The 137,429-nt window shown below is 37.9% G+C and overlaps 9 protein-coding genes and 2 long non-coding RNA genes across 14 annotated transcripts in view; 5 read left to right on the top strand and 6 right to left on the bottom strand.

The window, feature by feature from the left end:
- The window catches only part of hsd17b12b (hydroxysteroid (17-beta) dehydrogenase 12b), a 22,540-nt gene extending 13,091 nt beyond the window's left edge, over positions 1-9,449 (bottom strand). The window contains exon 1 of the mRNA XM_084109271.1: positions 9,129-9,449. Coding sequence (XP_083965397.1) covers positions 9,129-9,282 — 154 coding nt within the window. The 5' untranslated portion in view covers positions 9,283-9,449. The remainder of the gene's footprint in view (positions 1-9,128) is intronic.
- Positions 9,450-23,084: 13,635 nt separating this feature from the next.
- ttc17 (tetratricopeptide repeat domain 17) lies at positions 23,085-48,405 on the bottom strand. Its single transcript, XM_084109264.1, has 25 exons — positions 48,166-48,405; positions 47,722-47,811; positions 47,417-47,586; positions 47,179-47,290; positions 46,953-47,084; positions 44,833-44,942; positions 44,528-44,675; positions 44,185-44,324; positions 41,721-41,881; positions 41,389-41,501; positions 40,955-41,101; positions 39,287-39,402; positions 38,877-39,027; positions 38,640-38,711; positions 37,237-37,461; positions 33,950-34,136; positions 33,163-33,291; positions 28,811-29,073; positions 28,575-28,725; positions 28,041-28,161; positions 27,778-27,937; positions 27,575-27,658; positions 26,508-26,627; positions 24,562-24,705; positions 23,085-24,456 (listed from the first exon to the last, which is right to left on the bottom strand). The coding sequence occupies exons 1-25, from the start codon at positions 48,373-48,375 to the stop codon at positions 24,325-24,327; spliced, it is 3,588 nt and encodes a 1,195-aa protein (XP_083965390.1). The 5' UTR covers positions 48,376-48,405; the 3' UTR covers positions 23,085-24,324.
- Positions 48,406-49,159: 754 nt separating this feature from the next.
- On the bottom strand, positions 49,160-56,382 carry prc1b (protein regulator of cytokinesis 1b). Of its 2 annotated transcripts, XM_084108223.1 has the most exons (15): positions 56,251-56,373; positions 55,509-55,641; positions 55,307-55,429; positions 54,234-54,467; positions 53,947-54,117; positions 53,720-53,869; positions 53,443-53,590; positions 53,208-53,344; positions 53,042-53,137; positions 52,392-52,538; positions 51,263-51,373; positions 50,906-51,013; positions 50,603-50,779; positions 50,419-50,450; positions 49,160-49,643 (listed from the first exon to the last, which is right to left on the bottom strand). In XM_084108223.1, the coding sequence occupies exons 1-14, from the start codon at positions 56,259-56,261 to the stop codon at positions 50,424-50,426; spliced, it is 1,773 nt and encodes a 590-aa protein (XP_083964349.1). In that variant the 5' UTR covers positions 56,262-56,373; the 3' UTR covers positions 49,160-49,643; positions 50,419-50,423. The 2 variants fall into 2 exon arrangements, with proteins under 2 accessions (XP_083964349.1, XP_083964348.1); XM_084108222.1 differs by lacking the exon at positions 50,419-50,450 and having other exon boundaries at positions 56,251-56,382.
- Positions 56,383-57,190: 808 nt separating this feature from the next.
- vps33b (VPS33B late endosome and lysosome associated) lies at positions 57,191-64,474 on the bottom strand. Its single transcript, XM_084107435.1, has 24 exons — positions 64,412-64,474; positions 64,055-64,189; positions 63,895-63,975; positions 63,697-63,758; positions 63,573-63,622; positions 63,409-63,476; positions 63,278-63,323; positions 63,111-63,205; positions 62,370-62,474; positions 62,187-62,277; positions 62,022-62,099; positions 61,821-61,894; positions 61,649-61,735; positions 61,439-61,529; positions 60,772-60,846; positions 60,594-60,658; positions 59,669-59,723; positions 59,530-59,576; positions 59,220-59,352; positions 59,024-59,097; positions 58,800-58,901; positions 58,625-58,700; positions 57,984-58,106; positions 57,191-57,818 (listed from the first exon to the last, which is right to left on the bottom strand). The coding sequence occupies exons 2-24, from the start codon at positions 64,148-64,150 to the stop codon at positions 57,739-57,741; spliced, it is 1,854 nt and encodes a 617-aa protein (XP_083963561.1). The 5' UTR covers positions 64,151-64,189; positions 64,412-64,474; the 3' UTR covers positions 57,191-57,738.
- A 16-nt stretch (positions 64,475-64,490) lies between these two features.
- hddc3 (HD domain containing 3) lies at positions 64,491-66,471 on the top strand. 3 transcript variants are annotated; one of them, XM_084107438.1, is made up of 5 exons: positions 64,491-64,582; positions 65,164-65,283; positions 65,368-65,423; positions 65,614-65,854; positions 65,957-66,471. In XM_084107438.1, the coding sequence occupies exons 2-5, from the start codon at positions 65,169-65,171 to the stop codon at positions 66,085-66,087; spliced, it is 543 nt and encodes a 180-aa protein (XP_083963564.1). In that variant the 5' UTR covers positions 64,491-64,582; positions 65,164-65,168; the 3' UTR covers positions 66,088-66,471. The 3 variants fall into 3 exon arrangements, with proteins under 3 accessions (XP_083963564.1, XP_083963563.1, XP_083963562.1); XM_084107437.1 differs by having other exon boundaries at positions 64,551-65,054; XM_084107436.1 differs by lacking the exon at positions 64,491-64,582 and having other exon boundaries at positions 64,964-65,283.
- A 601-nt stretch (positions 66,472-67,072) lies between these two features.
- On the top strand, positions 67,073-71,311 carry mfap1 (microfibril associated protein 1). The gene is made up of 8 exons (XM_084109022.1): positions 67,073-67,285; positions 67,594-67,810; positions 67,914-68,046; positions 68,140-68,327; positions 69,666-69,935; positions 70,035-70,194; positions 70,274-70,363; positions 70,890-71,311. The coding sequence occupies exons 1-8, from the start codon at positions 67,204-67,206 to the stop codon at positions 71,067-71,069; spliced, it is 1,320 nt and encodes a 439-aa protein (XP_083965148.1). The 5' UTR covers positions 67,073-67,203; the 3' UTR covers positions 71,070-71,311.
- A 1,285-nt stretch (positions 71,312-72,596) lies between these two features.
- hypk (huntingtin interacting protein K) lies at positions 72,597-73,705 on the bottom strand. Its single transcript, XM_084109023.1, has 4 exons — positions 73,467-73,705; positions 73,069-73,124; positions 72,906-72,957; positions 72,597-72,813 (listed from the first exon to the last, which is right to left on the bottom strand). The coding sequence occupies exons 1-4, from the start codon at positions 73,626-73,628 to the stop codon at positions 72,718-72,720; spliced, it is 366 nt and encodes a 121-aa protein (XP_083965149.1). The 5' UTR covers positions 73,629-73,705; the 3' UTR covers positions 72,597-72,717.
- Positions 73,706-78,780: 5,075 nt separating this feature from the next.
- Positions 78,781-81,975, top strand: LOC311079120. Its single transcript, XR_014605337.1, has 4 exons — positions 78,781-79,075; positions 79,808-79,868; positions 80,142-80,304; positions 81,166-81,975. It is a non-coding gene; the product is annotated as an uncharacterized lncRNA (long non-coding RNA).
- A 7,098-nt stretch (positions 81,976-89,073) lies between these two features.
- On the top strand, positions 89,074-102,509 carry serinc4 (serine incorporator 4). The gene is made up of 12 exons (XM_084107779.1): positions 89,074-89,478; positions 92,843-93,010; positions 93,213-93,391; positions 93,674-93,753; positions 94,794-94,887; positions 95,369-95,580; positions 95,745-95,840; positions 99,061-99,187; positions 99,287-99,359; positions 99,467-99,506; positions 100,027-100,174; positions 101,579-102,509. Exons 1-12 carry the CDS (start codon positions 89,410-89,412, stop codon positions 101,787-101,789), a joined length of 1,497 nt encoding a protein of 498 aa, XP_083963905.1. The 5' UTR covers positions 89,074-89,409; the 3' UTR covers positions 101,790-102,509.
- Positions 102,510-102,645: 136 nt separating this feature from the next.
- adamtsl5 (ADAMTS like 5) lies at positions 102,646-121,258 on the bottom strand. The gene is made up of 14 exons (XM_084107778.1): positions 121,010-121,258; positions 119,992-120,610; positions 118,519-118,591; positions 113,671-113,822; positions 113,352-113,412; positions 111,361-111,466; positions 111,122-111,249; positions 108,256-108,379; positions 106,261-106,344; positions 105,808-105,971; positions 105,542-105,737; positions 105,202-105,309; positions 103,691-103,762; positions 102,646-103,594 (listed from the first exon to the last, which is right to left on the bottom strand). Exons 2-14 carry the CDS (start codon positions 120,009-120,011, stop codon positions 103,266-103,268), a joined length of 1,617 nt encoding a protein of 538 aa, XP_083963904.1. The 5' UTR covers positions 120,012-120,610; positions 121,010-121,258; the 3' UTR covers positions 102,646-103,265.
- On the top strand, positions 106,791-110,714 carry LOC311078774. Its single transcript, XR_014605267.1, has 3 exons — positions 106,791-106,883; positions 107,309-107,766; positions 109,668-110,714. It is a non-coding gene; the product is annotated as an uncharacterized lncRNA (long non-coding RNA).
- Positions 121,259-137,429: the final 16,171 nt, after the last annotated feature.

The raw sequence follows: 137,429 nt of genomic DNA on the forward strand, positions 1-137,429 counted from the left end.
ACTGTGTAGGATTTTCTCCTGTCTAGCGGTGAAATTGTTTATGACTACCAACTGAATATTACTTTCTAGCCCCTCCCATTCTGAGGGCGTTTTAACTCCTACGGTGGCCGTATTATTTCAAATCTGCCGGCAGTCGCGACTAATCTCCCCCTCGCATTCGTCACTGCGCCACTGAGTGTAAAAAAGGCGAAGCTTGAATTTCCAGGTATGTCCCTCTTAGGCTAATGTATTTTCAAGATGGAGGCACAACATGGCTGCCGCCATTCAAGCGGCTCACTCGTATGTATTCTAAATGGCAGATTCTACGCTTACGAGAATACTTGATTAGTTGGTAGAAGTAATTACACATTAATGAGCACATATATTTTTGAAAGAACAAAGTGTTTTTGCTAAGAATCAACTTAAAAAAATTACACAGTGTAGCTTTAAGCAACCCAAAATGGTCCTTTTGTGGCATCACAGTGAAACCCCGCCACAAAACCTTTATTTTTAAGAGTGTAAATAACTTTTTTCCAGTCTAAAGAACCTTTCGGGAAATTAATTGTTAAAGGTTCTTCATGGAAACATTCACACTGGTGAAAAATAAAAGATAGTAGTAAAGGTAGTATTGGCATCAATGGTTCCATGAAGAACCTTGAACAGGTTCAAGAACCTAAAAGAACCCGAAAGGTTCTTTAGACTGGAAAATGGTTCTTTAGAATATTAAAATGTTCTTCAACAAAAGAAAAAAAAAATGGTTCTTTTAAGAACGGTTTACTGGAAGGTTATTTGGGGGAACCAAAAATGGTTCTTCTATGGCATCACTGTGAAAACCCCTTTTGGAAACTTTATTTTCAAGAGTATAAATGCCAATAAAGAACCTTTATTTTTAAGATATAGTTCCCCTAGCTTCACCTAGACAACAGGCCCTGTCACCCCACATATGCGGTTCACCTCTGTAAAAATAGCTTGAGGGCAAGCAAAGAGGGAAACGTCCTCACTTTGGTTGAACCTGCATGGTTCCCTCTTCACTGGGCATCAAGGACACGGGACAAACATCCCCAACCCTTTAGCCTGGCATCTTTGGTGTCAGAGATGCCAGTCCTGATTAAAGATTTACATGGGCAGCCCGCATACACCGGCTGGAGTAACACAAGAGAGTGTGGAAAGGGAGGGGTGGATGACGAACAATAAGACAGCGCAAGGGAGGAGCGAATGAGGACTGATCCTGGGGGCAGTTAAAAATAGAAAGGGAAGAGTGAAAGGCAAGCAGCTAACGGAGAGTACAGTTGGGAGGGGGCGGCACACAGTTAGAGGCAAGGGAACCATTTTCCCAGTTATTTTTAAGCACATTTACAATACATTTCTCCACATGAGCAGAGGAAAAAAAAACACTGGTTGGGACGAAACGCTCCGAGGGTGTACTGCTAGGTGAGGACATGCAGAGAGAGTGAAATTTTGTATGAATGCTGCTGTACATAACACACCCTGAGCAATGTCCTACAACACATTCTGGAAATGTGAATGAATGGGAGTCTTATTCAGAAAAACTGTGCTCTCACGTGTTTAGCGCTGCTGTATCACATCACATCTGTACTTTAGTTTAACTAGACATCCAATGTAAAGAAGACGCATCTGTTCACGTCAAGTCTGCAGACAAGTTGTAAAAATATCTTGATTTGAGTATAATTTGAGTACAAACTACATTCGTTGTCTGATTATCTTGCATTTCAAGGCTTTGACGTTTAGAATTTCATAAAATAACCTTGCCCTTCATCTAAATGGAGGCAATGCTTTAAAGAAAAATTAAGTTGATGCATTGCAGTTCGTAAACATTAACACAAATAGCTTAATATAAGATATGGAACGTACCAGTCAAAGTCTTTCTTACTACAGTTAAAGGGATAGTTCACCCATTTTTCGATTTAAATTATATACAATTTAAAAAAAAAATATATATATATATATTAAAAAAAAATCACAATATATTGATAAAAACATTAAAACACCACAATATGCAATGGATCATGACTATAGTATACAATTGCATGGCCAAAACGATTCTCATTCCATTTAATTATTTTTACTGAGAATGACAAACAAATGGTACATGATAAATAAACAAAACACACACTAAATGTTTTATTACTTGATCTTAACATTTTTAACAATTTTTAGATTAACAATACAGTAAAAACAGTAATACTGTAAAATAGTATTTTAATTTAAAATAACTGTTTTCTATTCTACTATATTTTATCATGTAAATTATCCCTGTGATGGTAAAGATGGATTTCCAGCATACATTACTCCAAGTAATATTTCTTATTATTATCAATGTTGAAATGTAGAACATTTTGGAAACCGTGATGTTTTCTTTCATGGTTCTTTGAAGAATAGAAAATTCAAAAGCATAGCATTTATTTGAAACAGAAATCTTTTGTAACATTATAAATGTTTACTGTCACTTTTGATCAATTGAATGCATCCTTGCTGAAAAAAAAGGTAGTGTATTTAATAGTTAGACTTTGTTTACTGAGAAATTAACATGTTCACTTCATTTACATTTTGTTGAAAAAAAAGTTCCTCCAATAAAAGGGTAGCAGCGCTATCCGGTTTACTTTCTAAAAATCTGGCACAATATTAAATACTATAAGCCTGCATCTGAGTGAAAACATTCACAGATTGATGGTGAATTTGAGCAGCATCTGTTGGAAAATGTCAAAAAAAAAAAAAAATCCTCAGAAAGTGATGCCAAACCTGACAAATGAGGAATTTGGGTCAGTGTAATTCAAGTTATTTTAAAAGTAGCCCATCTAAACAATGACGTTAAACAGCCCAGTGAATTAAATTATCACACAAACTGTAGGCTACATTAGTCAGATACGGCCCCTTCCCATCTGCCATTTGAGAAAACTGATGAATAAACCTTCACTAAAACTGCAAAGTTTAATAACCTGGAGAAGCATTTCAGTTTTGCGAACATGCAAAGGGGCGACAGGGAAACACCCCTTGTAAATGTCACATCCGTAACTGGCAGGTTATCAAAAGCATGAAGAAAAAAGAAAAAAAAGTGTCTGTCGTCGACCTTCTCTAGCTACATATCAAAAGATTAAATGCTGGAGTCTGGTCAACTGAGAAATGATGTTATAAGAGTGAAGACGACGCCCCCTCACAGCGCACACTGATGCTGCTGCCGCTAAATATTCTGAAGGCTAAAAAAAGAACAGGAGATTAAAAATACCAGGCAGGCACTGCAGCCTCGTCTGGAACAGCTGCAGCACTTGAATACAAACGAGCCTCAGCTTCCCCCAGCATCACATGCACCGCACTCGCCGACCAGGCCGTATACATGCCGTCAGAGACCCGTGCATTTACTGCAGCTGCATGTCACACAATGGAGAGCTGTTTAGTGAATTAACCGACAAGGATGAAGCTGGAAAAAAAGGGTACAAGAACCCTGACTGCTAGCTGCCGTCCGTCAATAATGGATTTGTTTTTGTTTCATTCCACATATATACTGCCGCAATCATCGCAGGTTTAGATTAAAACGTTTTATCATCAGATGAATGTGTTCGTATTTACTTACAAGTCAATTTTTTTGTAACAACTGGGCATTGTTCTTCAACAAGCCTGCAAGTTTCTCTCTCTCAAACCTGGAAAACTTTGAGAAAAACAAAAGTGCCATCCCTCACTGCCCTTGGATGTTCCCATGTTTGCTGTGTTATGTAATAGCACACCCATCTCTGTCCGCAGACCGGGATCCTACTTCCTCATTGGATGCCGCAGTAGAGGATTCAAAGTGTCTCCTGGGCCCCCACTCCCAGTAACATGCTTCTTTAAATAGCATGGGGTGCCACGTGCCTCTCTCGACGGCTTTATTTGCTTCACATCAGCAGCGCTGTTCAAAAGGACGGTTTTAAAATCGGCTGCTCTAAAAATAGACCGAGATGCATTTATTTTTCCCTGAGGCAAGATATTTTCAGAAAGGGGGAGAACTATGTCTTCTGCGATCCAGTGTGCAGTACAGTAGCATAACAGCAGCAATTCATAAATGTCTATTAATGAAGCAGCATTCAGAACAATGTGTAAAAGAGGGGAAGAGCCTTCAATTAGGGGAGGGCACATTTCTTGCTGAAATATCGCACAAATATTCATAATTATGTCACGTCGTTGTGGTGAAATGCGTACGTGTAGTCGCACGTTCAAGTATTTTTTATTCAAATTCTCAGTTAATGACATTTTGACATTTAGAATTCCCTGGAATAAAGAAATCACAGACATTTATAGCAGACATGGATGAGCTGAGTAAAGACACACTTCCTCAGTTCATGTTCAGGCATTAAAGAATATTCCAGGGTTCAAAGTCAGTCTATGTTAAGTATAATTTTCAATTGACTGGTTAATAAAAACATATATTGGTCTGTGTTTATCAATTAATAATAGAGTAGTGTAAAACACCAGAGGAGTTGAGAGAGAAAAAAGGAGGCAGGAAGCACTGTGCACATTGTTCCATGAGAAAGAGGAGGGAGTGACAATAAAAGAGAGCTAAACGGAGGGAGATAATATGCAAAACAAGGAGACGAGGCACGTGTTGCTGAGGGTGCTCTTCGCGAGAGATGTAAATACACACGAAAACTCAAATGTCCAACTGCAGCTCTCATTCAGTCATTTAAATGCATTCATTCACAAAAGTATACTACCCACAGACATGCATATAATAATTGCTGATAAAAAATACAATTATTAAAAGGACAATAACTGGCATGAAGAAAATGTATTTTCTATGCATATTTGTATATTTGTATATTTCTTATTTTCTGTTTGAAAAAAGATTGTCTAAATGCCTTCAAGGGATTCTTTTGACGAAATTAATCCATGCAACTAATTAATAACTAATAGGGACTGGAGCTTTCAAGCCTCAAAGAGGATATTACAGTTCACAAGATTCCTGCACTATATTTCAAGTCTTCTGAATTCATACTACAGCTTTATATTAGGAACAAGCCAAAAACAGTTGTTATTCACTGATAATCTTCATCTTCAGTGAAATATTAACTGCTGCAACTGGATCACTAAATCAGTGTGTTGAATGGATCAAGGTGTTCTTTGAAAAAAATCTGACTTGAAAAACAATGACACAAATGACAAAGCTATATCGTATGGCTTCAAAAGTGAGGTGAACAGGGCAAATTTAAGCTGTTATTCACTTAAAATGATCACATCTTCCCTAGCTCTCCTTGGTGAAAGAGAAGTACCAATGCAGGATTCATGAACGAATTAATTTGGTATTAGATCTTTTCAATTAACTATTTGGTTCACAAAACCAGTCACTGAGTCATTGGATGATAAATTTACAAACAGGAGTCGGGACTCGGGACCTAATAATTCTTACGTTCAAGTCAATGATCACAGGTCCCTGATGTTAAAGTGCCCCTATTATGCTATTTTAAAGTCTCCTAATTTTGTTTTGGAGCTCTCATACAACAGGTTTTTTCAATGATTCTCAAATGACTCCATGAATGAATCAATCTCTCTAAATCCCTCCTTTCCGAGAGCTACTCTGCTCTGATTGGCCAGACAGCTCAGTCTGTTGTGATTGGTCTACCGCGTACAGCGCGCGTGTCGGGAACAAAAACGCCCATTGCCATAACTGAACTTGAGCTCCATTCGGAGCCTTCCTACAGCTCAGCGATTGTACACCATACACTAAAGACAGTAACGAATGATGACGTCGATTTTACCATAGAACTAGTTAATCAACCCGAACCTCCATCTCAAGCACGACTTGAGCAAGATGTTTCTCAGTGATATACTCAGTTTGAGGTACATTATGAGATGTTGCAACTGTAATTCCTCACCATCAGCATTAACAAATATATGTCCATCAACAAACCGATGTGTATTTTTCTAATTTATTGCGGTGAACATGTGAGAACTGTATTAATAACGGTGCATACGTTAGCCAAGCTCTAATGTGACTGATGTAACATAAACGTTGGTAAAACAAATCTTGCTCCTTTAACTTTACTCAACGAATGACAGACAATCTGCATTACAGTTTTAAGTAATAAGTAATAAGCACACTGCGATGCGCCACGCATTACGTAAGCACGTTGAAAGGTTGCGTGCATTCCGGTTCAAAAAGGTATAGGGCGAAAAACTTCAAAATTGTCCAACATCGTTGTTTTACCTTTTATTTTATTTTTATTTTTTGTAAATGGCGTTTGACTTTGCACGTTCGCTGTGTAAACACTAGGTCGGTACTTCCGCCTATGTCACGCGTGACCTTTCGACGTGACTATGTAATGTGTGATGCATCGCAGTGCTAGTGCAAGACGAGCATTTGTGGTTAAAAACAAAGTAGGCCTACATAAATATTTTTTAGAGTTTTTTTAAAAAAATGACAGATCGTTTCACTAGATAAGACCCTTATTCCTCATCTGGGATCGTGTAGAGCCCTTTGAAGCTGCAATTTGGACCTTCAAACCGTTGGACCCCATTGAATTCCACTATATGGAGAAAAATCCTGCAACGTTTTCTTCAAAAACCTTAATTTCTTTTCAACTGAAGAAAGAAAGACATTAACATCTTGAATGACGTGGGGGTGAGTAAATTATCTGGAAATTTTAATTCTGAAGTGAATTAATCCTTTAAGTGCAACAAGTGCAGCGCAATCTGTCATATAGGCTATATAAAATTATAATGAAAACACTTCTGTATAAGAATGTTGTGAATTATTTGTACGCCCGTGTTTCAGCGTTGATAAGGGAAGAGCACATCCAGAACGGAATTACTATAAGTTCGCATGTGCATTCGCAGCCTTTTGTTTTGTGCAATTGTAAGTTGTAATAATGTTTATTTTGTGCATATAAATGTGATTTGTCTAATATAGGACGCATTTGGTTAAGAATTAACAAAATAGTAAAGTGCACCAGTGATCTTCTTTAGCTTCGGCGCATGCAGCTCAAACGGCAATGCACGACATCAATAACTATAATTAGGACTGTCATATTATGTAACATTAGAATGGGAATACAATTGTAATAAAACTGTGAATTCTTTGGGTCACCGTGTTTCAGTGCATTGTTATGGGAAGAGCGGATCCACAGCAGGAGTTACACATTCTGATAAACACGCAACTTAGTTCAAGTTCACTTGTGGATTTGTGTCATTTTATGCAGATATAAGTTGTAATATGTTTTTGTTGTATAATATATGATTAACCTCATATAGGATCATATAAGTTTCGTTGATTTAATTTACCTGCCAACAAAATGCTTCAGTTTACGGCGTAGCTCAAATTCCTATTTTTAAACTGTAATTTTAATTTCAGAGGTTTCTTTTTCAAAAATATGAATGCATTATTAATAATAACTAGCTATTTTGTCATTTTCATCAACAATATGGTTCAATTGAAATAATTGTATTATTGTCCTGTGGGAGGCTATTCCATTGCATTTATTCATGGCATTCATGCATTTTGATTCTTTATACGCAAGTAATGTTGTCCAATGACTTGTTTGCATTATTTATGCATTATTAGTTTATTTGTAAGGCTTTTTTTTTTTTAAAGAAAGTTGGCCAAAGGAGTGTAAAATTCATTTTAAAACTTAAACTGGTTCAAACTAGGCTACTGCTGTATATGTTTGATTTACGTTGAAGTGCTTGGGACATCACTTTTAATGGTGAATCTTTTGTTTTTGAAATAAAAAATTTGATTTAGATTTATTAGCCAATATATCGTTTATCAGCTAAAATGCTAATATCGGAGCATCGCTATCAATCATTAATAACCAAATATGAATAAGTATTGTTTTTTTATTGAAAAACAAACAGCTCTCGAAACTTCTGGAATCACTTAATGAATATTGGTTCATTAAATTAATATCAATACTATCGGTTTCTGTTAATAAAAAAAAAGTTTGAAAACAAGCAGCTGTCATAATTCCAAAATGTTGAGATCCACTTATTTATATTGGTCTAAAAGCAAAAAGTGCATATAAGTCTCATTTACAAATACACAAGAGGATTTTCACAGATGACTTTTAATCAATGACACGTACAGTGCTTGTCATTGGAGGATCAACATCTTCTGTTCAGAGCTTAGGGCAAAATCAGAGCAAAGCATGATAGTGGTGACTTGTCAAAGGATGATGGACTTTTGGAACTCCTCGTACGATAAGCTCATGGTCAAAAGTCAGATCTACCAATAAGGCAAAAAGACTACAGTCAATGTGAGGATCACTCCACCTCCTGTGCTAAAAGGCAAAGGCATTATCCATTGGTTAACTCCAGATCCCACTTGTCACTCGTCATCATCAACTTCATCCATTTGTCACAGAGTACATGTCAGTTAAGAGCCAAAAGCCATGAACTAATTTATTACCTTGTGCTTCTATGAGCTTCTGCATCTTTAAAGTCCATTTTTGTTTTTGATGGAATATTGCAGTATTTTGTTTTGATTTAACTGTGCACATCATTATTTTTGTAATTTCATATGTCCTCAATTTTTAATCAAAATAACTTCCCCTGCCTCTTGCAGTGACATCTCTTCTCTGCTCTCTGATGACGTGTTTAATGGCGTGAGGGCGGGACAACCTGTCACTCATGAGTTGAAATAATGCAAACTAACAAAATGCTTCAACAACAAAAAAATTTTTTATTAATCTATTAACAAACTCGTGTTTCTCTGTCTTTAACTGTGCATACGTTATTGTTTAAAAAAAAAAAAATATATATATATATATATATAAATAATAATAATAATAATAATAATAAATATATATATATATATATATATATATATATATATATATATATATATATATATATATATATATATATATATATATTATTTAACTGTGGCAACGAGAGCCTAAGCCAAAGACCCGGAAACGTCAACGGTGGATACGTATAGCGGATAAGATCAGTGAAGGAAAAGGAAAAGAAAAAAAGTTAGTAGAAAAAGTTAGTAAAAGAAAAAAAAAAATTAGCTCCAGCCCTCATCATGATAGACAAAAAAATGTTGCATAAATTGCTTCACAATCATCAAATGCCCATCATGTTACCATCAGGACACACAGTAACTGACGGCTGATTGTTGGAGCGGCTTGCCTGAATAATGTCAGTGCAGTCTGTGTACCAACCTGCCCATTTCCCGAGTTTGGATGCCTTCATCAAATTTCCATTCCCCACAATCCACACACGAATCCCGTTAAGCAGACAGCACAGAGTGCACACCGACACCCAGGCCACAGTGGCAACACCGGTCCAAAACAGTGCATCTGTCAGCAGCTCCATGATGACAGAATCAACGTGCCTCGGTGTCTCACACACGTAAGATCACAACTGTTTTCACAGATTCTGCACAAACACAAATAGCCGAGATGCTACACGTTGTCGGCTCGGTAGTGTGCAGGATTTATTCAAGCACATCCGCTTCCGTGTTGATTACGCGTTGTTACGTTAATCTGCAGAGTGCTTTCTGATTGGATAGAAGATCTGCGCGTCACCATGCCTCTCCGGCGAGATAGATTCAATGTGTGAATAAAACATTGTTTAAAAAATATGGACCGTCTCTGAGATGACTTAAAATCATTGAAATTGTTTTATCAGAATCATACGTTATCGCGGAAACAATTAAATACATTTAAATATGTAGGGAAACATTGGGGAAGATGGCCCCCTTAAGAACAATGTGCATTTACTTTTAATCTGTGAAATATTTTAAAGTTAGCATGTGCAGGATGATGATGATGTGTTATTATAGGAAATAAATATAAACATTAGCTAATTTAGTTGTTATAGAACAAAATGTTAAATTATTCCAAGAGAGAGGCCATTACCCCACTACTGGGGAAAGAAGCCCCACATGTCTCAACTTTTATAAAATGCATAAATTACTTTTGATATCATTCTTATTAATATCTATATTTTGTTTAAGTGCCAGTAATGTAAAATCCTAAATCATCTACTCTATTTAAAATTTAATTTTGAAATTTAGTTGAATCACAGACAAAGCAGAATCCCAGTAAAATAGACTTTTCTAAAGGTATAAGTTGACTTATATATGCATGTGAATATTTACATATTTAATTGCCCATTTATTAATTGAAGATTTGTGATAATAGGCTAGCACCACTATGAGTGCAAACTGAATGATTTCACTCAACTAACCTTTTAATGAACAGACACAAACATAACAACGCATGCCTAACAAAGGATTTTAAGTTGAAATACTGTTTCGTATTTAATTAACTATTTAATCAATACTTGTTATTATATTTTACTATGCAAAACATAACAGTCAAACAGTCAACAGTAATGTGGGGGATCAAAATCAAAATAGCTGATATGTTTTTCAGGTGAAATTTAACACAAATTACTTATGACATATTTCATGCAAATATTATAAACCTCTTCTAAGCAAGATATCCTGAGTGCTCTATTATTCTCTCTTATTTTTAATATGCTTATTTTGCTTATAAATGTAACATATATACTTTATTGATTATACATAACCTACCTGTACTCCTATACAATTGCTTGAGCTGTCTGTTTCTTCCTTGTTCTTGTCTTGGTTTTTATTTTCTCGGCTACAATGTCTAATTTATACAAAGTATGTACATTTTTCTTTTCAAAATGCATCTCGATTTTCACGTTACTGCCAGATTTGTTTTTGAGGTAGTTATTACTTGTCATTCAAATGTATCAAATAAAGTGCAAACAACAAAAGACAATGCTAATTTAGAAAACTGGGCAGGTTAAGTCACTGGACAACCAGAGTTATAACAGAAGACATGGATAAAAGTTTGACTCTTTATACATAAAAAAAAAACAGATAATAGAAAATTAATCTCAGATCCTTGAAAGTGGATACACACACATAAAACACACTTTTAAATCGGAACACACTATAGTCTATATTTAAGTAAAGACAACTATTACTACAGACTAAGCTTAACCCAAGCACAATTTCTTAAAATTAAAAGAAAACATTGATTGCTTTATTTCTGAGGGCATCCACAACATGCTTTGTCTGGTCCTTAGTGTTTGGGTACACAGACTGTGCAGATGGTTTCTACAATGCTTTTGGGAAACGCAGGCCAAATCAGTGTGAAGTCTGAATATTTTGATGATCCCTAATCAGCATTTACACTTCGGGACAAAATGTTTCTCATGTGTCTGATGTTTATTGCTTATACTGTGTATAGGACACCATGTTTAACATTTTATATAAATGCCTGCTTTGAATGTTCTGGTTGAGCCTTAATATTTAATATGCCACAGTTAAAACTGGGTCATATAAATGCTATTAATAAAAACTGTTTGGTTTGTATTGGCAAACCTGACTCCATATATTGCATGCCAGAAAGAAAGGACACGTTTATTACCACGTTTAGTCAGTTAAAATTAGTCCATGACTTTTAAAAACCTTAATTTAAACATACATACAATAAAATGATGAGTAAAACTATTAGATGCACAGCATTACGCACAAAATGAAGAGTAATGACAACCAAAATATTTTTAATATGTGAAGATGTGATCAGTTAGTCTCAGTGTGTGTGTGTGTGCGCATGCGTGCATGTGTGTGTGTGTGTGTGTGTGTGTGTGTGTGTGTGTGTGTGTGTGTGTGTGTGTGTGTGTGTGTGTTCAATCTGTCAAATTCCCTCCAAACTCATAGATTTTGTTTGCTTTACAGCAGTTTTTGAGGGGGAGTGATGACATTATATCAACAAATCTACATCACTTTAAATGATTTTAATAGTAAAAAAAAAAAAAAAAGGATAATGGGTAACATTTTATTTTACAGTGTCCTTGTTACAAATGTTACTTACCACAGGAATAACAGTAAATTATGCATAATTACATGCAACTATACCCTCAGCCAAATCCTAATCCTACACTAACCCTATAGTATTTAAGTTGTTAATTAAATATATGATTACACTGTAACAATGACACCTTAAAATGACGTGTATCCCGATAATGAAATAACAAAGCAAATGATCAAGACCTTTAAGATAACTTTACATTGAAAACAAACATAACAAATGTTTTCCGTAATCTGTAACTTTTTTTCTTTATATTATTTTTTTCTTGGAGTCCTCAAGTGTCTATATATGCAAGTTGCTTAATGCTGCAGTTGTTTAATGCAACTACTAAGGGTGGTATTTTGAATGTTATATCATGTGGAACCAGGGTTATTAGTAAACTAAAACTAAAACTGAAATAATAATAAATAAATAAAAACATTAAAAAAACAAAATAATTTAAACTGTAATATAAAATTAAATTAAATTAAAACTAAAATAACACTTTTTGGAACATCACCAATAAATAACAACTAAAACAAAATACCAATTAAAATAAAGTGATTTGTAATTTCTGAACATTGACGTTAGGAGAAGATATAGTGTACATATTTATTTCAAACAAAGTACATTTTTAGGATTTTTAGCAGTTGCAATTGATTCAGCTCATTTTGATATATTAGTAGGCTATATGTTGAAGCTTTAACGTCAAACTAAAGTGGAAAGGGGAGATGTTGGTTACATTTTTTATTATCATTTTTAGATTTAGATTTCAGTGCCTTCTGAAAAGAAGGTAAGCTGTCATTTTGAAAACCCCTAGTCTCATCATTATCAAGTTACAACCATTCAAAGAACAGTATTATGCAGTAGCTCTGAACTTATAATTTAAAATGTCAAAATCTGTAAAATGACAGACAGAAACGACTGGTGCGTACTGATGCAGAGTTCTCTCTGCAAACTCCAACCACATTGTTTAATTGTGCAAATTAAATAAAACAAATTGCAGTATATTGCAATATTCTTCTATGCTTATCATTGTCCAGTCTGTATATGATCAGGAGTTGGAGGTTTATTGAGGAGTTAACTGAACAACCGACATATTTCAAGCATACAGTGAACAAAAAAAATTGTGTTATATAAACCCACATTCTATTTCACATATATAATGAAATCTTTAAGGAGATCTCTAAAGTGTCACATGAGAAAAAAATGCAGCCAGTTCTTTCTGCCGTGAGTATTATTGTTGGCATGTGCACTCCTTACTCAGTATTCAGAATTGTGTTTATCCTGAAAAATGCTTCATTTTAAATCACTTGAATTGTTTTCATGTAAGTTTGCAATAGCATGATGTGTAATATTGAACCTGTCACAATGTCAAGAGCAAAGAAAGGCAGAGAATACAGTACATGGTTTGTATAAAAGTGGCCAATAGTGTCTGGCCAAGGAAAATTGGCATCTTTGCCCTTTATTTATTAAACATTTGTTGAAGATTTTGTAAGCATATTGTGTAGTTGTGCTTGGACTTTATTTGTGATAACGCATGAAACATGCCAAACTGTGCGTACATAATTTTTGACCAGGCTGTCATACAAAGAAATTATGAACACATGCAAAAAAACAAGAGAGAACCAATTAAATATTAATAACTGATTATGTTGTATAGTCAGTGTATGCTTTTTCCTGTGAGCTATTTATTTTTCTATGCTTTTTTTGCATAGTAAAATAAAACCTGTAGCTTTAGTTTTCCTTTTTTTATTTCAAATAATTTTGTCAGATAAAACCCTAACCAAGTTTAGTGTTTGTTCTTCCCTCATATTTAAATAAAATTAGTGCAGTCAAATCGATTAATTGCAATTAATCGCATATAGCATAAAAGTTTGTAAATATATAATGTGTGTGTGTGCTTGCGTGTGTGTGTGTGTGTGTGTGTGTGTGTGTGTGTGTGTGTGCTTGCGTGCCTGCGTGCGTGCATGTGTGTAAATGTGTGTGTGTGTGTGATGTATTCTCTCTCTCTCTCTCTCTCTCTCTCTCTCTCTCTCTCTCACACACACACACACACATTTATACATATACATAAACATACATATATTCAAACTTTTATGTTAGATGTGATTAATTGTGATTAATCTATTTGACATCACTAACTAACAAATATAAAATATTTCCATCATATTTTGCTGGTTTAATTGAGCTTGTACTGTCATTAAAAAAAAATGGACATCACTTTTGACCACTGTATATCAAGCATGTTCATTAAAATGTAAAAAAAACAGCCATTTTTATTTTAAGAATTCATATCTTTTTTTAATAAATCCAGCATAATCTGAATCTCACTTTAAGACAAATAGTGAGGAAAAATCACATTGTGTTTTGATAAGCAATACAAGAAAACTACCAGAAAACAAAAGCAAATCTGTCTTCTTTGTATGTTCTGTGGAGGAAAAAAAATTAAAAAGCATATCTTGATTGAACAACAACGATGTTAAGAAGGATGTTAAAGTCTAGAACCTAGTCTTTTTAATAAACCAAAAAAAAAAAGAGTATTTAAATGAGAGTATTGTTGAGTTTAGAAAGAAAAATGTAATTAGTGTTGTTCTTCAAAATCATCACACAATGATGTAGACTGACAACACATGTTATTTTGCAGAAGTCAGGAATCATTGCTCAACACCCTGAATCATCAGTAACACCCACACCACAACCTGTTTTAAGTAATGAAACGACAAGTTTAAACAATGTGTTAAGCTATAGAAGATGTTCGAGGCTGTCTGTGCCTATAGGAGATGAGTGCACAGACGCTGGGTTACGTCAACCTAAGGTTAAGCAAGCTTGCAAAGCAAAGTCTTCATTTTGCTTTTGACTGAAATGCTTGATGCAAAGATTACAGCTGCAAGGGGGAAAATCAAAATGAAAACAAACTATCTAAATAACATCTACCATATTAGAAAATATTTATGTAATTTAAAAAAAAATGTAAAAGAAAAAAATATTTTTATACATTGGTTATATATATATATATATATATATATATATATATATATATATATAAAGATTATTCTTGCATCTTGCATGATTAATAATTTACTTTGCAGATTTTATAATTAGATTTTTACTGGGCTGGATATCACAACATGAGATTTGTCTGGGCTTTGAACCTTATGCGTGGTGTGTATACCAAAACAAACTAACCGGTTTGACCGTCTAGCTACTTTACCACACTGCAAAAATGAATTAGAATGAAAACCTCACTTGTAGTTGTAAACATTTGTTTTGTCATTGATGAATTAATACAAAATAACAATCCACTGTTTGTACATGCGATTTAGAGTGGTTACGATATGAGCGCATCAACTCTTAAATAGAGTCAGAGGATGGGAGTCAACCTCATGTCATTTTTTTTTTTTGTTAAAAACCATAAAAAGGAACAATTCCAAAAGCTTACAGATCTGTAATTCTAAACTAAATATGCAATCAGTGCACCTGTTTACAATCTACAGCATTGCAAGAAGAAGACAAAGAAGAAACAGTACATAAGTGTTGCATAGTAGGTATCCAGTAGCTATTAAATCAATGACATGATAACAAGCATTTGAGAAAACACACACAAATGTCATTATTCACGTGCCTGGCATCTGTTATTTAGGCATGGGCTCTCCTGATCTGTTGACTCGGATTCCCATCCCTCTCTCCCTCTCTCTCTCTCTCTCTCCCTCCCTCTCTGCTTCTCTCTGTTTTAGCTCAGACCCTGGGGCTGGAATAACCTGCACACAAATTAACATGCATTGTTGTTATACATTAGTTTTATTTAAAATGCCTTACTTTACTAGACAAAGCGGGTTGCTTTAATGGGTTGTTTCTGCTTGATTAGAGAACGAGACTGGAAAATGAAATGGAGAAAGTGGGAAAGTGAGAAGCCCTGAACATAATTTTGTCATAAAAAAAAATAGTCTGGAGAATAAAAAAAATAAAAAATAGTCAATTTAGTTGGGGCATTTCAGTTGACAATGACAATTAGAGAGAAGAGAGAAGAGAAAATTAAGGAAAGTGCTGTCAGCACCTTCACACTCATTATGACTCATGAATTTGTATATAAATAATTATTTTTATTTTGTCAAAACCACGCAATGTTGACATCCAGTGCATTGAACATTGTTTTACTGTAACTGTGAGTTAATCCTTCAATAAACTATCATGACGTCAATCATTACATTGCATGTTCTGAAACAATAAAACAAATATTCTCACAAGCAAGATCACCTATTATCCAGTATTTTCAAAATGAGTAATCATATCTCAAAGCATATTGGAGGAGAACATGCAGCATAAGCATTCAAAACTTAATAATACTGTTGTGTTTTTTTCCCAGTAATGCATTTACATTACAGCACTGCTGCACCTATTGTTTTGCGTTTTTACAGTACAGTAGCACAGTATATTATCAGAAGTTGTGCACAAGTCTCATACCATGCCATGATGATGATGATGATAAAATGATTCAGTTTGTTTTTTGTTTTTTTTCTTAAGAGAGTGTATGTGCTGCCTGATGTGTGGATAAATAATGTTAAGAAGTCTGAGTGGATTATGAAGGCTCCCTTATGAAGATTAGTTTACCTTATATTGTATGCAGTTAATCAGTCTATAACATAAGTGTGAACAAGCTTTATTTTAGAGCACAGGTAAGGGCACGTGACACTAGTAGCTGATTCTAAGCAAACATTTTGACATGTTCCTATAGTGAGCACATCACACGTGTTTTTAATTGAATTTAGCAAGGAGTTTTTCAAGGATCGGTCCGTCCATACGACGTTTACTGTTGACTATATTTCCATGTAAACTCATTGGAGTGCCACGAGTCGTGTTTAGAAATTGTATGGTAACTCTGCAAACACACTTGATGTTCCACGAGCTGTATGCAACAGCACCTGCGCGCGCGTCAGCTGCGTCTCTGCAAAACTCCAAATAAGATGTCACGATCCAGATGTAATATTCTTTTTATTGCATTTGTGCTTTAATTCAGTTGTTCATTCACATGGGAAAACCGCCAAGCATCGCATCGTTTATATTGGTTATAGTAAGCATGCAGTCCCCAACCCTTACTCTTAAAATTCAGAATTAAATCACATGTTAAATTGATAAGGCGCGGTTGGAGTCACTTGATACTGAAAGGGTGTGCCAGACTTAGGGTTTTTTTTTTTTAAAAGAAGAAAGGAAAATAGTAAAGACCGAGGATTTGTTCCAGCTAAAAAAAAAAAAAATTCACAAAATAACCATTCTGGCAATGAGTATGATGATAGTCCAAGAGGAGCAGAAGTAAGAGAGAGCTTTCTTCTATTATTCGCTGTGTGTGCCCTCCGCAAATGCTTTTTGGGGTAAGGGCTTCCCATTGATAGTTGAGAACAGCAAGCCCAGACCGCAAAAAGATTCGTGAAAGACTTTTCCATTCGCTTTGAATGTGGCATCTGAGTTGTAGGCTTGGTCCATAATTACTGACAGTCCATGTTGTTGTAGCCAATGGCCGGACCGTGTGCAGTAGACTCCAATTCTACACATTCGCGGATAAATGCACGGAATCCGCTCTAGTGTACGACTCCCTTCCCATCCGAGCCCGTGCACCGTCATTTTATCCGTGCTCTGATGCCGTTCCTATGGCCATACTGTACATATTCTCCCGTTCGTGATGTGGTTAAGCAAAAAGCTGATCTACTCCTGTCAGTCGATAGATCTGTTGAAGGAGGGGAATTACTGCGCTCCAGCTCACAGTAAATAGAGAGCAGTGAAGGATTTCATTGGAGCATGCGAAAACTCGTCATTCGACCAATCCGTGCTCTTCTCACACAGGGACCCCCCTTTTTGAAAAAAGGAAAAATATAGAAAACTAATTCTCCACCGGAGTGCGAAATGCATTTAATAAATTTGCTTCATCGTTGCCTTTGCAAAGCGCGTTTTCTTAATCCGAATGTGTCATCCTGTCGTTCCTGCCACATCTGATAATGATAGTGATATATTATACGGGTTTCGGTTGTTCACCGGGTGTTAATCTAAGAGTATTAACTCAACGCATCTGGAATGATCCATTCAAATACAAAATGCATCCATCCATATCAAATAATAAGCACCACCACCGCCGATAAATATCAAAAGGATCCAGCTGGACACTTACCACAAGTTCCTCAAGATCCTTGTGTACAAGCTTGCACACTGCTTCCTCTTTTCCTCGTCTCATAAAATAATGAACACCATTCTCTGAGTCTGGCTATATTTGGATACCCTACGCACACACGCGCGCGCGCAAACACACACACACACACACACACACAACCATAAAATAACCTCATCCTCACAAGCACGAGCACACATGCACACGCACACATAAACTCTCTAGCCAGAGAGCCCTACACTCAAAGTCGTAGAATTTCCTCCGGATTCCAAGGTCAGAACTGAGAGTGACAAGGGGAGAACAGCGAGAGCCTAACATTTAAGTCCAGTCTTAACAGATAGCGCTCTCGTGGAGACATGATGAGGTTGTGGTTTCATTTGTGGAAGTTTCCAGTCAGTCACGATTCCCTCCATCTGTCTCCGGCACCCAGCGCTTTGCCCCTACTGACGCAGCCGACGCGCATTACTCACTTTAGCAGTCACGACTCGCCAATCTGTGCTGTTTCCGATTAAACCGCACGCCAAAAATGTATTACCAGGGAGCGCTAGGCTCTTACCCACTTCATACGTTTGGCAATTGTGAAGAATTGATTGGTCTTTGAAGTGATGAACACAAACCATATGTATGACCGAAATGTCACAGCTACGTGTTTAGTCTGACGAGCTGGATTTGCAAAGACCACGCTTTGGTCTATAAACAAACCGGACTGTTTACAAATCAGCGATGCTAGATTTGATGCTTTGGCTCCTATACAGATCATTGATGGCTGTTTCTAATTTTTTTAAGTGCCACAATTGACGTGATCTTGAGGTGCCATGGTTTATCACAGATTATTGTAAGAGGGATCCCATCCCAGGCTGGGTTTAGCTTTTGCGGATGAGGGACCATCTCGATCAGCTTGCCTGGTCATAATTAAGCCAGCTAGGACGAGCAAACCATCTTAGGCTGATTTAGGATGGTGTTTTCAGCAGGGTTCCCAGACTACCCTCAGGATCCCCATGCAGGGAATGAATTATTAAACGTATGTGATATTCTGAATTATTGAGGAAATGGTCAGATGCTCAAAAGCAGTCTTCTGTGTAGGCTGTAAAGACCAGAAAACGCACTGCCACATACAACAATTTCCTCATGACGCAGGTCATGAGAGGTCTATAAATGTCTATAATGAATCGTCTTTCGTGCGTTTCTGTAATGACTGGATCTTTGGACTGGACACAAGCTGCAGCATTGTGACTGATATTTCAGAACCACTCGTGGCGGACAGCTCCTCTGCATTATAGACGCTTCGTCATGTGATATCGGCCACGAATGATAATTATCAAATGTATTATGTTATTCAGAGAACCTTTGTTTTCTTATTTGAGCGTTTTCGTGGTTAAACCAAGCTCCAATGAGATCCCCCTCCATCTCCATTCACTGAATGCAGACAGGGTGATTCCCTGACTTCGACATGATGCGTGCGATGTTAAACCTCTGCGTGCTGAATTGAGTGACCATACAGATCAAAAAAATATACAGAAAAATATACATAGCCTTTAAAGCCAGAACATGCAACTGAGGTCACCAGGAGAGCAAGAGATCTCGCCGGTGGAGGGAGCCCTCGATGAGAGAAATACAAGTGTCAGTACTGAATGAAACGTTCAATAACACACGGAAATATCTCAAGGACAAAACGATAGAACATAACGTGCCGCCCTGGTGTGTTTTTATGCCTCAAAACGCAGGCTGCATATGAGGGTGAAACCCCTGTCTATTTCTGGATCAAGCTGTTACTATTTTTAGAGCACTTGGAGAAAAAAGCACTCACAAATGCTCCTCAATACGTGATCACCGTGACATGCGCGTTCACATCTACTCTCTAACGCAGTTTGCGTAAAGGGTCGTGAGTCGTGACGCTCGGTTATGGAGACATGGCATCCTTTAGAAATGACTAATCGTGATTTCTGCTTTTATTCGAATGCATGCGGATTTTATTTCTCTCTTTTTTGACAGGCTGTTGAACTGATTTGAGCCACTGTTACGCCCCAATTAACGGCATCAAAACAATAATTATTAACAATAGCCTGACAGATACAATCACAGACAAACTCGTAATTAAAGCTCATAAATACAAAGATGTATGTAATGTATACGGAAAATAAGTATTTTCTGTTTCCTCCTTTATCCAAAGCTGCGTCAGTTGCATTGACGTCACGTTCATATTCTCCTCCTTTTGCCGATGCCTTAATGAAAGACATTACTGCTGTATTCGGTGGCTGTTTTTTTCGTATAAGGCGATAGTATGATAAATGCTTGAGTCAAACATTTTAACATTATTTAAACCAGGAGGAGTTTTTACATACACAAGCTCCTCACGCTAACCACATAAACACGCCAATATACTGTCAGTGTAAGAGCAAGAATGGACATTAAACTCTTTCTTGAAAACAGAAGGACCAAGTAAAAAACGATTGTTTCTAATCTTAACCTACTCAAATTCGCGCAGTGCAAACCAGACTACATGCAATAAAACGTGACACAGACAGTCATATAATGGTTGTGCCAATGGCTGATGATGATACAAAGACGAGCAGACGTTGCCAGTAAAATCCAGCTCTGGATCTGAGGCCTTATGCAAGTCCCAAACCACGTCCATCTGATCGCGTTAGTGCTGCAAAAAGCCACAGTTTAGCCTGTTCAATTGATCATAAATATTTTAAAGTCATATCATAAAGTGGCATCCATTCAAACACAGCAATCAATAACAAGTTCTATAATACCGTTTTGTAATAGCAACATTTGAGGCCGCAGCCCAAAGTAAAAACGGCCCTTGCAAAAACCTTAACGCAACGCGCAAAACGATAGTAAGTGATATATTTAATTGGAAATGTAGGGTAATGGTTTGCAAGGTGATCACTGGTGACAAAGCCTATAAAATACGCATTCCATAGTTGCAATGTGTTTATGCATCAATAGACTTGCTAGGCTATTTCATACTGTTTCATGTCAAATGTAGTCCGACGCAGGCGCTCGCATTGAGGCCTGAGGTACAGTAGTCGTGTAGTCGCTGTCCGTGGTGCTGAACCGCTCATTTCAGCCGAGGGAACAGATTCTCTTTCCCTTCATTGTTGTTACTGGGGGACAGAGTTGGCACGGTCTATAGACATTCCAGGTTAGGCTACATATTCAGTGACTTAAGATGTAGCAGGTGAGGGACATGCGAACCATTATCAATACTGTAGCAAATCAAGTTAAGAGGAGTAAAACATGCACACTACTGACATGAGATTTTAAAAAAACAACAATAAAAAAAAAACAATAAAAAAAAAACAAAACATTGTTTCATTATGTCATCCGTTTGTTTGCTATTTTTAAAACGTAAGAACGGACTCTAAACGTGTACCGGAGAAATCAGTGCGATTCGTAAATGTTACAACAGCGCGAATCGTGACCACTCGGCAACAATAAGAACAGCACGCTTTGAGAACATCGCAGTATAACGAATAATCTGCTCTGCCAAGTATCAAGATAAATGAAAAGTTATTAGAAAGACTCATACAAACTGAAGCGTGTGACTCTAAGTGGCACGTGCGCTTATTCTCTGTAATCCTGAACACAAACAAAAAAGTAGCATCTTTCGATCTAGTTTTGATCTGAACTGTTTATACTCCAAATGCCTGTAACCTACAATCCAACCACAAGCAAACAAACTCTGTAGTTATCGCCTATTCAGTTCCTGAACATTTCAAAAACCTACCAAAGTCATAATAAACCCGCTAAAGTCCAGAATGAGTTCAAAACTGAAACGGAAATAAATATCACTCACCGTATACATTCTCAGTCATCGAGGTTAAAAGTGATGTTCACACAGGGTTCTGAGAGGATGTCCTATACGGACGCGCGCGTGCATTTGGACCACAGTGCTCACTGCGTGAATGAGCACACTCTTCTTCTTTTTTCTTTTTTTCTTTTTGAATGAATGAAGATAAATACCTAGAGAAAGTATCAGGGTTCCCAGTGTATTTATGGGTGGGGGATTGAACTTGACTCCTAAGAAGTTAAAGGAAGGCTAGGCATCCCACAAGCTTGTTTTGCATAGACAGAACACGATGTTCTGCGTATCTTCACATTCAAGGTAAGAATTTACTTAGTTTTGCTAAACAAAATAAATGATTTTAGTACAATTGTTTCACCCCGAGTTTGTGTAATAAATCAGACTGTATAGTGTACGTATTTTTAAAAAGAGAAATGTTTTCTCATTCTTTATATTCAATTACTTTGTGCACATACTCCGTATGCTTAATTTAATGGACACCGGGGCTTCTTAGATACAGCAGTGTCATTTCTGTTGGTGGAGAGCACAGCTTTCCCCGCCACCAGCCTATCACTGTGCTATTGACCCGCATTGACGTCATTGCGTCATTAGGTTTCCCTGGGAAACGCAGAAATTCAAAAATAGCATCAAATTAATTCAGCTGACAAAGAGAGGGGGCGGGGCTGTGGGTAAAACGGGTTTGATGGGGATGGCTAGTAGGGGGCTCTCCTAGAAGTGTGGCACTCAACTAGACACGGTGTTACTACTGAAGTGGCAAGTAAAATCTATTGATGGGTCCAACTGCTAGTGTGTGGGGGGGGTTTTTGTAGCAAAGGAGCTTAAATATTCTGTATATTGGATAAGTTATCATGATTAGCCTGCATCTTGATCTAAGCATAATCTTAAATTAATATTATTGACATTTTAAATAGCAATTCTTTACCGTGAATTAATATAATAATTTTTTTAAGTTGTTAATAATACACCTTGTAGTAGGCTAAGCATCAAAAATAACCTATCAGTATGTTTATTGTCATGGCATGTTTTTATATAGTGAATGAGGCTTCACAGCCACCTTGTGGTCAAACTCGGGATAGCATAAACGTATAGCTTCGACCTCTGCAGCCAATGTTAAAATTAGCCTGCAAACATATTTATAACATATCCATCCTGCATCCCAATTACAACTTTTTATTAATTTAAACCTAGAATTTTTCAAGGGGGGTTGATTTGGTGCAACATTTTATAATGTGACCCATTCACAAGGTGGTTGGGGGTAAACGCTTTACAAGAGACACACTAGCATGAATGATACTCTCTTTTTTGCTTAACAATATTGAACGTGTGATTCAAGTTTAATTTAGGTCATTAATCAGAAAACAATCATAAACATGTCTTTAAAAACCTCATGTCCATTTCCAATTTAATTTTTGATTAACTTGTATGCTTTCACATAGACTATGGACAACAAACAAATTTTTATCTTGACTTTCCAAGTATTATACATAGAACAATACAGTTCAAAACTTAAGAGTCAACAGCTCAGCTGTGAAAAGTAAAGTGATTGGAAGTGTATTATAGCAAAATGTCCTTATTGAAGGTCCCTTTCAAAAAACGGCAATAAATATGCTGTTAAAAACACAAACCACATTGTTATTGATCTTTTGCTTAGTTTAAATATTGCCAGTGGCTCTGTCTTCAGCCTGAACGTTAAAGATTGTTCCCATGTCAGCTATAACCGTAGTTTGAAAGCAGTGCAGTAAACGATCAGGGGAAACTCTCCTCTCCACATGTTTGCAGTAGTGGATATTTCTAGCTAAGAAAAAGCAACAGGAGGACGTACAAGATGCTTCAGCCTGCTTTGATGGCAGATACAAGGAGCATACAAGCCTAGATAACAGCAAGATGTAACGGTCTGAACTGTTAACATTAGCAAGAACTAAATGGATGTGTGGATGTGTAAAAGAAAGGGTTATAGTGTTTCTTTTAACAATATGTATTCTGAAAAAAAACAACATTTTAAGACACCCTTTATACACCTAGCAGCTATTGCTGAGAGAGGGACATATGGATATGGTGGGACTAAAAGATTCATTGTGTTATTGCAAAAAAAAAAAACACATTAGCATTCAAACATACAGTCCGGCACATTCAATGTCAGGCACACTGAATCTCAACCCCAGAAAGAAATATCCCTTTTTAGAAATATCAGGATGTTTCACTAAAAAAAATAATAATAATCAAACAACCCTTAAGCCATAAAACATCATAAAATTGTCTTAAATATCTGGAAAAAATTAAACCGTTTTCATTGCTCAATTGAAAGCCAACCTTATAGACAGTAATGGTATGGTTTATATGTATGAAATTAAGACAACAAATAGACAAACACTCTGTTCCTTACTGATAGCTAAGATTAAGGAGCATGTTCAAGTTGTGTGTGTGTGTGTGTGTGTGTGTGTGTGTGTGTGTGTGTGTGTGTGTGTGTGTGTGTGTGTGTGTGTGTGTGTGTGTGTGTGTGTGTGTGTGTGTGTGTGTGTGTGTGTGTGTGTGTGTGTGTGTGTGTGTGTGTGTTCTCAGGGAGCTCGGCGGTCCCTCTTGGAGAGGAGGTAGCACTGGATGGTACGAAGACGGTCTTTGGCTGGCCCAAATTCTGGCTGGAGTTTTAGAGTCGACTCATACCAATGCATGGCCTTCTCAAACTCCTCCTATGAAGATATCATTTAAGTGTTTATTAGAAACAGTCATCATTTTTAACATCAATAAAATACTTCATAATAGTAGGTCTCAAAAAAAAAAAAAATATCACTGACCATAGCTATATAGACGTTTGCCAGAGTAAAATGATTAACAACAAAGTGAGGAGCAATTTCCACTGCCATGCGCGCCACAGTCAGGGCGTCCTCCCATAGCCTTGCATTTTGGAAGATGTTGGCAAGGCTGATGAGAGGCACATCCTAACAGAACAGGAATAAATATTTATGTCAAGCCAACCAATGGAGAAGAACTTTCTGAGACTGCAAAGGCCCCGATATACTCGCGGCAAAGTTCTTTTTTTGTTCTTCACTTAGGTGTAAAAAGAATTTTGAAATACCTTTGCAGCGATACACTGTTAGCGAACATCCCAATGCAGCCCACACTGCAGAGAGCATTTAGATGAATATGTCACGTCAAATTTATTTATATAACACTTCATACAATAGATTGCTTAAAATCAAGCAACTTTACAATATTAAACATGAAAAAAGTGCAAGGGTCTCTTTCAATTAGAATTACGACTTTAATTCCTACTATAAAGCAACTCTACAGTGTGTTCATGTTTTTACTCGTGGATGTCTGACCTCAACAAACTGAACAGATCAACAGAATATATGAACCGGAATGTTTCCACTTCAAAGAAGGTGGAGCCACAGAGTAGAGGTCTGCACAGGCTTTAAACTGAAGCCCGAACACGGCCCGTAGCCAAGGTCGTTTGACCCGACCCGACCAGTACTGTTACATTTTAAGACTGAACCCTGCCAGTCAAGGGTCTTTCATGCGGAGAATATTGCATAATGATGCATTTAAAAGTTAATGACCAAACGTATCTTTACAAAAGTGCACAATGCTGTTGCAGATGAAATATAATGTGGATAACATCATCAGGTTAGATGCTGATTATTAATCACTCAAACACCTTTATCTAAACCTCTCTACTTAACCGTCAGACTCGCACACCCGCCATGTTTGTAGTTTTACTGAACACATTTTATTCGTGTTTGTAGTTCTCATCGAATCCTCGTCTAATGCGCAATGAGTTGTGGGCAATATTAGCGGTTAGAGTGTGCACGGATCTGCACTTTGAATTCTAACCGGAAAAAAAGGAGACCGTCCGAGTATCTTTGGAATAGTCATTTCAACATTCTACAATTTGGGACACACTAATTCTAATTTCAAATACTATTTAGGATGGATAGTATGCTAATTGGGATGCAGCATTTGATTTGGAGAGATGCTTTGCACTCATTCATGTATAATATCATACAATGTTTTAAACATTTAAATACACATAGTAAATAGTATAAAATATTTATATTGCAATTTTATACTAAATTGCGTAGTAATTTTAGATCTTTATGTCTAATTTTGTGCTATCCCCTGGCTTACGTTATCCAGCAAACACGAGAAGTGGCTGTGTCTGCCGAATATTTTACCTATTCGGTAGAATTTGTTGCAGTGCAGCTTTCCCTGCATAAATTTGCATTGTAAAAAGTTATCTTATTAATTTTAAAAGATAAAAGTCTTATCGCACTCATAGTTAAGGTTTGAGTGCCGTCTGGTGTATTGTGTCCGAAAGAGCATGTGAGCGGGGGCAGATGCGCAAAAACAGTTTTGTCAATATATCAATTATTAGCCTATATATAAAAGTGCTCCCATGCTCTTTCGCCCACAGCACACGGCATGCAAACCTTAATATATTTAGTTTTTCTTAGTTACAAACTCAAACCTGAAGCTATTCATGAAACATTAAGGCTTTACCACATAGCACACCTACCCATTACATAATCGCTATGGACCAATGGTAGTTTGAAGGTGTTTACCAGTCAGAGCGAACCTTTCTGGAAAGTTCGCTTTGGCAAGCTGTTTCAAACTTCCGAAACAAACACCAAATGAACTTCGTTTCGGCCTGATATTGTTCGAAATGACGACACACCAGTTCGTTCTTCGATTTTGCCTGAAGTATGTCGGGGCCTTAATAGTAAAAGTGTATGAGCAGAACCTTCATTTGGTGAGGAGCGTAGTTGAGAGCTTGGCGGAGGCAGTCGATGGCTCTCTTTCCCTGACCTTTCACCCTCCAGTACAATGCTGCCATGCTGGACAGAACCCAGGACGTCTGATTCTAATGGATATACAAACAACCAGATCACGAAATATAACAAATTCTATCACTCTTTTTCACTGATAAACTTTCCAACAGTTCCAAGTTGTTCTCAGCTAGAAATACAAACAGTCATGAAATATATTTACACGCACAGTTATAATCGAGCAACAGTGTTTTTTTGCACAGTTGAGCTACTGTCCTGTCTGTTTGTAAGGACAATTTTTGTCCGATTATACATGATGTATACATGATGGATAAAAACCAAGCCGCACTATCACATTATCTATACTACTGTTCAAAAGTTTGGGGTCAGTAAGATTTTCTTTTTTCTGAAAGAATTGAATTTTGAAGAGCAAAGATATTTATAATGTTACAAAAGATTTACATTTAGAATAAATCCTGTTCTTTTGAACTTTCTATACATTAAAGAATCCTGAAAAAAAAGAATCTACCACTATTTCCACAAAAAAAAACAAAAAAAATTAAGCGGCACAACACTGTTTTCGACATTAATCATGATGATGATGATGATGATAATAATAATAATAATAATAAGTGTTTCTTGGGCACCAAATCATAACAGAATGATTTCTGAAGGATCATGTGACACTGAACACTGATGCTAAAATTCAGCTTTGCATCACAGGGATAAATTAAATGTTTAAATAGATTGTTTTATAATATAAATATATTTGAATGGTTTTAAATTGTAATTATATTTCATGATTTTAAATAAATGCAGCCTTGGTAACCAAAATATTACAAAATCTTACCAAACTCAAACTTTTTGAATGGCAGTTGTAGGTCTGATACTTTGCAAAAACCAGACTTGTATATCATTTCAGACATCATTCAGAAATGACATTATAAAAAAACAAATAGTTTTAATCCAACTGAAGGCAACTTTTAAAGTGCATGTGACCGCACTTGGTTACATTCCCATAGCAGACAACACCGTGTCATACCTTTTCCAACACCTTAGCAATACGTGTTCCCACTTGTTCAAAAGACAGTGAGGGAAATTTATCTTTTCCCAGATTCTGCAACACCTGTGACAGAAGAACAGGAGTGAGACAAGACAAGACAAGACAAGACAGCCATCCACAAACATCAGAAGCTTTCAGATCAGCAGAATCAGTCACGGATGTAAACAGGAGGAAAAAAGCACCTCTCTGAGCTGACTCTCTCCAGTATAGTGAATGCCTCCGCGGTTGGCCACACCGCTCAGATGGTCGAGTGTGTGCATACTGGCAGGGAGGTTGGCATTGCACACCGGCTCCACCGCAGGTTCCTGAAGTGGAGTGGCAAAATCTATATGCTCTGTGATACTGTGAGGAGTTCAGAATCATATGTTAGTGGAAAAGAGCCAACTGTGAAAGCATCCCAATTGTGTTTTAAGGGTACAGAATGACCCTAGGAATGATATCCTACTCTATGTTCTTGGCAGACACAGCCAACCAGGTACTAGCCACAGTTGTGAGGTCCACACGACGTGTGCGCTGACATTCCTCAGGACCGGGCCAACCCAGGCTGCTGTAGTCCTTCCATCGCTCTATAAACACAACACATTAAATGTTGTCTCAATTCCTTTTGCAACAAAAAATAGAAATATTAGATGAAAACTTTTAATCTTTACGTTTTCAGTTTAAGATTTTTTTTCTTATCTTTTTTTATCTTATCAAGAAAAAAAGATTTTTTGTTAACAAAAATGATTTTAAAACAACGAACTGAAATTTAAGCTGAAGTGGAAGTACTACAAATAAAAATAAAGCTAAACAGAAATATTAAAAACAAAACAAATAAAACAAAATAAAATAACAAAATATTAATATAAAACTGATAATTATATAAAATATGAGTAAGAATATTCAAAATATGAATAAACACTATAATTGTATCTAAATAATACTAAAATAGCACTGCTCTGCGTTGATAGTCAAAGCATTCTCAGTTCATTCTCAGCACCTGAAGGTCCAGGTGAGGGGATTGTGGGCCCACTGATCTCAAGGATGGAGTTGCTTGATGTTGGTTCACTCTGACGAACATCTCCATCTCCCACCCAACCCTCGGAGGTATCAGTTTTGGGCTTTTTCACGCGTTTCACCTGGAATGTTATCTGAAGGGACAGAAAAGAACAGGAGTCAAATTCACTTCGATTTCGAATGCAAACCATTCCTGAACTTTTCAACAGAAAGACGTACCCATTCAGCTCCCTCATCATCCTCACAGTTGCCGAAGCAGGGTCCTCCCCCTCTCGCCCCCATGACCCTGTCGTTTTTCAGCACGCGGATGCCCCGTAGGTCCCCTGTCTTCCCGTTCATGTCCAGAGCCCCCTCAAACGCTCCTATCAGCTCTTCTCTCAGACGCCAGTCCTGTTCCTCTTCCTCCACCCCCTCGGCCTTTTGCTCTCGGCCCCTCTCCTGCCCACTCGCCTCCCCTGAGCCGTTACTGTCCACCACCACCTCTGCACAAGACAAGAGAATAAAAGTAAAGAGGAAAGCTGTTGTTAAGAAGCACACTGTATTAGAATCAAAAGTTATGCAGAAATCCTTATTCATTTATTTCCATGTGGATTGACATCAGCAATGTGATAATGGCTATTTGAAATAAAATACTATTGTACGCCATGTGTCCTGCCAGCTATTGTTTAAAAATAGTAAGAGAAACAGCATGAAATATGAAACAGTATAAATTATGCAACCATACATTTTTTAAATAGTAGTGTGCTATACTGCTGTATCACATGACCTCACAACAGTGTTTAATTTATCAAGGACAGGACAGTTACCATCTCAGAGACTTTTTTTCACACTTTTAAATTTAATCTTGAGTAAAATGTCCATAAAGCATGGAGAAAGTTGTTGTATTACAAAATTATTACACTGAGTTCCATGTTTGCATTTTCTATGCGTTTTAATGCAGTTTATGAAATATATAATCTGTTGTTTTTTTGTTTGAAAATCACATTTAAATATTTCAATGCAGTCTCTTGAGGCAGTCTCTTGATTTTTGATAAAATAATCAAAATGTGTCGAGAAAGACATAAAAATCACATATATAGTATGCTTACTATGGTACTATCCTTTCCTGCACAGAGCCAATTTAAGACCCTAAAGATACAGTCACAATTATTTTGTAATGAAGTTTAGTGGACGAAATCCAGGCATTTTAACAGGAATCCACAAGACCAGGAATTTCTTGTGAGAGCAAAATATTTCCCCACATAGTTAATCCAACGTGTTCAAGTTGGTTGAGCAAATTTGAACAAAAAGCTGCTTGGTTTGAAAGTGACTTCTGTGTGTGTTGTGCTTCTTACATTGCTAAACTATTGACAATAGAAAATGGACCTATTTAACCTCAATAATTTACACAATAAATTTAAACCTGGAAAGAGAGATTCAGGATTTTGAACAATGTCAAAAGGAAATACGACAACATGAAAATGAATAAGATATTTAAGATATAGATATATATATATATATATATATATATATATATATATATATATATATATATATATATATAATATATATAATATATATAATATATATATATATATATATATATATATATATATATATATATATATATATACACACACACAGACCCTTTCCAAAAATATTAGAATATCATGGAAAAGTTTATTTATTAATAATAATAATAATAATAATTCGTTACATTTATATAGCGCTTTTCTAGGTACTCAAAGCGCTTTATATGAAAGGGGGAATCTCCTCAACCACCACCAATGTGCAGCATCCACCTGGATGATGCGACGGCAGCCATATTGCGCCAGAACGCCCACCACATACCAGCTTACTGGTGGAGAGGAGACAGTGATGAAGCCAATCAGTATATGGGGATGTATTTCCATAATTCCATTCAAAACGTTAAACTTCCATAGATTATAGATTCAGGGCCCACAACTTAAACGATTTCAAGTATTTAGTTGTTTATTTGTACATAATTTGGGCTTCCAGCTCATAAAACCCACGAAAACAGGATTTCCAAAAATTTGAATATTACATGAAATTACACAGTAATTACACAGTGATACCATGGTAATTGAACCAGGTTTTGGTTTTTTTGGCAGTGTGGGCAGGTGCAAATCCTGCTGGAAAATGAAGTCATCATGAAGTGCTCTGAAAATGTCCTGGTAGACGGCTGCGTTGACTCTGGATTTAATAAAGCACAGTGGACCAAAGTCCTCTTTTCTGATGAGAGCATCTCATTTGGAAACCAAGGTCCCAGAGTCTGGAGGAAGAATGGAGAGGCACACAATCCAAGATGCTTGAAGTCCAGTGTGAAGTTTTCACAGTCTGTGTTGGTTTGGGGAGCCATGTCATCGGCTGGTGTTGGTCCACTGTGCTGTCCACTCAACGCAGCCGTCTACCAGGACATTTTCAGAGCACTTCATGCTTCCTTCAGCAGACAAGCTTTATGGAGATGCTTCCTTCATTTTCCAGCAGGATTTGCACCTGCCCACACTGCCAAAATAACCAAAACCTGGTTCAATGACCATGGTATCACTGTGTAATTACTGTGTGATTTCATGTAATATTCTAATTTTTTTCATGTAATATTCTAATCCTGTTTTCGTGGGTTTTATGAGCTGGAAGCCCAAATTATGTACAAATAAACAACTAAATACTTGAAATCGTTTAATTTGTGGGCCCTGAATCTATAATCTATGGAAGTTTAACGTTTTGAATGGAATTATGGAAATAAATAAACTTTTCCATGATATTCTATTTTTTTGGAAAGGGTCTGTAAATACAGTGAGGAAAATAAGTATTTGAACACCCTGCTATTTTGCAAGTTCTCCCACTTAGAAATCATGGAGGGGTCTGAAATTGTCATTGTAGGTGCATGTCCACTGTGAGAGACATAATCTAAAAAAAAAAATCCAGAAATCACAATGTATGATTTTTTAACTATTTATTTGTATGATACAGCTGCAAATAAGTATTTGAACACCTGAGAAAATCAATGTTAATATTTGGTACAGTAGCCTTTGTTTGCAATTACAGAGGTCAAACGTTTCCTGTAGTTTTTACCAGGTTTGCACACACTGCAGGAGGGATTTTGGCCCACTCCTCCACACAGATCTTCTCTAGATCAGTCAGGTTTCTGGGCTGTCGCTGAGAAACACAGAGTTTGAGCTCCCTCCAAAGATTCTCTATTGGGTTTAGGTCTGGAGACTGGCTAGGCCACGCCAGAACCTTGATATGCTTCTTACAGAGCCACTCCTTGGTTATCCTGGCTGTGTGCTTCGGGTCATTGTCATGTTGGAAGACCCAGCCTCGACCCATCTTCAATGCTCTAACTGAGGGAAGGAGGTTGTTCCCCAAAATCTCGCAATACATGGCCCCGGTCATCCTCTCCTTAATACAGTGCAGTCGCCCTGTCCCATGTGCAGAAAAACACCCCAAAGCATGATGCTACCACCCCCATGCTTCACAGTAGGGATGGTGTTCTTGGGATGGTACTCATCATTCTTCTTCCTCCAAACACGTTTAGTGGAATTATGACCAAAAAGTTCTATTTTGGTCTCATCTGACCACATGACTTTCTCCCATGACTCCTCTGGATCATCCAAATGGTCATTGGCAAATTTAAGACGGGCCTTGACATGTGCTGGTTTAAGCAGGGGAACCTTCCGTGCCATGCATGATTTCAAACCATGACGTCTTAGTGTATTACCAACAGTAACCTTGGAAACGGTGGTCCCAGCTCTTATCAGGTCATTGACCAGCTCCTCCCGTGTAGTTCTGGGCTGATTTCTCACCTTTCTTAGGATCATTGAGACCCCACGAGGTGAGATCTTGCATGGAGCCCCAGTCCGAGGGAGACTGACAGTCATGTTTAGCTTCTTCCATTTTCTAATGATTGCTCCAACAGTGGACCTTTTTTCACCAAGCTGCTTGGCAATTTCCCCATAGCCCTTTCCAGCCTTGTGGAGGTGTACAATTTTGTCTCTAGTGTCTTTGGACAGCTCTTTGGTCTTGGCCATGTTAGTAGTTGGATTCTTACTGATTGTATGGGGTGGACAGGTGTCTTTATGCAGCTAACGACCTCAAACAGGTGCATCTAATTTAGGATAATAAATGGACTGGAGGTGGACATTTTAAAGGCAGACTAACAGGTCTTTGAGGGTCAGAATTCTAGCTGATAGACAGGTGTTCAAATACTTATTTGCAGCTGTATCATACAAATAAATAGTTAAAAAATCATATTTTGTGATTTCTGGATTTTTTTTTTTAGATTATGTCTCTCACAGTGGACATGCACCTACGATGACAATTTCAGACCCCTCCATGATTTCCAAGTGGGAGAACTTGCAAAATAGCAGGGTGTTCAAATACTTATTTTCCTCACTGTATATACATATAATATAATTATATATATATATATTCTTTTTTACTAAATTACAAAAATGCAAAATAAAAACATTTTTGTTACTGGTCTCAGACAGTTGGATGGAGTCCGCTGCATCTTATGTGAACATCAAACATAAAGAAAGAAGCCACATAAGCTCCATTATTAATCTTACTCTCAAAGAGGAGAGAGTCTTCTAAAGCAGACACAGGCATATCAGTGTCCCAGGCCTCCTGCCTGCCGCTACTGCCCGAGTCCCAGTCCTCCAGCTCAGAGTCTTCCTCTGCCTCACAGCCAGAGCCAGCTATACATACACACACACACACACACACTTCAGCTCACATGTTGCTTAACTTGCATTCAATTCAATATAACTGCATTATTTATATAAAAAAAGTAACAAAAGGTAGAAAAACAGGACACTTGGACACATTTTTATCATTCGGACTGTTGAATAAACGAGTGTGTTAGTTCAGAAGGGGGTTGCCAAATTAATCCCTAAATCAATAGCTCAGAGTTCCCCCAAATGAGACGAGGACAATGAGTTCATTTTTGTCTGCAGAGTGCAGTGGCATCTAAATAAAGCCTGTGCTATTTTCAGTGCCCTGAATTATTGAGGACACGATTTCGCTATTTCAAAGTGTCTCTCGCTCAGATGAGTGCCAGGGGAGAGAGAGCTGAGCTAGAGAAGGGGAGCAGCACAAGATGCTGAGGAGAAGAGAAAAGGGGAGCAGGAGAGGGAATGGAGCAAACCCAGAATAGAAGATGCAACGGTAAAGAGTCTAAAATTGGCTCAAAGATTACAGTGCCTGGGCTATAAAAAGAGTGTTGAGCGCTCTGCCGCTGAGGTTGCAACATCAGGGAGAGGGATGGAGGGAGGTGAATGGGGGTAGCTGTCCAGGGGGAAAACTCTTGGATCAGTGATGGGAGGGTCATATGGGTTTACATAGGAGGATACTTACATGGACAGGCCTGGTGCTGGAGATTGTAAAGAAAGGGGTAAAACTGGAGACAGCGCATTAGAGGCAGGCTGGCACGACACTGGGGACAGTGAACCATGAGAGTCAGGGCCCGACGAAACACTGCCAGAGCGCCAGACAGGTTACCCTGACAGAGGTGAACGTTGACCAGACTTAACAGGGTGTGAGGCTGGTGGAGAGAGAGAGAGAGAGAGAGAGAGAGAGAGAGAGAGAGAGAGAGAGAGAGAGAGAGAGAGAGAGAGAGAGAGAGAGAGAGAGAGAGAGAGAGAGAGAGAGAGAGAGAGAGAGAGAGAGAGAGAGAGAGAGAGAGAGAGAGAGAGAGAGAGACAAACAAACTTTTTTTTTTTAAAAGCTTTTGTTGGGGCATCTACTGAAAGAATCACAAGTAAGAAAAGAAAGCATACATCCAAATTTCTTTCATTAAAAATGTGTCATTTATAAAATACATTTATATCAGGGCTGTCAACTAAACATGTTAGAGCGAATGATTAAAAAAAAAATTATGAAAAAAATGAATGCCCTCTGACTTGTATCAAAATACTAAAATTTCAATTCAAGTTTGAAGTGACACCCGCATGTCCGCAGGTAAGCGAACAATCAACTAGCCACACTTACTAAGTCACGAATAGGGGTGTCACAATATATCGCAATACAAAAATGCAACAATATGTATCATGGATAGTTCACCCAAAATAAAAATTAATGTGCGAGAAAAAAAATTAAGCTTTCAGAGTTTTAGTGTCAGTACTACATTAAACTACTATATATAATGTTGAATATAATGTATAATAATGCAATGGAGGAATATTTGTGTAAAAAGTGGCCTACATTATTTTAAATATATCTAGTCAGTGACAGAGATCAAGCATGTTCGTCTAAAATAATTCAGTATTTTCAGCTTCAGAATCATGAATATTGTTATTCTGGTGTCTCTATTGTCCTGTATTGGGTTTCCAGCACCAAGTCCAAGCCTATTCATTTACACACATAATGTAATATCAAATTTAGCATTTTAATCAACAGTTCATTTTCTGTTAACCTTTTATCATATGTCTTTGAGTATCGCAATAATATCGTATCGTGAGTTCAGTATCGTGATATGTATCGAATCGTGACATGAGGGTATCGTTACACCCCTAGTCACGAACATAAGAGCCAGCGGGAGCAGCTATTCTAAATTTGAATGTACATAAAAACAAATTATTAAAATTAGGTTCCTAGAGAAATGCTGTCCTAGGACTGCAGTCCTGAATGGGAGGAATACCCTACTCACTTTTTGTAACTATGCAGACTATGTGCATAGTTCATCGACCAGATGAAAACAATAAATTATCTAAATTGACAGAGTGTGTTAAAGATATAAAATACTGGATGACGTGTAATTTTCTGCTATTAAATTCAGATAAAACGGAGGTATTACTTATTGGTCAAAAAAACTGCCCACAAAACCTCTTACAATACAACTTTACTTTAGAAGGATGTCCTGTTACTTTATCCACTACAGTAAAAGACCTGGGTGTTATATTAGACCGCAACTTATCTTTTGAAAATAATATTTCATATGTTACAAGAACAGCCTTTTTCCACCTTAGAAACATTGCTAAGCTACGTAATATGCTATCAGTTTCTGATGCAGAAAAGTTAGTTCATGCATTCATGACCTCAAGACTAGATTACTGTAATGCTTTATTAGCTGGTTGTCCTGCATCCTCAATAAACAAGCTACAGTTAGTCCAAAATGCAGTTAGTCCAAATGAGTTCTTACTAGGTCAAGGAAATATGATCATATAACACCAATTCTATCATCTCTACATTGGTTACCTATAAAGTTCCGTATAAATTACAAAGTATTACTAATGATGACCTATAAAGCACTAAATGGTTTAGCTCCTGGGTATTTAACGGAACTTCTATCGCCCTACAATCCATCGCGCTCTTTAAGATCACTAAATTTGAGGCTTCTGGTCATTCCTAGGATATCTAAGTCCACTAAAGGAGGGAGGGCATTTTCATATTTAGCTCCTAAACTGTGGAATGGCCTTCCTGATATTGTTCGAGGCTCAGACTCGCTGGCCCAGTTTAAAACTAGATTAAAGACGCATTTCTTTAGCCAAGCATTCACATAATACTTACCTTTTATACTACAGTTGAATCAGATTGAATGCATTATTGTTATGAACAGCAGCTACGCTAATTATTTCCCATCTGCTTTTCTGTTGTTATCTCGGGACGCTAGTCCCGAGGTAAATACAGATTGTCTGCTTCAGTTTGTATCCAGCCTCCCATGGAAACTACAGATGTCCCAACACCCGTGCAGAGACGACTCGACGCCTGTGAAGAGACGACTCGACGCTGGCGACATGTTTATGCCCTAAATTAATGCATGATTAATTAACTAACTGTATGTACATTTCTGAAATGCACTTTGTGTAAAGCTGCTTTGAAACAATATGTATTGTGAAAAGCGCTATACAAATAAATTTGAATTGAATGTGGTCACCTAACACATGCACTTATTTTCACAACTTTTTTTGCACTGATTAGTTTGGCCACAAGGTGGCAACACTAATCAAAAAAGAAATGAACGAGACCAGAGATGCCATGTCCGCTTGTAATAGGCGACTGTGGGATTCTTTTTTTGGTAAGTCGTAAAAAATATATATATAAAAAAAAATAAAAAATCACGGGTCTCGGTTTTTTGGGCCTATTTTAAAAAATATGGTTGCTTGTTAGGAAAATCTGACAAGCAACTTTTTCTCTTTTACATTTATGCTGTTTCCTCCAATACATTGCTCAACACTGTCTGCTCAAAGCTAATAGACAATATCAGTGCAATAATACAAGTGCTGTAGCCCCCTCCTCGGAGAAAAATCTTGCTCAACGTGCAGGCATGTGACACTGTAAATCAACGCAAGCAATGATAGTTAGTAGACGTAAATAGACTTATGTACATTTTCACAAACAATGCCACCAACAGAGATGTACAGAGATGGAGAGGAAACATGGGAGATCATGGACGGTATATTCTGCCATATTGCACGTTGCCGTTTCCTCCATTCAATTGTGATATGAGTGAACCATCTTTGTATATCTATGTCTTTGGTGGCATGTCAAAATAAGATAATCAACAAGCTGTCTACACTGCAATCTAGTTATGTAATCACTTGCAGTGTAAAGTGGGTGGTTGAAGTCAAAGTCTGCACTATAACAGGTGTGGTGTTCAACGGTCTCCATTGTAGGTCAGTGTCAGTGCGTACGTCAGTGCGTACCTCAGAGTGGTTGATCTGCAGGGCCTGTTGCAGCAGATCATGAGCCTCTTCATGCAGGCCGTAGTGCAGCAGCAGGTTGGCAGTGTTGACCAGAGGAATGTCTCTGTGCTGAGGAGGGGTAGAATGGAGCGCCTGACGCAGACACAGCAAAGCTTGTGAGCCATTTCCTTTGGCACGCCAGAAAAGACCTGCCTCATTCTGCATCAACCACAGCGGTCCATTCATCTGAGAGAAAGAGACTTTCCATTTGATCTTCTTTAATGCTTTTGATTTTACTGTCACATTTCTATTTCTATTTTAAAAATGCTGCAGAAAGACAAAACCAATTATAAGCAGCTAACAATTTCTAAGATGTGAATCCAATCAAAAATGAAATGTCTGTCATTATTTACTCACCTGCATTAGGTTCCAATATTTATTCAGTGGAACACACATACACAAATGTTTTTAAAGACTCTTCACATAGAAATGTTCCCTATCAAGACGGTGACCATGTGCCGTTCAGTTCCTAAAAGGCCAATTCAGCACTATAACACCACCATTCAAAAGTTTGGGGCAATAAGATTTTTTTTAAAATAAATTAATACTTTAAAAATAAAATACAAAAATACATTAAAGTTATCAAAAGTGATCTTTTACATTGTAACAAAAATTATTTCAAATAAATCCTGTTCATTTAAACTTTCCACTATTTAAAGAATCCTGAAAAACAAGTATCACGGTTTTCACAAAAATATGAAGCAGAACTGTTTTCAACACTGATAATAATAATAAATGTTTCTTGAGCAGCAAATCATCATATTAGAATGATTTCTGAAGGATCATGTGACACTGAAGACTGGAGTAATGATGCTGAAAATTCAGCTTTGCCATCACAGGAATAAATTACATTATAAAATAGATTGTAAAAGAGATTATCAGTGAATAATGGCTATAATTTGGGTTTGTTCCTCACTCAAATTTATTGCATGCTTTCAGAACAGTTTATATTATTTACATTACACTACAGTGACAAGTCGTATTTTATGGTGCTTTTATTGTGATTATTTTTGTCCTTTTCTGAGCTGAACAGTCAATAGTAACTATGAACTCTCATTGAATAGAAAAAAAAAACCATAGCAAAATGAACAGTATATGGGTGTGGAAAGAAATGAGGGTATATTACTATAACTTTTTACATTTTCATTTTAAACTGATTGATTCTTCAATTCTGTCTGTACAGCTCCACACTGTCCATCCTTACACAATTAGTCTAATCTTTTTAGTTTTTTAAATAAATCAAATTTTTAAATCTTTAATTTACATTTCAATGGAGTAATTTGGTCTCCAATTATCGACACAAAGCAAATTGTGCAACTGCTAATGCACTCGATATGAGCCATATGCAGCCTTGATTCTTTTACCTTGTCCAGAGCCTGAGCAATCAGTGCTCCGGTTTGCTCCAAACTCCTCCCACCACTGCGCTTCAGCAGCACCTGCACAAAACACACACACATACAGAATGACTCACCTAAGAAAACACAACACTCCCACATACCAAATATCCCACTGCTTCATCTACCTGCACAAATAGCTCAGCTAAAATAAGGGTGTGGTATAGAACTTCTTTTACACTGACAGTGCTGACAACGGGCTCATACCTCGGCAGCATGTGGGTCAGGCAGCTCCTTCTCCAATGCCCAGGCCAGAGAGTCCAGCGGGTCTCTAGCGGTGACAAGACTTTTAAAGCTACAGTCTGGTGTCTTTTCTGGTGGTGGAGGACTTTTGCTATCAAAGAGGATATTCAGAGCCCTGGTAACAACAATAAAAAGCTCATTGATTAATACAATGCAGAGAAATAAAAATACACCAGACCTGGTTTCCAGCTTCCAAATCCAGCCAAAACTCTCATGCTTTCTGCCCTTAAAATAGCATCATAATAAATCATCAATTATAATAAATTATGTAACATCTGGAAAGGTTATGCTACTATACATTGTGTCTGTGATCTTGTGGTTTATACTGAAGAAATGTAACATAAGAGTTCATGTTACGGTTCCACTTGTCTTACTTAAAGTTGCGGGACTCAGGGACCAGGTAATAGGTGGGAAGTAGGTGCACAGGAGGAATCGTGGGGAATCGTTGAGCACAGTCAGACCTCCTGGGCCACAGCACCGTCTGACTCTCCTGTTCACACACAACAACCAGAGAGAATGTGACCTCTAGATATACTGGACAGTACAGACATATGGTGCTTTCACACTAATAACAGTAATTACTAGATGACATGACGACCTGGACTTTCTACTCTGAGCTTTACTTCCTCAGAATTGGAATTATATTACGTTTCTGTGGCAACATTATTAACACAAAATTAATTTGCAAAATTTAAGTAATCAATATGCAAAACCACGAGAAAAAAAAGTTATGCAAATGTCTTAAAATGTTATTGTTCATCTGTCATATTTATTAGGAAATTAGTTAGTTATCCAACTATGTGCTATTAAATTATATTGTAGCCTGTTTTTCGTTTATTTTTCAGATTATGCTTGCATTATTAAGACATTACCAATTGTTGGAATTTTTAAACAGATAACTGTTAATTGATAACTACTGAACTACATTTTACTGCTAAAGCTGCCACAATTTTGATTGTCTTCTCATGGCGTTACAATTGTTAAGTGACACTCCGAAATCTCTCCAGAGCTCTCTGAAGTTGTAATCGTGAGTTCCAGAACAATATGACTTTTTACAAGTCAGAATAATGTAATTACAGTAACTCCAACATAGTGTGAACACACCTTTATATTGTGTTCTAACATACACTGATCAGCCACAGCATTAAACCACCAGCCTCATATTGTACAAGTCCCCCTCGTGCTGCCAAAACAGTTCTAATTCATTGAGGCATGGACTCCACAAGACCTCTGAATGTGTCCTGTGGTATCTGGCACCAATACATTAGCAGCAGATCCTTTAAGTCCGGCAAGTAGCGACGTGGGGCTCCTACTGATCAGATTTGTTGCTCTAGCACATGCACAGGTGCTCGATTGGATTGAGATCTGGGGAATTTTGTCTGTGGCTACGGTGATCCATATACAGCAAACTGCGATGCACTGTGTGTTCTCACATCTTTCTATCATGGGCAATATCACGTTTTTGGGCTATAGTAGGTCTTCTGTGTGATCAGACCAGACGGGCTAGCCTTAGATCCCCACGTGCATAAATGAGCCCATGGCCTTGACGCTAGTTCACCGGTTGTCCTTCCTTGCACCACTTTTGTTTGGAACAAGCCACTGCATACAGGGCTTGTTCCAAACAAGACATGTCGTTTTGGAGATGCTCTGACCCAGTCGTCTAGCTAACCATCACTATTTGGCCCTTGTCAAAGTCACTCAGTTCATTTTTCCTGCTTCAGATACATGAAAATCAATAATTTGCTTAATCAATCCCATCCCTATGTCATTGTAAAAATATAATCAAGATAATTCACCTCTCAGTGGTTTTAATGTTGTGGCTGATCAGGATATATATACTCACTGTATACGGTGTGTGTATGTACAGTATAACTATCTATATCTATATATATATACTCACTGTATACTGTGTGTATGTACAGTATATATATATAAAATAATAAACTAACCATAAAAGTGCTTAGTGCTTATCAGCTCTTGACCATATTTAAACCCATTTCACATAACTTTCATCTTTCATTCAAACTTTCATCAGATCTTACATCCGTAGAGGTGATCTCCTTGTCCCAGTGGGCTGCAGGTTCCCGTCCTAAGGACACAGTGTAGGACTTTTGAGGACTGTGACTCTCATTCACACTCAACTCGGACACCAGTGCAACACTGTTGGCTATTGACACCTCCTCACCGAACTACAAACACACACAACATGTCAGAGAATGAGATGACTGACATCTAAAGCAATATCGCACAAGCAGGAGATATTGCTTTCATAAAACATTTTAGAAACGTTTTAGAAACAAGTTCGTTTCAGCTAATCAGACACCAAAAAGGTTGAGAACCACTGCTATAGACAGCTGTGCAGTGGTGATGTTTAAGAGTCAAAAAACTGCTTAATATTTAGTCTCTATTAAAGTCCACGTGAACCGGAAGTTGCAACCAACATTACATCAGTATTGTGACATGTTTTCAGTCTCACCTGTATGTAGTTGACATTTTCGAACACTTCTCCACGGTGATACCGTACAGGCAAGTCAAAAGGGCAGTGCAGGGTGAACTTCTGCTGGCCCATATGACACATTTGGTGATTTCCTGAAACAAAACATCACATGCCTCTTATGCACATTCATGTGAGCAACAAGGAGAGACAATAAACCTGGCGTCAACAAGATCTGGCAGGCTTGCGAAACTTGTTTATCCAGTATATTGCACAATCTTATATAGGACCTTGAGTTTGTGGGTCTATGTAACATACACTGTATGAATGGAACTGAAAGGTGAAGATATGCAGTCTAAAACATGCCGTCTAACCGAGTTGTGCTTCTTTAGCCATCTGGGTCTCGTGGATGATGTTTCTCAGGATTTGCTCCTCCTGAATGAGCTTGTGCTTTTCCAGCATCTCCTGCTGCCGCAGGTAATGATCGTGTTGCTTCTGGTACTCCTTCAGTTCATTCAGGGTGCGTTGCAAAGACCTACACAAACAGTGAAAGACGTGTGTTCATTTCACACTTGCATAGTGTTTTTTTAGCACAAACTCAAATTCATTTGTGCCCCCTTCCTTGTCATCAACATGAAATCAATTATAAGTTCCTTATTATCACTCCAAATGTTGAAATTCGAATGTAAGAAATGCAGAACAGTAGTCATTTTAGTCCTTTATTTGTTGTAACTACCAAAATATTGACAGAAACAAGAATATTGTGTCAATATTGAATATTGTTCTTAGTTTGTAAGACAACATCAACAAGAAACGTTATGCTCAGTCATATGAATTAAGTGTTATTTGTATATATTTGTATGCTATTTGTATAAATTGTTGAGCTAATTATTCATTTAACCAATGTTTACATCATTATCTTTACTGCTTCGAAATACATGCTGTCATTGAAAACAAATCTTTTTACAGTTACTATACAAATAAAACAATATTACATAACACAACATCTACATAACCACAGTGAATAACTGCACATGGTGAATAAAGCAGTATGTACAAGCCTTACAAAGCATAAATCTGTATTCAGATTTCAGAAGAATCATTTTGACATTTGTAATACAAATGTTGAGGTGTCTCGTCCATCAGCAGATCTGATATCCGCTACTGTAATGAAAATGAACGTAACTTAATAAGTGGGGAAAATTCACTACTTTAAGCAAATTAAAGGTACAGTCTGTAAGAATGACCAAAGTCCAGATTAAAAATATCGGAGATCGTTGTTTCCCCCGCCCCCTCCTCCTCAGACTCGGTGCTCACACGTGTTGCCAGTTTGAGGAAACGCAACAGGAACGAGCGCAATTGACAATGAAAGCCGAGGAGACTTACACACTTGTAAGTTGATGAGTTGATTTATCCGCATTTTAATATGCTCTCGTTCATAGAGATTTTTAGATGGACACCGAGGCTTTTTAGGCTGGGTAGAATCTGCAATCTCTGACCCAGTTTGTTTGCTGGCTGCAATACACTGTGTTTCCTGCCAACTGGCATCCCGGGGTGTCGAAATACTATTGGGTGAACTGGCAGTGGGCGAGATCACACAGACCAAAACAAAAACAGACATTCCGACACGGAAAGCACATTTCAAAATAAAATAACTAGCTGTAGAAGTGTTTTTCAGAGAAACGAGTATGTGAACTTACATACAGCACTTTTAAACCATTTAAATGTTTAGAACATTTGCGTTGTAAAAATGTACAGGGAGTCTTCAGATTTAAAGGGATACTCCACTTTTTTTGGAAACAGGCTCATTTTACAACTCCCCCAGAGTTAAACAGTTGAGTTTTACCGTTTTCGAATCCATTCAGCCGAACTCTGGGTCTGGCGGTACCACTTTTAGCATAGCTTAGCATAGATCATTGAATTGGACAGGACCATTAGCATCTCCCTCAAAAAAAATGACCAAAGAGTTTCGATATTTTTCCTATTTAAAACTGGACTCTTCTGTAGTTACATTGTGTACTAAGACCGACGGAAAATGTAACGTTGCTATTTTCTAGGCTGATATGGCTAGGAACTATTCTCTCATTCCTGCGTAATAATCAAGAAACTTTGCTGCCGTACCATGAGTCCAGCAGGCGTAATGATATGACGCAGCGCCTGAAAATAGGTCTAATAAGTTAGACAAACTTAGTCCCGGTCACGTTGGAATTTACAGAGCTGGGGACTATTTTTAGGCCCTGCGTCATATCATTACATAACGATGTAACTACAGAAGAGTCAAGTTTTAAATAGGAAAAATATCAAAACTCTTTGGTCATTTTTTTGAGAGAGATGCTAATGGTCCTGTCCGATTCAATGATCTATGCTAAGCTATGCTAAAAGTGGTACCGCCAGACCCAGAGTTCGGCTGAATGGATTCGAAAACAGTAAAACTCAACTGTTTAACTCTGGGGGAGTTGTAAAATGAGCCTATTTCCAAAAAAAGTGGAGTATCCCTTTAAAAGCGCTGATTCATTAGGTAATGTTTTCTCATTAAAATCGGACGATTTCTTTTTAATTCAATAGAATGTAAAGGAATACTGTGGAATACCAATACAGAAGTGCGGTGGATTCAATTTTCATGACATCATGATCAATCCAGTCATTTATGTAGATCAGTGGTTTGAGACCTGCAGTACAACCCTAGAGGTCACGGATCCCCTGTTGAACGGCTCCGCAATGATCTAGTGAGTGTATGGGGAGCCACTCATTAGCAGTAACAAGGCTACTTCATACTCTGAAGGTTTTACTAATGAGACTGCATAGGAAAAGAGTGACAGTCCATGAGAAAAATGTTACCGGTGTTGAGCCTCAAGCCGCTGCTCCAGCTTCTGCTGACACAGGACGGCATGTTTCCTCCTCAGGGCCTGTTCAAAGCCTGGCTGAGCCTGCAGGGCCTGCTCATAGCACAGCACCGAGTGATTATACTCCCCCAACATCTACCAGAGACACAGGAGGAAGGAGAGAGATGCAAAAGGAACTGTGTCATTTGATACAAAACAAGGAAATCAGATACTAAACCAAAACTGCCATTTCCTGTCCAGCAGAAAGTGTGAGCACAGAGGATTATGAGGAAGTTCAAAAACATTTTTAAAATGTATTTTCAAGAAGCCATCCCTCTTCTTCACAACGCTGCACTCACAGCGTAAATGTTGCCCAGGGTGTAATGGCTGGTTAGCAGATCGGTGGTGAGATCCAGAGCCGCATGGGCAAGGATGGCTGCGTCAGCTGAGAAGTGTGCTCTGTGAAGTACATTCGCCATGTTGACGAGAGCAACGTCTTTGTGCTGCCTGTGGAAAAAAAGTGGAAATACATGAAAATTTATGCAAAACAAGATGACACAACTTGTGAAGTTCTTTGTGTAGGTGGCGAGAGACCAATTTCACTGTTCATATGCTACGCACGCGATACATCTGCCATTTGTGTCCATGTGTCATTTCCAGTTACCTTGGAGAAAAATGGAGGGCACGGACCACACAGTCCACAGTACGCCTGGGTTCATTCTTTATCCGCCAGTAGAAAGAGGCCAAGTTATAAAGCACCCATGAAGAGGAATTCTGGAAAAAGAAAAGAAAGACGGTCATCATTAATCTTCAGGGATGACAATTTCAGCTGACTTCTGCTGTTATCTGTGAAAATTTAAAGACTGCAATCATAGAGGGAAAACTGCACCATAGAGAAAAATGAAGAGATTTCAGTTTCCACTAATACATTTCAATAACTTCTCCAGTTATGAGTACATTTTCCTAGATTTACATTTGTATTTCAGGTACCACAGTATAAAAATGGGTATTCATTTTGAGATCTGCTAAAAATGACATTTAACGATGTTATTAAATTATTAGTGTTATTAAAGATGAACTTTATGAAAATTTAAGTTGGTTAAATGTAAAAATAAGGGATATGAGAAATTGAGAATGCACAATTAAATATCCAATATTAACCAAAACTGATATAAAAAAACAAAAAACCCTAATATACTGTCCATTAAAAAGTATTGTACCAATATTTAATAATTTAATGTGGTTGGAAGAACGACTTTCTAATCACCGAAGCGCAAAGTAAAGCATTTTGTTTACCATAAGACCGGATGGTCACAAGACCATTTTGAGTGTAGTTGTAGTCAAAGAAACAAAAACGCACACAAAAAACGTAATACTAAATCTTTCACTGATGCAAGACTTTTATTTTAAAAGACGTGCGTGAAAGCCCTTGACTCTTCTGTCAGACGCAGTTTAAGTAAAGTGTGCCTGAGAAAAACACGTTGTCCTGATTCAGTATCTGAGGTCAAATGAGATGTTGTCAGGCTACGTCATTGTCATTATTCTAATGTTATTTTCGTAACTTTAATAAAAATCCTCACCACAGAAAAACTAACTTTCCTGTCCTGCTCACGGTGTGCAATCTTCAATTGGCGTGCTGTATATCACTTCACTATATATAAAGAGCGAATGAAATTACGAGCGTGCAACGTGGTACTTACAAAATTACCAAAAAGTACCAATAAATTACATAACTGGTATGTTGTGTGTTAGCTGGGAAAGATTTGCATGCAGGTATGATGTTCATTCTATTCATCAGGATTAGTGTCCATATGGTTCATAAACAGTTCATGTTAGTGTTGTGTATGGTAACTGTATTTTCTGTAACCTTAACCAAAAATACTTTTTTACATTTTTGTTATTTTCTATATTTTTAATGACTGTGGTGGCTAAGTAACTTTACATACTTACTAACACAACATAAACTAGTTTGTGACTGCTATTTAATAGCCTTACCTTATTATACTGTTTTTCTTTTTTATCAGTGTTAGTGATACTCTTACAATTTATGTGTATGTTAATTAAAGTGGGACGGTGAGTGTGTGAACCATTTTTGAGAAAATCTAGGTCGCAGCTTAATGACCATGGGAAAATCTGGGTCCCATGGCGAAACCAGTCGAGAACCACTGCCAAAAGAAACTATTAGCTTTGTGTCACAAAGGCTGCTTCCCTCATTCCCGCATATTGATGCTGCTTGCATCTTAAGAAGAATAATCATATTAAATTAGAGGAGAACATAACAACAAAGATTTCCAGTCACTATAGAAATTTTGGTCACACTTATATTAGGTGTCCTTAACTACTATGTACTTACATCAAAAAATAAGTACAAAGTACAATTGTGTTCATATTGTATTGCAAAAAAACTTTAGCTGCTATTGAGGTGGGACACGGGTAAGGTTAAGGACAGGTTTGGTGGTGTGGGTAAGTTTAAGTGTGTATTAAATGGTAAGGGAAGGTCAACTGTGTAATTAGGCTATATACTGTATGTATTTACAGAAATGAATTGCAGCTGTAATTACATGCAGGTATAAGTACAATGTAAAAACATGTATGAACACAATTTAATTGTATCAAATGATTAATTTCAATGTTAGTACATAGTAGTTAAAGACACCTAATATAAAAATTCCAAGGACCAAAAATTCCAGACTTTTCCAGGCTTAGAAATCCTAACTGTAACATTTCAAGGATTTCCATGATTGTGGAAACCCAGAAGAATATAAATCAAGCAAATCAACTTACTTTTAGTAGGGCCTGGTGTATCTGATGCCCAACTTCATCCATACTCTGCCCCAGCTTAAGAGGCAGGGAGGCAAAGATTGGGTCATCCTTTGAAAGCAAGGGGGATGTTAGGTTTACCTTCTCTTGGACACCCTTAGAGAGAGAAACCAGAGCGACAAAGACAATGAGGGTACATGTGAGAGAATAAGATAACGATATGTGTAAGGGTGCTGCTTAAAACACTCACCCTGAGGTGCTGAAAAGCATGAATGCTGTAAGGGAGATCGAGAATTGTTGTGCAGTCAGGTTTTTCCAGGTCTGTAGGTAGAGGTGACATCTGATCCAAAATATCATCTGGACTGGAAAACCACAATAATAAAAATGGAATGACGTATGTGATAACAACGACTGAAATGTTTATTACACTAAAAAAAATAATAATAATAACCTGAGGAAACACATTTCCTCCATAAGCAAACACTTACTTTATGTCTTTGCTTTCCAGGGATATAAAAGTGCCATCATAGAGATCCAAGTCTCCCAGAGGAACCTTAGCTGTGACACAGTCCGCATCTTCTTTGTAATGCCGCTGCTCTAAACCAGTATCCCGGTCCTCGTTCTCTTCAATATGAATCTTCTGAGCAACTAGTTGCTTCTGCAAAATGAACAATAATTCACTGTCAGGCTAATAGTTTAGGGAAGCGTGTTTACTTAAGAGCGGTCTTCTTCAAGACAAGGCACATTATAAAATATCCTTTTAGGCTATGTTGAATGTGAGGCTTAACATCACCTCTAACTTCTTGAGGTAGTTCACACGAGTCTCTTGTTGCATGAAAAGAACTAAATGGTGGGGATGTTTCAAGTTAAGAGGAGAGTCCACCTGAAAACGAAAGAGCGTGTGAAAGGCAAAGGCAAAATCAATGCACACACATGCTTTAGAGCAAGAGTCACTATCTGATAGATATTAGGTCACAGGTTAGATGACATCAGGAAGCCAAATCAGGCTGATGATTTGAACAGTATTATTGAATCAGTGCACAAGAGAGCGCTGTGATATAATGATAAGCAGCAGACAACAGCTGTCAACACACGCATCTGCCTGACAGCTGCATAAAGCAGTGTTAGTGGGTAACAATCAGATCAGAAAGTGATTTTTGAGGCTCTCTCGTCTTTCTCGTCTTGTAAATATGATCTAGAGAGCGATGGAGTGACTAAACACGACACAGTTGCTTACCTGCTGTTGGATTTTGCCGTCCTCCGTCACCACCCAGTGCGTCGTAGCTCGCCCGGGCTTGGCCAACAGTACACAGATAAAAATGAACGCCGGTCCTCGGACGGACGGGCTCCAGAATATTTTATTACTGGAATGATTGCCTAAGCTATTGCTCTTGACACCCGCCATATTTCTACCGTCTGTCCATTCGACCCTAAAGGCTCGCGTCATTCACCTCAATCTGCTTCCGGGTTACAGAGTGACTCCGCCTCTCCGCATGACCTAAACATTCGACAAACTGCTTTTATTTATTTTTTCACAATTATTAAGAAATAGGTCATCATAACAACCAAATAAATAAACATGGCAAATGTTATTTTATTTAGGTAAAACGCTTCTCTTTTTCTACTACTATATGCATTCTATATTTTATTCTTTTTTTAGTCAGAGTGCAATAACATTTTTATAACTTACTTAAGACCAAGAAAATAAAAAACGTAAATAATTAATAAATAATTGCATATACAAATTAACCATACAAATTTTGGAAGCATTTTTATTTTAAAGAGTCCATTTACCCACTAATTTCGCATAGAAATACAGAGCTGGGGTTTATATTTGTAAATTTACATACACACTTATATATTTGTGTGTATAAATATATACACACAAACAAGTTTAAATTTAAAATTAAAGTAGTTCAAAAGGCTGCTCTTTAATTTTATTTCAAATATTTTTGGATAGTAACCACACTTTTCCCCCCCAACTGCTCAAAAAGAAAAATACAAATAGAAAGGTCATAGCAATAACGTTTTGAAAAAGGACTCCATTATTATTATAATGCATTTTCTGAATTTGCTTGTTTTTTTAAATGTAAGTTGCTAACAAATAGCTAAACAACAACTGGATGTGAATTGACATGCTTGAGAAATATAATAACTTAAGTCCAGAAATTAAATAGCAGCTTGTTTGGAATAAAACAACAATTTAAGATAATGACAGGATTCACAGAATGTTCAAATGTGAATTTTTATGTAGCAAATTGTACAATACTATAAAGAATGCAATAAAGATTTTTTTTTTTTACATTGTGCAAAACATTCAAAAGCATAAAAACTGTGATTTTGACAAAGTAGTTAACACTGAGAAAGAACTATAAAGTATTTCATTTTTTAATGTCTTAATCTGTTTGAGACAGCGGACCAGTTGTAACGTTAAAATGCACATTCATTTGTTAAAGTACAAATAAAGCAGGGCTTGTTCTAGTGTTAAAGTGAACATACATGTAGAATCCCTCAAAAACATTTAAATATATATTACCTTCATTTACATATAAAATGCATAGCTATAGCTATACAGAACAAGAACCGACAAGCATCATGTAAAGATCCCCGTCCTAATAGCACAAAGTGTTGCATGCGGTAGAGTTAAAGTTGAATGATGGTTGAGTTCAGAATATCAGGCACGTGTTTTGATTTAGATGACTTGGAGAGGTCTCGCTGTGAAAAGAAAATGACACATTAAGAGATTTTTAACTGGTTATTATATTCTGAATATTGATTTGAACAGTGGTTATTCATAAGAGATACTGATTATATTTACAGCCTAGAAAACATTATGAAAACTGTCATATACTGTAACAAAAAGAGCGACAGATAATGGCAGAAAGGCATTAGACTGATTTGTAAATAAAGCTAGTCTTGGTTAGAAGTGTGGATTAGGAGAAAACACAGTCCAGTTCAAAGAGAGGACAAGAGGATGTAAGAGAGCAAACTAATCAGAGATATATACACCCACCGTAGAGGCAAATGCATTCATAGTTGTTTTTATTTTATTTACTTATTTATTTTGTTTTTATTTACACAATGCCGTCCTATGATATATCTCAGGATACAAAATAATGAATCGGCCATTTAACATATAAAGCATGTCCCACAGCAAATTAAAACATTACAAAAGTCAGAGACAATGTAAATATAATAAATACAATTTGACAATATTGTATAAAAGATACAATATTAGATACAATTTGGTAAATAGCAAGTCATTACAAGACTGTAAGAGTCCTGGTCACCCTGTCAGGGTTTATTTTCCAATAATCTGAATGCACTTTATCCCTTACATGCTTTTTAAAAGGTGTTATTTGTATTATACAGTACAAAATAAAGTTTAAGCAGTGTTGTTAGCCAATAAAATGTTGTTTAAGTGGTGCATTGTTTAAACCATGCAGTTGCTAAATTTAGGTTGTTTGGAAATACATCATCTCAAACAAACCTTGATTATATGGATTCAGCCTTGACAACTTCCTTTAGAAACAAGTTTTTTTATTAGTAAAACATTGTGCCAGTAACACCAATATTTATATAGGAATTTATACAACTTAAAACACATTTAAGTTCAAGCTCTCGCTCTCTTTGACCAGACTGTGAGTTACTGATGAAGAAGATGAGGAGTTTACCTGAAATTCTGAATAGGTGCTTGCGACAGAGTTAATGCTGAAGTTACGCTGTGGACTAGCTGGCACCTTCATCATCCCAGCCCCGCCGCCAGTTAGATGACAGATATTTTCCTTATTGCGTTCTAACAAACCTTGATGAGGAGGTTTGCTGTGGCCTGGAGTCCTCACCGCATTGCCCTGCTTTGAAATAAGCCATAAGGGAAGAGGAAATGTAACATTTACCTAAGTTAATCAGTAAATGATTGTGCAAATTAGTTAATTTAAAGCTTGAGAACACTAGTTTTGTTATAGGCATGCACTGACCTTGCTAGCAGATATCGGAGGGCGTGATATAGGAGAATGACAGACGGTACCACCAAAGACAGATCGGATAGTGCTGTTAGAAGTGCCAGTACTGGAGGTAGCATTTAGCTGAGGAAAAGTCAAAGAGTTAATATTGCAAATGCCATGCATTCATTTAAAATGTATAGTGCATCATGGTGTGTTGTGTATGAGAATATTACTTAAAGTCAGTATAAACATGCATTTTTCAGTACATGTTTTCTAATGCAATACTTTTTTTCACTCAGAAATGTGACATTACATTGGACTGTGAACTAGGTTTCACATGGACTTTAAATATGCTGTTTTCAACAGGAAATAAATTCTCATTGTACTTGCCTTTCGAGCTTTGCAAGGTGTTGTGCTGCCCAGAAATCTGCGTTTAGTTGGTGTCCGGACCACAGTGCCATAGACCATGTCCTCCTCTGTCTGCTTGCTCTTCTTTAGTTGCTGCAAGACAGTTCTTATATTACTAAAATCTACAAACTAAATCTCTCTCATGGGTTTAAAGTTTAAACCCATCATTCCCTAGTAATGTATTAATTCACAAATACAAACGACTCTGTAGATTTGGTTGATGAAGATTCACAGCTCTAGTCCATAGCAGTGGTTCCCAAACCTGTCCTGAAGGAGCCCCAACACTCTGTCTCCCTAATCTTCAGTAAATTTTATTGCCAGCTTACAATCATTGTGCATTATCGCCATCTACTGGACTGAGGTGTGATCACATTGGGACGTCATCATCCAAAAAAAATAAAAAATAAAATAAAATTTTAACATCCTATAGGACCAAAGTCCAAGCTTCAGCTGGCGCTGTGTGTTCAGCTCCTCCAGCTTCCACCCTACGCTCCTCAACCTCCAGGAAAAAACAAACAAAAAAACCCCTACATTCTACTTGCTAGTTGGGTTTCTTTAAGAAAAGTTATAACCGCCCTAACTGTGGACTGTGTGCTGGTTATATTCAATAAGTTTTCCATTGTTAAGTCTTTCTTTACCGCTCTCTTCATATTTTCCCTTTCTCTGGTGTATTGTATACAATCTAAAAGTATGTGTTTTACATTTTCTATTACTCCAGTTTGTGCATACTCCAGTCTGATGTTTCCCTATAATATGTAATCCACTATTTAAACTTGTATGTCCCATCCTCAGTCTGGTAAACCATGTTTCCTCCTGCCTTTCCAATCCACTGATTTTACTAGCTGTAACCTCTTTGTGTATGTTATACAAATGTCTGCCTTTTCCCTCCTTATCCCATCTCACCTGCCACATTCTATCTCCCTAATGAAACACACCTGATTCAACTCATCAGCTCATTATCACATGGGTTAATGAGCTGATGAGTTGAATCAGGTGTGTTTCATTAGGGAGACAAAGAAAACGTGCAGTGTTGGGGGTCCTTCAGGACAGGTTTGGGAACCACTGGTCTAGAGTACATATTTACTAATGCCCAGTAATGTGAAGGACATACCCGCTCCTGCTTTTCCCGCTCCTTCTCCTGCCGGTACGTCTCCCATTGATCAGTAACAAACTGCATGAACTTCTGACCATTCACCAGGAACTCTCTGTTCTGTTCTTGTTCCCACTGTTCAATCTCAGCCTTCAGTTTCTTCTCAAGCTAAATAATAAATATACTCAGTTACTAAGTTTTATAATGTAAAATGTACACTACTATTCAAACATTTGGGGATGGCAAGATTTTTTTTTATGATTTTGAAAGAAGACTAATGCTTACCAAGGCTTTATTTATTTGATCAAAAAACAGTTATTTTAAGTTTAATCATATTTCGTGTGTGTGTGTGAGTGTGAGTGAGTGAATATAAAATTACAACTTAAAATAACTGTTCTCTATTTTAATATGTTTTAAAATGTCATTTATTCCTGTGATGTCAAAGCTGAGTTTTCAGAAGTCATTACTCCAGTCTTTAGTGTCACATGATCCTTCAGAAATCACTAATATATTGATTTGGTGTTCAAGAAACACTTCTTATAATTATCAATGAAAAAAGTTTAATTTTGTGTTTAAGTTTAATCATTACATTTAATGCATCCAAGTATTAATTTCTTTCAAAAAAATCTTACTGCCCCCAAACTTTTGAACGGTAGTGTGTATATAATTACCTTGGGGAGACCTTTGACCAGATCAGCCCGTTGTTTCTCCTCCTTTAGAAGGTTTCCTCCTCTGTTGGTGAATCTGGATGGATCTTTGGCCTTTTCCTACCACAAAACGTGCAGTGTTAGTTAATGCAACAACATTTGACAAAGATTTTCAGCCAGTTTAACTTACTTCAAGCTCTAAGAAAAGTCTCCAGCTCTCATCCCATTTGTGAACGCCTTCAAAGAGTTCTTTATGATCCTCGTAATACTGTTTTAGTCGCACATTTTCTGCATCATGTAAGCTCAGGAGTTCCTCACTAAAATCATCTGAGAGAAAAGGCAGCCCTTAAATCTTTATATCTTTTTAGAAAAAGACAGGCAGATTTCGAACAGTCAACGATGTAATTTAGAAAGTTACAACTAACCAACATAATAAGGCACAAAAGCTTGCCGCTGGTCAGCACTATAAAAGCACTTATCCCAGAGAACGGCAATCTCCTTCCGATTGGCCTCGGTAAAATTTTGCATATTTTTAAGCTTCAGTTCTTCAAGACGATGGACCTCAGCTAGTAACTGGCAGTAGAGGACATAAAAATGTAAACTTGTGTTCAATGCAATGGTTAGCAATTTAAAAGCCTTAATTAATGCAGCATTGTATAACTTAAAGGAAAAAGAAAAGCTGAAAATCAAAAGGTTACTAACAGCTTCCATATTCCTTTTCTTTGACAGGGTCATGTGTTCAGAAATTGCATCACGCTCTTCCCGTGGAGTCTGCAACCTTTCCCACAGTTCCTGGATCTTCTCCCGATAAGAGCCACAGACATGTTCGTTCTCAGTCTTTCTACTCTCCAACTAAAATATCAAAATAATGTGTTATTCAATTGTTAATGCTTAAGTTTATAGTTTGTCAGACTGAGTTTATATTGTACCTGGTGAAGAAGGACTTTGAGTGAATCAATGTTTTCTTTAGACAAGCAAAAACTCTCCTCATCTTCACATACAACATCCTTTTCAAAACTAGTCTCAGGCAACTGATCCAGATCATCCATGCAAAGTATTATCATCTTCTTCAGTGTGACAAATTCTTTATGTCTCCGCTCCTTGAAAGATAAAAAAAAAGTGTACATCAAACTGAACACAATACTTTCATAAATCACTATGACTCTTATAAATAAATATAAAGTCTAATGTTTAAAACAAAGTCTTATTGTTATACTTTCTCAGCAGTGAGACAGGAGATGTGCTGACGGAAATTCTCCAGCTGTTCCAGAGAAGGAACAGAATTGTCAGAGATAGAAAACGGCTGTGAGCAGAGAAGGTCACAGAGATCCTGATCCTGCTCGGTTAAGGCTTTGAGCGCTTGCATTCTCTGGTTTTTCTCTTTTAACATCACTTCAACGTGGGTCCGGAGGTCTTTTTCCCGCTGGAGCACAGTGCTACTCCTCTCCTCCTAAAATGATTAGGAACCACAAAAAAAGTTTTTGAAGACATTTCTGTTTCTCCATTCTGTAGATGGCCAATAAAATCAAAAAAAAAATTTAAAATAAAAACTCCTAAAAAAAGGATGTCTATTAGCTATGAAGTCATTACACCACCACTCAAAAGTTTGGCATCATAAATGCAGAGTTTGTGAACGTTAATTTGATCAAAAATACAGTAAAAACAATAATTTGAAATATTATTAAAATTTAAGATAAATGTTTGTTTTTTAATATAAAGAACATAATTTATTCTTGTGATGTCAAAGCTGAATTTTCAGCATCATTACTCCAGTCTTCAGTGTCATACGATCCTTCAAAAATCATTCTAATATGCTGATTTGCTGCTCAAAGAAACATTTATTATTATCAAAGTTAATATTTTTGTGGAAAGCGTGAACTACCATTCAAAAGTTTGGGCTAAGTCAGATTTTGTTTTTAAAGAAACTAAATGATAAAAAGTGACAAAGACATTCATATTGATTTATTTTTCTTCTAATTCATTGTTGATATTGCATTTCACAATATTTTACTGTTTTACTGTATTTTTGATCAAATAAACACAGCCTTGGTGAGTATAAGAGGCTCTTTCTTAAAAAAAAATGATTTCAAACTTTTGACTGGTAGTGTTATATGCTAGTGTACTCCCTATTTTTGTTTTTAAAAAGAAAACGCCTAATTTAGTTTCTCAAACTTCCCATTTCGATAGGAAATACATTAACAAAAGACAGAAATCTAGTCAGGCAATTTCATGAGATCTTTGAGGATAACATGGGGTCATCTAAAGATTGTATCCATGTTAAATTCTTGCCTGAAATGGGGGAAGCTGCAGTTCCGAGCACAATTTACTCAGCTCTTTGTGACACGTGTCAATACTGGTCATCAGACGTTTACGCAGACTCTCTTCCTCTGCAATCATCATGTCCAGAAGACCCTACAGTACATGTTTTGTTAGTTTATCACTGAAACATATTTAAAAGGATCCATGTTGCACAAGTACACTCAACACTCACTTTGATATGATTCTTAACCACATTTGTTCTTTCTAATCGCTGATCCTCAGGGATGCCAATTTCCTCCCAGATATCCTTCAGATGGCAGAGAGCTTTATTCAGACATGCCACTGATTCTGCAGCAATCACCTCACTAAAATCATGGAGAAAAAGAACATTAAATACATTATTGATAAACATCCATTCAGATAAGTTATGTACTTTGATCCACGAGTGATAAAATTCATTAAAAACATTCAGTAAAAAGTTAATACATTATTGTATAACGTTACTTCACAAATCTTTCGTATTGTAATTTCAGGTGGTTACAAAATGTTATTAAAACGTTTTCATATATTGTCATATTCATTATTCATATATATGCACATGTACTACTGCTCTTCTGAGCATTATATAACGTTATAGCCTAATGTTTGCTAAAGGCATTAAGTTAACATAACGTTATATGAATAACAGTTAGAGACCCACCCAAACGAGCTTGTCAAATGTGCTAAAAACACCTGCTGTCAATAGCATTAAGTTACCGCGTTAATCTCAGGAGTCAAATGCCATTTTGACCGCGTGTTTTGATTAACGTTAACATAATGCCAATGTCATATTCAAAACTATTCAAAACTATCTAACGTAACGTAACTTACTGCTCAAACTTCATATTGATAAAATTAAGTTACACAAATGCTTAAATCTGTCTCCGTATATAAAAATAAAAAAACAATTATAACGTATCAGTAAACATACTCACCTCTTCCTCATCCTAGAACCCCAATACAAGGCTTTTCGCTTGTTTATTTGTATTTTATAAAGGAATATTTGACTGTACAGTCCTCGCACTCGTAGACTCGTACGCGTAACCGTTTCTGTCTGATTCAAAATATGCATCAAAATAGCGCCGCTCGTCTGATTGGCTGGTTAGAGCATACCTGCGCAAGTGCGCATGCGTGAACATGTGTCACACACAACAGACGCGGATTGTTCCACCATGACCTCAGAAACATTTTCAAATGACCACTCCTGATTTTTCCATTTATTCCCGACATTGTGTAAGAAATATATTGTTTATGCACTATTTGCATTAAATTTCTATATTCGTTTTCTGATTAACTGATTTTTCTTCACCGACATTTGGTGTGTTTTTTTCGTTTGGTAAATGTTATGTTAAATAATAGATAATATTAAGCATATCTGTTATGTCTTACAACAAAGTGTACAAGTACCATCCATATCTGTGAAGTGTGCCAATCACTATTGAATGCCATATTTTTGTGCTTTTGAAACAATAAACTAATTAATTTTGACTTCAAAACACACAGCTAAACAGGGCCATTTCACTACTGGTCACTGTGATTTTGCCAAGAAAGACGTGATCCTGGATCATCATATTTTGTTGATCCTGGAATAACATTCCTGTCCCAAAATTTTGTCCTTAACCCTAAACCTAACCCTACCCATAACTTTTCCCTAAAATCAGAGGGAAATGATAGGTGAATAACACCTATGATGTTGAAGGCACCTCACCCTGGTTCTAAGCCTAAACTTGTCATAAACTGTAAACTTGTCCCTCAAATCTGATTGGTTGATTGGAAAATTGTTCCAGGATCAACAAAGATGTTGATCCAGGAACATGTGGTACTTGGTGAAATCACATTCACCGTACTGAATAATAGTTAACTGGAGATAAAAGATTCACCTGACACCAGTAACTGTTTATTGTTCAGTCTTAAATCAGTTATTACAGTTCTTGCCACACTCTGAACAAAGTTTTTAAAAACTTTAAAAAGTGCAATTTAGCATCCTATGTTGTTTGCCACTTCTCCATTCATAGATTCAGATACCCGCCTAGACAATTAAAGGGATAGTTCACTCAAAATGACAATTATGTCATCATTTATTCACCTTTTTTTCTGTGAAACATAAAAGAATTTTTAGAAATGTCTCACTGTTTTTTTTTTGTCCATAGAATAAAAGTCAATGGTAACCAAAGCATTTTGGTGATGAACAATGTTCAAAATATCTTCTATGATGTTCTGCAAAAAAGGGAAGTCCAGGTTTGGAACATGACAGTTTTGCTTTTTGGGTGAACTATACCTGAACACATTTTATTGTCATCCCCTCAAACAATCCATTTGTTTTTAGGAGATATAAATGACCAGGATGATTAGTACACATTTTGTCTTTTTTGCTGTCCTAGGATCAGTCATAAAGTGTTCTCTTGTGGAATGTTGTCACAGACTCAAGGGTGGTTATCCAGCAATGCTTCCAGAAGTCGCGCACTGTTCGTGATGGCTGTAGTGAGCACTATGAATCTGCAACCTTTCAAATGGACAATTTTATGTTAATCAAATATTCAATTAGTTCACTTACTAATATATTTATTTATATATAATATATTAATAATACTAATACAATATAGGCATACTAATATATTACCTTATATATAATATTATTTACTAATAAACACATTCTGGAATATTTCACCTCTTTCCTTGCCAAGGAACCGGAGTGCAGAGATCTCAGAGAAGGTGCAGCCACCAAGGAACATCACTAGAACGATCCTTTGAGCATCAGTTTTGGTCCTGGCTTCCGAACTACTACTGCCACCTGAAACAAAAATGGGGAAAAGAGGGGTAAACGGCAGGCTTGATGGGAGCAAAAAAGTCAATTTCTAAGAATAAATAAATTACTTCTAATTAAATCATGGTTACACTTTATTTTAAGGTGTCATTGTTACAATGTAATTATACATTTAAGTACTGAGTAATAATAATTAACAACATGTACTTACTATAGGATTAGGGTAGGATTAGGATTTGGTTGAGGGTTAGTTGCATGTAATTATGCATAATTTACTGTTATTATTACAGTAAGTACATGTAACATATGTAACAAGGACACTGTAAAATAAAGTGTTACCAAATCATTTTATGAGACACCTTCCAGGGTGACCCCAATAAGTCTTAGGATTATTTATATTCAGTTATATTAAAATAATCTTAATTAAAATGTTCAAAAATAAATAAAGATAAACATTAAACTGACATATTGTACTAGATATACATATCAGCCTAAATAGGTGGGCCTTTGACTCTGAAAGCTTTATACAAATACTTTGTTCAAACCTGTTACAGCAAATTCCTGTCCATTTAGCATACGGGAGACCTCCTCTAGACCAGTCCAACCATCTCTCTCCAACACCTGTGAGGAGCACAGTCCAGAAGCAAACACTGTGAGTTGTTCAGCAAGAGAGAGAAAGAAATAATGGCTAACCAGTCAAAGCCTTTTTGGAAAGCTAACCTGTTCGATAAGTTTGCAGCTCAGAGGAATATAAGCACCACTAAAAATATATGCCATGTCTCGTGGAACGCGAAGATCATATTCCTCCCCAGACTTTGGTACCTGTACACGTAGATCAGATGATTATGATCATTTTATACATGCTTTTTTGTGTTCTTTGATATATATATATATATATATATATAGATATAGATATAGATATAGATATAGATATATTTGCTAACCAGAGTCAGTTTTTTACTCAGAGCTCGAAAATTGCTCTTCTTAGCCAGTGAGGAGAAAGCATCTGTCAGCTTCCCTGGACAGAAAACATAAGTAACTATCCAGTGCATGTACAATATGTGCACATTATAGTCAGTGTAATAAATATGAGAGCGAGGGAGATAGAGAGAGTGAGACTGCACTCGTCAAGATTCTCACCTGCAGTCTTGTCATTGACAAGTTTCCCTACTTTACTCTCCATGACTGTCAGTGTTTCTCCAGCTTGCTGTTCTTCCAGTAGACCCAGCTGCTTCAGGTTTGCAAACGTCAGCAGGTGCTCTATACCATAACTCTGAACAAGAGACAACATATAGCACCAACAAATAAAACAAAATCTCAAAATCATCTTCAGTAATTTCATGATTCACTTAAACACTTTAGAGACATTCTTATTAAGTAAAAATATGGCTTTATAAAGGGTTATGTAAATGAAAAGTTCACAAACGTACAATTTCAGATCATAACATACCTGAAGGTACTGAGCTTTAAGAGATCGGTAGTCTTTGGACAGAAGGCCTGTTGGAAAATTAAATGCAATATTTAAAAGAAATTGTTGGAATAAACAACTTGAGCCATAAAACTTGCATACAAGAGTAAATCAGTCTCACCATTTTCTGTGATGGACAACAGACAAAGGAGTCTAAGGCTTTCAATCATTGACACCTGATGGACAGAGTTTTCTCATTCTTTAAATCAAGCATCAATATTATTGTAGTGTTATTATACCAGGGCTTGACATTAACTTTTTTGCTCACCAGCCACTGTTGCTAGTGGTTTTCCAAAGTTACTAGCCACTCAGCATTTTCACTGGCCACAATTTTGACATCAATACCATGGGGAAAAACTGCCATATAGATATTTTTAACATTATCTCATAATGTGGCAGCAGGTTTATTAGGCTACTGTCACTTTAAGACCTGACACACGGACCCATCATACTGTTACACATGCGTTTTCTTTCTCAACTGTTTACATTCACTTAAAACGTAAGTGAATACTCGCCAAGCATTTTGACATTATGTTGTGTGTATTTGACTGTTTAAGTGCAATAGGCAGCTTTATGTGCGCAGACTTTGGGTGTGAGAACAAATTACGTTGTGAAAACACAATACGTGCAATCGCCCACCTTAATTCAAGCCCTGTGACAGCCACAACATTCATCCGGAGCAAATTAATCAAGTGAATGAGGGGAGACTGGTTTGTGTGTGACTCGCTGTCGGAGAGATGAGAGAGCGAGAAAGCACAGCTGGTTATATCTATACGGCAGAAAATGAGTATTGGAAGCATTTCAGATATTTCAGTATCGATATTTATTGAAAAATCGATATTTTTGTCAACACTACATTGCACTTAGTTTTTTATTTCAGATGCCTTTTTAAAAGACTACAATTGAAAAATGTATATATGGTAAAAATGTATATATGACTGCATTAAACAACACTGCTGAAATATCAATCCACATTTGGAGGGTTGCCGGGTGTTGATGTCAAGCCCTGCCAGTGTCTTATTAAAATAAATCTTTATTTTTCATACCTGTCTGTTGATATGTTCTTCAATGCAGGTGATGCATTCACGGATCTCAAAACCTTCAAGTAAAGCTGGATTTTTATAAAGGGCGGAAATATAGAAATGGGTGAGGTTACAGTGTCATGGTGTAGATTTATATGTAGAAATTGTATATCATGAGCTCATATTTATGAGGACAACTTACAATGTTCTGTCTTCAACAATTCCTGGAAGTCTTGCTTTGTTTTCTTCTTCATCATCGATTCACTAGCACCAATATCTAGTGGAAGAATATGAAAGCATGTTCTTTTATTTATTACTAAGAAACTGTTTTCAAGCAATGCTACTAACTAACAAGATTTGCTCTATTAATGAGGCCAGAGGAAATATAAAATATAAAAAATTGATTAAAAAAAAAATGCCAGTAATATTGTGAAATAATATTACAATTGAAAATAACTGTTTCTATTTTATTAGAATGTATTCCTGTGATGCAAAGCTGAATTTTCAGCATCATTACTCCAGTCTTCAGTGTCACATGATCCTTCAGAAATCATCCTAATATGTTGATTTGCTGCTCAAGACACATTTCTTATTATTATCAATGTTGAAAACAGTCATGCTGCTTAATACATATAATATATTAAATATAATATATATTTTTGTGGAAAACTGTGTAATTGTTTTCAGGATTCTTCGATGAATAGACAGTTCAAAAGAACAGCATTTGGAATAGAAATCTTTTGTAACTCTACTGCTACTTTCAATCAATGTAATACATCCTTGCTGAAATAAGTATTAATTATAATTTTCTAAAAAATCTCATTGACCTCAAACTTTTGAGCAGTAGTGTATCTGTATACAAAACTTACGAAGACTGAGAAGACGATGTTCCTGTTTCAGGCCTTTCAGTTCATCTGCAACAAACGCCTTCATCTGCTGGATGTCCATCCCACGCCGTTTCTGTTACCAATTCACACACATTTTTTGATAATCGTCACTCTCAGAATATGCTAAAATGTATCCTGTTGTCTTTACACTAATGCGCTTTGAAACACATGCCATCTGCAGTAGACACTTACATCATATGCTGTTTGAAGATTTTTGGCCTTCTGACTTAAAAAGCCAAACACATTAGAGAAATGCTCGTTCCTTATTTCATTGAACACCTGATGAATTAAAACAAGCAGGGTCATTTTTTAAAATAGCCGTTTCTAACCACTTTCAATTGAATAAAGTCTATATCACTCTTACTTTATCTTGAGAGTTAAGCATCACTTTTATACTCTTGTCAGAGGAAGTGACATCAGGCCCAAACTCCACACTACCTAGTAACAAAATAAACTTGAAGATGTCAGAACTAACTGTTCAGCTGGTGATGCTTTCATTAAACGTGTTTTGAACAATTTCTTATTAAGACACAAAGACTCGGTAATAAAAACAATGGTTACTTACCACATTTTATTCTGAAAATGTCATCTACCAATCCCTCATAAACAACTTGAGAGCAGAGAGGAGTAACAAAATCCACATCTAAAACAGTAAAATCAAGTGACCAGGATATAAGCTTTATTTTCAAGTTTTTTCAATGCATCAAAAGGTACATTTTAAATAACTGACCTCTGTCAATAAGAAAGACTTTTGCGAATTCAGGTTGCCTTGTTCTCTGTTCCCCCTCCTCCATTAGCTCCCTCCAGGATTCATACACCATCTACATAACAAGAGACATATGAAACGAAAGACTACCTTGATTTTCATCCACCAAAATCTCTTGAGGTTAAGGGTTTTGTCACAAATCCTCACCTTGGCACATCTACCAATCCCATAAATCTTTGAGAAGGAACCATAGACAGATTGTAAAAGATTTAGAGCACTTCCTCCAGTGGTCACCCAGCGCTGGTCTCCCTCCTGACAAATCACATAAATATCAATTATCACTTATCAGAAATTACACTACTGGTCAAAAGTTTGGGTTAATTATTATTATTTTTAAAGAAATTAATACTTTTATTCAGCAAGGGCACACTAAATTAATTAGAAGTGACAGTGAAGACATTTATAATGTTACAAAATATGATGCTGATTTCAAATAAATACTCTTATTTTTTTATTTTCTATTCATTAAATAATCAGCACAGCACTGATACTAATATGAAATGTTTCTTGAGCAGCAGATCAGCATATGCATAATGCATAAGCATAATGATTTCTGAAGGATCATGTGACACTGAAGACCATGGCTTTGCCATCACAGGAAAATATTTATTTTAAATTAATATTTCAAAATATTACTTTTTTTTGCTTTTGTTCATCAAATAAATGCAAATAAAACATTTTAAAAAATCTTTCTGACACCAAACTTTCGAATTCTGGTGTTGTAAATCAATAATATTCGTTCAAGAATAATATCAAGATAATATACTTGTCATACATTCTAGAAATCTCAAAAGAGGTAAAAAATCTCACTAAAACTAATCAAACATTACAAAACAAAAGCTTTTCTTAGCTCTAAAGATATGTACTTAGCATCCAGAACAGCATTACCAGAAAGTTATCTCTGAAGAATTCCGGCAGCTCTAAACTCAGGATATCATCATCCAGAGGAAGAATGTAGAAATTCCACTCATCGGTTGTAACGTCTATTAAAAGAACATCATAGTTAACGTCTGTATTAGGAAATGCGTTAACAAAGCTAGAAAAATTAAGCCCACCTCCATAGACTCCCTGCTCCTCCAAAACCGTCTCACACGCATAAAACTGTAAAGTTTCACGATCACGTTAGAATCAGACAACAAAATAAAGTATTTGCAAATTTTTACATAATTCTTAGTTCACTAGTTACCTTTTGTGGAGTAAATATGATCTTATATCTTCTGAATCTTCCAGCCGTCTTATCTGAATTGACTACCTCTGTAAACACAGTTAAGACAAACTATTAAACTATACTTCCTCCTGCTTTTTTTCAAATAGATTATTTATCACTATGTAACAGCAAACAGTGCCAACCTGAAATCCACTTCACAGTTTGTATTCGAGGACGTATCAGGAAGCACAGCCTGGGAAAATTATCGAATATGTATAAGGAATGTATATAACCAAAAGAACTTGTTAAGAACTACAGTTTACTTACTGGTCTGAGCTGCTGACAATTGGCTTGAGCTCAACTTTGTACAATTTGTCGACTTCATGTTGCTAAAAGGCAAAATCAAGCATAGACTTCTTAGAATTATAAGGGTGCTACTACATATCAAGATTATATAAATTGCTAGTCATTTAGAAAGACAGAGTGCCAAATCTTTCACCTAAAATTTCATACATGTTCTCATACCTTCAATATTGTGACATTTGCTATTCGATCAAGAGGGCTCATTAAATCTGCATCAATAAATAAATCCTTCTTCCCTGGCAACTGCGAAACATACAACAGAATTATTGAATGAAAAGTACTTGTTTGCATTTAAAGAAACGGTGTGTGGTGGCCATGTCACCTGTTCAAGCAGGAAGATGAGCTGGTCTCTGGCTAGCCTTTTGAGCAGAGAGAAATCAGGCAGCTCAGGAGCATCTCTCCTCTCTGTCTGTGCCATATGGAGAGATCCTAGCACACTATCCGGAGCTGGATAAACCTGTCAAACATTTCAGGAGAACATTAATGCCACTTAGATCTGTGGAGGCTGAATTTTGAAGTTGATTTTCATCCAGCAGCTCTGCCATTTATTTCCACAGTTTATCAACAGATCGGAACGTCCAACCCCACATCCCAAGTTAGCCACAAAAGTAGCATTTTTGTAGCTATCCGAATTCGTTTAATTAGCATGTACACAAAAGGCAGTGAATTCGTATAATACCTCGTCAGCCTTTTTCCGGAAGTGGTTTTGCTATCTGACGCTCGCTTAGTGAAAGTCCGATTCATTTCCTCAAATCGATTCTTTCGAACAGCAAAACCAATTCAGTGATTCATTTTCTCATCCCGTGGTCTTCCGGTGTGGCATGTGCTGAAACTTTATAAAACCATACATGTAAGCACATCTCGCTAGTCGCTGTTTACTACGTTTCTCGATTAAATCACGATGTTTGTTATAATTTTATTCGATCTGGTCCAGTTGCAGCCATAATTCATCATAAACGTTATTTAAAAGTTACAACCTTAATTTGTTTTAACTATAAACAATATACTCTTTATTAAACGTATTTTTGCCGTTTCAGGTAATCACTTATGTTTCATCTTTACTATATGATACATTCATCACTTGGCTAAAAATCTTTTTGCACGCTTTAAAAAATATAATAATTGTTGATAAAACTGTAGTACAACATGTTAAATGATTTAAATCATCAAGGAATTGCAAACCGGTGAACTGATTCATTGAAAAGATTTGACTCAAACGAACAATTCTTTCACGAATATAATATCGCGACGCGTGTTTCAGTACGGACATCTTAGACTTGCGGACACAATACACCAGCCGTCAATACACAAACATCAAAGATGTAATGTAACATTGTCTACGGTTTTAATACATACGTTACCTGTATATTCTGGCCAATCTATTTATAGACACAGTTATCAGACTGTGCACTCTCTTATTCTTCTTTAAAGTAACTATGAGTTCATCGTCGACTGCAGTGCTGCTGGAAACGGTCAACTTCGCTGCAGAGAAACATCGTAATCAGCGCCGTAAGGATCCTGATGCCACACCATATATCAATCACCCCATAGGTACTATAAACTAGAGCACTAAACTTCAAATTATATATATTCCGTCTCACTCCAGAAAATAAGCTGCTCTTCTTATCATTACAGGGGTGGCAAGGATTTTAAGTCATGAGGGTGGAATCACAGATATCGAAGTTTTACAAGTGAGTCAAATATATGTTTGTTTGTTTGTGGGTGACTTTTAAGGTACAGTTTGTGCTTCATCTATAAAAATTGTAATCTATAGAGAAATAACAAGAGGTTTATTTCATGAGCCATGCAGTGATTTATTACAAAGGCTAATGGAAGTTTGCAAATGCATTGATGTGATTGAACTGTACACTTGTGCTACAGGCAGCATTGCTTCATGACACAGTAGAGGACACTGACACAACTTTTGAGGAGCTGGAGTCTGTGTTTGGAACAACAGTGGCAAGAATTGTCCAGGAGGTGACAGACGACAAGTCTCTGCCAAAAGAGGAAAGAAAACGCCTGCAAGTGGTGCATGCGCCACATCGCAGTCATCAGGCCAAACTAGTTAAACTAGCTGACAAGTTGTATAATTTACGGGACCTCAACCGTTGCACTCCCACAGGTGAGATATTGAAACTGCTACTCAGGAGATTTGCGTAAGTATGAGTATATTATGTAATTGTACCGTTAGTGTAAAAATGCTGCCTTGTATCTACGTTGACAGGTTGGACGGCAGAAAGGGTTCAAGAATACTTTGTATGGGCATCTCAGGTGGCAAAAGGGCTTCGTGGCACCAATCCAGCTCTTGAGGAGAAAATGCAGCAGCTGTTTTTGGAGAGAGGAGTGCAGTTCTGATGTGTTTTTGATGCAACTGATCATCATGGAATGCTCTTTAACCTAAAGGGACAGTTCAGCAAAAATGATCATTCTGTCACCATTACCTGCCCTGATGTTGCTCCAATCTGTATGAGATTCTTGTGTATTTATACAAGAGGAGATGTAAGGAAGAATGATATTTCCTTTTGTGCTCCGCTTAGTAAAGTCATACAGAGTTAGAACAACATCCGGGAAGGTAAAGGATGACTGAATTTAAATTTTTAAGGTATCTATCCCTTTAATATAAAGATTGTTAGATTTTCTTTTCAATTAGATAGTTGTTTTTTAATAATAATGACAACAATAATAAGTGTACAATACATGCACAGTTATGAAATTCAATTAAAGTTTTGTTAAATGTGATGTGTTGTGTATTATTTCAGAAATGTATCTATATGAATAATAAAACATTTTTTAACCAAAAAAAAAAGTATCTTGGTAAACATAGTTTAGTTTTCAGACAGTTACTGTTATAAAGTTACAGTTATTGTTTCTACAATACAACTGTACAAGAGTATTTTAGACTTGGTACCTTTGGAATAAACCACCATAGTGGTTTTTAAATTAAATTGATAATAATAATAAGATGATTAAACAATCCTAAAAGCTTCTAACACTGTTTGAAGGAGATTTTAATATGAGCAAGAGGAGAGTATAATTACTGTATGATTTTAGAATTAAAAACAGCTGTAAAATGTAATTGGTTTCCATAGTAATTGTTCGATAAAGAATAAATAAAAGTTACTATTAATATGTATAAAAAAATATATATATAAAAAAATGCATCAATTTTACCTGATTATTATTATACATCTTATAACTTATCTAAAACTTACTAGTCACCACCAAAAGAAAAGGATATAATTATAATAATTATAATTAATAATAATGCGTCGTTGAATTTTAAAGGGGTTGAAGGTAGGAACTACTAAAAATGTCAGTGTTTCCGCGGGGGAACTTTACGTCCGCCAGTCACCGTTCATATTTCCGGGACGTCCATGTTAGTGGATAAAGAACTGTAAACAGTATTTTTACGCAGACTTTCATCGACCGTGTATTCTTCAAGTGTAAAGGGACACACTTGAACTGTCCAAAATGTCAGGACCAAACGCATTAAATTCCAAGCAGCCGCCGATTCAGTCGACGGCAGGAGCTGTGCCGATCCGCAATGAAAAAGGTAACGTATTTCTCGGAGAAACAGTTAGCTTTGACTATTAGCATGTCATGTACGAAATCATTATAATGGAAATATTCGTTTTAAACATAATAAAATCCCTGTAATTAGACTGGTTTGGATCTTGTCCCGTATTCTGAGTATTTTCGTATATTGAGTCTAGTGGTGGTTGTGGGAACATGTTCTATCTAAATGTTACTCATGTCTGAGAGAGCATGAAGCGAAAAGCAAATAATATTTTGTCATCTTTTAATAACTAGACACACAGGTTATGACAGTATCATCATTGTTTTGTTTTTATTTCATTTCAGGTGAGCTTTCTATGGAGAAGGTGAAGGTGAAGCGATATGTGTCAGGTAAGCGTCCAGATTATGCCCCAATGGAGTCCTCAGATGAAGAAGAGGAGGATTTCCAATTTGTTAAGAAGGGTAAAGAGGCTGAAGCAGAAATGGAAGTTGAAGAGGAGGAAAAATCTGATCCTCGTCTTCGACGTCTCTTGAATCGAGTCTCCGAAGATGTTGAAGAAAGGTATAGCTTATCTATATGTGCAAAACAATTTATTCAAATATATTATTCTTGTACTGGGGACCGGTTGGTGTTAATGTGAAATGCACTGTTATGACTTCCACAGGCTTGCTAGACACAGGCAGATAGCAGAGCCGGAGCTGATTGTTCAAAGCAGCGAGGACTCGGATGAAGGAACCTGGCACCCTGAGCGAGAGGAGAGCAGCGAAGATGAAGAGGAGGAGGAAGTTGATGATGAAGTGGGTCACTTGAACAAAATATTTAGGAAAAGCAAACACTTGCATATGCATTAAATGAGTTTACAATTAAGTGGTGTTATTTCTTCTGTATAGGAAATTGAGAGGAGGAGAGCAATGATGCGTCAACGTGCACAAGAGAAGAAGAACGAGGAAATGGAGATCATGGAGGTGGAGGAGGAGGGGAAGTCCGGTGAGGAGTCTGAATCAGAGTCAGAGTACGAGGAATACACAGACAGCGAGGATGAAGCTGAGCCTCGGTTGAAACCGGTGTTCATTCGCAAGTGAGTTTCTTAATATAAATTAATCTTAAAAATGACCTATATGCTTTTTTCTTTTTTTCTTTTACATATTCAATGTGTGTAATGTTGCTGTTTGAGCTTCAAAAAGGTCTGCAAAGTTACAAAGCACAATTTCCCCTCCAAAATAAGTTATTCTCTATATCAGTAAGCACTGTTTCTGAACTCCCTGAAATGCCTTGTTTGTAGTCTTGAGTTTTCTTCTGGAAAGGAGCACGTCATAATAATCATTTAAATAATTCCTGCCCGAGGCATACGCAAAAAAAGGAGACGAGGCCTGGTTTAGTTAGTTAGTTAGTTAGTTAGTTAGTTAGCAGTGTTGAAATTTACGGTTATGGTAAGGGGTGTGACTTTTCCAAAATGTTTAAAGCAGTTGACCAATCACAACACACTGATCCAGCTGACCAATCAGAGCATATTGTGCTTATTGGAAGGAGGGGCTTCATAGAGACAGGAACTAAACAGAGCGTTACTGACAGATTGGGGAGAGAGGTGCTGCAATAATGTGAAAAAATAGTTTTTTGAACATTCAAGCATAAAAACCTATTCTAGTAGACCCCAGAAGCAAATTCAAGATTTTGTAAAAGGGCACAATATATGCCCTCTCTAAATGCCCCAATATACTCACAGCAAAGTTCTTTTTCGTTCTTCGTTTAGGGTAAAACGAAGTTCGAAATACTTGAGCAGCAATATACTGATATCGAACATCTGACACCGCCCATTTTGCTGAGAGCGGCGTTTAGATGAATATGTAAATATGTGCTGCGTGCTTTCCTCTCAGTAACAAAATAAACGCACAAGAAAATTGAGAAAACAGCAAGCATTTTAAATAAAGTATAAGAAAAGCATACCCGTGTGTTTGTTCACTCGCGAATCACGTCTGATCGCAACGGACTTGCAAGGAGAAATTTACTGGAAAAGATTTTCACTTGAAAGAAGGCGGAGCCTCCACACACACCTATTACGTAATCGCAACGGACCAATGGTAGTTTACCAGTCTTCGACAACCTGTTTCAAACTCCCAAAACGAACTCCAAACGAAGTTTGTTTTTGCCTGATTTTGTTCGAAATGACGTCACATCAGTTCGTTCTTCGATTTGCGCTTGAAGTATATTGGGGCTTTGAGTCTGTTATTCAGCAAACAGGCAGCTGTTACATTACATGCTTTACAATGCCGGTGGATGTTATTTTAATCTTGTGCTGTCTAACACTGAGATTAATATAAAGTTAGACAGTTGACCCTTGATGAATGAAAATATAATAAAAGCTTATTCAAAATATGAAGCAAAACTCTCAAACTCTTTCATCAATGTGACGTTTCAGGAAGGACAGGGTGACAGTCGCAGAACGAGAAGCAGAGGAGCAGAAACAGAAAGAACTGGAAGTCGAAGCCAAAAAACAAGCTGAAGAGAGACGCCGCTACACGCTGAAGATTGTAGAGGAAGAGGCCAAGAAAGAGTTTGAGGAGAACAAACGTACGCTGGCTGCTCTTGATGCTCTGGACACAGATGGAGAAAATGAAGAGGAGGAATATGAGGCCTGGAAAGTGAGAGAACTGAAGCGTATTAAGAGGGACAGAGAATGCAGAGAAGCGTGAGTACTCATCATTTTCACAACAACAACAAAACATTACATTATTTTTTTAGAAAGCAAGTCATTACAAATTTGAAATGGCATTTCTTTAAATTACAGAATGGAGAAAGAGAAAGCAGAAATCGAGAGGTTTCACAGTCTTACCGAGGAAGAGCGCAGAGCAGAACTGCGCACAAATGGAAAAGTTGTCACCAACAAAGCATCGAAGGGCAAATACAAGTTTCTGCAGAAGTATTATCACAGAGGAGCTTTCTTCATGGTGAGTGATAAGCAGGTCATCATTACCAGATTGCCATCATTTGTTGTTTTGTCTGATATACATTTAATCTTTTCTGCAGGATGAAGAGCAAGATGTCTTCAGGAGAGACTTCAGTGCTCCAACTCTTGAGGACCATTTCAACAAAACAATCTTACCCAAAGTCATGCAGGTCAGTGCCATGTATTTGAATCCATCATACTGGTTTAGAAATAAATGCCATTCTACAGCTCTATAGTTTATTTTGGGTGTTGGGTTAGTTTTCCAAAGGTAGCAATGTTAAATACTTAAAATCAGATTTTGGAAATTAGTACCACTGCCAATCAGATCTCAGATTTTAAGATCCGAAGTTGCAATGAAATGGAAGTAGAGGCAGATCTTTTCTGATGTATTCTGACATACATCTGAGTGAAAGGGATTATCGTAAAGGAAAGGACCGTTCATTCCCTTGGTTGTTTGGATGAAGGCAGATTGGAATGCGAGTTTGTGGTCAATTGTAAAAAAAAAAGAATAACAAAAAAGAAAAAAGAGGTGGTTAAAGCAGACTAAATCATGTCTGTTAAATTGTCTGTAGTTAGCAGTTAAATGTAGTAATTACCTTCTAGCAAATCTGCTTTGTCACATTTTGGGCCCATAACTTTAATAGTCTAGCATCCATGTTTATACTAATATAAATGATTATTCAATGTACTTTGTAGGTCAAAAACTTTGGACGTTCTGGACGCACTAAATACACACATCTGGTGGATCAGGACACCACTTCATTTGATTCTGCCTGGGCTCAGGAGAGCGCTCAGAACAGCAAGTTCTTCAAACAGAAGGCAGGGGGCGTGAGGGACGTGTTCGATCGGCCGACAGTGCATAAGAGGAAGACATAATCCTGTTATTTATGCTAGAAGAGCAAATTCAGCTCAAACAAGGACACTTTTAAACTCCCCACCCCCCACATCACCCTTATTTTACATGCAAGTGTTGGAGAAACCTCATAAATCCCTTGCATTTAGATTGTGTACATCTAGATGTTTCATGTGTACAGAATTCGGACTCTTTAGTTTCTTTGTTTCTAATGGGAAAAAAAATGTACTTTTTGTTTTATGGTAATAAATTACTATGACACTGATCTCCAGGTTTGCTTAAGTCTTAAATTAGGTTTGAAATATTTAAGGCCATAAAAAGTCTTAAAAGGCTTATATTTTACATTTAAGAGGTCTTACATTTCGGATGACACTTTGACTTAGACATATTTGAATGCTTTACCATATTAAAACGATCTAATTAGCATACATATTTTTTTTTTATCTTTGCGGATTTGCTTGTTCACGTGACAATTCGCCTCATTTACGGCAGCATATTACGTCTGTCTCCTGCACGCGCAACAGGAGGAGAGAAGAAAATGGCTAATGTCTGTTCAATTGTAAGTTAATTATTTATGTGCTGGGGGGTGTGCGATATGTATTGTCTATGATGATACTGTAATTGTTTTAACGATAAGCGAGTCACTGCGAGCTGACATCGCATGCGTGATGTGTGCAGTTGTAGATATGTCCCCAAATGAGTTTTTGTCTTATAACTACATAATATGAAATTTTCCCCAGCACAATTGCAAATGTGATATTTTATACAACAGTTAAATGAACAATAAGTTAAAATTGTTACATTTAGACTCAATATTGTTTTTCCTTTATTTCGCCGACAAAAATTTCAAAATGAAACCGTAGCAGAACTTTGCAAAAGACAGCGATGTTTGTTTGGGTTTTTTTACCGACTGAATTCGCGTTTTGAACGAATCAGTTTAATTAATGATTCAATTGTCCATCACTTGCTTCTTTCCCGAATGAATCAGCCGTTTGAATGAATGACTCCCTCAACTGTGACTTGCTGCCACATACTGGCGGTTTTATTTTTAAAATGCCCTTCAAATGAAAAGTTCAAAATTAGAAAATTTCATTTTTAAATATTGAATAAAAAAAAATCGCATTGCATTATTTATGCAATTGTAAATGCTGTGTAAAAATACCCTGGAAATCAATTTAAAGTGGCAAATATCACCCCTTAATAAAAATGTTAATTTCTGTCACTGCTGTAAACTGACCAGCGCGTAGAATATGAATAATATGAATATCTTCATGAGTCAGCTGTCAACAACAGGCCCAAACCAGTCACGGTACCAGCACAAAAACACATTATAATCAGCAAAACGTTGAAAATATCACAATATAATTGTTTTTTGTCAATATTGCACACCCCTAATGTACAGTATTAATTTTCATTTCTTCAGGTATTAAAAATCCTTAAATTTGACTTTAAAAAGTGTGCCTCAACCATGATCTCATTGGTTCATCTGGAATGCATTACCAAAAAGGAGGCTGGAGCTTCTAAGAAATGAAAAGAGGTGAGCTGTACTGTTTAAGACTTCTAAAAAAGGGTTCCTTTATTAGAGACTAAATACAGTGTGAAAAAGGGTTGATCATGAGCAGGAAGAAGGCAGTCCAATGTGTCCATACATCTCAAAGCAGTCTCATCCACTCAGTTGGTCAGAGCAATCAAAGCCTCCACCACATTTCCCATGTGTTCTCTCAGACTGCGCTCCGCCACTGATCGGGGAATCTCCATCTCTCCCATCTGTCAGGATGATATTATCATGTTTCTTCATTTCCATGTTAAAGTAAACAGGTTCATGAATCTCGCATAAAAATACACCTCTGTATACTTACAATGAGCTCCACATCTTCCTTCTTTATTGTTACTTTGGCCAGTTCTTTTTCTCTGTGGAAGTGATAGAAATGAGTATTGTCGAGATGGTCATTTATTAACCTATGCTGCTAAAATATTTATTTTATTGCTGAAACAAGATGATGAGGGATCAAAATTTCCTACCTTTCCTGTTTCGCCTTTTGCTCTCTGGATCTTCTGTCTCCAATCACGGACATGGCCTTTAAAAACGCATTAAAATTCATAACATAACTCATTTATTCTTCATATTACTTACGATTTTTGAGCATCTACGTTTAAGGAACACATTAATGCTTTAATAATCCTTTTGAAAGGGTAGGTCTCACTTCAGTGCTCACTTGGTAGCAAACTAACTAAGCCGGCTGAGCAGTCCACTGCTGAAAAATTACAATATTAAAACTTTATCATAATTTGTGTGATTACAGAGGATGCACCATAGTTATATGAGAGTTAATACAGAAATCTACTGTCCACTTCTGCCGCACATGTTACTCAGTTAGCCAGGTTATCTTCATTCGCTGCTGATACTTCTGTCAACTCACCGTTTCCAAATTCGAGCTGGATATTTCTTTTTCCTCCGCATAGTCGGTAACCTTTTCCAAATCAGCAGCTCCACTATCATGTTTTCGGGGCTTTTCTGTTGGTTTTCCCGTACAGTTCTCATCAGCTTCCAGGTCCAAATCCACATCTCCCTCAGCCGCCATGTTTGCTTCTACACGCAGCCGGAACACAAAACAGTTATGAAAACACCCGGACTGAGATTCATGTAACACACTGTGTGTGTGTGTGTGTGTGTGTGCGTGCGTGTAATCAGAGCCCGTCTACGGAGAGCCTGCCCACTCCCTGTTGTACCGAATTTTGGTTGTAGTGCCACCAGAGTTCCACTGGGGGCGATCGCCATGAGTGCAAAATGAATGGGAGTCAATGGGGCTAGACAGCTAAATTTGTCTCTTTCACCCGATTGCCGTTGAGAAATCTCAGATCTGATTGTAGATTTTGCAAGTTCAACATGGGTTTTAGGTCGAAAGTTGAATGAACGAGTACTTATGTCCTTTTGATTTCTTACAGGTTGAGTTGTTGTTGCCCATAACACGCTAGCATTCTGCTAATGAACGCTGATTGGTCCGTGGAGGACTGATTACGACCAGCGATAACGCTTGATGGCATCGTGGCATCCAAAGCGGGACCACAAACAAACAAAACAGAAACAAGTCTAGCACGTGTATTTACCTGTGTCAGCTGTGTTGTCGATGCCTCGAGAGAAAAGAAAGTGCAGGGGCCGGTTTCACAAAGCTATTTTAGACCGGTCTATAGTGTTAGACTAGTCTAAAATTAGCTCATAGACTAGTCTAATGCAAGTTAGACTGTTTCACAAAAATAAAGACTGACTTAATTTAGACCCAAACAATTAGACACCTTTGCCCGGTTGCATAAAGCACCTTAAGTTTTTCCCTTAAGTATGATACTTAAGGGGCGATTTCCCCTTACCTAAGAGAATAACTTAAGGGTGTTGCATATAATCTCTTAAACGGTTCTCTTAGGTAAGGGAAACATTTAAGTGTTTCACGACAGCGATCCTGGATTCACGTTATAAAAGTCTGTTGTTGCCATAGATACGCAAAACACTAACGCGTCGCGTTTAGGACAACTGTATCACACACCGGACGCGCACTTTCTCAGTTTATGGCCAGCAATATTGTTATGTTTAAGGACATTATGGAATTAAGATAATGTCTGTACGTTATGTTATGACTACTGTACTGTACAATTAAATATAATCGTTGCTATAAGTCTGCAGTCTGAACACTTTACCTCAGAGCGTCCGTTAACTGAATGAATTGAGAATATCACCTGAAAATCCGATACACACTAATTGTAGCCTACATTTATTGAATGGTAGCCGATTTATGCACGTGTAAAACATATCCCACTACTGAAAACTCCCAGTTGCAAAAAAAATGCAGTGCTATAAGCAGTTGTAACACCGCAAGTAAAGAGTGGTTGCTATGTGTGACATGGTCAAGGTCGCTCTCTAGTTTGTTAGCGATATATTGCGCAAATATTGCGCGTCGATCAAATCGGTATTCTTGCAACAATTTTTCATCGCTAAGATGGTCCAAAGGGTTCTCCCTATCCTTAAAAATTCTTCTTGGCACATAATGATCTTCAGCTGGTTCCATAAATTCAGCCATGTTGTCTTATTTTTGTCCGCGTTACTCTTAAGGTTACGATTTCCAAACCTTAAATTATACTTAGGGAAATGACCGTTAAGGGGTTTTATGCAACACTTAACGCTTTTTAAGGGATTATTTAAGTGAAAAAACAGCATTTAAGGGAAATTCTAAGTGTTTATGACGTTTCACTTAAAGAAACCCTTAAGTAACACTCAAGGGTTTTTTTCTGCAACACCCTTAGGTTTAAGGGAAACATAAGGGCAAACTTAAGGGAAAATTACACTTAAGGTGCTTTATGCAACCGGGCACAAGACTCTATGTTACCTTGGCAACCAGCAGTAACAATCAGTTACATTACAAACAGCAAAAAGAAAAGGGAAAATGGCTCATAATTTAAACATTTCTTCTTGTTACTACATTCTCCGCTAAATTTCCCAAGTAAAATGTCCTTGTAACTGTTATACTCCTCCAACAAACACTATTTTCCGCTGGGGTAAACTGCACTGAGCGGTTGAATGCGCTTACTCGATCCGCCATGTTTTTTGTTTTGAAAAGTGTCTTATTTTACTTTTCACTTTTCAAAACAAAAAACATGGCGGATCGAGTAAGCGCTTTCAACCGCTCAGTGCAGTTTACCCCAGCGGAAAATATGTGTTTGTTGGAGAAGTATAAATGACGCCGTATGTTTTTATGTTTCCACTGTTCGATCGCGCCCGTGCCTCTCTCTCTCTCTGACACACACACACTTCAGCATTGCAATCTTGACATCGCAGCCTGTTGCAGCATTCACACCAAACGCGAATAGAGCGTCAAATTCGCGTCTATCGCGTCTAGTTCGACGCTTGAACATTTTGAATCCATTCGCGCGTCCAAGGCGAATAGGACACGCATATAAAGCGAGCGTTTGAAGCGAAATAGACGGGCGTTCAGAGCTATGACTCCACTATGACTCTACTACCCCCAGTTGCGTGAGCGGTGTATTGCATTTCACGCATCGCCCGTGACGCTTGCGTCCACTGCTCAGACTAAAGGGAGCGCGTCGATCGTTGCTCGCGTTGACTATGTAACGGCCCTAACAGTTACAAGGACATTTTACTTGGGAATGTAATAACTGGAAGAAATGTTTAAATTATGAGCCATTTTCCCTTTTCTTTTGGCAGTTTGTAACTGATTGTTACTGCTGGTTGCCAAGGTAACATAGAGTCTTAGACCCAAGTTAGCCTGGGGGTAAGGTGTCTAATTTTTTTGGTCTAAATTAAGTCAGTCTTTATTTTTGTGAAACAGTCTAACTTGCATTAAACTAGTCTATGAGCAAATTTTAGACTTGTCTAACACTATAGACCGGTCTAAAATAGCTTTGTGAAACCGGCCCCAGAGCGCGAAAGCACCAAAGTGACTGAAGGATTGCCGTAAAGCAGTATCTCTGGTCGTACGTGTATGACATCATTGACACTTTAAAAGACTTTTTAAAGCAAATAAGTGACTCAAAAAAATCTAACGCCCAGCAATGTGTAATTTATTTGCATCTCCTTTCGAATACAACATTCAAATTACTAGACAAAAAATTATATCCTGAGAAAAGTGGATTTTGATGCGCCATAGACCTCCATTCATTCTGCACTCGTCCTGTGAGCGCCCTCATATGGAACCAGAGAGGAACTGCAACCAGTTCAGAAGCCGGAAGTGTACTGAGAGTGAAACTTCTCGCCTTATTAGACATTCTCTGGTGTAATATAATAATTATAAATAATAACATAGTAAAAATATAGAAATACTCTCTAAAACTGCAAATCTCTACATGGGTTTAATAACAAGTTAGGAGAAATATTTTATAAATCTACTTTAAAACACAAATCAACAGCGAAACCATTTCTTCTTATTATTATTTTTTAACAATATGAAAGTCCTCAAGTATGCTGGACACTTGTTGGCCGCTTTTCCCTCACAATCTTTTAAAGTCACTATGAAATCAAAATTTCCTTTTTATGGAATATAGCAGTATTTTCCATGCACATAATTTTTCTGTGCACTTACGCACCCTTGTAATCTTTAAAAGGGTCCTATAATGCTCTTTTCACAAGATGTAAAATAAATCTCTGATGTCCTCAGAGTGTGTATGTAAAGTTTTAGCTCAAAATACCCCACAGATATTTTTTATATAGCATGTTAAAGTTGTCACTTTTTGAGGGTGAGCAGAAACTAGCCGTTTTTGTATCTGTCCCTTTAAATGCAAATGAGCTGCTGCTCCCAGCACAGAGGGCGGAGCCTCAAGAGCTTGTGTGTGTCAGCAGCTCCGATTACCTCACACACACGCACTGAAAATTTCAAAAACATTTAGCCTTTTATGTTCAAACCGGAGTCAGAAAGATGGAGAGACTCAAGAAGAAGTGACAACATGTACATTTCTGAATGGTTAGTTGATGAATTTATGTAGCTTATCTGTAGTTATCTTCTAGTCATTGATTAGCATATTCTGTCTTGATTATCTATAAATCTTGTTCCGGGGGTGGGGTTTATGTAAATATTAGGGTTGGTTATGTCACTAACCCCATGTAGTCCCAACCAGCCGTTTGTTGTAGTCCTTAAAAAGCAATTTCTTTAAAATAAAATATCTCCCTTTGCTTTGAACTTTGAATGTCGTAACTTTGCAGATGTTGTTTATTCCCAGACAGCAACATTACACACTATCTAAAGTTAGAAAAGTGAAATCATAATCAACCACCCCTGTAATAAATAAATAAAAACTTCCCCTCCCACTTGCAGTCTTCTGTGAAGATGAGTTTACCGCGAGGGCGGGACAACCTGTCACTCACATGAGCAATAGACCTTATTCAGAGCAGCGCCATAGGTATGAAAGTGAGGCTGTGAGGGAGACTTGCCGTGTTTTCAGTGTTATCAGACGTAAAAAGATGCATAAACTCCTAGATCACTTATAATTTTCCATATCTCATGTTTTCTGGAGATTTTTATCTGCTGAAATTTCTTGGAAATATATATTTGCAGTGTTTCATCAGCAGAACAGTTCAGAAACACGTTAAATAACAGTACAATCCACTGAAGAGATGTATGTCTATCCCTCACAGCCTCGCTTTCATTCCTGTAAAAAATCAAAAATGGCGCTGATGTGAATAAGGTCTATAGCAAATCCAATCCATTCTGATCCAACGATTCAATCAACTCCCAATGGGAAAAAAAAAATCCTGCCCTACATTTTTTTTTTCTTGTTTGGGATATGTTACAATAGGGACAAAAAGACTTGCAACTTCCGTTTCGTGCAGACTTTAAGCATTAGGATTTAGTTTATATTAAACTTTTCATGAGACAAATTCAGCCTTTGACTAGTAGGTACAATGTTGAGCTTTTTTAGAGAGAGAAAATTACAGTTTCTGTTATCTCTGAAAAAAAATTATATTGATTTGAAATGTTGATTTTTTTATTATTATTACAGTCACTCACAAGGCTGAAGATGATTATGGGTATATGAGATGCCATAAGATAGTAGGCTACAATTAGTTCCAAATTGTAAGCATGCAGACTTCAGTTCTGATATAAAACCATGTACACAATTAAACAGCCTCGCTTATAAACAGACAGATGTTGTTTAGGTCCCAAAGCTTTCACCACACTATTTTTGTCCCTTAATAGGTTTACCAGTGACAAATACTTAAAGCAACACTGCACTGTTAAAAATTGCTGTAAAAATACAGTGAATTTCCAACAGTAAAATACTGTTATTTCAATAAACAGTTTAATCCTGTAAATTTACAGTCTATGTTCCATAAATTAATTACTTGTCGTAAATTTACAGCATTTATGTGTAAACCCATTTGTTTCTGGAAAAAACAGTATTGGACTGTAAAAAATAGCACGTGGGGGCGGGGCATCTTCAACGCAGTCTATTTTCGAACAGAAAGCAGTCAAATAACAGAATTGTGTCGCAACAATCTTGACGGTCTTGAAGAAGGACATTGTTCAAGGTAAGTTTATTTCTTTACTGTTATTCTGTTATGTTGCTCCCAACCTGTACAATCGCCTTTTTCACGATGTATTTTTGATTGTGCTGTTACTGAGCGCGAATCGCGTTTTGTAAACAGAGCTCTCAACGGTTGAGGCATTTCGCCTGCTACCGAATGTTCTCTGAGCTCCGATTATCACGGCGAACTATTTGCTTGATTAAAGTTAAGTTACCATTTAGAAATTAGTTTGGCTTTAATTTGTAGTAACCCTTAACTCGATTTACATGAATTTCTGATTCAGTAATGTTACACGAATCACGATGCGATAATGTTATTCGCATAATGTCATGCACATAAGATGGAGAATAATTACAAAACTACACGAAATATCCAGATCCATTATAATAATTAAAAGTTAGTGGTCAATTTGTTTAGTTTCCATGCAAATAATGTAAAGCTGTTCAAATTCCCAAAGCAAAATAGATATTTATATATATATATTTCGATTTAGTGGTGCGATTAACTGTTACCTGTGTTTTTGTGAGATGCACATGTAATTTACATAAGTCAAAGAGGTTATTTTTGAAAGACCAGGCGGATATTCTCGACTTTTCGGCGCGAAACACGTTTTGAAGACAGACAGTTCTCAACAGCTAAGAGGCATTTCACTATTCAATGTTCTCCGTGCTCGACGTCGAATTTCTTTGCTTGGTTTAAGATGACGAAATAATAATTTTTCTTCTTTTTTTCCAGGAATCATTCACTTTATGTAAATGTTTTACTGAGACAGTAGGCTACACAGCCCTAATCTTTGGTGAGTTTCACGCCATGTATACTTGCAAACTTTGTGCATAAGCATGCAGCACCATATGTGCATTTGTAAGGCACATGCGAATTCACAGACATGTTTCCAATATAACTTTTAGTTGTGCTCTGCCTGGTTGCAAATTTTTTTTTGTCTCTTTTCAAGTTCAGAGACAAATTAGTTGCATTACAGCTTATTTACATTTAATCCAATATTTAAATTGATAAAAGGTAGATTTTGTAAGTTTTCTTTTTTAATGTGTGTGTTTTTTATTACCCTTAGACGATTCGTTGGGATAAACCCTGAAAGAGGTTCGAAGACCTGCAGAGGCAAGGTGGTTTCAAAGAAGACTGGAAAACTTGTCAGCAAGAAGTCTGCCACTGTCAATCCCAAAGTTGCTTCTCTCCTGAAGAACCTCATCGATTTCGAATGGAACTTCGTCTAGGTAACTAAACTTAAATGCCCACTGACACTCACATTTGTGCAGCTTCCTAAAATAATCAACACCTCTTAACTGTATTAATATTCAGTGGTAAGAAAGTATCTGAACCCTTTGGAATTGGATGATTTTCTGCATTAATTGGTCATAAAATGTCTTCATCAGTCACATGTATAGACAAACAAAGTGTTTAAGCTAGCTACACAAACAATTATAATCTTTCATGACTTTACTAAACATCCCATTAGCCACTCTCAGTGCAGTGTAATAAAAATATACATTTTGTAAGTGACTACATTGTTACCTCTGAACCACAAATGTTTTTGTTTTGTGATGGTTGTTCATGAGTACCTTGTTTGATCTGAGCAGTTAAACTGCCCAATGTTCTTCAGAAAAATCCACCATGTCTTGCACAGTCTTTGGTTTTCAGCACATTCTGAACAATTAAACTCTTTACAATAGTGACTGCATGGTTTTAACACCCATCTTTTCACAATGAGAACTACTCATTAGTTAGAGGACTCCGCTATTATATAGGGTGCCAGGGGGATGATTTTATTCTGAACAACAGTGGACAGTTTAACTGCTCAGAACAAACAAGCGAATCATGAACAATTATTACAAAAACAAAACAAACAAAAAAAACATTTGTGGGTCATTAAGTAACAAGAAGTTCACTTACTGCAGCACTGTGAATGTTTAATGAGATGTGTTTAGTAAAGTATAGATAATCTCTAAGATTAGTTATGTACAATAACATGATCATTTTATGTCTCTTTTAAAAGTGTTCGAAGAATATGTGATCACTAGTTTTTGTCATGTGATTTATTTTACCACTAAGATTTTCTTGATTTTCTTTCCTCTCAGATCTGGATTTCCTCTCAGACCAGATGTGTCAAAAGCTGATGTGGGACGTGTTGGCTGTTTTTTGCCTCTTCCTATGTTTTTTCACCCATTGGATCTCTTGTCCTCTCAGATCCGGACTTCCTCTCAGGCCAGATCTTTGAAAAGCAGGTTTGAGATGTTTTGGCAGTTTTTTGCCTCTATCAAGGATTTTTCATCCATTGGTTCTCAATATTTTCCTCTCAGACTCAGAATTCCTGTATTGCCTGGATGCTGATGTGACATGTTGAATGTAAGGTTTCTTTGTTTGCCTACTGGTTCCTCACATTGAATTTTACAATGTATTTTCTGTGACTTTTTAATGTATTGTTAAAACTTGTTAGCTGTTTTAAATAAATGGCAAACAATACTGTACCATAATCTATATTTTCTTCATTTTTTCCATTGAGTAAATATAGGGATGGTAATAGATATCGGACAATAGAGTAAATAGAAAACAGTATTTATATTCTAACTTTTTATACTATAGAATTATAGCTGGAACTATTACTGCCAGTACTTTGTAGATTTGTAGAACTGTAGAATTACGGTAAATGGCTGGAACCACAGCTGCCAGTACTTTACTGTGAAATTACAGCATTGTTGAAACCGTAAAATTACGGTAAAGGGCTGGAACCACAGCTGCCAGTATTTTACTGTAAAATTACAGCATTGTTGAAACCGTAAAATTACGGTAAAGGGCTGGAACCACAGCTGCCAGTATTTTACTGTAAAATAACAGCATTGTTGAAACCGTAAAATTACGGTAAAGGGCTGGAACCACAGCTGCCAGTATTTTACTGTAAATTTACGGGTGAATTTTTTACAGTGTGCAACAGTTTTCCACCTCTTCAACTTATTATCAGCTTAACAAAAAGGACGCCTTTTCAGAGCACACCTGCTCTTCTCTTCTGCTGTTCTCCGTTGAATATGTTTACATTCTTTGAGGAATGTTACAAAGGTTTCATAGGAAGCCTTTTCCCATCATTACCAGTCTATTTATTCTTCTGTACGATTGATCTCTGACAGCCACTGGACTTGGAAATTTGCTCTGACAGCCGGATCAAGTGTGGGAAGTGATGCGTTGTCGCTGTTGCTGGGCACAAGTAAGCTTTCCTGCATGTGATGGTAGTAGCACTGTGTGAGCTTTAGCATTTAGAGATTGACCTAAAATGTAGCTTGATTTTATCATTTAGTAGGGCAGCGCACTTCAGTGCGGATGGGATTGAGCTGTGGCTGTCAAATTAGTCAATAGAGGTCATGTTTTTTGGAAAGTGCTGGCTCTGCTACAGTGTCTATGATGACAAAATAAAGCAATAAGCCCCGCGAAGCCGTGATTTTCAGTGAATTTAGAACAGCTAAGGGGCGTTGTTAGGCACGATGCGGAGTTTATTTATTCCTCCGCCAAGCAATGTAGTTCCAAAGAGACTTGCAGCAACAAAGAATCACAAATGGCGGTTGCGCAGTAATACTAATGTAATGCGGTCACTATGGAAGTAAAATAATGACAAATGTTTTTGATACAAAAAAGCTTGTTGAATTGCACTACTCGAAAAAATATGCATTGCATTAACCCTGCTTGCATTTTAAAGCATTGTATTTTCAGGGCTTGCATTTTTATGGGCTGAAATTCAACATTGTATATTTAAGCTGTGAATATTTCAATTCAAAACATTTCACACACGTTTTCATCATTAAAAATTCAATAATCCATATTCACCTTTCAGATTTCACTTCCAAAATGTTCATTCTGTTTAAAAATACAACCTATAATATTCGACCGGCAATTTTCGGTCCATTTTATTTCGCTTTACAAATTCGCTTCCACAAATTCAGTGGTTCAAATTCGACAGAAAATTCAACATTTGACATCCGGGAACGGCAGGAATATCAGTAGATTGCCGATTGATGATCTCCATAGCTGTTTGCCTGTCTCGCCAGCAGGGGGTGCAACCGGCTGTTGACGAAGAAAACTATAGAGCAACGGGTTTGTCATTTTTACATACAGCAAACATTTGTCATTATTCGACTTTTCTGTCGAATTTGAACCACTGAATTTGTGGACGCGAATTTTTAAAGCGAAATAAAATGGACCTAAAATTGCCGGTCGAATATTATAGGTTGTATTTTTAAACAGAATGAACATTTTGGAAGTGAAATCTGAAAGGTGAATATGGATTATTGTAATAAGAGGTCCACTGGAAGCAAGTTTAAGTAGAACCCAAATGCAGTTTAATGAAAATCAGAAACAGACATAGAAACAAAAACATGGCGAGGCATGGCGAAAACAAACTCAGGAACAAGAACTTACTACGTGGTTACATCAGCAATACAAGACACCGACACACGGCAAACATGAGGGCTAAATACACAAGACTAATGACTAGACAAGGGACACCTGTGAACAATGATCAAACAATCAGACAATAAACTCATGACAAGACACATGGCAGGATCACATGACTACAAGGGATCACATGACAGACAAGGAAGCAAACATGACAAGAACAAAACCAGACCAAAACCGTGACAGAACCCCCCCCTCTAAGGGCGTCTCCCGACGTCCAGCAACACATAAAAGTCCAGGTGGGTGGTGGAGCGGAGGCGGTCTTGGGGGAGGGATGGTGGGCCAGGCCCGTGCAGGGGGACAGGGCTAGGGACGTGGCATGACGTGGACGGACCTGGGTCGTGACGAGACGTGGGCGGGCCTGGGCCGTGACGAAGCTTGGGCGGACCAGACAGCTCCGGCGGCCAGGGCGGACCTGACAGTTCAGGTGGCCAGGGTGGACCAGACAGCTCTGGTGGCCAGGGCGGATCTGGATGTGTGGGAGACCATGGCGTCGCCGCCTCCATGGTCCTATCCATGATCCTATTACCCCCTCCCAAAATTTTCTTGGGGAGAGCCAGGGGGTATAGGACTGGCTCAGACTGGGCAGACGTGGCGAGATCAGGCTCAGACTGGGCAGACGTGGCGAGATCAGGCGCTGGCTGGGCAGACGTGGCGAGATCAGGCGCTGGCTGGGCAGACGTGGCGAGATCAGGCGCTGGCTGGGCAGACGTGGCGAGATCAGGCGCTGGCTCGGCAGACGTGGCGAGATCAGGCGCTGGCTCGGCAGACGTGGCGAGATCAGGCGCTGGCTCGGCAGACGTGACGTGAACAGGCTCTGGCTCGGCAGACGTGACGTGAACTTCAAATGTGTGCACCGACCACACACACCATATGGCTGTGGCCATAATTGTTAGTGTAGCCATAACTGAGGGCTCAGGTTCAGGCGTGGCGGCGGCCATCTTGTCAGGAGACACAGGCTCGGCGGCGGCCATCTTGTCAGGAGACACAGGCTCGGCGGCGGCCATCTTGTCAGGAGACACAGGCTCGGCGGCGGCCATCTTGTCAGGAGACACAGGCTCGGCGGCGGCCATCTTGTCAGGAGACACCGGCTCGGCGGCGGCCATCTTGTCAGGAGACACCGGCTCGGCGGCCGACGTGGCGTGAAGAGACCCAGACATGGCAGGCATGACAAGAAGAGATTTAGGCTTGGCAGGCATGACGTGAAGAGACTCAGGCTTGGCAGGCATGACGTGAAGAGAGTCAGACATGGCAGACATGACGTGAAGAGACTCAGGCTTGGCAGGCATGACGTGAAGAGATTCAGGCTTCTCAGACTTGGCAGGCATGACGTGAAGAGATTCAGACATGGCAGACATGACGTGAAGAGACTCAGGCTTGGCGTGGAGAGACTCAGGCAAGGCGTGGAGAGACTCAGGCAAGGCGTGGAGAGACTCAGGCAAGGCGGATACTGTGGATTTGTGGGGCTTCTCAAAACCCACAGTAAATGAGGAACCGCTCAATAATAGAGCATAATCCATGTATTGTTCAAGTGAGAAATGAATTTTCCCCCCAGGCAGTCCACAGCGCAAAGGTTCGTCTAAACCATGTCTAAAAATGTCCTTGAGTGCTACATCATTAAAATCTACCTTGTGACAGAGTTCGCAAAAGTCCTTGACATAATCTTCTACGGTCCGGTTGTCCTGACGAAGACGAAGGAGGTCAACTGCTGGGTTCATAGTTTGGGTCTTGTATTATGTAATAAGAGGTCCACTGGAAGCAAGTTTAAGTAGAACCCAAATGCAGTTTAATGAAAATCAGAAACAGACATAGAAACAAAAACATGGCGAGGCATGGCGAAAACAAACTCAGGAACAAGAACTTACTACGTGGTTACATCAGCAATACAAGACACCGACACACGGCAAACATGAGGGCTAAATACACACAAGACTAATGACTAGACAAGGGACACCTGTGAACAATGATCAAACAATCAGACAATAAACTCATGACAAGACACATGGCAGGATCACATGACTACAAGGGATCACATGACAGACAAGGAAGCAAACATGACAAGAACAAAACCAGACCAAAACCGTGACAATTATTGAATTTTTAATGATGAAAACGTGTGTGAAATGTTTTGAATTGAAATATTCACAGCTTAAATTTACAACCATGTTGAATTTCAGCCCATAAAAATTCAAGCCCTGAAAATACAATGCTTTAAAATGCAAGCAGGGTTAATGCAATGCATATTTTTTCAAGTAGTGCAATTCAACAAGCTTTTTTGTTTCAAAAACATTTGTCATTATTTTACTTCCATAGGTCACAGGTGTATGTTGGTTGAGTAATTTACAACGGTTTCGAACGCGGCTCAACTAATCAGAATCAAGGATTGGAACTATCCATTTTATAATTTGGAATTAATTTGGAATTAATCATTCCTTCATCCTTCATGCTTTATATGATTTTTTTTTTTTTTTTTTTTTTTACCGAACACATTAATTATGTACATATCATTTGTTTTAGTTTTTTTTTAATTATGATATTTTCTCCAATAATTTTTGCTGGATTACTTATGTTCCATCTGATGTTTTTCAGATGTGCTAACATGAAACACAAAGTAAAGGTATAATAGTGATTAACCCTGCAAACAGGGAACTCTCTCAGAACATTCTGGCAAGGGTATGAACAAATGTTCCTCCAATAATGTTCAGAGAATCTGAGCTTTAATAATGTTCTCAAAATGTAAGCACAAAAACATTATGCATGCATCATTCATGGATACTTTTTTCTGTACCGATGTAGTTGGATGTTCATCTAACATTTTTGGTTTCAGAATGTTGTTAGAACATTAAGTAACGTTCCCAAAATTATAAAATGGAATGTTCGTGTTCCTTCAACATTCGCATTACCAAGAAAAAAGTTATTTTTCATGTTTTTTATGATGAAACATGAAACACAAAGTAAAGGTAGGCTAGTGACAACATTAACCCTGCAAACAGGGAACGTTCTCAGAATCTTGGCTAACGTTCTGGCAAGGTTCTATCAAAGTTATGAACAAATGTTCTTCCAGTAACGTTCATTCTCTCATAATGGCCGGATTGTAGAACAACACCTCTATGTATGTATTTGTGGATGATTGTTTTCCATCATTTTTTCTAAAGCCCATTAAATAACATTGATCAGATGTTTCTCATGGAGCTTGCTGAGTGATTTGTATTGTACGTTGTGCTTTTGTTCGAACAGTGTGCTAGTGTCCTTCTCTCACACAAGGCCCCCAATTATGGAGTGAAAAGACCTCCAGTCATTCTGGGTGTTTCACTCTGAGGGAGAGATTACAGCTTCATTGAATACACTGTATACTTTAAAAGACTCTAATTGGTTTAGAAAAGTTCATGCCTGTGTCATTTAGCTGAATAAGGATTAATGCTGCTAAATTAAACGTTTAGTTCCTAGTAACACATTTGTTGTTATGCTCCTCTTTACAGAACAAATAACACTGATTCATAAAGCAGAATGATAGTTACAAAAAGTCATATTTGATTCTCTCATATTTCATAGACATTTCCTTTTCTTAAGAGAGATTAATACAATGCCCGGGCTGTAATGTGCTGTCACTCTGATAGCTGCATGCCATGAACTTTGTTACCTAATGATATTGTCCCAGAAAATGTTTCGGCCACATGACCCTGTGGAACTGTCAATACTTTGAAATGTTCTTTCTAGACTGGAATAGTACAGTACTAGTACAGTACAATAGTCTGTACTGAGAGAAGTACTTACACAACAGTAAACTCAAATACTCTCTTGAAATTCTTGTAAAGCTTGAAAAGTTCTGGTTTAAAATCATGTCCTCCTATTAATTTCCCTGCAGGATTTTCAGGGACATTAACAAATAGGTTAAACTACTGCACCAGATACAGAGCATTAGTTGATTGGAACATGGAACATCTTCTTAAAGGTAACTGTCACCCCCCCCCCCCCAAAAAAAAAATTCACTGTGCTGCTTTTTAAATGATTTATGTTTACAAAAATGAGGCCAAGAAAAACATAAAATGTTTCATAAATCTTTTCTTTAGCCTTTTATTATGATAGAGGACAGTTAGTTGACAGGAAGCGAAGTTGGAGAGAGAGAGGGGGACAGGATCGGGAAAGGTCCACAAGCCAGGACTCGAACTCGGGACGCCCGAAGCAACTACGCTATATGTGGGCGTGCTGCCCACGGGGCTATTGGCACCGACTGAATAACGCTTTTGCTAACGCTTGAGAACATTAGACCAGATAACTATGAACGAACATTGTATTAACGTTACTGGAAGAACATTTGTTCATTCATAACTTTGAGGGAACTTTAGCCAAAGAGACAGAATGTAAGCCAATGTTCTTTGTTAGCTGGGTTGACATTAGCACCACATTTGAAGTTAGTCTATCTAGAAAGTTTTAAAGTAAAGACCATGATCTTTTTGCACAACAGCAGAAAGGGATAATTCACCCAAAAATAGAAATTCTGTCATAATTGACACGCTCTTATGTCCATTGCACATCTGTAAGACATTCTTTTGAATGCAGGACACAAAAGAAGATATTTTGGGGGAAAACTGTCCATACATGGGGTCCAATGTCATTTGCGTCGCAGCATTTTTTAATACATATTCTTTTGTGTTCCACAGGAAAAAATAAGAGTCATGTAGGTTTGGTACAACATGAGGGAGAGTAAATGACGACAGACTTTCTATTTTTGTGTGAACTGTCCCTTCAAGCGTGATTTCTGAATCAACACCGCAACTGTTTTTACCATATGTACGATGTCAAGTTTGTACATGATGCTGAAGGCTGACGAGTTCAAGTGTTTGTCAGACCCTGCTGTCTGGATTAGTGTGTCACTCTACCGGAGAGAGAAGGTCATCCAGGCTGAGACGAGGACTAAAAACTCCAGGATAATCCCAGCACACATACACACTGACCCAAATATAGAGCTACCGGGCACTCTGCACGCTAGAAACTCATATCACATCCCGTGACACTATATAAACATGAGACACTATCACATATGATGATGTCCGCTTCGTTATAATCATTATCTTCAGCTGAAACAACTTGTCTCATATTGTGCAAACTTATTATGTGAAGATTGCCAGGGTTTGTTGAAGTGTACCCCCATTTTACATTGAGACTGTGGGCAATGTATGCAAAAGAATGCGGGATTGGACCTGTGCCGCTCTTCCTGTGTATTCCTCTAAACACCCATTTCATTCGCTTCCCTCTGTTTCTGGGTCAAAGCATAATGACCAGATTACATATGTGGCCTCTATTAAATCAGACAAGTGAGTAGTTGCTAAGGTGCCACTTAGCCAGAAAAGGGGGATCCAAAGGTATGTCAACTTTGCGAGAGAAATCACAAAAGTGATTACATTATTCTGCCTTAAACCGATTAGAACCCTTGGGAAATCCTATTGTACGTGAGGGTGCTCTGGAGCCAGTGCACTGGAGCGAGGGCCTGGGGGAAGGGAGGGACAGATGGAACCTGCCCCCTCCTCCCGCTGCTCTTGTTGACTAATCTCACTGGGTGAGTACAGGCGACTGGAGGGACGGCAACTGGGCATCCACTCTTGCGCACAAACTCTTCTGGCACCATTCGATGCCACTAGGCAGCTCGTAGGAAATGGGAAGACTGTTCGGATGTTCCAACGCGAGGAACATGAGGGTGTGCAGTTGGAGATCCATGGAAGCACACCTGCAGAGGAAATTAGCTGAGGAGCATTTCATGTAAAGCTGAGGGACTCCTACAGTTGATAAATTGTCCTGACTCACTGGTTATAGTAGCCTATATAATTAGATTTTTTTCGGAGGACTTGTTTTAATGACTAAGCGTCCTTGACAAATAAGACGCCATGTCGACAGCTCAAGCTTTACACCACAACGGTGTCTACAACTATTTCCTCAACATGGTGGCTTATCAGGTGAGAGAGAAAGAGAGAGAGAGATGGATATTATTTCATAATGATGGGAGATGTGCAATGACATTTCAGGTGTTTTCAGATTCTCATGGATCTATTATTGGAACACAAGAAAAGCTTTACATAAGCATTATTCTTCTCTTACCAGAACCTAATCTGGCTTTGTAGAACTTAGAACTCAAAGACAAATGATGACGAATGTTGTGGATTTATGTTGAACATAAGGAACCTGACAATTTCACTTATCTTACGACTACAACATTTTCAGTTACTGGATTTCACACTTTTTTGCTAATTTGGCTTTTCTATTTGTCCTAAATATGAGTGAAGTTGCCACAGAATGACACTGACATATTTGACAGATAAATAGAGCTCATTATATGATATAATTTGTATTAGTGGAGCACTGTATAGTATGTGAAATATATACTCATATAAGTATGTTTCAAGGCAATAGACTTGCTTAAATACTGCAGAACCTAATTTTTCAAGCTTGCAAAGATTCAAGATGTCTACAGGTTGTCGCATAACTTGTCATAATGCTCTGTGATAGGACTCAATTCATGAGCTCCATATTTTCATTTTATTGTTTTAACTAATTAACCTTGCATTTCATTTGAATAACTCAACTTATGTGAGATTCAGTTCACTCAGTGTTGTCTGCATTAGGATGAACAGTCCCTGAAAAGAATAATCCACTATTTAATTATTTAAATGATAATTGTTTAAATGATAATTGCTATTATAATTGCACTGTTAAAATAATTGGTCAGTTGTTGTTGTTTGGTATAAGAAGATAAAACTCTGTGCACAGGCATCATGGAAAGTGCTTTCTGTCAAATGAAATTAAGAGGATGAATGACTCATTCATAAGCTTTAAGAGTCAGTGTGTTTTCACCCTCCTTACTTCTGAGATGTGAGAATCAATAATAAAACGTTTGTAAATTAATTTATAGAAAGGATCAAATGTCGTCACTCCTTATAATCTTATTTCTAAACCACAAGCTGCCATGTTCTGAGTCATGGTATTTCAAACCAAAAATATTCTGCTGTCACATGTTGTCACCATCACTTTAAAACCAATCTGCTTCATTCACACTCTAAAACGTCATTCACGGGACCTGTTAACACATCTTAAATAAGTGCATGGTTGCAAGTTTAAAATCTGAGGTTTAATTATAACTTTTAAGTTGCAAGCATTATCTTGTTGAGTTCTGTTGACATAACTTTGATCATTACATAAACGCCCGTTCTCATCCCAAGTCGTCATATACTGACGCTTTCAAAATTTCTTCAATATCTGACGCACAAAGCACTCTTTAGCGTCCATATGAGACGCATAACCCTACCACAGACCTAAACCTACCCATAACCGAAGCGTCTCATATTGACGCTAAGGGTGCTTTGTGCGTCGGATATTGACGAACTTTCGAAAGCGTCAGTTACATGACGCCTAAACCTACCCATAACCGAAGCCTCTCATATGGACGCTAAAGGGTGCTTTGTGCGTCGGATATTGAAGAATGTCTGAAAGTGACGGAAAGTGACGATTTGGGGATGAGAATGCGTTGTAATATTGTGTGTAATTAAAACTCAAATTTATGCGTTTTTATTTTTTTATTTATTTATTTTTGTAAAGTAATTTAATTAAATAAGTGGATTTCTAGTGGCTTATTCGTGGTGTTTTTTTTCTGAACCGACTTTTACTTTTTACTGTGTTTATGTTACAAATAATTAAGTTCCTGTGACTCACTGTAGTTTGTTGGTTGAATATAGTTGTCATAATTAACCCTTAAATGCATGAATGTTTTGTCAATCATTATTACATATTCGGGTCTTTAGAGACCCAGAACTAGATTTTATTACAACAATTACAGAAGAATAAAATAAAGCATTTTTGTTTTATTTATCCTTTTGGAGCTTGGAAGGGTTCAGTTTGAGCAGATGTTTTATACCATAATCCTTTTTAGAGCTAATTTCCCAGGACATTCAGCATCTGGTTCATATTCACGATCTCAAACATGTTCTTAAAACTATAATTTTTAACATCTTCAAAAGAAAAATTTTTAAAAAATGGAAAAAAAAAAAGATTTTAATTTAAAATTTTGATCGCTGACAGCTTCTTCCCCAGATCCACCATCAAGTGACAGTGACACTAATATTTGATTGCGTTCAGTACTTGCTCTGCAATAAATCGCTGACCCATTTCAAGTTTTGCTGATGATACTCCCTGTTCTTTTGTTTTCTGCCTGCGGTAACTATGAATGAAACGTCATTCATCACTGTGTATCAGACATTGTCATCTTATGGAATAAAGATGAATTGCACTTATTTAGTCATCAGAGAATCAATTATTTTTGTGCAGGAAAAAAATATACTTACACTGTTACACTCCTCAGGTCATTGACAACCCTATTCAATTTTTACAAAATAAATGGGTACACAAGCATTCTTTTATAATTTTTTTTATTGTTTATAATGAATTGATTGAGGAATACTAAAAAGGTTGATGTCTAACTTTAAAAAATGAATGAGGAGGAGGGTAGTGAATGACGTTTAAGGGTCAAAAGAAAATGATGCACGCACATGAGACCTTATGTCTCTAAAAAGCACCAAAAAAAATGTAATGATCATTTGCTCATTATTTACTCACCTTTATGTCATTCCAAAACCTTAAGACTTTCTTTCTTCTGTGGAACTGGTTTCAACTGTTCTTGTCCAAAAGTTAATGAGGTCCAAAACAACACTGGTCCCCACTGATTTTCATTGTATGAACAAATAAACACTGGTACATATTACAAAATATCTTCTTTTTTGTTTGGAAGCTTTTCAATTTTTTTAATTTGTGGCGGAAACTAGTTTCTTTTGAAACAAGCTTTGATACTTTTGTGTTCCTGAAAAGAAAAAAATCCATATAGATCTTGATCATCATAAGAGTGAGTAAATGATGACATTTTAATTTTGGGGTGAATTATCACTTTAAAGACTACTACAAAAGGGTTAGACATGTATATATATTGACATGAATTACTCTATATTTTGATGGTTTTCCCCTCAAGTCACATAGTGAATAACTGTGACAGGACATCGAAGTGAAGCACAGTTCTTCACACAGTACATTACTGAAAGATTGTGTTTTTTATACTGCTATCATTCAAAATCCAGTATACGCTAATGAAAAATAGATTATTAATCTGTCAGTTGGAACCGAGTTTCTGCCCAGTCTCTGCTTCTGGGTTTAGCTGAGGATAAAAGATGTTTGGACCCCATCCAGACAACCAGCCCCGATCCCTCAGGACAAATACAGATGCTTTGAGCGACCTCGATTAATCCTGAACCCTGACTGGTCTGCTTTTCTTTCTATCAGATATGCTGCTGCTGTGGCCCGGCACCATGTTCCCTGTGTTGCTCCTTCTGTCCGCCCGTCAAATCCTCATCCAGCACGCGGGTCATGTACACGTTATTCCACATCCTGGCCTGCACTGTCTCATGCCTCATGCTGTCTAAGACCGTGTCCGAGGCGGTGAGGGAGAATGTAAGTACAGTTCTTACACGTTGCACAGGCTCCAGTTGGTCTTCATTCGCCTAACTGACTTTTATTTGTGCTGGTGCTGTAAAGAGCCAAAACTCTGCTTTATTTGTATCAAGTCTCATCCAATCAAATCTTGGCTGGACACACACCAGCTACACATGCCAGCAGGCTGTGGCACACAATAACAGACAGCTCTCTTCCTCAGGTGCCTTTCTTTAATATGGTGTGTGATGAGGCTCATGGTGGAGGAGACTGTCAGATGTTGGTGGGTTACTCTGCCGTCTACCGGGTGTGTTTTGGCACAGCTTGCTTCTACTTAATGATGGCCATCTTCCTCATCGATGTGAAGTCCAGTCAGGATTTCCGAGCCCTCATCCACAACGGGTTGGTGACTGCATTATTCCCTGTATTTTGTTTGCACTGTCTGTAACACAACAGAAAGTTTCTTCGACTCTTCACTTCGACTTCTTTTGATTGCTCTACAGATTAAATACTACATAGCAGTTGTGGAGACATTAGGTTAAGTTCTTAAGAGGAAGAACATGATCTGGAAGAACCAGATCCTTGGACCATATGGTGTACATGCATCCATGTTTATCAGTAGGTTTATTAAGTTACTTCATATGAATAAACTAACACACACTTATTCTCCTCATTCTCACTTAGGTTCTGGTTTCTGAAGTTCATCACCATGCTTGGGATGATCGCTGCTGCCTTTTTTATTCCCACAGAATCATTTTTGCATGGTGAGCTATTCATCTGTGACACAAATGCTTATATTTGAGAAATAATAGAGAGGAACTGATATAAAAATTCTGGCTGAGACCAGTAAATAAATTAATAACATTACCATTCAAATGTTTGGGGTCAATAATATGTTTGTTTTTTTAAAGAAATTGATACTTTTATTCAGCAAGGATGCATTAAATTGGTAAAAAGTGACAGTAAAAACATTTATAATGTAATAAAAGATTTTTATTTCAAATAAATCCTGTTGTTTTGAACTTTCTATTCATCAAAGAATCCTAAAAAAGTTTCCACAAAGTATTAAGCAACTGTTTTCAACATTGACAACAAGAAATGTTTCTTGATCAGCTTATTAGAATGATTTCTGAAAGATCACGTGACAACACAACATAAGAAAAACGCATGCTGTTTTTTTAGATTTGCGTTGAATTCAACAGTGTAATTAAATTATTACAATTAAATATTTAGCTTACTTTAAATGACTGTTACATGATTGCAAAGGTCATCACAATTATGAATGCACAATTAAATATTCAATATCAACAAATTAATATCTAATATTGGCAGATAAACTATATAATATCAATATATATTTGCATTCCTACTGATATGGGAAAGGAGGTGTATTGATCAAAATATAGTGATGTGTCCTAGACTATCTAAACTGATTATGTGCTTATAGTGATTACGTTACAGTCTTGGCTCATGGCTCTGGTGATGATCAGTCTGGATCATGTGATTTGCACTTCTCCTTTAAGTCCTCCAGGTGGCCCTACAGACACATTGAACGTTTTACATTTGCACACAAAGTGGGGATTATCTCAATCAGTGGGCCTAGTTTATAAAAAATGTTACAATGTTGCATTCAATTCAGTGAGACATTTTATGTACAAATGGTTTTACATGTAATTTACAAAAGAATTCGTTCTGATTCATAAATACAGCCCAGTTCACCTCATTTCACTGTATTTCATAAATACACTGTATTTTTTTGTCTTATTTTTAATTGTTTTCCCCTTTTTTTCCTCTTTCCATGTAGCTTGGCATTACGTTGGAGTAGTGGGAGGCTTTTCTTTTATCCTAATTCAACTCATTCTCATCACAGCTTTTGCTCATACCTGGAATAAAAACTGGTAAGTGAGGAAACTGGGTTCACACCAACAGTATGTTGGCATAAGTATGTGTGGCATACTTGAGGCAAACCTGCACTAACCCACAATAACTACTGTAGGAAGGTGCTCATTACCAGACTATGAAGAACCACATCTGGTTCATGTCTGGAGTCACATCTTGCTCAGGAATGATAAAATATCACCCTCCACAGTTGTAGAGTTTTAGATAATCTCTGTCCTTCACTCCCTTCCTGTTTCTCGCTCTGGTATCTCACTTATTCACATACACACACATTCATACTCACTCCCCGTTCACCCTCTGACATCCAGTTTATCCCAGATGTTTGTGGAATCTACCTCAAGCCATTTTGAGGCAGGATGTCATCTTAACACAACGGACATAATAGGAATTATTGTACTTCTGTTTTTCCTGATTTTTGATTTACACGTGAGGCGTCATTGATCTCACTCACCCTGTCTCTGCCCTGCCTCTCATTGCCAGGTTAACCGGTGCAGCTGAGAATAAAAGGTGGTACGTGGCAGTCATGTGCGCTACCCTCTTTTTCTACACCATCGCCACCATGGCCTTCACTTTCATGTACAAATACTACACTCACCCAGCGGGATGCCACCTGAATAAATCCCTGCTATGGACTAACCTGGCCCTCTGCACCTTCATGTCTTTTATTGCGGTCACTCCCTGCGTGCAGCAAAGTTAGTGCTTCATCTCTTTCTGTTCTCTCACCAAAACAATAGTTTGGTAGTTTATATCAGTAGTTTAGATATAAATACCCTTGCAACAATTTAACCATAAAATGTATATAAATGAAGAATGATTAGTCATTTAAGTTGACCGTTTGTTTTGCTCTCCCTCTCAGAACAGCCTCGCTCAGGACTCCTGCAGGCTTCCATCATTTGCTGCTATGTCATGTACCTGACCTTCTCTGCTCTGTCCAGCCGTCCACCAGAAAAAGGTAAGCAAGATTTGCATGTCTCATGCATTGTTTCTGGTCAATTTTAGGCTATAGTTTGCTTCCATAACATGTCTTCTTTCAGAATGGTAGCAAGAAAACATTTCAAATATGCATTTATCAAAAATATAAGATATCAGTTCTGCTGTTGTTCATTAATATGCGTACCTAGTGATGTTGTACAATGAAGACGGTGTCATGTCGCCGGAAATAGAGTCATCAGTGTCCCACTGTGTAGTGAGCCAGGGTCCTTACTGTCCTTACCGGTGCCGAATTCATGCACACGATATACTGGCTCACGACCGAAGTTAGGGAGCTGATTGAGAAGCACCCATAGTGATAACCATAGCACGGGACAAAAATATGACATTTCAAATGACTGTAGATATGCATTAAGCAATATAAATACAGACATGAGATTAATAAAAAAAATATATTAATATCAAAATTGTTTTGAAATTTCTTTTCCAATTAATTGTAAAATAAATTACTTGTAAATAATCTTAAATGTCTCACTGTACATTACATCTGCACTTTCACTAGAGCACCCTCACTAATTTCAGAAGCACCCTCTGTGATTTGATTATTAATTTATTCAAATGGAGATAGTACAATTTAAATGTTTTAGTAAACTTAAAGCTAAAGTTTAGGCAAATGTTTAATTTTCCATCTGACAGTAAAATTAAAAGGTCTGAGTCTGCAAATCCATTTAAATAATTGTGATTAAAACAACTGTGAACAAATAATGAATTGAGATTTTACAGCAACATGAATTTGTTATGATGCATAAATCTCAGTTTTACCAATGCAAAGTGAAATACATGTGCATGTGCACCTAACTGACGTGAACACCTGAGTTGACGCTGAGTGTAATGATTTGACCAATCAATTGGCACATATTAACATACAACACATCTCCAGAGTTAGACGGAGATGCATTTACTTTTTATTAACTAAATTAACAAGCAACAATCATCTAACAAATAAATCAGTTTGACGTAAATGTGTGTGTATATACAGTATATATATATATATATTTTTATTTATTTTTTGCCGATATGTTTATTTATTTTTTTCGCCTCACCATCAACGTACAGTATGTACAGTCAGGAAGGGTACAAAGCCACGCTAAAGTAACTTAAGCTGATAGTGCGGGGGAAAGCTTAATGTAGAGGTCACGAGCAGAACGTTCGTCACTCGACTAATCACCTCGAGGAAGGTCTGAGACTAGAGCCAATCACTGTCCTCACAGGACATCATCTGAATAGATGAGCGAACGCACAGTAAATACGGATCACACAACGAGACGGTGGTAGAAGTGAAATTGAGTCTACCAGCTGATGAAAACCGCGTTGGCTTGGAAACACTGTGGAGTTCAATGTGTGAGCTGGCACAAGATGCCAGAATCCAATTCAGACTGCTCTCCCTCCGATCTTTTCTTCTTCAAAATCTCACACTGATCAGTCGAATATTAATATGAAAGAATGTTGCTCAACTCAATTATTAAAACCAGGAGATATAGCTTGCAGTTGCAATGCTATATTACAGACCATTAGAAACTGCATACACAAGAATGACTTAAAAAATTATAAACTTGATGTGTTAGTAAAACTATTAAACTCATTTTTCGTTCATTGAAATAAAGCTGTAATAAAATAAAATAAACGAGAAAACGAAAATTAGAGATGTTTACTTAATTGGAAACTAATTGAAAATACGTTTTTTAAAGTAGGCCTAACTAAAACTGAAATAAAAATAAAGCTAAATTAAAATATTAAAAAAACTAAATGATTTAATCACATAATAAAATTACTAAACCCTAAACTAAACTAAAAATGAAAGTTGAAAATATAAAAAAGATTATTCAAAATAATAAATAAATAAATAATTCTAATATAAAAATGATTATAACTTATATTGCTGATGAATCAAGCAACACTTTAATGGCACAGTTACCCATTTGCAAGATCATTAGACACTTAACACTGATAGTTGGGGGGGGGGGATAATACTGGATCCAGCATGTGTGAGCCTGTCTCTACCTGTCAACACAAAGCCAGCCAAGTAACTAACCAGTCAGTCACCGTAATGATGAGGGGCACTTGAAGAGTGATTGGCGGCCTGTTTGAATACTTTCAGCTCTTTATGAAACTCTAAAATGCTTTATAGAATCACAGACTGATCTGTTGTTTCAAGGTCAGAGTGCAGTGATGCATGCAAACCTCTATCGGAGTAACTGGACTGATTCATCCCTCAGCAAAGTTAATCAAACTGGCTGTAATCACATAGTCATTAACAAAAGGTCATCAGTGGAGCCGCAAAACTCTTCCTGGTTTGCCATCTCATCTCACATCATTTCATCCATTAGTGGTGCATTTCAGAGGAAACCTGTGGTGATGAATGGTGCGTGCTCAAAATACGACAGAGATGAATGAGATTTCCAGAAAGAAAAGCTTTGGTGACTGAGGTCATAGAAAAGCTCTCAAGCATGTAACACAGATGTAGCTGAGGGTGTTTCACGTGGGTATTTGAAATATAGATGTTGATGGTAAAGTTCAGGGGAGAAGAATTACAGCTGCTGCCGTAAAAGGATTGCAGAATAGTTCTTACATTTGCCAGGTTTTGATTTAGGATGATTTACATAATGTCTGATGAAGAGCTTTGGGTTGAAAATATCACGGATGTGGTTTGATTAATATTGCAGGATTGTTGCTTTCTGGAGAAACAGTGTACTGACTTTCCTTTGGTGAATGGCACTGTGTGTGTAAATGTGTGTTTGTTGTGTCCTGTCTTGTTCACTAACTATCAGCGGGTTTATGGCCTCTGTGTGCTGCATGAATTCATAAAGGACTGAAGTGTGCCCTGGGGCATGCTGGGAGTTTAATCCCATCTCAGAGGAATTCTCTCAGACACACAACACATAATATCCACAGACCTCTAAATCATCTCTGAACCCAGAAACAATGGGCTCAAGAAATCCTTAATGGAGCGTGTAAATGTGACACTAAATGCAATTCTCTGTTGTTTTTAAACATGATTCTGAAACCCCAAATGATGGGTTTGTGGAAAATAAATCTTAATCCAGAAAGGTATGTAAATGAGTCTCTCTCTCTCTCTCTCTCTCTCTCTCTCTCTCTCTCTCTCTCTCTCTCTCTCTCTCTCTCTCTCTCTCTCTCTCTCTCTCTCTCTCCCTCTCCCTCTCTCTCTGTTTTGTGTTTTTCAGTGGAGTATCAAGGGGTCAACATGACGGTGTGTTACCCCAAAGTCAGTAGAGATGAGATTCAAAATGAAGGCAATGCTGTGGCCATTATCGGGGCTGCAATCATGTACTGCTGTGTTCTCTTTGCATGGTAAGCAAAAAAAAAAAAAAGTACTGAGTTGTGAATAATAGAGATATTAATAAAATGTCTACTTTGGCTAATAAAATTGATGCTGATTTTCTTCCTCAGCAATGAGGCTTCATACTTGGCTGAGGTCTTTGGACCTTTCTGGATGATAAAAGTTTACCGCTATGAGTTCCAAGTATGTGACTTTCAGAAAGTTTTATATTATAACAAATTTTTGTTATACTAATGTCTTTTTAACTCCTAATGTCTCTGACAATCTCTGCCACTCTCTGTCTTGAACAGAAAGCCTCCTGTTGCTTTTGCTGCCCAGAGGCAGAAGATGGTGAGAAACATATACCAAATTCCAATATCCATAAATTTCATAAACATATTAAAGGGATAGTTCCCAAAAATGAAAATTCTGTCCTCATTTATTTACCATCATGTTGTTTCAAACCATATGACATTCTTCTGCAGAACACAAAAAGATATTTTGCAAACATTTTCGGTTCCCATTGGACAAAACCCAAAACTGTTTGCTTACCAACATTATTCAAAAAAAAAAAAAAAAAAATATATATATACATATATATATATATATATATATATATATATATATATATATATATATATATATATATATATATATATATATATATATATACATATATATATATATATATATATACATATATATATATATATTTTTTTTTTTTTTTTTTTTTTTTTTTTTTTGTGTGTTCTTCTTAAGAAAGAAAGCCATACAGGCTTGGAACGATATGAGAGTGAGTAAATGATGACATTTTTGGGTGAACTGTGCCTTTAATGTCAAGGTATTAACATCTTTGTTTCTGTCCTGCCAGAGGAGGAGTTTGTCATTGACGAGAGCAAAGGCTGTCAGAAAGTCATCCACAACGAGACCCATCGCGTTGCCTACAGCTACTTTTTCTTCCATTTTGTTTTCTTTCTGGCCTCCCTCTACGTAATGATGACCCTCACTAATTGGTTCAGGTCAGTTGTTAAAGAGCTCATCTGAGCTGTTCTGGAGATCCGACCAGAAAGCCCTGGAACAACAGTAAACACACAAGAGTTTTTGTGGATAGAACCAATATGTATATACAAGCACAGACACATCTAAACAGAGAATTACTTTTGTTCTTAAAAATAAATTAAGCTAATTTCCAGGGGTTCCAGGTCTGTGAGGATATATATATATATACACTGTTGAAAGTTTGGGATTTTTTAAAAGGTTTTTCTTTTGCTCACTAAGGCTGCATTTATTTGACCAGTATTGTGAAATATTACAAATTTAATTGTAAGAAATTTAAAATTGTAAAAAACTGTTTTCTATTTGAACATATTTTTAAATGTAATTTATTCCTGTGATGGTAAAGCTGAATTTTCAGCATCGTTACTCCAGTCTTCAGTGTCACATAATCCTTCATAAATCATTCTAATATGATTTGCTGCCCCAAACTTTTTTAATTTGATATATATATATGTTTATTTTATTATATTTCAGCCTTTCTAAATGTGGTGTATTATTGCTCTTTTAAATATTATAAACGGTGTTAATATTTGTCTTCAATTAATGTTATAAAGTGTAACATTAATGTAAAAGTGTAAAAAAATATATATGTTACCGGCAAAGTGTGAAATCCCGGTATTGTATAGAATGCCTAGGCAATGTATAGAATTCCTGATGTTTTTTGCAAAAAATAATTGACCTAATTCTATACATTACCTAGGCATTCTATAGAATGCCGGATTACACACTTTGTCGGTAACATATATATTAGGATTCCTGAGTTGGCTGTGAGTCTGTAAAGTCTAAACCCCCTTGTTATAGATAAACCTGAGCCTGAAATAAAATGTTGGCAGTTTTAGAGGTAAATAAAAAGGTAAATATATATATATATATATATATATATATATATATGAAGAGTTCAGATGCAAAAGCCTCTAAGTGCCATCTGAAATGTTCTTCTTGAATGATCATTTTTATCAAGCTCGTATATTTAAGTTCAGTAATTTCATTTAAATAGCAATGAAAATGACATATTAATTGTCATTTAAGTGAAACTACTGAACTTAAATATACGAGCTTGATAAAAATGATCATTCTAGAAGAAAATTTCAGATGGCACTTAGAGGCTTTTGCTTCTGAACTCTTCATATATATTTATAGAAGAAAATAATTATCTTTTTATTTACCTCTAAAACTGCAAACATTTTATTTAAACTGCCAACATCTAAATTTATTTATTTATTATTATTATTTCTAAAATAGGTTATTGCAGAATCAGTTAACATCTGGGGATTTTTTTTTAAAGCAATTTTGTTGCCAAAAGATTAGCACCCACACACAAATCCCAATTTTGACCAATTTTTATAATGCCATTCTGTCTCCCTCAGTTATGAGACTGCTGTGCTGGAGACAACCTTCACCCACGGGAGTTACTCCACATTCTGGGTCAAGCTCTCTTCCTGCTGGGCATGTGTTGTTCTGTATCTCTGGCTCCTCCTGAGTCCCCTGTGCTACTGCCAGTCTGATCACAAACGACCTCGCCGCGCCCGCATCAAGAGACGGACCACCTCGCACCGTCACGTTAGCGTCAGCGTGTGAATCACACAAAACAGACTGTTCAACAGTGTCAAAGACAGTGGGGATGTGTGCAGGTTACTGGGGATTTCCACCGCAAAGGACATGGGTCATGCAGGATCCCTGAACGCTGAAGAGTAGACTCTATTAAATGAACATTGATCCTCCTGATAATCCTGTTAGGATTAAAACCACCAGCACTATGAATGCAATTCAACATGCATGGAACGGAAAATGTTAACCATGTTTAAGACTGTTCGAGCATATCTGCAGGGGGTGTGCTAAAATTGCCAAACGGAATATGACATTAACATTTAAAAGAGCTGGATGTCTTTATATTTAGTGAGTTTTTTTTTTTTTTTTTTTATTGTAGAAGAATTCGTCATTGGCTTACAGTGTAGACATACGGAGATACCTGAAATAGGCTTTTTCCTATTTAATTTAACCTTTTGATACATTTATGCTTATCAAGTATAGATTATGTGAGCAATGCTTTATTTCAGTGATCTGTGGCTTGTATATATATATACATATATATATATGCTCTCTGGGGGATTGCCCCGCCCACTCTCTCAGCCAATCAGAGGCCATAGGGAGAAAAGGCTGTTATCTACATTAAAATTACTTTAATAGCTCGGTGACAGCCAGCCTATTTAGCTCTAATTGCATGTTTATGTTAGAAAGTTTTATGTCACTGTAATAAAAGATAAGTTATTTTTGTAAATATATTTTTAACAAAACACATTCTAGAGTTTATGTTTGTTTTGCCGAAAGGCTGGACTATAATTTCACAACCACATCAAAGTAATAGGATAATCTTAGTTAGTCTTAGTAGTCGTTAATGATTAAAGGGAAAAACAGCTGCCAAAAATAGAGGGAAAAAACTGTTTATAGGCAAAAAAGCACTCCGCCATAGACAGTTATATGTATGTGCTGCTTATCTTGAATGTGTAAATGTGACTCATAAACACTCATTATCATTTCACTTTATAAGGGACTTTATAACTGTAGATAAAAGCAATTATATATATATATATGGTAAAACATTTAAAAATTATAAGGCAATATATAAATCAAGGTTTCCTCTAGAAATACTGTCAACTTATAAATACATATATAAAAAAACAACATCAAAATGCACACGATAAAGATATACATGCTGTCAAGTGATTTTATGCCATTAACAGACACGTGGTGCTAGAAAGGGCATCAAGCTGTGTAAATTATTTACTTTGGTGTATACGTTTTATAAGAAGGTGACTGTCCACCTAAAGTGCTTCATTTAGTGACTTTCTTTACTTTGATTTGCCTCATGCCCCCCATGGACATAATTCATCCCGACAAAGTGTCCATTATCCTTGCTGCGGAATGCAAAATGCTTCAGTAAAATCATCGATTTCAAGTCAGCATCAGAGCGTGGTTTCTGTCTGTGCCTTGTCTTTTGGCATAAGAGCTGAGCTTCAGAATAATTGTGCAGTGAAAGTGTGATCGCTCACGCGTTTAACCCCAAAACTGAGTCCTGCTACCTCTGTTACCGCAGAGCTCCTCTAGGGGGCGCAGCAGGCCATCTTCACGTGCTCGATAAGGCTGAGCGTAGCTGTCCTCATCTATCAGGATGCGATTGAGAGTGCGTTCGTAATTTATATGCCGTCGCACCATCAACACGTACTGGTGCCCTTCCTCTAGAAGGGGACAGTCACATCTGTTGGGGGCCCACAGGAACTCACGGTGCTCCAGACGATAGCGGTTGCGGTATGTGTGGATGATTTGGACGTCATAGCGGGTCTCCTCACCATGATAGATTTTTTCCAGCACTTTTGCTCGAAGTACTGTCACAGCAGAAAAATGTTTTGCTATCATCCAATATATTATGTACATTAAACCAAAATTTCTGTTGTGTTGGGAGACATACTGATTGAACTCACCAAAATCTTTTTGGCAGTACTGTCTCTGGCGCTCACCTTTCCCTCGAACCCGGCGGCATTTCCCACAGTGGCCTACAAAAGGATGAAATGTTTTCATGACGTAACAAAAAAAGCCCAGACTTAGTCATCCGTGCAAACAAAAATCAACAATGGAAATTAACTATGAACATTAATGAAAAAATATGTGTTTGACATTGTATGTAGGATTTCACATGGCAATTAGTGTTGTCATTAGTACCGGCACTTCGGTACCAAGTCGATACTGAAATTTTAAAACTGTTTCTGGAGTACCAGGAGTACAGAGTATCGCTGATAGACAGCTACTTTCAAATGCTCCTGTGTGTACAGTGCTTTTGTGCGTGCTCTGAGAAAAGCTTCAGAGGTTTCTATTTACAACGTGTTTAATGAAGCGCTGAGAATTATAGCCAATGGCACATGTACGCAATTTCACTCGGTGGCCATCTTTGAAACCTCTCTCGGGCATCTATTTCAGTCATGCAAGTGCAGCTCAACTCTCTTTGAATGGGGAAACATCAAATTCTCCAAAAATGTTTTAACTTAATAAAGTTTTATGTAACAAAGTTCGGGAGGAGCACATTCAGGTAATCAACCAATCAGCACAAGAGGAAGCCGGTATAAATATAGCCTTCCATCACATCTGTCCCATGACAGTTTCAAAGCACCCCTCCACCACCCCATCACCTCACTATTGGCCAGTTTTCTATCCCAGTCAAAAGTGGGGAGTACTCTGGGGGGGGGGGGGGGGGGGGGGGGGGAGTAAATTTGGTTCGGGCCAAATTCCGAGTTTGGAGCCCTCCCCCGGACAGCACGCCAAATACACATAAATTACTATATCTCGAATCATGACAAAAAAACGCCAGCTGCAGTGGCATGATGACTTTACCAATCGGAGATTGGCTCTTTTCTTTAGAAGGTTGGGCCACCATATTGCGCGTTGCACGTTCTCCCATTCATAAGTAATAGGAGTGAACCATCTTTCTGTATATATAAAGTCTTTGACTAAAGTGATTGATGGACAGCTTTAGTGATTATAAAAGGGAGCGCTCTTTCGTCGCTTTCTGTATATAACCCATTTACAATTTGAATAATAGTTATTTTTCATGCTCCTACGCACTGCAAAGTTTTGGGAAAAACAACCGTATAGAATTGCGGGATTGAATTCAGAATTGCGATGATATGCATATGCATTTGTTCTTCATTTTAATAACATTGCTTAAATCTCGACCATTTTACTTGAGCAATGTTTATTTAACTAATATAAAAATATTTTATGTATTATTTAATTATTATTATTATTATTAATAATAATTAACTAATTTATTTATTTTTATTTCAAAATAATGAAATAGTTCCAATAGTAAAAATTGTACTATACTGTACTATAAATTGTACTAAAAATTGTACAGTACTTTGAAATTGTCCTGGAATCGGTACGGACTACAAAAATGTTGGTATCGTGACAACACTAATGGCAATGATAAAGTTCTGACCTCTACGATGTATTTCAGGCAGTCGGTTCCTGCGGTTTTCATCTCTTTCCAAACGTGGGACTGGCTGCTGTTGATATGGGGGCTGAAGGGGCCAGCGAGCAGCGGGACCTGGGATCATGACCTCGTAAATCACAGTTGTATTTACAAAAGGCTCCTAACATTATACTTTAAGCAAATGGGACATTTCTGCCAAATACTAACCACCACATGTAGTACTTCAAATGGACTCGACATTCAATCTATAGCTTTATCTCAAGATCTATTCACAGCACAGATAATACTTAAAATAAATTCTAAAAGCTTGATAGATTCCTAAATACCAGGAATGAAAGGTTTTTACCCCAGAAAAGAGGTTTTGTGGTTGGATGTGTTGTAGTAGTGGTTGTGGTAGTCATAGTGGTTGGAGGTTCAAAAGGCAAGTGGTTTGCAGTGTGGTGAGGATGCCGGAGTTGACTTCTCCCGTGGTACAGGGCGTATCGGTCTGGAGGGAGCCAGTACTCATATTCTATCCCAGAGTTCTTATCAGTTGACAAGACCTACAATCAAATCAGTACCAATGAACACAAATGGGCTGCTAGGCATTAAGAATCATGAACTGAAGCTCACCATGATGTGCAGGTCCTCCTGAGTAGGTCCTGGAACTTCAAAACTCTCCCAGGTATCGGCAGAGCGGCGATAGAGCAGTTTGGTTCCTGCAACGTTGTACTCTCCAGGAATATTGATCTTCCAGTGCCCATTGATCACAAACTGAGAGCGCCCATTCTGGAGTGCTTTTAAAAAAAATTGAAAAAAGGTGATTTTTTCCTAAAAACATTGGACTACACAGCATTATTGTAATTTTCTCATACAGTGCACAAACTGTTTTGTTAAATTGTGAAAAATTACAGCAAGTTGTCCAATACATTAGGCCTATTTTATTGCGCTAATAAATGCGAAGTAAATGCTTTTGTCTGTAGTCATCTACAGTTATAGCTCACACTGTGCACCTTTTTTTACTTTTGCTTTGAGAAACACATTGAGCCTCCGGTGGAGAGATCACACGCAAGGCTGTGTTCTAACCTAGATAGTTTCTGCTGTTATCAGTCACTCTGATGTGTGTGGCTCCGGCCGGGATCATAGTGACCTCACTATACCCAAATAGTCCTGCAGGGAAACACAGATGAGAGAGTAATGCGCCTCAGCCCATTTGAAAAAAACAAAAACAAACCCCCACAGTTATTTCCAACAGGTGCGCAATCCTGCACGTAACAAGACTATATGTTTCCACGCTGTGTCTTGCTGCAGCCGCTAGACTTGGTCTAGCTGGAAGGCACTGAACTCCAGAATTACGACCCAGGCTGAACTTTTCCTTTGACTTTTGACCCTCTTTACAGAGCGTTGTGCTGGCAACCTCGAATCTGTTATACTACTCTTTGAAATTCACATGCAAGAGAGAGGGAAACGGAGTGGTATTCGGATAGCCTAACAATGACAGTATTATGACTTTGTTTTCCCCGATGTAAACGCTCTGTATTTTCAGTTGGCCAGCGTGAAGGACGCTTTTAAAAGAGGTTCTGTTTCATGCAGAGAAGTTCAAAGGCAGAGGTGTCAGTGCTCTAAGTGTGTATGGGAGAGCGAAACGACAAGATAAAGAAGAGAAAGAGAAGAAAGAAACCACTTAATCTACCTTTCAAAAGTTTGAGGTCAGTACGATGTTTTTTAAAGAATGATTAAATTGACCAAAAGGGACAGTAAAGAAATTTACATTGTTACAGAATCTCTCTCTTTTAAACTTTCTATTCATCAAAGAATTCTGAAAGAAATGTATCACAATTTCCACGAAAATATTAAGCAGCAGCACAACTGTTTTTAACATTGATAATAGTAAAACACTTTTCTTGAGAAGCAAATCAGCATATTAGAATGATTTCTGAAGGATTCATCAAAATAAAAGTTATTCACATCTCTTATATTAAAGGGGTCATATAATGGTACATGCACTTTTACAAGTTGATTGTAATGAAATGTGTGTTGGCAGTGCCTGTACACAACCATCATAAAATGATAAAAATCCATCCAGTGTTTTTTTTTTAATCTTCTTATATGTTTCCTCCTGTCTCAAATCAAGCTGTTCGATATTGTGACGTCACAAAATCGACGCCCCTCCCACGATGGCTGATTGACAGCAGCGTTTCAAACACAGACCCGCCCTCGCGCCCTCGTGAGCGAGCTGTCAATCATAGCACGCGCCGACCGGCGCGTTCATTGTTGATTGCTGGAGTGCTGAGTAGAATGGCGTCTAACGATTGTGGTATTCTGTTCTTGGGTGTAATAACGAACACAGCAGTCATATTGATGATGTTTCTAAATCCGTACAGCTGAAGACGCAGTGGCTGAGTTTGTTTTCGAAGGGAATATTCCCCACGATCAACGTCAATGCTGTCATGTTTGCGCGAATCATTTCACCAGACTCGAGACTGCTTTACAAACGAGGGACAGTATAAAGCTGTTTTTGCTAAGAAGCTGCTCCTGAAAAAAGGATCGGTACCAACTATTCGTGTTCCTGCTGAACCTCCAGAAGAACAAGTGAGTGTAACATTTTATTGACCTTTATATTAATCTTTATATTAATCTTTGCAAATAGCTTGCACGCTTCACGATGAATGTGGCTATTTTTACACTCAGGGTACATTATGGCATGTTTTCTATGTACGACGTTATCAATATAATTCATAATCCCACGTTTATAATGAACGACGCGTTATGGTTATTGTGTTATTGTGTTACAAACGGTGTACGCACAGAACAGAGGGGCGGGGTGAGCAAAGCTCATTATCATTTAAAGACACATGCACTGAAACGGCGTGCTGAAAACAGAGCTGTTTTTGACCAGGTAAAATGAGTGTTTTCTTACAATACTAATGAGAATTTTTAATTAAAGTATATTACAAACTTTTAATTTAGACCCTAAAGAATCATATTAGCTTGTACAAAAATGACATTATATGACCCCTTTAATGTTGAAATAAAACTATTGATTTCTGTTCTACTGAGTCAGTGAGTGTATTTGCTGACCATTGTTCTGCCCGTTGCTTTGATAAACACTTCTGTGATGAAGGCAGGTTGAGTTGTGGCCTCCACACACCATGCAGGCGTCCTCCTGCTGCTGTGATCCAAAGATCAAGTCACATCCTGGCTTCTGCGCGCACACACACACATACACACACAAACCCTGCGATTAGAAGCCAAAATATCAAGCACCGTCACATTCTGTTTCAACAGTACAAGCTGATCCCACAACACTCCTGATAAAAACTGGAACAGCTCATGGCCTACAGAATCTTGGAGATTTTCCAAGAAATAAATTTAGACACTACTAAAGAGAGAAGCATCCAAGATTAAAGATCCTCAAAATAAATGCATTCCATCATTTTAATAGCACCATGTTTGTTTTCATCAGTTCATCTCCGCACAATATTTTCTGCCATGTGTATTGATTTTATGAGTTTTCAGAGTTTCAGCTTGATTTCTTTAATCATAAGAGTGGTTGGATTAAGCGTAATGAATTGAACACTGTAAATTGCCTCTCATGCAGATTGCATATTATCGTTTGCTGCTTTTACTTGTGGTTTTGTTTTTTGTGTTTATTGTCATTTACAGCTATTAAATGTCTAATTATTGTTTTGGAATATGTACAGTACAGTTTAAAAATTTGGGTTTGGTAAGATTTTTTAAAGAAATTAATACTTTTGTTCAGTAAGGATGCAATTAAGTTGATGAAAAGTGACGAAAAGTAAAGACCTTTATAATTTTACAAAAGACTTCTATTTTAAATAAATGCTGTTCTCTTGAACTTTTTTATTCATCATGAAATACATGTATCACGATTTGTTTCCACAAAAACATTAAGCAGCACAACTGTTTTCAACATTGATAATAAGAAATGTTTCTTGTGCACTAAGTCAGCATATTAGAATGATTTCTAAGGATCATGTGACACTAAAGTCTGGAGTAATGATGCTGAAAATCAGCTTTGACATCACAAGAGTATATTAATATACTGTATATTAAAATATAAAAATGATTTACTAATATTACACAATATTACTGTTTTACTGTTTTTGTTATAAAAAAATGCTGCCTTGATGAGCATAAGAGACTTCTTTCAAAAACATGAATCTTTTCGACTCCAAACTTTTGAATGTTTTTTTATGTAGAAACAACAGAGCAAGTCAAAATGCAGAATACTATTTGTATTATAAATAAATATATGTTATTTCTGATATCAACTTTCATCAACTAAAACAATAAGTAATCCAAAATCAATCTACTCTTCAATATGGAGATCAAATAAAGAAAAAGAAAAACAAGTTCAAATTGATGTGGGTTGAATTCTCTGAAAATGTGTTCAGGTTTGGTTTTAATGGGAGATAACCTTAAGTAAAGCTGCACCGTCCTGAAAGGTGTGTGTGTGTGTGTGTGTGTAGGTCCACAGGTCCAAACAGAGGCAGGTGAAAACAGATGGGCAGCAGAATGACAGAGATCTCTCTCTCTGAGCCACCACACACAAACAAGAGTAGGATCATGAGGCCCAAGCAGGGATCAAGAGCATTCAGGCAGAAGTTTGGCTTAAGCTCCTGAGAGCAGGGGTGGAGGAGGAGACATCAGAGGTAGAAGGACTACACTGTCCTCAGCAACTCCTGCAGGATATAATTAAGCCCCTCTTTCTTTTTAGACCCGTCATGCACTCCATTCCACGCAGGTGCAACCCTCCTCCTAATGCGTGACCTCCAGTTCTGTCTCTCCTTATCTTTTTCTTTGCCTTTCTCTGCCCATCCTTTCTTAATCTCAGTAGTTTATAAAATAATGATTCTCAATGGCACATTCCCATGATTGAGGGGGCCTCACAGAGGGGCAACCACACACACACACACACAAGGTGTGCTTCACACATATGGATTCAATCTGCCACATGTTGCTAATGATTGGGCCCCACTATGCATGTGCTTCTCTTTTCCAGTCCTCATGCATGTGATGAAAACCAAATTCACACCAGCATGACTTTAGGACTACACAGTCCACACACACACACACACACACACACACACACACACACACACACACATATGACAATCTTGTACCATATTGACATATATATAAATAAATATATTTCTTCAGTTCTTTGTTACCAACAGCATGAAGTGCCTTAAATATCTTAATGTTCTTTAATGAAAAGACATTAAGTAATTAAATCATAAAAATGTCAACTTAAAATAGATCATTTAAAAATACATATATTAGACATTGTACATTAATGTGTTTGAAAGACAAAATAGTTAAAATGACTCAAAAGTGATCATTTAAATAATAATTAACGTGTTTGTTAGGAGTTGATTAGATATGCAATGTTGCAATGTTGAGAAAACACTTTTTAAAAGTGAAAAGATTTATGTAAATCCAGTGATCAAATGCTGTGTGGGTCTCATGAATATGCTTACAGTTTCTTGTAATATGTAAATATTTATTGTACTGGCAAAAAAAAAAACCTTTGGTGAAACCATGACACTTTGATGGTATCAGATAATAATACTATGATATATATCAGTGTACATGTCCAAAATACCCTGTTACTTGAATCAATACAAGTCAAAACATGATTAGAAGCGTGTGAACAGGACAAAAGCACAGTAAAAATGTTTTATAAGGTAACTTAAAAAGATGCTTTATGTTGAGACTTCTGAATAAACTTTTTTATGTTTGAGTTATTTAATAATTCATTGATAAATTGTTCCTTCTTTTTATAAGTGGCACTCCTAGTTCTAACAAAAGTCATTTTTAAATGTCATCTGAATAGGTAGAAATAGCTCTTTAAAGCAATTTTCGGTGAGAGTGTACATTTGTGATTATTAGCTACTATGAAACTTAAGAAACAGCTACTCACTAGACACTTTCCATTCACACAGACTGTCCCCTGATCTGATTGGCATGGTGTGCCATCAAGCACCCGTCCAAAGTTGTAATAGAAGTTGTGTCCAATAGCCAGGCAGCTGAGCTCACATGGGTTGGAGCCTGAAAGCAAGGTTTAAATCAGGTTTCAGTCAGTATAAGCACGTAGCAGAAGGAGTAATCCACACAGTAACACAACACATGCTTCAAAGAGGAGAGTCATGCTTCACTGACCTCCATGAAAGGTAGTCCAATGGTAACTGCTGCCAGCGACCAGGGGTCTGTCATTGAAAGCTTTACACTGCAGTTCTCTGAAGTCCATAGAGTCAGCAGGACACTCCTGATGTTACAGACGCAAAGCTCAGGAGAGAAAACACGCACATCTAAAGCTCCTAAAGCTCTGATTCATTAACACTTTCTAAATCATTAAAACAGCTTTGGAGGACTCATGATAAACACAACACATGCATCTGTGTGCTGACACAATGACCCCATTTAAACCTGGTATTAACATCTGTCCTGGTAAATGGGGTACAAATCATTTGTGATCTGCTCAGTTAAACCACATTCAGAGGTAGTCAGGAACATATCATATTGTATTTGTAGAGTAAACGCTAACACACCTCAATGCATCGCAGATAACAGTGAAGGGCCGCTTACTCATCTGATAATCATCAAATGTACTAAAATAGGGGGTTTTAAAGTCCCCCTGTGGTGAAAATCAAGCTTTTAATGTTGTTTATATGTCTATGTGGTGTTTTTTAATATGCTTTAAGACAAACCATGTGCAGATGCATAAGTCAACACTATTGCTGGGTATTTTATCCTTAAAACTGCAAAGACAGTCTCAAAAATGCTATTTGAAATCGTTAGTGTTTTTGACGTCACAAACTACCTTGTACCCAATCACGTCAACGTGTGATCATCAATGAGTGGATCTCTGAGCTGGTGTGAGTGAGTGGAGGCGGGGCAAAGTTGAACTGTATTATATTAGTTGAACTGCGTATAATAAATGAGGCATGGGTGTAGAGTTACATTTAAGCTAATTTAAGGCATGACACTTTATCAAGGAAAAAACATTTAAATATGTAATTTTGGTGATGAAAGGTGAGTTTTAAAAGGATAAAATGATTGACTACAGGGGGACTTTTGCCATTATGCCATTTACATACACAAGACTTCATGGAACTTCGGTTTGCCTGACAGTAAATATAGCATCTTGAATTAAATTTCATTTTAAAATAAGCAATTTGCATTTACAAATAGCCTACTGTTTTTTTTTTTTTTGGGGGGGGGGGGGGGGGGTACTTTTTGGTGGTATGTTATAATGTTTAAGTGCCCCAATTATGCTATTTTGAAAGTTCCTAATTTTGTTTTGGAGTTCTCATACAATAGGTTTACATGCATTCAAGGTAAAAAAAACACTTTAAGTTTCTCATAACTTAACATCACTGATTTCTCATAACATCACTTCAGTTCGCAAAGAGTCTGAAAATGGTTTGTGTCTCTCTAAACCCCTCCTTTCCACGAGCTTTCTCTGCACTGTTTGGTCAGTCTGTTTTTCCATATCAATTCCATTGCGAGTCCTCATTCTTTTGAAGTGCACGCAAAGTGGATTTGAAGCGCTAAATATAGCATCTCCTCGACATGTTGACAACACGGACCAAACTCTTCCAGGCCTATAAATGCAGTGTTTGAGGGTGGATCAAAGTAGACGTTTGCAGGCAGCCAATGAAGACCATAGCTGCCCCTATGCAAATTTGTTACATTGTTATATAGGTTAGTAACAGGAAGTGTTAACTGCAATTGCTCAAAATGACTTGTTTCAGGCAGTTCAGAATCGATTGTTTCTTTTAGGAGACAATAACTTTATTTGTCCTGCAGTTTGAGCTTTAAAACTTTTACAGACCTTTTACATTCACAAACAGCTATATTACACACTGCATGAAAGGTAATATTCGAAAAAGCAAAATAGGGGAACTTTAACGTGAATCAACACACTTATGTAGTAAGTGATATATAATAATGAAGTGAAGTTATGAAATTGAAGACCATCCATTCGAAATCTGAAATGTTTGAGGCCAGACGACCTCTTTGTCCAAGCAATAAATACAATAGAATACACTGTAGAACTAATTGCACATAAATGCTATCGATATGCACTGAGGATAAGGTGTGACTGAATATTTAGACTTTCTGTTCAAACTGTAAAGAATTTACTGCACCTTTGTGTTACAAATCTTGTATTGCCTGGTGTCCCCTGGGCACGGCCCTCCAACCAGATTTCTAGAGAGAGAGAAAATAACAAAGATGTCAGATGCAACAAATTAGTGTATTTAACGTTATAAACAAATTACATGAGCATGATCAAGCAGAACATCAAAAGGCCATTCACACAGGATGTGTTCTTGCATTCTTCACTTCACTTATTTTTTCTAAAATTGAACATTTAGGGCAACAACAGCTTGTCGCTGGAGTACCCTTAAAGGGAACGCATGTATAATCATTATCTGACAGCAGAGAAGATGGTGTGATGGAATCAACCTGGTGATGCAGGTGCGTGAACGGACAGAGGCCCCTCCACCACAGGAGCGCGAACACACAGACCAGCCGCCCCACGAGGCCCACTCATTCATGAAATGCATTTGGCTACGCATCTGTGGCCCCTCACGTCCCATCTCTATTCGTCTGGGTGACTGCAAATATACAAACAACAAAGTGCATGAAAGGTTGCAGAACAACAACAAAGAGAGACAGCAGGGGTGGCAGATTTGATCAACTAACTTGTGTTTTTAGCAAGCTCACTCATTAGAACAACAGTATGTAAAATATATATATTTGTAGAGAAATTTTTGTTATTAGGCCATTTGATGTATGTTAAAGGGTCATGAAACCCTAAAACATTATTTGATAAGTTAACAGATATGTACAGGTTGCACATCAATGAAAATAGCACATCAGTGACAATAGCACTGATTATGTTTGTTATTAAGGGGAAAGTGTATGTGTATGTGTGTGTGTGTGGGGGGGGGGGGGGGGGGGGGCATTTCATTTATATTTTAAAAATTAAATACATGTATTACGATACTCTTTGTTTGTAGAGAAAATATAGGTGGGTTCTTTTTAACCATGTGACGGGTTGTTGCATTCCAAAGAGATCACACCATGAATTTAAAAGTGAAATACCCAGCAGACAAGCGATGCATATTTCATATGAATCAGACTTAATCATTTTTTATTGTAAAAGTAACTTAGAGCATCCAAAATAAAAGCAAAGATGTATTTTTCAGCATTGGAAGATTTTTATTTGCATTATCCACTCACAAAACCCCAGCACAGCTGCAGTGACGCTGAGGCTCATACTGTTACATGGTCATTTGGGCTTATATTTGGTATTATACATGATATTATGTCCTTTATTTGTCATAGCAATTGTGCTTTAAAAGGTAAAATCAGTTATTGTGCCATGTCTACATCAACTGCGAGGCTGTCTACATGGACGCATCAAAGCGAATGTGCGAATCATTTGTCCTTTGTGTAAATTAGCGCAAGTACGTGCTTCAGATGTAGCGAGAACATGCTACGATCGTGCATACATCAAGTCTTCTTCAAATTAAATATATAGCCTATGTGCAAATAAGAACACTTATACAGCAGTACGTCTGATCATGAATGCGACGGCACGATGGATTATTCTGATACACAGAAGACAATGATGTAGACCGAAACTTCAAAGAAGAATGGACAAAGAAAGTAACTATGCCTTTATTCTTTCTGTGTTAAACGGATGTGTGCCATTTGTTAAGAGACTGTAGAGCTCATTTGTTTGATTTGTTCATGATAGTTGTTAGTGGTCTTATTGGTTGTTTTCTCTTCTCTTCCCACCCTCTAACACTTCCACTTTTCCATATCTTTACACACCCATTTCTTGAGCCTTTTTCAAATCTGTGGTGTGAAGACCATTGATAAAACAGGGGGTTTCCTGACACTTTAAGCACTAAACTGAAGGTATCCTGTGCTTACAGCCGAAATTATTGCTCACTAGTGCTCAGGACACATGATATAAGAGGCCACCAAAACATTTCCTGTTCATCGGTTATGCTAGACTGCACTTGACATTTGTGGAAGTGTTTGAGTGTTCCCCAGGTGCGCGACTGAGGACGCCACATTAGCTCTATTGCACACAGCCTCCATTACACAAGCGGTATTCCTATCAGACCACCACTAATAGTCCTCAAGGATAACATTACTTTGTCATTCTTAGATCCGCTGCTGGCTTTGATCCGAGACAAACAGGCAGTAACAGCCCGTGAAGAGTGAGGAGTTTCCATAGGTTGCTTAAGGCCTAACTGTCCCCTGAAGGTGTGTGTGTATATTCTTGTTAATGTAATGTAGGTGTGCAGAGCATGCTTTTCTGCTTCTATCATGTTAAACAACTTCATGCACAGCAGCTGTTTGTCTTCCTAAAATAATATTCATCCATGGTATCACGTAAATCTAATTTGAGCAACACCAAGAGTCACATGAGATGTGTAAACACGTTGCAACAAAATGAATTTAACAGTACAAACAGAGCACTGAACTTGCATTCCAAAGTTTGAACCCTAAAGGGATGTTGCTTTTTGATGCAGAGCTTTGTACCGGTTCCTAAGGATTAACCCTTTCAATGGAAATATTACAAAAAAGAGAGGTTTGGTTGGACTCATCTAATAAGGGTATCATGGCAGGAGATCATTGAATATGGTCAAAATCTTCTGACCTTATTTAGTTTAAAGACCTGTGGTGAATAAAAGTCTGATAATGAGTCAGGATGTCTATCTGTGAGGGTTAAAATAACAGATGACTGAACACACACAGACACAATAGCGCTTTATTACCGATGTCCATCATCTTCAATACCAGAATGACCTGTTACTGCCCTCATTACCGTAGCAAAGACTCAAATTAGTGTTGATGACAGTCTTCCATGGGGCCCGTGGGCAAGGCGGATTAATAAAAATTGACCTTTCACCTTCAGAACACCAGCTTCCCCCCAAAAGGCAAGATTTAAAAAAAACACATGTTGACTTTGAAGTATGTTTTTTGGAAAGAGATTTTGTTTGGAAATGAAATTCATAATTCTGAAATGAGCTTTCTGTCGATAGGTCCTGTTTGTGTTTTTAATACAGATGGTGAAAGTCATTCCAGTGGAATGAGGATGATAATGACTGGTGGAAATGACCCTAGCTTGGATCTCGTACTTTGGGAGGGGAACTGGGAAAATGACTGGTTGAGGTCCAGAAGGTACCAAAGGTAGAGTAGTACATGCAAACATTTTCTATAGTTACCAGTGACACTTAAAGGGTTAGTTCACCCAAAAGTTACAATTCTGTCATGAGTTGCTCACCCTCATGCTGTTCTAAACCCATAAGACTTTCACTTTCATATTTTTAATGAAACCTGAGAGATTTCTTTCCCTCCACTGAAAGTCCATTCCACCAAAACTTTGATACTTATCATGGAAAAGTAATTAATATGAATCGAGTATTCTTAAGAGACACATTTATATTATATGATGAACAGATTTAATTTAGGCTTTTATTCATATATAAACATTGATCAATGCGCATAGATAGTGCACATCAAACTGGATCATCGGAAGATCAAATGCGCTTCCTTGATGTCTTTTTGAAATTTCTGAAACTTCAAAGTTTTGGTGGCATGTACTTTCAATAGAGGGAGAAATCTCTCAGGTTTCATTACAAATATCGTAAATTTTCTTAAAGCCTTTATGTATAATGCATTATAAAGGTATTCATAATGTTAGTTATAATGCATTATCTCTTTTCATAAATAATTGTAACTGAAGTTAACATGCATTATAATCTTCACAGATCTGAAATTGGTTGTTTCTCGTGTTTTAATGCATTATACTTTCTAAAGGTATATTATTGTAAGCCCGTTTATCGGTCCAAATGGGGGTTTCCGCCAAGACGGGTGAAGGTCTCTGCGCGTTACTGTCTTTCCTTTTACACAAACTCCTTTTACATTTTCTCATATGTATCACCTCATTATTTCATCTGACTCCATAAATGAAAAAGGTTTTAATGATATCTGAGCATCATTAAATGTGAGCGAATGTTTGATTATTCTTTTTAACTCTTTAAGTATATTTTACTTGTTCAGATTAGGAAACTATGTCACTCAGAGGTCCTCACGTCTTCTGTTTAAACGCGGGTCTCACGTTCACAAGCTCGTCAGTTTTGGTCACCAAACAGAGGTAATTGCTATATACCTGTGATCGGTCACATTCACGTTAACACAATGCATACACTCTGCATCACAAGCTAATTTGAGTTACAAATCACCACGAGCCTTCTTCAGCATCTCCATAAATACTCAGACCAAGGCAGAAACCTCTTTTCAAATGTAAACATGAGTTCACAGTAGGAATTTGCATTAATCACTGTCCCAGACTTACTGGGGACAGGAGTTGATTTACATGGGGGCACACCCACAGCAGTCAACAAGATATCTCTAAACTCTTAAATACCTTATTACATTTTGGTTTACTTCTTTGGGAATGAGACATTTGTACCAGTCGCACTGAGACATTTCAAATGATACCAAACATATACTGTATGATAATTATTCACATTATACCATATAGATTCTTGGGTGAATTTTGGTGATCTCAGCATGAGAGAGAGGAGGAATGGGGGAAGAGGGAAGGAGATGTAGATTAGGATGATTCTGAGGTGAGACTTGCGTCTCGAATGGTGCACAAGAGTGATTTCAATTGTTAATTTCCTTTGTTCTCTCAGAGTTGCCCTCTCTTCCAGTTTTTCCAGTCTTACATTATAATGTATAATAACTGTGGTTACAATTATTCATGAGTCCATACAATGCATTATAAGGTGCATTACTAGGCATAAATAATGCATTAAAATGTTTAAGTAAAGTGTTACCAAAATATCTTCATATGTGTTTCAAAGATTAATGAAAGTCCTACAGGTTTGTAATGACATGAGTGTGAGTGAGTAAATGATGACAGAATTTAGCATTTTTGGGTGAACTATTTCTTTAAAGATTAAAAAGAGAGCATGAGCCAAATGTCATGTTTTTGTAACTGCACATTTCTGCATTGTGTGTAAACAGCAATTTGGAAACAATACAGGGTGGCATCCCAGTCTCTGAATCCCCCTAGGTGAGCCTGCCTGGATTGCTCTGATCTGCTCTTGGCAATCAACGGGAAAGACAACACTCTAGTTAAAGTGAGCAAAACCTTGGCAGAGAGCCTTGCCAATCTGAGCATACCCAACTGACTGTTCAAGGTGGTCCTTAAAATAATTGGCTAATAACTTCTGCAAACATTCTATAAACTGAAGGATAATGGGACAGGGGCTATCTTACAGGTATAGATGACAGGCAACCTGGAGACAGCAGCAGTGTAATGAGGGTGAGGGCCTGGCACAGAGACAGTTTCCTAGAGAGAGAAAATAAATCATGTAAATCAATCACCAAATCCACTTACAAACCACGCCATTTGACTTTAAAATGACAGCGACTTCAGGGCTTACTGTATAAGTGTTGTTGCTCTACATCAAAGACTCTTGATTCATGACAACAAATAGTGACAGTGTGTCCTGTACATTAAGAAATCACCGCCACTGAGAAAACATGTTTATGTGCATTTTTAGAGGATGAGTCTAACTCCCACCAATGAGGTCATAATACTGAGAGACCACACAACGATTGACTCATCAAAAGAGCAGCTTCTCAGAAACTCTTTACAGCTTTGCTAAAGCCCAACTGTCTTCTTTGCATTGTTGCAATGACTATGACTTTGAAATGTGAGTTTACAGGGGGAAACTGATGTAAACATCCCACAATATTAATTTCTCCAGCACAGATTTGTGTACAAACAATTTTCCTCTTCCTAATCTTCTGTGGACATGTGTTTATGGACCTAAAGGTTTATTTTAATGACAACTTAGAGTGGACACTGGTCAATTATAAACAATACACTCCTATGAAGAACTGTTTCAGAAAAACAGTATGATGAAATACATCTTACATGTCCATTCCTAATCACAGACACTGAATAAACAAGATAAAAAAGATATACAGACTCTAAGCAATGCATCATAATTATCCAAATTAAAATTCACAACCTGCACTCAACAGTCCAGCATATTAGGGCTTAGTTTATAGTCAAGGGTCAAGGGGTCTATAGTTAAAAGACAATAATGATGTTCATTTTGATTGCTGTTGTAGCCTAAAGGTAAGAACGTAAACCTGAGCCTCCATTGACCATGTGCTAAAAAAACAATGTGATTTCACATTAATAATGGTTGAAATGCTAAATGTATGTATATCGTTCACAGTTAAACCATATGAAGCCACATGAAAGAAACCTTAAATGGGTCTCTCCAACCATTAGGTTTCTGGCAGAAATACCACAAAAGCGCTAAATCTCTACATAACTGGAGTCTTAAATCTGTTTATGGGTCAGGCCGAAGAACCTCAAGTTTATGTGAACAGTAAACTGTTCTCCTCTTAAAGATTAGATTAAACAGCTGTTTCCTGGATGCTGGAATAGACCATTTTACTCAAGAATTTTTTTATGCACATTCTACTAACAAGATGAATAACCTAAAACTACATCAAGCCACCAGCAATGCAAAAGCTTATAATGATATTATTTTGATCTGGTGTTGCAGATTTAAAATTGCCAGTAGTGCTAAAAAGCTATATTATTGTTGAAAATATTAAAAACATTCCAAATAAATCAATATAGTGATTTTCCAGTTAAACTGATTATGTGGAAAAAAAACATGAGCAAAGTTAATTCAATATCTGTGGCTGAAATAAAAATCCACATACCTGTTGTTTGACGTCTGCATTTTAGGTCTTCGTCAGGTGTCACACTTTAAAAACCTCTTGAGATCTAAAACTGGGCTCATCTGATAAAGTAAAGACCACGAGGTGTATGATCCCAATCGTTTTTCTCATCAAAAAAGTCGGGAAACCTAATTGCATCCATGCTCCACACAAGCGTTTCCTCTGCTGGGTACTTTTCCTGAAGTTTTCTCAAACGCAGAACCCAAAGAGGATGAGCTGTTTACAGAAACCTACATAATCCTCAACACAAACGAATAATTGAAAATTAATATAGGCTGCGTCAAAGCGTCTCAGCTTATTTGCATTATTTAAGGTTCTTCTCGCGTCTCCATGATTACAAGGTGCTGTTTCATAGAGAAAACCTCTGAATCGCTTTCAGTTTCATATCAGTGTCCAGAGTCCGACCTCACAAGCAGAAGGTAAGGTTATAGGCGTCAGACTTCAGATCTTCTGTCTTCAGGTGAACTCTACCTGAGCCTCTCAATCACACACATCCGTTTTCCTTGAACGAAAATAACGGCGCTTTGGTCAGGACACTTGATCCTCCAGTAGATTTCACATTCCCTTTCAGATCCACACCTTCACTCGCTATATATATCATCTGAGAAGAGATAATATTGCGTTTGTTCTAATTTGATCTTTGCACAAACATGATGAGCCATAATTCATAACTCAAGGGGATATACTTTTTTTAAGCTACAATAAAAAACATTATAATATCATAATTCATAATCGTTAAGTAACAGTTAATTGCTGTCTTATTATATCAGTAAAAGTAGTGACAACCTTTAAATAAATTAATTGCACGAACGTGGCGGATAAAGAAAATATAGTTGAAACTCAGTTGAAATGCCAGAAATTGTTATGCCTTATTAAACAGATGAAAACATCATACTGAAATATGTGTTTACAGTACACATGCAGTTTGATTATACAGAGCATCTTCTGTGAGAGTAACACATAGACATGCATCAAGCATAACAATGTAGCAGTGAGTTACCCGTCCAACAGCCCGCGCGCGTCTGCGAGGATCCAGCGTTTGTCAGAGTTTGTATTGATGTGAATGAGTATGTGCTCATGAGCATTGCGTGCCGCCGCGTCCACCTGAAGCTCAGCCCAGTGTGTGCCTACATTCCGATGAAAAACTAGTAAACACGCCCCTCTTAAACGGAATGTTGGCCAATTCAACGTGTAAATGCTCAAGTAGCTGTAGTTCGTTCATGTAGCTACTTAATTGTCCTTGTATTGTGACCCTTACAGAAAGTTCAAATAAGTTGAAGCATGTGCTTAGCCTATCAGAGTGTAAATTAGAAAATGACTTCCAGAGGTATTAACCCTTTAAAATGGATTTTCTATAAGTCATTTTCGAGCTCAATCTGTTGAGGCTCGTTTTGAGAAAGCCAGATTGCCTTTTGGCACGGTTGGATGAACGTCAGTTTATAGGCTTTTAAAATCCTATTATATTGATATACAGTGATGGAAACAACTCAGGCAGATGTGATTTCTGTTTGTCAGAGTTTGTTTCTTTATAACGTGAAAACGTAATTTGTAAATTACTATGAAAGATTGCTTGAAACATTCCTCTTGTAAATATTTAGCCTCTTTGACTTTTGGTTTGTGCTGCATCATGGGTTGTAATAGGCCTATGATTTAAATGATTGGAAATGACCAAAATTTGACAAAAGTAAAAATACACTGTTTGGGTTCACTGGGTGCAATTCTAAAGTTTTTAAGATGCTCAGGGGTTACAGACATCAGATCATTCTTGAGAAAAAGGAGAGAGCGGGGCACAACCTAACGCTTTTTGACTTTCTCAGTTTGTGAAGACCTACTTTTGTTTCAGAGTATTTATTGTTCCCCCGCATTAATTTCACACGTCTAATACAATCATGTGGTTTTCTTGATTTGAATTTTTTTCTCGAAGTGAAATGTGACAACATGCCCCATAGGTGGGTTACATTGTAACATGTGAGGAGCACATTGTACCTTATGACAGATGACCATAAATCTGATCTAATCAAAAAATATACAAGACAAACTAAAATATTTTCTCAATAAAATACAATTATTACGTTTTTCATATAATGGCATTTTTAATACTTAAAAATAAACAAATTTTTGAGTTTGACAACAAATTAATAATTTCTGAACATTGACTCTCAGTCTTTATTCACCTTTTTCTCATGGTTTCTCAATAGAATTGATAAAAGTATAGTATAGAAAAACATAGTTCTAAATGGGGCACATTGTAACGCAGTTACAACATGCCCCACCTGCGCAACTGGGGTTTAAACCCGGCTACTGTCTTCTGCTGGTTAGCGAAGCATTTGTTAAATAACAGATATAAGATTAAAATAATATCAGATTTGTCTAATTTTAAACAAACACAAAAACAGAGATGATATGGCAATTAGTAGTTTTGTCATGCTAGCATGTGTGGAAGTATTTAAAACAAGTGTGTTACAACTAGCCCCGCGTCAGGTTGTGCCCCGCTCACCCCTACTCATTGATTTGTTACTGTATTTTATAGTCACTGAAGATGTGTAGAAATATCACAACAATAACAGGCCACAGCTCAACGAGTAGCTGTAGTTATATTGAGCTCAGACTCCAACCATGACCATGGAAACACTCCCTAAAATAACTCCTATCAACTGCAATGGATTATCACATACAAACCACAGACCAGGCGTTATTATATCTCTTGTCTCTGGGCTTTTTTATTTAAAAAAAAAGAAAGCAATGCCAACTCTACTAAGCACCAGAGCATGATGATTGTTAAAGTGCCCCAGAGCCTCAAATGACAAGTTTCAGCTTGCAGAGAAATTTCTTTAGCATGTACCACATCTTTATGCTCCTCAATAAACATAGTCAACCTATGATTCACAACCACTTAATCTCTATACAGGTAAGGAGATTCCCAGTCAGCTTTTTAAATGGATAGACCGTGCACTGTATTCAATCACAGATTTAAACAGTCAAACATAGTCATTCACTGATATGATGGAAGTTTGTGTGGTTGCTTAACAACATATGTTTCTTGAAAACGTTTCTTGTAAATGCATAGATAAGCTGCTAACAGTCCCAGTTGTGTCTTTAATGTAACAGATGCTGCAGTGAACAAACCAGGGCTGTAGCTGGGGTATCTGGGGCCCCGGTGCAGGTTAGGTTTTGGGGTGTAGGGGGGTGTCCTCCTCAGTTGAAATTGCATTCTGTGGGGAACCTTTTGCCACCTTTCGCCCCACTAGCGATGGCCCTGGAACAAACCACAACACATCTCACATTTCATTTTCATTTTTATTTCATTGTTTATTCCTACAGGTTAAACATCTATAACCCCACCAACAACCAACTGATTGGTCAGAATCAGAATGACCAAAACAATATTTAGTAACCATAATACAGCTGAATTTAAAAAAAAAAAACAGGGAATGACTATGTTCCAGAGTTCCATGCCTGTGTGACTAACAGGCAGATAATCGACATGTCTATGACTATAATCCCTGACACTGACAGCTGTACTCAACTTGTGATTTTGCCAACAGAATCCTCAGTACAATGCACCAACATCTCTTTCTCATGTCATCTCTTTCTCAAGTGCATAAAATTGTATGAGTGGGTTCATTTATTACTTTTGCAGGTTACATCATTAAGCCAATAGGTCTTTACGACTGAGTAATTGAATCATTTATTCAACAGATTTGTTCAAAACACTAATTCATTCAGAAACATAACAAGTGACTATGGCTGCATCTAAATATGTATACTTCCCTACTGTGTAGTAAGTGAATAATAGTATGTGAGTATATCCTAATACACAGTATTCATAAACTGTAGGCATAAAGTAGCCTTGATGACATGTCCAATGGACATGAGAGAATTTGTGAATATGGCAGTAAAGCGTCACAACCAAAGGTTAGGGTTGTTGGACTTCATGCAGCGCTGCGCAGACCGATCGGCTCCTGACTTGAAGCAGTGCATGCTGGTTAAAAATTTTGTCCGACTTGAGACAGAGATTGTCTTATTATAGGGAGAGAGGGTCTGTATCATTTACCAATAGAGAAAGTGTAATAGCTAACTTGGATCACGTGAGGCACCTCACCTTATCGTGACGGGTAGGTTTAGGGGCGGGGTTAGGGGTAGGTCATCAGACCCCCAGTGATGGTTAGGTTTAGGGGTGGGGTTAGGGGTAGGTCATCAGACCAATCAGGGATGACTTCCCTAATGAATAATCATGAGTCTTCCCCTACCATCCTGGGAAAAAAAATATCGCATACCGCCGTACCGTTAGCATTAGCATTTAGCATTTTTTGGCTAAAGGTTGCAGGCTTGCCTTCTAGTGGCTTTGTCACAACTATTGCTGGTAGGTCACATGACAATGACAACATAACGAATGTAAGTAATTCCGAATTATATTAATGCTACATTCATAATAAAACATACTTTTTTAAGGGTCGCTTAGTAATTACTTTTTCAAAAACAACACGCTAACATAGTATGTTCGAATACATAGCATTCGACAAACAGTACAGGCAAAAAGTACCTGGATGACCTTCTACTTATGCCGAGATTCTGAAGTGTGCATTCGATGGACACTTTACCAGAGAATGTCTAATAGGAAGAGAATTGGCACTCTCTGGTTACTTCCGGTTTCTGGACTGGCTGCAGTAACACGTCTCTGTCCATGCGGGGGAGCTCGCAGGCGAGTGCAGAATGAATGGGAGTCTATGGGGTTTCACCCCCAGAATCCACTTTTCTCAGGATGTAATTTTTTGTCAAGTAATTTGAAAGTTGCATTCAAAAGGGGGGGGGGGGGCTAAGATGATACACTCAGCTGAAAATTGCATTTTTAAGTTCACTTATCTGTTCTAAAAATCCGTTCAAAAAATATATGGCGAACACTATATCACATATTTTCATACTGCCAGAGGTGCTGCTTTACAGCAATTTCTGAGTCACTTCAGCACTTCCGCTTCATGGCTTCCTTTCTTGTGGCATCGGCAACGATAACACCAGCTGCTATTTGAGGTAAGGCTCTTTCGGTTAATACACGAGTTACAAAGAGTTCTAGTTAGCTAATGTAAAAAGGAAAATGCACGAATATTTGCCATCAAATGGGGTCTCTGGTCGTAATCAGTCGCAAGTGACCAATCAGCATTCATTAGCAGAATGCTAGCGTGTTCCGGCCAACAACGGCCCAACCTGTAAGAAATCGAAAGGACATAAGTACTCATTCATTCGACTTTTGGACTATAATCTATATTGAACTTGCGGAATCAACAATAAAATCTACGTTGATTCAACGACAAGCAGGAGAAAGAGATACATTTAGCCGTCTAGCTCCATAGACTCCCATTCAGTCTGCGCTCGCCCGCGATCACCTCCAGTGGAATTCTAATGGAACTGCAACCAAGATCAATACAATGGGGCTAATAGGAAGTGCCAAGGCTCTCCGTAGACGGGCTCTGACTTTACTCTCCCATCACTCCACGTGAGAGAATTTGTGAATGGCAGTAAAGCGACGCAACTGACGCTGTAGATCACGACAATGGATATAGTACGTCCGAATTTCATTCATACTACACATATTCATACTATATAATGGTCACAAAGTAGGTTTCAAGCCAAATTGGTACCTACCACCTACTCAGTATGCGATTTCGGACACACGTAAGTCACATGACAATATGGGGATGTAATAAGTCCAGATTTCATCCATACTATAAACACATTCATACTAAATAGCATATACTTTTTTAACGGACTTTGGATGCACACAGTAAAAAATTTGCTGTAGTTATGCAGCTGATTGCCAGTAACTTACTGTAGATTTAAATTTATGTTATTTACTGGCAACAGTTTGTTCGAAGTTAAATGAACATTAAACATTAACAAGTCTTTGTCTTTACAGAATAAAATTATAAAATAACAACCTAATGCAAAGCATTCTGGGAACCAGAAACCTTCATCAACCTTTTTCTGTTTTTTTCCTTCAGATTTTGGTTCCCAGAATGCTTTGCATGAGGCTGTTATTTTAGTTTTATTCTGTAAAGATAAAGACTTGTTAATGTTTAATGTTCATTTAACTTTGAACAATTTAATTTCTGTAATTTCTACAGATTTTTTTTACAGTGCAGCTTCAATCATTCAACCGATTGTTAAAACACAGAGAGGTGCAACAGTTAAATCAGCTTCATTTGACCAAAGACCAAAGAAATAAGCAATATTTTGTGTTATATAATAACATTCTTTACTGAACAGTGGTATAAAAACTGTCACACTTGCAGTCGTGCTGTTGGTCTGAATATCAGCAGAAGTGAGATTATCTGCTTGTGTTATATTGCTTAAATATAGTTTATAAAAAAATTAATAACTCTCCACCTAATACAGCCCTACAGCCACTCAACCTAGAGCTCACTTTCAGAACTTGGGGGTTACTGAGTGTAAAAGTCCAATGAAGAGGCATCTAAACACATTAATCACTCCATATTATACAAGCATCACATGCAAACAGATACATGATTGCTGTGCATTATACACAAACAACAGATAGTTTATACATTATTTCTTGATAAAGATATCAGTACACAACTCTTCTGCATTCAGGAAGTGCAAAATGTAATAGTTGCCCAGGCAACCTGACTAGCCTTCAACTCACATGCTGTTTATTAGTGGCAGTTGTGATGTATCCCACAGTGCAAATGAATCCATTCCCTTTGTGCAGTTACTAGGTATGTGAGAGTGGAATGACTTCATGGTGAGGGCTGTTTTGGGATAGGCCTTGTGAGCCAGATAGCACAAATGTTTGAGAGTTTCAGAGATGATAACAGGTCTCTGGAGGAGTGAGTCTCTTCTGCACACTTCACTTATGATGGCACTAAATGATTTGTGTCAGATGTTGCGGATGTTTGACAGGTAACAGCTACTAATATTACATATAGACAGGTGTTCTCTCTACCATACCTTTTTAAAATGTACAATATTTAAGCTTTACAAACAAGAAACAACAAGAAGAAAGGCTTCATTCCTACTAGAGAGGAAAAGAAAACCACTAATTGTGTGTTGACAGATCTTTACATGACATCTTTTAGCTCAGAGACTACTTACCCCAAACACTATTCTGACTTAAATTGAGTTTAATAGGAAAATTAACAAGCACGTCAACTATTTTGACCCGTGAGGTATTTCATACCATGCTCTGCTTGTCAAGATGTAAATAGCTGAGTGATTTGGAATGAAATCTCAGAGGATCATCAGCTAAAGGTTAAAATAAAGAACAGCTGCTTAGTAGCTGGAATAATCTCACAGTGTGAAAGCCCAGAGGGCAGCAGATGTGTGAGAGTTTTTTCAATGTCTCAGCAAGAAATGTGCACAAACACCATGACAAAAAAAAGAGGAGGAAAGAATAAAATAAGATTTACAAAATACTATCAAATGTACTAACTATTACTAAAGAACTTAGTGTGAAGAAGTTATGTTAAACAAAAACAAGGACCGTGACGTCATCCGGCATGGCGCAGCCGGGGCCCCACCCTGGAGCCAGGCATGCCCGGTGGCCAGGTCTCCCCCCATGGGGCCCGGCCGGGCTCACCCCGAAGGAGCGACGTGGGGCCGCCCTCCCGTGGGCTCACCACCTGCAGGTGCATAGGGCCCCGACAGCCCGATCCCTGGACATGGAAACTAGCTTTAGGGACGTGGAACGTCACCTCGCTGGCGGGGAAGGAGCCTGAGATTGTGCGTGAGGTTGAGAGGTACCAACTAGAGATAGTCGGGATCACCTCCACGCACGGCTTGGGCTCTGGAACCACACTCCTTGAGAGAGGATGGACTCTCTACCACTCTGGAGTTGCCTATGGTGAGAGGCTGGTGTGGGTTTGCTTGTAACCCCCCAGCTCAGCCGCCATGTGTTGGAGTTCACCCCGGTGAACGAGAGGGTTGCTTCCCTGCACCTTCGAGTCGGGGATTGGTCTCTCACTGTCATGTGTGCCTACGGGCCAAACGGCAGTGCAGAGTACCCGGCCCTCTTGGAGTCTCTGGGAGGGGTGCAGGAAAGTGCTCCGACTGGACACCCACGTGGGCAGCGACAGTGACACCTGGAGGAGCGTGATTGGGAGGAACGGCCCCCCTGATCTGAACCTGAGCAGTGTTCTGTTATTGGACTTCTGTGCTAGTTACAGCTTGTCCATAACAAACACCATGTTCAAGCATAAGGCTGTCCATCAGTGCACGTGGCACCAGGACACCCTAGGCTGGAGGTCGATGATCGACTTTGTGGTTCTTTCATCCGACCTCAGGCCGTATGTCTTGGACACTTGGGTGAAGAGAGGGGTGGAGCTGTCAACTGATCACCACCTGGTGGTGAGTTGGATCCGATGGCGGGGGAGGAAGCTGGACAGACTCGGCAGACCCAAACGTATTGTGAGGGTCTGTTGGGAACTCTTGGCCGAGTCACCTGTCAGAGAGATCTTCAACTCCCACCTCCGGCGGCGCTTCGACCGGATCCCGAGGGAGTCTGGAGATATTGAGTCCGAGTGGACCATGTTCTCCACCTCCATTGTCGATGCGGCTGCTCGGAGCTGTGGCCGTAAGGTCTCCGGTGCCTGTTGAGGCGGCAATCCCCGAACCCGGTGGTGGACACCGGAAGTAAGGGATGCCATCAAGCTGAAGGAGGAGTCCTATCAGGCCTGGCTGGCTTGTGGGACTCCTGAGGCAGCTGACGGGTACCGGCAGGCCAAGCGGACTGCAGCCCGGCTGGTTGTGGAGGCAAAAAATCGGGCCTGGGAGGAGTAGACTACCGGTTGGCCTCGAAGAGATTCTGGCAAACTGTCCGGCGCCTCAGGAGAGGGAAGCAGTGCCCTACCAACCAGGGTGGGAATTATACCGTGGCCACGCGGCCATGGCCGCCGTTGCCCTACACTTTGGCCTTCATGCCCCGTGAAAAATAAATCATCGTACGGCCACAGTGGCCTGTGTGCCCTGGCCCTGTCCAAGTTCCATGTATAAAGCAGAGCATGTGAGCGGAGTGGAGCGGAGTGGAGCGGGAGCGTGCGGATCTTGGACAGAGCGCAGAGCGGCAATTTCAAAAGGACGGAGCGTCGCCCTATTTCCCGCTCCAGTTTCGCTCCGCTCACACCACGAGTCTGAAGCATGCTCAGTCAAGCCTGACCCTTAATCCATCTGTCTTGCACAGTCATCAACAGTAGACTATTTTCAGTCAAAACTCAGCTCAATAATGGAGTTCAAAAAGTACTTCAAAAAGGAAAATGAGAAGTCATACAGGTGTAGCCTACTATTAATAAGTCGCTCCGGAGTATAAATCGCAACAGTCAAAAAATGCGCCATGAAGAAGAAAAAAACACATATGCCTAGCCTAAGTCGCACTGGACTATAAGTCGCATTTATTTAGAAATTTATTTCACAAAAAAAAAAAAAAACAATGTTACAGACTGGACAGTTCTCCGTTACGGACGTGAGCGCTCTGAAAGTGGCACTAAAAGACTGCTTTATAAAACTTTCACAGAGACCTCAAGCAGAAAGCACAAAGCCTGTCTTTAAATTTAATTTCGTTTTGTATTAATTGTATCTTAATTTTAATCAATGTTTCATCAACCAATTGTCTGGATTTAATAAATTAGAAGTGAATATATTAGAAAATAGATAATCACGACACGAAGGCGCCGGCGAAACTGGAGCTTGTCTCATAAATGAACCGAAACTCAGCGTATAGCCTACTTGCCTCACAGACCTGAGACATATATATAAAGCTTGAAATGTCTACTTTTAAACAGAACAATTCAAAACGAAAGAAAACAGACTGCTCTCTTATGTAATCCGTATGAAATGTGCATTTCTCTCTGGCGCGTTCACTACTGCGAAGATCGCGAGTCAGCATCTTTCCAGCCGACACAGACATAAAAATAAAAAAAAACTAGTTTATTAGTAAACAATTAAAATGTCTCCTGCTATATTTTACATATTCATAATCATTAATTTTGCCGGTTCGTTGTGACAGCTTTTAGATGCTTTATTGGCAGCAGTGCCACCCTTACATCGCACCAGCACCTAAAACATAGAGATTTTTTTCTTTTGGGGGCATTTTGTTTGTGTTCAGACTTTCTCAGTTGTTTTTAGGCGCGATGTTAGAGGACGCTGCTAATAAAGTTGCTAGTAGGCCTAAACATTGGATTCACGTTTATTATTATAGGCTAAAAAAAAATACCCCAGTTTTTAACATTGGATTCACGTTTATTATTATAGGCTAAAAAAAAATACCCCAGTTTTTATGCCGTTCGTATCATTTTATTTTGTTGTATTTATCCGCCACACCTTGAAGGCCGGTCCGTGAAAATATTGTCTGATATTAAACCGATCTGTGGCGCAAAAAAAGCTTGGGGACCGCTACAAGTGATATACATGTAGATTTTTTTCCTTTTTTGGAGCGAACTGGGGGGCGATTTGAGTGGAGCGCGAAGCAAACTGCGTTGAGCGCTGAGCGATAATGATTGTGAGAGGGTGTATACCTTCTGGATGAAATGGTTCTCTCTCTCTCTCATTAAAAAATGTTTTTTTTATTAAAAAAGTCATAATCCATGTCTTATTCCAAATTAGGATGTTATGGTATCAATCTGAATGGGAAAACCATCGAATTGTACTCAATGGCCTTTGTGCCCTGTCATATGGCCTTGGTGCCCCTAAAAAAAAAGAAAAGGTGGAGGCCAAATGGCCTTGCCCCTAAAATTACATAATTCCCACCCTGCTACCAACACTGTTTACAGTGGAGGTGGGCAGCTGTTGACCTTAGCTGGGGATATTGTCGGACGGTGGAAGGAATACTTCGAGGATCTCCTCAATCCCACTGACACGTCTTCCATTGAGGAAGCAGAGGCCGAGGGCTCGGAGGTGGACTCGTCCATCACCCAAGCTGAAGTCACCGAGGTAGTCAAGAAGCTCCTCAGTGGCAAGGCATCGGGGGTTGATGAGATCCGCCCTGAGTACCTCAAGTCTCTGGATGTTGTGGGGCTGTCTTGGCTGACACACCTCTGCAACATCGCGTGGCGTTCGGGGACAGTACCTTTGGGCTGGCAGACCGGGGTGGTGGTCCCTCTTTTTAAGAAGGGGGACCAGAGGGTGTGTTCCAACTACAGGGGGATCACATTTCTAAGCCTCCCCTGGAAAGTCTATGCCAGGGTACTGGAGAGGAGAATTCGGCCGATAGTAGAACCTCGGATTCAGGAGGAACAGTGCGGTTTTCGTCCCGGTCGTGGAACACTGGACCAGTTCTATACCCTCTCCAGTCCACATGTGCTTTGTGGATTTGAAGAAGGCATTCGACTGTGTCCCTCGCGGCGTCCTGTGGAGGGTGCTCTGGGAGCATGGGGTCTGGGGCCCTTTGCTGAGGGATGTCCGGTCCCTGAACGACCGGAGCAGGATCTTGGTTCGCATTGTCGGCAGTAAGTCAGACATGTTCCTGGTGCATGTTGGACTCCGGCAGAGCTGCCCTTTGTCATTGGTTCTGTTCATAATTTTCGTCTCTGCTTTTTGCGGATGATGTTGTCGTGTTGGCCCCATCAGACCAGGACCTTCAGCATGCACTGGGATGGTTTGCAGCCGAGTGTGAAGCGGCTGGGATGAGAATCAGCACCTCCAAATCTGAAGCCATGGTTCACAGTCGGAAAAGGGTGGCTTGCCCACTTCAGGTTGGTGGAGAGCTCCTGCCTCAAGTGGAGGAGTTCAAGTATCTTGGGGTCTTGTTCACGAGTGAGGAAAGGATGGAACGGGAGATTGACAGACGGATCGGTGCAGCTTCTGCAGTAATGCAGTCGATGTACCGGTCTGTTGTGGTGAAGAAGGAGCTGTGCTGCAAGGCGAAGCTCTCGATTTACCGGTCAATCTACTTTCCTACTCTTACCTATGGTCATGAGCTGTGCGTCATGACCGAAAGGACAAGATCCCGGATACAGGCGGCCGAAATGAGCTTTCTCCGCAGAGTGGCTGGGCCCTTAGAGATAGGGTAAGGAGCTCGGTCACTCGGGAGGAGCTCAGAGTAGAGCCGCTGCTCCTCCACATTGAGAGGGGTCAGCTGAGGTGGCTCGGGCATCTGTTCCGGATGCCTCCTGGACGCCTTCCCGGGGAGGTGTTCCGGGGCGCGTTCCACCTGGAGGAGACCCCGGGGAAGACCTAGGACAAGCTGGAGGTATTATGTCTCCCGGCTGGCCTGGGAACACCTCGGTGTCCCCCCGGAAGAGCTGGAGGAAGTGTCTAGGGAGAGGGATGTCTGGGCATCTCTGCTTAGACTGCTGCCCCCGCGACCCGGCCCCGGATAAGCAGAAGAGATGGATGGAACTTAGAGAGGGAATTTCCCTTGTGGTCATACAAACAGTATCTCTTCTTAAAGTGTCGTTCAAAGTAAGAGACTATTGGTTGGCATCCATGCAAACAATGACTTTAATTCATGTTTCATTTGTAAATATCTAGTTCTGTCATGAAACTCTAGATGGTGCAGGCTGAGAGGTCATTAATATAATCTGTTAGCTGGTATCGTTTACTATATGGCACAAGCTGATTAGTCTCTGTTGCATCAGCAGCCAAGAGATTGCTTGCTCAACATTTTTGGTTCATTGTTCACTGTAAGCTGGTCCTGCAGCACGCTATCAGAGTTCCTCTGAAACCCTCCACCTCCCCCAGCTCCACCTGTCTAGATCTGCTACGGGTAATTTCATGTATGCTATTTGCATGGCTACATGCTCACAGCAGCATAGCTGTGCAAACTATCCCAAGAGTTGTCATGATAGAGTTCCCCTCCCTGATTCTATCACTATATCAGGCCCCTTTTGTGCAGAGATGTACTGATAGCACTCTAGGACAAAAAAATACAAGATCAGTCATTCCACCACATTTTATTTTGTGGAGTCCTTGAGGAGCACAGTAGTTTGACGTACAGGAAGGGAAGGGGACCTGAGGAGATTGGGGTGAATAAACCACTTCAGAGTATTTCTATAAAACACAGCTGTTCTCTGACTCAACACAAGATTATGTCCACAATTACCATTTCACAGTGTCAGTATGTTTGTGTCTGTAGACACATTTGTGTGAGATGTTTCTCTGTTGGCATGTCAGTCAGAGTAGTTGGCTGTATCTTAATCACACTAATGGGTTAAATCTGCTTGTTTTGTCATAACATAAGACCTCGGTAGGAATGTTATCCTTTCACGACGAAGTTCACGACCATGACATCCTCCAAACAATCTACAAGAATTTAAGCAAGATTAGAGGGATAGTTCACCCTAAAATGAATAAAGTCTTCATTTACCCATCCTCATTCATCATTCCAAACTTTAATGACTTTCTTTCTTCTATGAAACATAAAAGAAGATATTTTGAAGAATGTTAGTAACAAAATAGTTTTGGTTCCCACTGACTTTTATTATATGGACAAAAATACAATCAAAGTCATTGGTAACTGGTTACTAACATAATCTTAGGGAAGTAACATTTTTCTATTTAATTTATTTCCCAAACATGTCAGTTCCTAAATGAAGTATTTATCGTCAAAAATTGATATACGTGTGCAAGCACTTCTAGGCTATTATTTCTTTGTGGTTGTGAGTTGATCCTACATCAGTGTTGGCTATTTTTGTTACCACTAAGCCAATATATTGTAATCCAAGAACCCAGAAGAAGCTGGACGACTGCGTGCTAAATTTATGCCAGTGAGTGTAGCTGTTTGAAATAAATCTCTGGAGAAAGTTATTGATGGACTTGCTGTTCTTACACGTTTATGTTGAGACAACAGTCACAAACACAGCAATGAGTATGAGAAAAAGATTTAGATACCAGTCAGAGTGAAACGGAAGTCTGAAAAAGATCAGCCGTGTCCAGACACACAGTTTCGGAATGACCTGTGGAAAAGGCTCTCACCCCTTTGTTTATAATACTGGGTGGCAAATGAGTGACGAAACCTGTGGTGTGTCCGGGAAGTAGACATAAATCAGGTCTTGCTTACTTACCTCCCAGACTTCTAATGAGGACAAGACATTCGTCAGGAAAAAACACAAATTTCAGGGGCCCTGAAACAAGAATAAAATGAGTCCTGCCAGACTGAATAATTAGCCATGATCAAACCTTCACAAAAGTCAGTGATGCAATGAAGTCACTTTGAAGCTGAGGAATGAAACACTGATTCACTCAGAAGTTAGGTTGAAATAAACAATTTATAAAACATTTGCAATAATGACCGGCTGACTGCACATTATTCGGCGTATTACATGGCTACTCACTAAATAAATAAACATGAGGAAATTAAATGCTGATTTTGAGTTTAAATAATTTGATAATCTTAACTGTAAGATTACAGAAAAATACTTAAGGTCATTTTCAGAACAGATGATTACTGAGATGCAAGATGATGCCAGTTGCGTCTGTAGGAAACAAGAGAGAGATGAATATAGCGCCAGTTTCAGTTACCTGGATGAGCGGACTGATACACAGCCATTAATGACGGTAGAGATTCCAGAAAGTACATAAAACAAGAAGAGTTTAGAAAAATCAATTTAAAGGGACTGTGTGTAGGAATTTCTCCCATCTAGTGGTGAAATTGTATTTTGCATTCAAACGAATAATGCTCTCCAGCGCCGCACTTTTTTAAATGCGCGTTGCATCTACGGTAGCCGTTATGTACTAAAAAGCTATGACAGGATGTCTTATAATAGCACTTCGAGTTTTTCTTCGGGTGAACAGGTTTGTTATTTAAAACAAACTGAAACTTGAAACAACGAAAAAAAGAATGCTACAGTATGAATTACTGACTGTGAAAAACATTAACTATGGTAATTAGTAGTAATGCCTTCTTTACTCGTTATATTTTTTGAAGTACGTGCATTGTTAGATATCATCATCATCAGAGCCTTCTCTAACGTTACTTTACTCAATAGCTGCTATTCATCAAAGAGCCTGTTTAACTTTTAACTATAAATGTTCTACTGTCTATATAATAAAGTACACAACCAAGCAATGAAAAAAAAGCTTGTAATTAAGACCGTAACACTGACTTACCTGTCGAGAAGAAAGCAGGCAACTTCAGGGTCTCTTTTGAAAGCTTTCTCCTGCATTAGCTATCCCGACATTAACCCTTGTTTTTGTAATCTCCGTTCACGTTTCCTTTTACGGTCTATTTTGGACTTTTTCGACGGCGAGGACTCCTTATCCTGTGACTCAGCATATGTATGAATGAACGGTGTATAAATAACCGTACAGTGCAGCCTTTTAAACTTGCCGGGGCAGTGACAAGCGCCTCTCACTGCTCTGCTCCAACGCTTCTGCTGGCTTCAGTCACGTGACGCTGGTTCTGAACGAAACGCGTTGTGGAAACGCGTTGGCCTAGTACTTTTTGTCCCTCTCTGCTATTATAGTTTTTCAAGATGGCGGAACTACATGGAAGCCTCCGTGGACCTACCCGTCCCATGTATATAAAGATAATAAATTCTTCGTTTACGAGGATTAGTCTGATCATTGGCATAGGTATTTGTACACCATTGAGGGCATATTTATTAATAAAAATATTGATTTTAGATAATAAAATACCTAAAAAGCTACACACAGTCCCTTTAAGCAATATTCACATATACCTATGGATATTACTCACTTGACGTTAAACTAAATAAAAAAGGTCAGAGTTGTGGCAGCACAATTTTACCAAGAATTAACAGAGATGACTGTACAAAACAAACATGAGGCTCTTGAGAGGATGGAGGGGCCGTTTGAGGAAAAAAGCGAGAAGTTAAGCGGAGAACACAATCAGTCTTAAAGTTTGAAATGTTGCAGATAGAATCAAATAAGCAGACAGCTGAATGCAACAGGCAGAATGAGGGAAAGCAATTAGTGAGTCTAAAGTAAGAAGAGCTCCCAGAAGAGCTCAGCTAAATTCCTACAGCACACATCCCAGGGGTTTGAACATTTAACAAGCCCATGTGAGCGCTTATCTGCAAACACAAAATATAGTAAGAAATAAAATAGTTTGGTAACTTTTGCATGAAGGAGTAGTATCTGGCATCCTCCATAAAAAACTAACACCCTATTGAACCATTCATTAAACTAAGAAGACCATTTATCATGTCTATCATGTCATCTGTCAATGAATTACCAGTTGACATCTAAACAAACACAAGCTCACTTCTCCATGAGGTTGTACAGAAAAGATGATTTAATGTACATGCAAGGGTATGGTCTCCACCATTCTGGAAAAAAACACTGGCCCCCATTCTCAGGTGACTTTTGATTAATCACATCACTTAGCAATGTAAATAAATATTTTCTCAATATTTGAGATTAGAATGGTATTTTATCTAGCTGTAACTGTAAGTTTTTCCATAGATCTTGAACTCTTCTAAGCATTTGATGTTTGAATATTAATAGCATTGTGCTTGAATGCTTTTCTGAATTCAGCCACTGATTGGGCCATTTGCTTGTGATGACTCTGATTGGTGGATTTTTCTCTTCAGGATTATGGATATTGTAGTTAGTGCCTGGATTTTGTCAATTAAATACTTTTTTTTTTAAAGAATTAGATTTTTTTTTTAAACTTCCAGTCAGAACATGACTGCAATCTATAAGTAAATCATCTCCCATTTTTTAAAACATGATAAAAAAAATGTATAAGCTGATCTGTACCTTACAAATAACATAAAGCAAATAAACTCAAAAACATATGTCAGTTTAATGTTGTACATCTTTATTTTGTAGACATTTAATTAAGATTCTTAATATAACTACATTTTACTGGGGCCCCACTGGAAGTTTGCCAAGGCCTCCTAATGGGCCCCAGCCCCCTGGTTGAGAACAACTGTATATAATTCAAATTAGCATAAATTCGGAGCCAAAAAGCTCAGGGAATAATTCTGGAACAAGATCTATCACACAGCAAACAGTCTTATAAACAAAACATTAAAAGCCCATGGTACTGTTTGTTCTGACCACAGTATCTTGACTCAGTTTGTTTCTTTTAATGAAGACACAAAAATGAAAAAGTTCAGCTTTGCTTCAGTAAACAGGGGTGGAGGGAATCATCTCTGGTCTTTTTTCAGTTTATGTGAATTCCAGCGGTGAGAGAGATTAGCATGCTCTTATCATGTTCTTCCTCTCACTGCTTGTCCAACATGTTATTACTAGGCTACCTGTGTTTTAAAATCCATTATCGTGAGTACTGTATCACAGTAATGAAAGGCTTGCCAGGGCATCTCTCCACATATTTGAGGCATGTTACACGCTTTGCTGCATTTGAACCAGACAGATTGTTCACACCTTATAAAAACATTTACAGGACCAGCCCACATCAGTTTGTATGAGCACTGTACAATATCGAATGGTGTCATGCCTTGGATTACCAGATACCAGAGGCTAGTAGATCAACGACATCAAAGCAGATG

Source organism: Abramis brama (genome assembly GCF_963993115.1).
Source record: "Abramis brama genome assembly, chromosome: 3".
Taxonomy (NCBI): domain Eukaryota; kingdom Metazoa; phylum Chordata; class Actinopteri; order Cypriniformes; family Leuciscidae; genus Abramis; species Abramis brama.

Excerpts from the sequence above, each read along its gene's own strand:
- prc1b (XM_084108222.1), bottom strand. Across the intron at positions 54,118-54,233 it reads CCTGTCTCACTGCTGAGAAA|GAGCGGAGACATAAAGAATT; the intron begins GTATAACAATAA and ends TTATCTTTCAAG. Across the intron at positions 53,591-53,719 it reads AGAAAAGGAATATGGAAGCT|TTACTAGCTGAGGTCCATCG; the intron begins GTTAGTAACCTT and ends CTCTACTGCCAG.
- serinc4 (XM_084107779.1), top strand. The coding sequence starts at position 89,410 with ATGTCGACAGCTCAAGCTTTACACCACAACGGTGTCTACAACTATTTC. Across the intron at positions 95,841-99,060 it reads CAGCCGTCCACCAGAAAAAG|TGGAGTATCAAGGGGTCAAC; the intron begins GTAAGCAAGATT and ends TGTGTTTTTCAG. Across the intron at positions 99,360-99,466 it reads TTTACCGCTATGAGTTCCAA|AAAGCCTCCTGTTGCTTTTG; the intron begins GTATGTGACTTT and ends TGTCTTGAACAG.
- ttc17 (XM_084109264.1), bottom strand. The coding sequence starts at position 48,375 with ATGACGCGAGCCTTTAGGGTCGAATGGACAGACGGTAGAAATATGGCG. Across the intron at positions 34,137-37,236 it reads TGCAGATCAACCACTCTGAG|CCTCACACCCTGTTAAGTCT; the intron begins GTACGCACTGAC and ends TCTCTCCACCAG. Across the intron at positions 29,074-33,162 it reads AGACTCTCTCCTCTTTGAGA|AGGTGGTGGTGGACAGTAAC; the intron begins GTAAGATTAATA and ends TGTCTTGTGCAG.
- hddc3 (XM_084107438.1), top strand. The coding sequence starts at position 65,169 with ATGAGTTCATCGTCGACTGCAGTGCTGCTGGAAACGGTCAACTTCGCT. Across the intron at positions 65,284-65,367 it reads ATATATCAATCACCCCATAG|GGGTGGCAAGGATTTTAAGT; the intron begins GTACTATAAACT and ends TTATCATTACAG. Across the intron at positions 65,424-65,613 it reads CAGATATCGAAGTTTTACAA|GCAGCATTGCTTCATGACAC; the intron begins GTGAGTCAAATA and ends CTTGTGCTACAG.
- mfap1 (XM_084109022.1), top strand. The coding sequence starts at position 67,204 with ATGTCAGGACCAAACGCATTAAATTCCAAGCAGCCGCCGATTCAGTCG. Across the intron at positions 67,811-67,913 it reads TCCGAAGATGTTGAAGAAAG|GCTTGCTAGACACAGGCAGA; the intron begins GTATAGCTTATC and ends TGACTTCCACAG. Across the intron at positions 68,328-69,665 it reads AAACCGGTGTTCATTCGCAA|GAAGGACAGGGTGACAGTCG; the intron begins GTGAGTTTCTTA and ends GTGACGTTTCAG.
- vps33b (XM_084107435.1), bottom strand. The coding sequence starts at position 64,150 with ATGGCACAGACAGAGAGGAGAGATGCTCCTGAGCTGCCTGATTTCTCT. Across the intron at positions 63,759-63,894 it reads CAAATGTCACAATATTGAAG|CAACATGAAGTCGACAAATT; the intron begins GTATGAGAACAT and ends TTTGCCTTTTAG. Across the intron at positions 63,623-63,696 it reads ATTGTCAGCAGCTCAGACCA|GCTGTGCTTCCTGATACGTC; the intron begins GTAAGTAAACTG and ends TAATTTTCCCAG.
- hypk (XM_084109023.1), bottom strand. The coding sequence starts at position 73,628 with ATGGCGGCTGAGGGAGATGTGGATTTGGACCTGGAAGCTGATGAGAAC. Across the intron at positions 73,125-73,466 it reads CCAGCTCGAATTTGGAAACG|GCCATGTCCGTGATTGGAGA; the intron begins GTGAGTTGACAG and ends GCGTTTTTAAAG. Across the intron at positions 72,814-72,905 it reads AGGAAGATGTGGAGCTCATT|ATGGGAGAGATGGAGATTCC; the intron begins GTAAGTATACAG and ends TCATCCTGACAG.
- adamtsl5 (XM_084107778.1), bottom strand. The coding sequence starts at position 120,011 with ATGCAGACGTCAAACAACAG. Across the intron at positions 113,413-113,670 it reads TCACGCACCTGCATCACCAG|AAATCTGGTTGGAGGGCCGT; the intron begins GTTGATTCCATC and ends CTCTCTCTCTAG. Across the intron at positions 105,738-105,807 it reads AGGAGGACCTGCACATCATG|GTCTTGTCAACTGATAAGAA; the intron begins GTGAGCTTCAGT and ends ATTTGATTGTAG.